Source organism: Ovis aries, chromosome 7 (genome assembly GCF_016772045.2).
Source record: "Ovis aries strain OAR_USU_Benz2616 breed Rambouillet chromosome 7, ARS-UI_Ramb_v3.0, whole genome shotgun sequence".
NCBI lineage: Eukaryota > Metazoa > Chordata > Mammalia > Artiodactyla > Bovidae > Ovis > Ovis aries.
This window is the reverse complement of record NC_056060.1, coordinates 86,510,576-86,637,492: the sequence shown is the minus strand read 5'-3', so window position 1 is coordinate 86,637,492 and position 126,917 is coordinate 86,510,576. Positions and strand designations below refer to the sequence as shown.

At 50.8% G+C, this 126,917-nt stretch overlaps 2 protein-coding genes across 6 annotated transcripts; one reads left to right on the top strand and one right to left on the bottom strand.

Moving 5' to 3' along the window:
• The first annotated feature begins 5,756 nt into the window (after window positions 1–5,756).
• NGB (neuroglobin) lies at window positions 5,757–11,119 on the top strand. Its single transcript, XM_004010811.5, has 4 exons — window positions 5,757–6,101; window positions 7,519–7,630; window positions 8,230–8,349; window positions 9,713–11,119. The coding sequence occupies exons 1-4, from the start codon at window positions 6,013–6,015 to the stop codon at window positions 9,845–9,847; spliced, it is 456 nt and encodes a 151-aa protein (XP_004010860.1). The 5' UTR covers window positions 5,757–6,012; the 3' UTR covers window positions 9,848–11,119.
• A 5,804-nt stretch (window positions 11,120–16,923) lies between these two features.
• TMEM63C (transmembrane protein 63C) lies at window positions 16,924–92,507 on the bottom strand. Of its 5 annotated transcripts, none has more exons than XM_027972076.3 (24): window positions 92,359–92,507; window positions 77,715–77,856; window positions 54,321–54,486; window positions 53,718–53,797; window positions 53,262–53,343; window positions 48,990–49,027; window positions 43,590–43,732; window positions 42,435–42,483; window positions 40,558–40,666; window positions 39,089–39,162; window positions 38,611–38,691; window positions 38,375–38,498; window positions 37,471–37,604; window positions 35,996–36,118; window positions 35,417–35,570; window positions 33,816–33,922; window positions 32,752–32,838; window positions 32,133–32,198; window positions 29,296–29,458; window positions 28,967–29,072; window positions 28,401–28,568; window positions 24,397–24,506; window positions 22,801–22,866; window positions 16,924–19,914 (listed from the first exon to the last, which is right to left on the bottom strand). In XM_027972076.3, the coding sequence occupies exons 3-24, from the start codon at window positions 54,468–54,470 to the stop codon at window positions 19,714–19,716; spliced, it is 2,415 nt and encodes an 804-aa protein (XP_027827877.2). In that variant the 5' UTR covers window positions 54,471–54,486; window positions 77,715–77,856; window positions 92,359–92,507; the 3' UTR covers window positions 16,924–19,713. The 5 variants fall into 5 exon arrangements, with proteins under 5 accessions (XP_027827877.2, XP_027827878.2, XP_042108721.1 ...); XM_027972077.3 differs by having other exon boundaries at window positions 54,321–54,483; XM_042252787.2 differs by having other exon boundaries at window positions 92,446–92,507.
• Between the last annotated feature and the right edge of the window lie 34,410 nt (window positions 92,508–126,917).

Genomic DNA, 126,917 nt, shown 5'->3' with positions numbered 1-126,917 from the left:
AGAGCAGGGATGGAGAACCTCTGCTCTCCCATGCTTCCCAGGCCCCCTCTTCTCTCCCCCAGACCAGGTTGCTTTCTTCTGAGCTGGGAGTGGGGGCAGCCCTCTGGCTGGGCTCTCCTGGAGGTGGAATGCGGGAGGCCCTGGGCTTGACTGTTTTAAAAAACAGTGGCCCCACGCTGACAACCAGGAGGTGGTGGCTGTTTCTCTCGGTGCCTTACTTCCTAATAGGAACTCATTGGAAGGGAGGTGCCCTGAAGGAGCCAGAGGGGCAGCCACTCTGGTGAGGGCAAGGAGGGCGAACGCTCAGGTGGCCTCCTGCCTGGCCGCCCTCCTAATCTGGCCACCCCAGGGACAAGAGCTTCCTTGGTCTCTTCCACTGCTCTCCGGAGATGGGAGAAGAGCTGTCTGCCCACCCCACCCCCTCCTTTGCCCAGGCTGGCGCACGCTTGTGTGGCTGTATGGGCCGACACAGCTCCAAGGACCCAAGTTGTGTTGTTGGAAGATGCTGGGGAGAGGGGCTGTCGGAGCCATGCTCTGCACATGGGCTCCAGCCCCCGGGAGAATGTGACATGTCCCACAGACATGCTGGTGGAGGAAGGAGACATTTGCCAGCTCAACCTCCAGCCAACTTCTTAAACCACATTTTATATTAGAAAGAAAAAAACAATTTTTCCACGGATAATCAGAGGCCATTTACTTTTGTAATAAATAGCTCTTATTTTGAATGCCATGTTGTTCTTGTTGTACTTAATTGAATCTGACTTGCCCTCTGGCTCCCAGAATGAAAAGAATGTTTGGAGTGCAAGAGCCGCTCCGTTGTGTCTGGAGTCTGAGCCATTCTGACTCCAGCAGAGGCCCTGGGCTGGGCAGGTGAACCGGCTATAGCAGGGGACAGGGGACACTGAGGCCGTCTCACAGATAAGGTTACTTGAGTAATGTTGATCGTTACTTGTATTTATTTAAACGTATTCCCAAATAAGCAGGAAGCTGGACCTTATTTTTCCCTCTTGTAATCTCGTCACACAAGTATAAGGAGAGAGAGAGAGCGAGCGTCCACTTTGAGACGGCTGAGCGGCCCAGCACTGTAGCACCAATGTCCATTCTGCTCCCCAGAGGCCCCTGTCTTGGCAGGTGTTTTCTGATCAGGGGTCACATTAAGGTCCGAAGGAGGTAAGAGCTGATATGTTTTGGACCATAGCTGAGGGAGGAGAGGATTCCAGTGTACTGTGAAACCAGGGGTCTTCGGGGCTCCCTGACCACACACCCCTCCTGCAGCCCCTTGAGGGGATAGAACTGCCAAGGACAAGCAGGCTAGGAAAGGACCAAACCCTTCCTGGCACAGCTTGGCTTACCACCTCCCGACAGGTCTGTGACACCCAAGTCCTCATAAAGGCCCAGTGAAGTCACCAGCGTTTTTGTCCCCATTCCACCCTGGAGGGATTCGATTCCTTACCCGAGGTGCCACAATCAGTCAATAGTAGAGCCGGGGCTGGGTTTCCTGGGTGGCACTAGTGGTAAAGAGTCCTTCCGCCAGTGCAGCAGATGGGAGAGACCTGGGTTCAATCCCTGGGTCGGGGAGATACCCCATGAGAAGGGAATGGCAAACCCACTCTAGTATCCTTGCCTGGAAAAATCCCACAGACAGAGGAGCCTGGTGGGTTGAAAAGAGGCAGACACGACTGAGCACTCAGCAGCAGCAGGGCCTCAGCACTGAGTTGGGCTTTTTCTGCTTCTCCAGCCTGATGCTAGGACTAGAAGCACCTGCCCAGGACAGCCTGGATCCGCTGGGGAGAAGGGATAGCCTCAGATTCGCATGTCCCTTCGCACCTGCCGCCTAAAGCATCAACAGCTCGTCCAGGGCCTGGTGTTTGCTGGTGCAGCCAGACCAGTGGTCTTCTGGGAGGGAAAAAGCCCTGATCTTAGCATCTGTCCCGTCTCATGGTGCAGATGCCCCACCATGGCCTCTTCCAGGCCACTAACTTGATTGATGTCACTGAGAAACTGGAAAGACGAACCCAGTTGGCTCTCCCAAGCCATCTAAGAGCCAGTTCAGCACCCTTTTGACCCAGACCCAGTGACCTTGCCTTGGTCAGAACTATGGATGCAGCTCTTGGTCACAGTCCATTAAAGTGAGGGAGGCAGTGGAGCACAGAGGTCCGGAGGAGGGGGCAGGGTCAGCCTTGAGGTCAAATACTGGCCCCACCACTTATGAGCCAGTTATTAACCTCGTTGCTTCCATTTCCTCAACAGTAAGGGCAAAATAAACAGGATCTACTTGACAGAGTTACTATGAGAATGAAGAAGGGTAATGACGCAAAGTCCCTAGCACAGTATCTGGATATGGATGCTCAGAACATGTTAGCTCTTTATCGTTGGTGATAGAGCAGCCTCTGTGACAACACTGGCTCTGGGACACTGGCCTCTCCTCAGTTAGAACCTCCTGCCCAAGTCTGTGGGCAGATGCTGGGAGGGGGCCTTCTGTGACTTTCCCCCAGCCTCTCAAATGTGGAGTCCACCCCTGTGTCTCCTGATTGGAATACACCAGCCAGACAGCAAGGCTCAGCCAGTTTCCTGGGCCTTTTCACTCAGGGGAGCGGAGATTAGAGAGCACTTAGCTCTCTCCTCCTGGCTCTGAAAAGGCAGAGCGAGTGCTGAGTGCACTGCTTACTAGCTAAGGCCATCAGCTCACTAACCCATCAGACTTCAGACCCTGCCCAAAGGAAAGAAGAGGCAAGCAGTGTCCCGAGAGTAGACTGTTGCCAGGAAGTGCACACTGGGTGGAGTGGGAAGCCTTAGATCAGCCAGCAGGCCTGCATGGAGCCCTGGGCATCTGGGCACTGAAAGATAAAGGTCCCCAGAGACATACATGGCCCTCCCCATGACCTGCCAAGCTGGCTGCAGGGCAATGGGCCGCCGGCCCAGGAGTCTAATCCCCGAGCACCCCAGCTTTCTCACCCCAGCTTTCTCCCTTCAGCCCCCAGGCCCTTTGTGCTCTCCCTCTGGGATCTCCTGGATGCCTTAGGACACATGCCAGCTGCCTTGCAGCTTTGCTCCCCTATTCCAGCCCAGAGATCCCCAAAATGTGAGGAGGGATGGGGAAGAGAGAAATAAGGTGTGCTCCAAAGCCCCACATCCCTGGAAGAGGGAGAGAAGCGAGATGATTTTGCCGAGCTTGCCTGGGAGCAAGAAGAGTGCTGCTGAGGCCCTCAGGCCTGATTCAGGGCCAGTAGAAGTTCTAGAAGGCAAGGATTCCATACTTCATGCCTAGCAGAGGGTTGGCCAGCAGGTGTTCTAGAAGGCAAGGATTCCATACTTCATGCCTAGCACAGGGTTGGCCAGCAGATGCTCTAGAGGGCAAAGGATTCCATACTTCATGCCTAGCAGAGGGTTTGGCATGGAGCCTCAGCCAGTTCATGACTGAAGGGTACACCCACCTTGTACCCACGGACCAAAGGAGTTGGACTGAGAGGCTCCTGGAGACCCCACTCCACCCCCCTTACCACACCGCTGAGGAAACTGGGAAAGAGAGGCAGGCAGACTGACAGGAGATAGGCTTGGAGACAACATAATGCAAGATAAGTGAGGATCTTGTTCTTTAAAACTCGGGCCACTAGGACTGGGCTGGGGCCCAAGGCACTTTCAGGCTTGAAAGAGAAAGGTTCAGGTCTAATTGATAGGTGATCAACCTTATACCCTGAATGGCAAATTCAGGAGATTCTGTTTCCTGAACTTCAAATTAAAGAAAGAAATAGTGCTTCTATTTAAATGTGTACAAAAGTCTATTAAAAAATCGCCGAATAGTAGAAGGTTCTCGCTGAACCCTCTTGCCGGGGTCCAGCCCTGGTGGATCCAGGGTAATTGGAAGGGGAGACGGAATCTGCGTCCTAGGAAAAAACTTAATTACAGATATAAAGAGAGATTAGAAAAGGATAGTGTAGTAAGAAATATTAGTGGAGAAAAGGAGGCTGAATAACTTGGTTTATGTGGAATAGCAATTGAGTATCCACGCTCCAGATGGGAATTCAGCCAGAAGGGGAAAGAAAGAACAACACGGGGGAATCAATCTTTCCAGAAACTGACCCGATTTCTTTATTTTTCAGGTTTGCTTATATACTTTTTGTTATACATAGGGATGAATACAGAGTCACGCAGGGGTCAGCAGACCTGACCCTTATCAAAATCAGGTGCTTCATATAAATGTATACAAAGGTCTTATAGGTTTTACATCATCTCTGGCCATGAGGCCTGCTGACATTTTATGGCCCTTTCTGATAACGGTCAGTCAACCAGAAAACTTATTTTTTCCAGGGGTGATTTTTTCTTACACCAAGCACCGCCCTCCAAATAAAGCTGCATTCCTATAGGGTGAGGGTGTAGTGGGTTACAATCAAGAAAGGAATTTACTTAGCCTAAGGTTTAACATGATTAATCTTGAAGGTTAATGCTTATTTCTCCTATATGCTAGTTATATTCATTATAAGGGCAGGGAATATGGAGATTTAGCAGCAAATATTGGCTCAACAAATGAAAAACCCTTCACCAATATAATTTCTAATCAACCCACTACACTATACTAATAATTTTCTAACTTCTCAAAAGAGTCTGTATTTAGAAAGTTTTAAAGCATCTCGTGCCTCTCACAGTTGGGAGGCTGTAAACAATCACATGTGGATGGACGAACCCGCTCAGGCAGGCTAGAGAACCTTCAGAGGAGTTTGTAAGTTGAAACACTCTTGTCATGCCCAGGAATTTTTGTTTAACTGGAGCTGCAAGTTAACTCCTTCTCCGAGAGAAATGGTGATGGGGAGAGCCCCCTGTAAAGTCAGAGGTGTAGGTGAGAGCATAAAACAGTAAAGTAGGCAGACTCTGGTTTCGGGGGTAGATGCTCGGGAACAGGGGGTTTCCTGAGGCTCAATCCCGCCTTTGCATATGCCAAAGCCTCCTTCCTCATGACCTTTGCCATGGGCGGAGTTCCTCACGCTGGCTCCCGGCACCCCCTCAATTGTCCACGCAGTGGAGTTGCTCACCATTGCTGCACCTGAGACCCCACCCCCGGCCAAGCACAGCTGGGGTTAGAACCAGAGCTGACAGATTTCTAAGGAGCCTCAAGAAAACGCAGGCCTGGCTGGACACGGCGGTGGTCTTGGCCCTGTCCCTAAAGCTGAGCACCCTGGTGGCCCCTGAGTGTGCCAGGGTGCTTCAGTCAGTAACCAGAGCTAGGGCAGACCCTGCCCTACCCTTCACGGCCCTCCCCCAGCTGCGCCTTGTCACACAGGCAGGCACCCTGGCCTTCTTCCACCCTCCCCTCGGGGCAGCAGGAAGGAGACATGGTGCCAGGGGTCGGATGCCTCCAGGCAGCGTTTGCGTGGGGTAGCGGAGAGGCGAGCAGCTCCAGCTCCCTGCCCTAACTGCTGCTGCTGCTGCTGCTAAGTCGCTTCAGTTGTGTCCAACTCTGTGCGACCGCATAGACGGCAGCCCACCAGGCTCCCCCGTCCCTGGGATTCTCTAGGCAAGAATACTGGAGTGGGTTGCCATTTCCTTCTCCTTGCCCTAACTAGTAAGTGGTAAAATTGTCACCGGATGAGAAACCGAGTTCCCCAGAGGCTCGGCGATTTCCGTGAAGCTCTGAAGCCCTGTCCTTTCCCAAGCCGCCAAGTCCGCGGCCAGAGTCGGTCGCCCGGAGATGCGTGTCTACCCGGACGGAGAGGGGCGGGGGCCGCGGCGGCTTTAAAAAGCCCCAGGCGGGCGGCGAGGGCGGGGCGCAAGGCATAGCGGCCGGGAGCGGGGGTTCCCTGGAAGCGCCGGGCCGGCGGGGGCGCCTCCACCTGGGCGGGGAAGGAGCGGTGGCTGGACCATCCGCGCTCTCCCCATCCCCGCGGCGCCCCGGCCGAGGCGCGGGGGCCGTAGGAGGTGCCGAGTGGCCGCGTCTCCGCGGAGATGGCGCGGCACGTGCGGTGACGGTGCCCGCGCCCCGAGGGTCCCAGCCCTGTGCCCCGCGTCCCCGGGGCGAGCATGGAGCGCCCGGAGCCCGAGCTGATCCGGCAGAGCTGGCGGGCGGTGAGCCGCAGCCCGCTGGAGCATGGCACCGTCCTGTTCGCCAGGTGAGGGCGGCCAGAGCGTACCCGGGGGTGCGGGGAGCGGGGTGGCTCTCCAGGAATGAGTCGGAGGCGGCCGAGCTGGCGCCGGAGAAGCGGGGCGCGGCGACCAGTGGCGCAGCCCCTGCGGCTCTTCCCGCGGCGGCCGCGGCGCGTCTGGGCGAGCGCACACACTCCGCTCCCAGCGAGGCTCTCTGGGCGCCGGCCAGGGTCCTCTCCCGCCGCCCGTCTCCCTATACTCCGGGCCCTGCGCTGCGCCCCCTCCCCGGCCGTGTGCCTCCTGAGTTTTCTTTCCTTGGGTGATGACTGCAGGGGTGCCCACCGCTGCCCCTATGGAGAGATACCGGGGTGTCCCAAGGGCCTGCGTGGGAAGGCTGTACTGGGCGCCTGGTCCGCAGGGCACGGGGTCTGGGCCCCGGAAGTGTGCGCTTCCAGCAGTCAACTTCAGGATAAAGCTTTCCGAGGAAATGACAGGCTAGGACCTGAGATCCTCCAGGGAAGGGAGGACAGATGCCCAATTCTCACCACCAGAGAGAGAGGGGCGAAGAAGTGTGCAGACCCCAGAGGGGAGGGGAGGCTGCCTTCAAGATCAGCTTGAGGGTGTCTAGGTAGCCCCTCTGCCCTCACCAAGAAGACATGCCCCCTCACCATGGTTTTTCAGGAGCCTTGGCTCCTTTAAGCCAGCCCAGAACTTCTGAAGAGGTTTTTGTAAAGCCTCCCCCTCGCAAACAAAAAGGGACTAAATTTCCAGTCTCAGGCCTCCCAGATAAGGATGAGAGCTTATACTTGGGCCTCTCAGCTTTCCCCAAACCCAGTCTTTTCTCTGGCGCCCTCTGGCCATGCTGCTCCCAAGCTGTGTGATCTGAGACACATGACTCAACCTCCCAGGGCTTCTGTTTCCTCGTCTATAAAACTGGATAACAGTTACACCCACTGTTTAGGATTGTGAGGGGATACCTGAGTAAACCACGTGCAAGGTACTCAATGCTCAGAAAGTGTTAGGACTTCTGAATACTAATTATTATTGTTGCTGGGCCAAGCGCCTTTGGCCAGGATGGGACTGGGGGGTTCTGATCCAAGAATGGGAGGGAGGGGAGGAGAAGGAGACAGACGGCAGGAGGGGAGTCCCCACCACAGACTCCGGGTTTCCTGTCTGAGGACCCCTGCCTGTCCCAGCCCACACTCCTCCACGGTTTATGGGAGGGGCTTCCCTATGAGGCCTGGGGAACACATGTTTTCCACGATGCAGAAGAGGTAAGAGGGGCCAGCGGCAAAGCTGGCCAAGCGGTGTGTGCCAGGCTGAGGGTGAGCTGGAGTTTACAGCCCAGGCTCTGCGCACCTTCCTCTGCTGCAGGGCAGCCAGGGCCCGTGGAGCCTGGAGGGGCGACCCCCTCCAGGGCTGACACCGGGACTCCCCATGCAGGCTGTTTGACCTGGAGCCAGACCTGCTGCCCCTCTTCCAGTACAACTGCCGCCAGTTCTCCAGCCCAGAGGACTGCCTGTCTTCCCCCGAGTTCCTGGACCACATCAGGAAGGTGAGGAGAGGTGGAGGGCCTTCCTGGGGGAGAACAGGAGAGGGAGAACCCAGGGTGGGAGAATTCCTTTGGCGTCCTTCCCCAGCCCTGGGCTGTGCCCCTTCTGCTCCCTCCTGTCGGAGGCATTTGCTACTTTCCCTCTGTGCTGAACTGGGCAGAGTTGGGGCACCCGGTCGGCCAGCTGCTCCCAGCTCTGCCCTTTGCCCTCGGCCTCATCCCTTGGCTCCTGTAGGTGGTGTTTGTGCTGATCCATCAGGGACCATCCCCCTGTAAAACCAAGCTGGGGTTTCCTTAGAGGCTGGTGGCTCTTGCAGGGTCTCAGGAGGCCATCCCAGGAGGATAATACTGTTCAACAGGTGTGTCTAGGGCTTTGAGCCCCTCAGCAGAAGGCAGCTTCCTTCATGGCCTAACGTTAGTAGTCTGGCTACCATAATGTGAGCACCCCCAGTAGGCAGACACAGGCTGCCTTTTGTCTCTGATCCCAGATAAGCAAGGGTCTTCCCTTCCTTCTGGTTGGGACCCCCCGGTTCTGGACTGGTTGTGAGCAGGGGCAGGGAGTTGCTCTGATCTCCATTTCACTGCGACCTTGATCTTGGCAGGTGATGCTGGTGATCGATGCTGCAGTGACCAATGTGGAGGACCTGTCCTCCCTGGAGGAGTACCTGGCCGGCCTGGGCCGGAAGCACCGGGCAGTGGGCGTGAAGCTCAGCTCCTTCTCGGTGGGTAAAGGGGCCCTTTCTCTCTCCAAAGCTCCTGGCCTGAGGCTACCACCCTCTCCCAGGCCCCTCCTATCCACCTGTTCATCTCTCCCTCTCCTAAACCTTCAGGTGACTGCATTGTTAGGTACTTGCTGTGTGACCCTGTCACTGCCTTGACCTCTCTGAGCCTCCAATTTTTCTTCTCTGGTATGGTTTCTCTTGGAACCCATAGAAAGTGAAGGAGCCTTTGGGATTGCTGCTCAGTTTTATATCAGCATGCATAAAACTATCCCAGAACCAAACTGGCTTAAAACAATGACTTCTGATTTCCCTGGGCTCAGTTGAGCGGTTCTTCTGTCCCACGTGCTGTGGCTGGAGTCACACGTGCACTGCGTTCAGTTGGGAGCTCAGCTGGGGCTGGAATGTCCAAGATGGCCTGTCATCCTTTGGGATCTCTCTCCCTGTGGCCCCTAATCATTCGGTAGTGGAGCTGAGCTTCATTCCAGAGTAGCTGCTGAGCTCCAGGAGGGAGTATTCTAAGAGGACAAGCCAGCCTCTGCTTGTATCACTCACTAATGCCCCACTGGCCAAAGCCAGTCACATGGATGAGCCCCATGTCAAGGGCCTGAATCCTTGACGGCCCCCTCACGGGACCACTCACCTAATGGCCCACTGCACGGTCCAATCACCTTGTCAGATGTCATCACCTTGAGGAGTGGACTGAGTTTGACTTGTCATTCTCTCCATCCCCAGCACTAGTGCAGTGTCTGGTCTTTAGTGTGTATTCAGGAAATATTTGTGGAATAAAGACACTGTATTTTATAATTAATAATTAAAAAATGAGAGCCATCATTATTGCTGAAGACTTACTAGGTATAGATGCTGTGCTGAGAGCTTTCAGTAGATAATCTCTTAACCATTCCAACAATCTGATGAGTTGAAAGTTTCCCTGATGAAGCAACTGAGGCTCAGAGAGGTTACCTAACTTGCTCAAGGTCACACAGCTCACAAGCACTAGAGTCAGAAAGTGAACTCAGGATGGCAGAGCCTGTGCTCTTAACCTCGTGACTGCTGTCTTGCAGAGGAGGAGGGACAATGACTTCGCTTGGTGTGAGCTGGAAGTGCCAGGCAACCCCTCACTCCCCACCCATGGGGTAGTCGTGAGGCTGGGAGTGGAGCGAAATGCTTCATTCACTTTGTCTCACCTTTAAGTGGCACCCAAGGATTGAGGGGCGGAATCCTGCTCAGGAAGCATGGACCCCGTGCAGGAGAGCCAAAAAGCCCAGGAGTCCTTACCAGCCCCCAGCCTCAGTTTTCTCACCTGTGGAATAGGGGCATGCCTCCCTGCACCTGGGAATGATAGGTGGCCCCCTTGCCTCTGCAGACGGTGGGTGAATCCCTGCTCTACATGCTGGAGAAGTGCCTGGGCCCTGCCTTCACACCCGCCACGCGGGCTGCCTGGAGCCAGCTCTACGGGGCCGTGGTGCAGGCCATGAGTCGGGGCTGGGGTGGCGAGTAAGAGACGGCGCTGCCCAGTGGTTTCCACCTGGTAACACTCGCCCCCGCCCCTGCCTGTCTGTGTCTGTCTGTTGGTCTGTGTCCATCGTAGCCCAGGCTCCCCTAGGCCTCCCTGCCTCGTGGTCCTTGTCCCCTTGGCTGTGCCAGGGAGGTGATGGAGCAGGGCTGGGCCTCAGTCCCGCTCACCCCCAACCGCAGGCGGGGTGGCTTTTCCTTTCCGATTTCCTCCAGTTTCCCCTAGCTTCCTCTCTGCCAGCCCAGCCTTCCCCTCTGGCCTCCCCACCCCCTCCTCCAGGAGGAGGAGCAGCGTTTTGGTGGCAGAGGTGGCATGGGGCCCAGGGAGGGTTGGGGGAGGCACAGGGCTTTGAGGGGTGGGCGCTCCCATCCTCCTCCCTGCCTGGGTGAGCCTGGGCTGAGGCGGGCAGTGGGCTGGCTGAGGTTCGAGCACCTTCCCAGCTCGCCTGCCCTCAGCACGTTTCTCTCCCAGCAATGTGTTTGCTTTGCACAAGGAGAGGAGTGGGACAGCTCTGGCCTTCGTGGCGGAACCCCAGGCAGCCGGAGCAGGTGGCCGGAGACCAGCTGGCTCTGTGACAGGGCCCCTCTGGGTCTCGGGGAGCGGCAACCTCTCAGATGCCCCCCGACAGAGTAGTTTTTCTTTTCTTGTGTCAGGTGGAAACTCCCCTGTATCTCTGTAGGAAGCAGCTATCCAGCCAGGGTGGGTGGGCTGGGGAAGGGCCAGGAAGCTGGGGGGTTCCTTCCCGAGAGATCCGAGTCTGCTCCCCAGCCCTGACTCCTACAGAGCCTGAGGCTTAGCCCCTGCCCACCCGCACCCCTTTCTGCCTCTGCCCACACCGACAGCAGGTCCAGGGCTCCCATATTTAATACCTGCTGTGTGCCTGTACCTGGGCATCCCAGGTGCCGCTAGTAGTAAAGAGCCTGCCTGCCAGTGCAGGAGACGTAAGAGATGCAGGTTGGATCCCTGGGTCGGGAAGATCCCCTGGAGGAGGGCGTGGCAACCCACTCCAGTATTCTTGCCTGGAGAATCCCCATGGACAGAGGAGCCTGGTGGGCTACAGTCCATAGGATCTCAAAGAGTCGGACACGACTGAAGCGACAGCATGCACGCGCATGTGCCTGTACTTAGCAGGGTTGATGGACAACAGCAAGAGAGTCCGCCTTCCCACGCTCTGAACTGTCTCCACTTTTATCTTTTGCTGCGTGCCGTGGTTGTATAAACACACGAGAAATAAACCTGTTCTGTGTGCCTCTCTGACTCTCTGGGACTGGTCTTTTCTTTGGCGTTGGCTTGTGTCCAGATGAAGCTGCAGGGTGGTGGATGAAAGGTAATGTGGGAGGTCGGGGTCAGGAGAATCAAGGCCAGAGTGGGTGGAAAAGAAGGGATGGGTGTGGGGAAGCCAGTGGCTGAGATGGAGCGAGGGGTCTGTGGTGGAAACTGGCCGGCGGGGCACACAGCCGGACTACATTTCCCAGTGTCCCTTGCATTTAGGTGAGCTGTGCGACTGAGTTCAGGCCAGTGGAATGTGTGGACATGTGTACCACTTGCAGACCTGGTCCCCCCAAACTCCTGCCTGCTCCTCCGTGCTCTGTCATCCTCCAGCCATTTTGATGCAGATCCCAGTGACCTTGAGGGCTGTGCCTTGAAAGTGGCAGGCTCACAAGGTGGAAGGAGCCTGAGTCCCAGATCACTGCTTGGAGGAGAGCACCCCCTAATTAGAAGTGTCTTGCAGCATCCAAGCACTTCCCCTGAATGTAGTGCAGGGGCTCACTCATTTTAATTTTACAGGAAAGAGACAAACTTGTGTTTGTGCCATTACACATTTGGGGGTTGGTTTATTTCAACACATACCCACACTAGTCTGGAGTGTGAAGCAGTTCACTGGCCAGGGGTCTGGGAGCCCACCCGTTGGTGGACAGGGTGAGGCCACGAATTGAATGGGCTAGGTGTCAGGACAGCAGCGCACAGCAACAAACCGTGCAGGGTTTCCAAAGAAAGCTTCTAGAACCTCTTTGGAGGGGTAGATGCTAATCCCAGAGTGGACTTTTTAGGGAGACTATATGTGTTAAGCTAGGGTGTACATATTGGAGTTGAAGACCAGCTGTGAGTGTAAGTGTGTGTGTGTGTGTGTGTGTGTGTGTGTGTGTGTGTGAGGAGGAACAGGCAGGCAACCGTACAGAGAGAGCCAGGTGTATGGGGAATGAGAGACTTTAAGAGTGGCCTTCATCCAGGCAGGCTTGGGGTTACCCCCTGCCTGCTCCCCACTTACTCCTGGCCTCCAGTGTGTGGGGCCCTGGAGCTGGGCTGTGAGTAGTTGGAGGGGCTGCACCCGGGCCAGCTGTCCATACCCCGAGGTCTGATTTTCTCAGCCCAAGACCAATGCCACCAGTGCCAGCAGAGCCTCCCTAGCTGGAGCCAGGGCCTCACTTTTGTTAAGCTCTGGGGGCCAGGCCTGCCCGGCTCTGACTGCAGACCTTGGGTCTGGAGCACGTTAGGAAGGCTTTTCTCCACTGGAGCATCTAAGGGACTTTTCTCTTGAGCCCCACAGGCTCCCATGCGGGGGGCCCCCTCTGCTGTGTGACCAAAGAGTGGCTCAGACTCAGGTGGCCACGCCTAGCCTCAGTCTCCTGAAGGCTTGACACCCACACTGGAGATGGGGTGACCTGGCTCTGGATGGGCTGCACCCTCTCCTCCGATGCGTCTGGAGCCATCCTAAGCAGGGTGCTTTCGCCTCTCTTGAAGGTCTTTCTTGCACTTGTGCATGTCTCCAGAAGAGTTGTCCTTCCTTGTCCTTCTCATGTCCTCACTCCCGTGAGAGGATGGGAACCCATTTCAGCCAGGCTTTCATTCCCCAGCCCCCAGCTCACCATCAAAGTCACCAGTAGCCTCCATCCTGCCCAACTCAGGGGTTGCATCCCAGGCTTCATTTTGCTCTTCTGCTCAGCGGCGCTTGGATGAGTTGAGCACTTTGGTGAGCAATTTTTTATTTTTAAACTTTTTTATAGTGGAGACGTGTTAACATACACAGAAATCAGAGCCTGACGGATCTCCAGGTACCCTTCACCCCTACATCCGCATTGAGCAACTCAAGACCTCTTCATGACTTCTAATTTTACTGGACAGTTTCAAAGCTAATCCCAGATTTCGTGTTCTTCTACCCATAAGGTCTTCCATATGGTTTTCTAGCTAATTTTTTTTTAACATCTTAACCCACACCATCAATGTACCTACCAGGATAAACGGTTATCTCCTCAACATCGCCAAATGCAGAGTCCGTATTTGAATTTCCCTGGTATCTCAGAGATGTCTTTCTGCAGCTGGTTCATTCAATTCAAGATGCAGTCAAGGGCCACACACCATATCTTGGCTGTGCCCCTTAAACGTCTCGTTTTCTTCCAGCTTTTTGCTCTCTGCCCTGTGCCGTCGATTTGTGGGTGAAACCTGGTCATTTGTTCCACGGCTCGTCCAGCATTTGACCTGGCTGGTGCCTCTTGGTGGCGTCTCTGAGCTCACCTGTCTCTCCCCCGTATTAACTGTCAAGTGTGTTTTAGGTGACCCCACGCCCTCCCCTCTGAGTAGCTTTCCTCCCTGACTTCCGGGACGCCAGGCTCTCCTGGTTTCCCCCTTCCTCTCTGTGGCTCCTTCTCAGTCTCCCCTGCAGACTCTTCTCCCCATCTCCCTCTGGCCTCCTCCTCATCTCTGCCTGCACCCATGGAGGTCGCGGCCAGTCCCACACTTTCCACACCATCTGGATGCTGAGGGCTCCAGAGTTCACCCCTCCAGCCTAATTCACCTCTACTCCAGACTCTGTCTCCAGCCACCCGCCCAACATTCGCATCGGGCACCATCTCAAAGGTAACACGACCCAGGTGGAGCTCTGGGTCTTCTTCCCAGACATTCTCCTTCCCAGCTTTCTCCACCGTGGTGAACCAGTTTACTTAGTTGTTCGGGCTGAAGAACTGGGAGTCATCCTTACCTCCTTGCTCAAACCTCACGCCGAATCTATCCAGGAATCTGCAAGCCCTGTACCAAATCTCACTTCCTCTCTCCTCTTTCACTTGCCCTCTCCTTATCTGAGCTACCATGTGGTTGCTCCAGGCTGCCCTCATCAGAGCCCCCTAAGGGGGCTTTCTGCTTCCATCTTGTCCCCTCCCTGTGGCTTGTAAGGGGGTGTCTCTTCCCTGCTATGAATCCTCCAGTGCTTTGCCCACGGAGCCCAGTTGCCCCCTCAGACCCCACCCCCACCCCTCTGCCCCTCGCTCACTCTGCTCTGGCCACTGCGGCCTCCTCTCTGGTCCTTGGCTCCTTCATCCATTTGTTTCCCCGTCCCCTTCACGCCACCTCCACTGGCTCATGTGTCTGGTCCCCCCGGAGTTTGTCCCGAGTCCTCCCCATCTCCAGACACTTTCCCATCCTGCTTTGTTTTTTTCTTCAAAGCGCCTGTCCTGACATCCCACTAAATGTGTTAATTGCACTTACATTCCATTGCAATCGACATGGGAAGGCACTTTGGGCTCTGTGTTTGGAGGGGAGGGGAGGGGGTGGGTTCAAACCATGGCTGAAGGTGCTGAGCTAGGTGAAAGTGACCCCCGAGGCTGGTCTGTGTCTCTCTCCGACCCAACAGTAGTGCTTATTGCCAAGGAAGGTGATTACAGCAGAAGTCGTCCCCCCGCTGGCATTAATCACTGTAAGCCCAACGGCAAATGCTTCTTTGGGCCTAATCTTTGGTTATCTGCCAGGCACCTGCTATTTCAGCTCTTTGGAGGCAGAGTGAAGGGACGAGAGGTTATCCAGCCTGTGCATCTGTAACTAGGTACGGCTACCGGGGGCTCTGCTGGTGGCTCACTGTCAAGAATCTGCCTGTTAATGCAGGAGACACGGGTTCCATCCCTGGGTTGGGAAGATCCCCTGGAGAAGGAAATGGCAACCCGCTCCAGTACTCTTGCCTGGAGAATCCCATGGACAGAGGAGCCTACAGTCCATGGGATCACAAAAGAAGTCGGACATGGCTGAGCAACTAAATGACAACCAGCAGCTACAGGGCTACCCCTTCCCGGAGGTGAAGGCGGTGTGAGGTGCTGGGACCAGCTGCCCTGGTTCCGTGAGGCTGGGATGGTTTTCTGATGGCTTCAGGAGAGCCTCGCCCACTCAACTCTCCTGCACCCCAGAGTCACTGGGGGGATTGTGTGAAACAGAGGTGATCGGGCCCCACCTCATAAATTCTGGCTTGTTCAGGGAGGCGGCCTGGACGTGGGATTGTTTACAATCTCCAAGGAGACTTCCACTGGCAGCCAGAATAGAGACCCAGTACTTGAGGCTTGAGAGAGGCTGGGCTGCTGGTCGTCAAGGCCACGGTATCTCAGATGTTCAGAAAACAGCCTCTGTTGAAAAAAAAAAAAACCTGCACGCTGTCTTCCCAGAAGCTGGACTCTGCCACGCTTCCCCAGGGCCTTTACAGAGCGAGCTTTGCTGGCAGAGTCAGCCAGCACAGAGTTCCCCAACGGCTTTGGGAGGGTGGCAGGGAGCTGCCAGAAGCTTGGCCTCCACAGGCAGAGCCTCCAGGAGTCCAGGGCCTGTCTGCTTCCTCCCAAGCCCTGCAGACCCCAGCCCGGCACTCAGTGTGGTGCTCCAACACCCTCTTGGGCAGAGCCTCATGAAGTTGGCATCCTGGACTGCCCTGGCACCAGGCCTCCCTCCTGGCCATCTGCCTAGTTCCCCCTCCCCAACACCCCCCATCCCTGTTTCCAGGCGTGGAACACAGCCCCTTTCGTCCGGCCAGGGTGGTCTTCCTGCTCTCCTCTCCACTGAATTGTCTCTGTGGATTTCATCTGACTCTACTCAGAAACTAATAGTGTTGAGGGGAGAGGGGTCAAGAGCCTGGGGCTTGGGCCCCTGGCCAGGCTCACATCATGGGGAGCTTTGAGCCCACCCCCATGAGTGGACCATGAAAGCTTGGGGAGAAGGTCCAGCAAGGGTGCTCCCGAGCACCCCTTGGGAATCGAGCCCTGAGAGTGCCCTCTGCCCTCACAGGGGGCATTGACAGAGGAAGCCCCCCTCCACGCCCCATTCCCTCTATCCCTGCAGCTGAATCTGCTCCATTCAGTAATGGACTGAGCGATTGACTTCCCGTCCTCCTGCTTTCAGGATGAGGTGACCAGTGCAGGGACACCACGCTGCCTAGAGAAAGGCCCAGAATCCTGGTCTCCTAGGCGAGGACATGTCATTGTCCCCCATGGTAGGGAAGTTTTCCTCCTTGTCATGGGCATGACAGCTGACATAACTACCCTTTGCTAGAGGGTTTTCTTGTTCCTTTCAGGCCTGACGAGGCAGCCCAAGTGCCCAACCTCTCCCTAACCTCTCCCTGCCCCGGTGTCGCTGGCCGAGACTGGTACAGACCTGAGCCTCGCCTGCTGCCTCTGCTGGGGTCCTCCATGGGTCAAGTCCAGCTGCTCATCAGGCCAAGAGCCAGCTCTCAGGGCACAGCACTCAGCTGGAGCTTGTGCTGCCCAGGGGAGGCTGCCTGATGGCTTCTTAGGTAGCTCAGGGACCAGAAAGTTCTCATCTGCTTCCCAGGTGGTACACTGGCAAAGAATCCACCTGCCAATGCAGGAAACACAAGAGACACGGGTTCAACCCTTGGGTCAGGAAGATCCCCTGGAGTAGGAAATGACAACCCCCTCCAGTGTTCTTGCCTGGAAAATTCCACAGACAGAGGAGCCCAGCAGGTTACCATCCGTGGGGTCGCAGAGAGTCAGATACAACTGAGCACACACTTTTAGCAGACAGGTCTGGGGACTCTCAGAGCACCCGCAGTGGAAAGAAAGAGGCAGGTTCACTTCTGGGCCAGGCAGCGCTTGCCAGGCCTTCTTCCCCTGTGAGGCCAGGGGCCAGGGAAGACCTCAGGGCTCAAGGGTTTCCCAGGGGGACAGCTTCTGGTCCCAGGTGCCAAAGCCACAGCACAAGACATGTGCTTCAGCCTGGCCCCCTCCAGGAGCTCCGGCTCCTTCCAGATGGATTGGAGGCCCTGCTGGGCAGGTTCAGACTCAGAGGCACAGGCCAGCCAAGGTTGGGAGGATTTGTTTATTCAAGGCACAGTCATAGCGTTAATAACAAGAAGGTTCGGCGTTCTGGCACATTCCTTAAGTGGTGGTGGCCAAGGGAAGTCCACACGCCCCACTGGGGTCCCCAGAGGATGCAATGCTGCTAATAGGCACTTTGCTTCCAGAAGCTTCTGAGGAAGAGGCAGGCAGGTGTGGAGCTGCCCTAGGCCCAGGGAGGGGCGCTTCTCGAAGACTCTAGGCGATCCCTGGTCTGGGAGGCAGCTCCCTCCAGAGAGGAGCAGGTCTGAGGCTCTGGGGGTCGCGGGAGGCCGTGGGGGACAGATGGGGCAGGAGGCGGGTGGGGAGGGGGCTGTGGATGGGATGAATGGTGGTAGGCAGAGGCCAGCGGGTGAGACCCGTGTGGGCCGAGGGTGCAGGTTGGAGGGGAAATGCCCGAGGAGGGCCTGGCTGTGCTGTGGAGGGACCCAGACTCACCCGCGCCCCAAGCAGCGGCCGCGTGAGGTGGAGCAGCTGTGGCCGGGGCCCCGGCTGGTTGCCCTGGGTCTCTGGGAAGAGTAGAGATGCCAGGGGACTCCAACACTCCCAACACCCTCCCCATCTTCTCTCAGAACCAGGCCACCTTTTACCCAGGGTCAGAGGAGGCAGCCTCAGCCCTGCTGCTGTGTCATCTGCTGGGACCCTTCCCATACGCAGCTTCCACAGACTTAGGGGGACCAGGCGAGAGCAGCCGCCGCAGGAATGGTCCAGCGGGGACCACGAGACGGGGGCTGGATGCCAGCAAGAGGTGCCAGGAGAGAGGGAGCCCTCAGGCCAGCTTCCGGTGGGACATGCCTGCCGGACACCTGACGGTTGGTGGGGGGTGGGAGGGCTGGAGTCGCCACCTCCCCATGGCGGACAGGGCTCCAGGCCAGGGGTCCTGACCGCTCTGCTCTGGGAGGGGACCCTTCCCCTTGACCGCTGGTGAAATGTTTGGGGAGCAGGCCTGTGGGGCCTGGATTTATGGGGATAATTTCCTCCTTATTCAGACCTGGATGGGGTAAGACCCCCTTCTCCCCCCAGCTGACCCAGGCTCTCTCTGGAAATTAACCCTCGTGCCGAAGTCCGGGCCGAGGTCTCGGTGGTGGGGTGGTGGGGTGGGGGCAGAGCAGGGCTTCTTGCCCCTCAAGTGCTATTTCTCCTCTGGGGTCAAGCTTGGAGCTTCTGGAGCCAGGATGTGGGCAGCGAGGGGACTGGAAGTGAGGCTCAAGTGATCTGAACTCAGGAGCACCCGTGTGCCCAGGAGCTGGTGGCCAACACCCAGGTGAGGGGGACCTGAGTGCCCACCTTCAGGAGGTTGGCCGCAGGGACCCAGGCCTTTTGATGACAGAGCTCAGGAAAGCCCTAGAGCACACAGACCCCACCTGGAGCAGCTCATCCCACCCCACCGAGGCCCCTGCAGCCCTTCTCTGTGTCTCCCTCGGCCTGGCTGCCTGGCGGTCCTGGTGGGCCACCTGTCCCCAGAGGCTGAGGCCTGCAACTCCCTGCCTGGGGCGAGGGTGCCACCAGAGTCCTTCCTACTCAGGATTCAGCTCCTCCGGGTCCCGGGTGGTGGCCGCTTTGGGAGGGCAGCCTGAGTCTGCCTGTCCATGGGGGGACACAGCGCCCCCGACCCCACCACCCACAGGGAATCCACAGTGTCTGAGCCAGGACCATGCCGGAGGCACTCTTCAGCCCAGAGTGCAGGGCGGCCCAGAGAGGAGATATGGGTCCCACTTGGAGCCCGGGGAAAGGCCAATCAGTGCCTGGTCTGCAGCGTGGGCTTCTTACCCTAAACTATGCCCCCCCCGCCCCCGACCTTGGCTGGGGGCTTAGGCACTCAGATGGGTATGAGGCAGGGGCAGCTCTCAGCAGCCACATCCTTGACCTTGGGGGTCCTCTCATTAGGCCCTGGGGCTTGGGGGAGGCATATCTGGTTTCTCATCACTTGGCATTTTGGGAGAAGACACCTCCTCCTCCCCACCGCCCCAGCCAACTCCGTGAATTCTGCCTCTGTCCCTCCCACCGGACAGTAACCAGCCTGGGTTGCTTTCATAAGAATGCACACAGGTCCCATTTAATGAGCCCCGTTACCCTTGCAGGGACAGACAAAAGAACAAGTCTCTACGCTGTGGCTCCTGGGACTCCTGATGAGGAGCGGGGGACAGAGAGGGGTCAGTCGCCTCCTTCCCATCTACGGTCTCACCCATCCCTTCCTGCCGGTGGGGTGAAGGACTTTTTCCTTGCGGCTCTCCATGTGGGAAAGCTGGGAGGAGGTGGTCCTCTGTGTCTTGGGTCATCCGCAGACTGCAGGGGAGGGATGGGGCTGGGAGGAGGGTGGGTGGGGGGTGGTGCAGCCGCAGAAGCTCCTCGGGCAGGGCAGCTGGTGGAAGGGTGGGGAAGACCCCAGAGAGTCTTCTTCCTGCCTCCTCCCTTAGGCATACCTCCCTCGTGACCCCAGGAAAGCCCTCCAAGTCTCCAGTCTCTGTGCTCTGAGCTCCAGCCGCTGTTGCCAAGAGGCGAGGCTTGCCTATATCCTCCGTCCCATCCTGGGGGGCCCCTTCTAGACTGCCCAGCGTCTCCCGTTCCGGCTGGTCAGCAGGCCGGGGCCTCCACGTGGCCGAGAGATACAGCCAGGGCTCCGCTGGAGCCTTCCCAAAGTCTGCAGGATGTGTTGGGGGGGCAGACCAGGGCGCCCTGCTGCCTCTCTCTGCCAGGCCCTTCCCGTGGCAGCCACTCCTGGCTGGAGTTGCCAGGTGGAGGCCTGGGTCCTGGTCAGTGATACTGGCTCTCGTCCCCCAGTTCCATTCCTTCCTGGAACCGGGCTGAGTCCAGCTCCCTTGAAAAGGCCCTCACACCGCTCTCCTCTTCTCCCTCTTCTGGCTGTCTGCTCATGGTGCCGTAGGTGGGCTGGGCGGGGGAGGAGGCGGGGGTCAGGTTCATCTCCGGCTCTTGCAGCACGGTGGCCACATACAGCTGCTCAGGACAAAGAAGGGAGATGGGACGAGGTCACACCTGGGGCGAGGCGAGGTCATGTCCATCTGGGCACACCCTCCCCCCGACCCTGCCCACCCCGCCCTGACACTCGACCTTTCTCAGGGCCCCCGCCCTCTAAGCTGTGGCTCCTTCCTCCTCCCCTGGCAGCCCGCGTCCTGGCCAGCCTGCCCAGTCTGCCTTCCCAGTTGCTCTCGAGCACAGAGAGGGCATCTACATGCTCCCTGGACTAGTCAGTGGTCTCCTAACTCCCAGCCCATTGCTTCTTCAGCACACGTGCCGTTCAGTCTCGGTTCCAGGTCTGGCTGAACCCAGGGGGAGAGGACAGGCTCCCTGACACCGGGGGTCTAGGGGGGGAACCCCCATTCCTGAGCTAGTGCGCTTTCTATCGCAGCTTGAGCGATGCATCCAATACCCTTGGGCTGCGTTACTGGCAGGCCCGTGAATGAGGATTTGAAACCAAGGCTGCCATCTGAGGTCTTAGTCATGAGACCTGTGAAGTCCAGGCCCGGGCTCAGGAATGCCTGGGACAACAGCCGAATAGAAAAACACACAAGAAGTAACAGGGATGGGGCTGTCTGTTGTCCTTTGAAGGGACTTTGAAACCAACTCCTTATTTTGAAAACAGGTAATTATTGGGTAGAATGAAACCTTTTCTGTAGGAGTTTATTAGAGTGAGACTAAAGAACCCTACTTGATGAAGGAACATTTTTTTCTGCAATAGAATTTAGATATTTTCATAGGGCCCAAGTCAACCCCATAGGTAACTTTTGGGTCCTCCAGGAAAAATGGTAACTGAAAAATGGAAAAAGCCAGCAGTCATCCCTGAACCCGGGAGTCACTTTAGCGTCATTAATGGCAATAAATGGGATATTATATATCTCCTCGGCCTGTAATGTTCTAGGCCCTAGTGTTGAACTTGAATCTTCAATTCCAGCCTTTGAACCTAACTTCTAGTTTTCAGGAAATACAGGAGATACTGTAACCTCCTGTAAGATACCATGAAGAAACAGCCAGAAAAAGCCAGAAGACGGGGCCTTCTGGAGGACTATCGGCTTGGTCTCTCCAACAAGTCATAAAATAGAGATGGGGCTGAAATTAAAGGGACACGGGCAGGGGCCAGATTAATCCAGCACAGACCCTGGATTGGATCCTAGTTTGGACAAGCTGTAAAATATATTTCTGAAACCGTAGGGCAAGTTGAATATTGACTAGGTATTTGAAGAGGTAAAAACGTATACATGTAGGAAGACAGAGATTGTTAACTAAAAACACAGGTTATGAAACAGTGTGCAGTGTTATGACATTTTAGAAGAAATATATACCTGTAAGAATATACATTGAGGTGTCAGTGGTCATTGTAGGTGGTAGAAATATGGGCTTTTATTTTATTTTGGCTTGTTTTTTCCCCCATAGTTACCTACAATGCTCAGAAATCTCTGTTATAATAATGAAAGATTTAAAAAATCAATTCCAGTAATTTCTTAAAAAAAAAAAAAAAAGCTCAAACTCTGGAGTCTGGCAGACCTGGTTCAAACTTTGTTCTGCCATTTTCTTGCACAGCAGTACCCTAGGGTCTAAATTAAGTCAGGTCTTTGAACCTCAGTTTCCTCATCTGTAAAATGAGGATAAACATCCCCGCCCCCCCAACCCACTGTGTGGGTTAAGTGTTAAGATCAAGAGCAAGAATGGTGAAGCATCTAGTTTGCAAGGTTTCAATAACCAACTTCTGACAATATTCTAGAAGGGTTATCTTAGAAGGGCCCTAGGAGAAACGCTCCGTGGAAAGACACTCCTGCTTCGAAACCTTTGTCTCTCCTGGTACTGAAGCTTCATCCCCCCTGCCATCCCCCAGAGCTCACTGGGCCCTCTCTGCGGGACTCGCTTTAGAGCGAGGCCTGTAGTTCTGTGCGCCTGGCGTGGGCACGTCCTCCCACTGTCGTCTAAGGGCCCCCCTCCCACCCACTCGGCGAGTGCTGCCTGCTCGGCAGTTGCACCAGGCCCAAAACTGTCTTTGGTTCCCCAATGCCCTGGATTCTCTCTTCTGGGCGTTTGCACAGACTGGTCCTGTTCCTCGAGTGCTCTCCCCGACACCCTCTTCCATCCGGCAACCCCTAACTCTCCTGTGCCTGGAGTCTGGTTAGACCTCCCCTCCTCCTGGAAGCCTTCCCTGAGTGCCCAGGGCTGGCTGGTGCTCTTCTTCAGTGCTCCTCCAAGGCACCCTGGCTTCGGGGCATGGGCCAATCCAGTACCCAGCTCAGTGCATGCCATGGCAGCCTGGCATCCACCCTTGTGGCCATGCTTCGGCGTGCGCTCGTGCCTGTCTCCAGGCTGAGCCACGGGGGTGGGAGCCAGCACCCAGCCTGCAGGACCCCTGCGCTCGGAGTCCAGCCTTGTCTCCTCTCAAGCTGACGGGCTCACTCGTCTTACCCTTCCGTGCAGACCTCCAATAGCTCGCGGCAGCTCTGTCCGCACCACGCTGCCTGGCACCCGCGCCCTTGGCGGCAGCCTTCGGTCCTGAGGCCAAAGGACCCCAGCAGGCCCCTGCGTCTACACGACTGAGCTCGCTGAGGCTGAGTCCGCCCTGCCCTTTCTCTTCCTCTCTGAGCTCCTTCTAGAGTGTGTCCTGGAGACATTCCTGGATCTTCTATCATTCTGAAGGCTCTTCAGCCAGGGCCACGGCAACAATCTGACCTGGGCCAAGTCCTGCTGCGTCAGAGGGGGGAGTCCCGGGCACCCCGTCTCCTCCCCGATACCCAGGGTGGACTCTAACCGCTGGTGCACCCACAAGGCTGCTGGAGAAGCCCATCCCTGTAAGCACCCCACTACCCGACCCCGACCTGTCCCAGGGCGAAGGCACTGACTCACAAGGGAGGTTGGTGTGGAGGAGGTGCTGCTTGGCTCCAGGTCAAACACGGTCTCCATCTCCTCGGGCTGCGGCAGTGGGAGAGACAGGGAGGGTCAGTGAATGCCCCCCCACCCCCGCCGCCCTCCCCATATCCAGAGAAACTCAGACCCTAACCTCAGGCTTAAGAGGGGCCCTGCTCCCCTTCAACTCATCTTCTGTTTTTCCAGACCTGCAGCCCAGCTGGCCAGGCTGAAACCTCGGGGGACAGAGTGAAGACCGGGATGCTGGGGAGACCCTTCTGGAAGGAGCTGTGGGAAGCTGTGGTGCAAAGATGAGCCTGCTGCTTTGATTCCAGGAGAAGCCCTGACGTCAACAATCCCCTCTTCCCTGCCAGAGTTTCCTTTTATCTGAGATGGAGGTCACCTTCTGTCTCTGGAGTGGACACTTGAACAACCAGATCCTACGACATTGTTGCATTGGGAAGAGCCACAGATGCTATCTGCCCAGGTGCTTGCTAGCACGGACTCAGGCCAGGAGATGGAGGAGGGTCCAGGGAGAAAGGGAGTAAGCGCCTATGCCAGGACCCCAGAGATGGGACCACCGGAAGCAAGAAGATCCTCTTCTCAGAGGTTCCCTTCTCTGCTCAGTAGGATGCTAGTACTTGAAGTCAACTTTCTTTCTTATTTAAATTCATTTGAAAAGGAAATAATTCGCTATTATAAACAAAAATCCTGTGTCGGCTGCCATAAACAAAGTCAACTAGAAAAATAAAGGTGTAACCAGGAAAAACAGAAAAGGTTTCGGTCCACTGGAAATCATTCCAGTGCGCTTCTAAAGTCACCCCACTTCAGGAAGTGCTGATCTAGAGCACACCGTTCTATTGGCATGGATGGGCTCCCTTCTCTAATAACTGGCTGGGCCCCGAGACCCTGATGCTGGGAAAGATTGAGGGCAGGGGGAGAAGGGGGCATCAGAGGGTGAGATGGTTGGATGGCATCACTGAGTCAATGAACAGGAGTTTGAGCAAACTCCGGGAGATATGAAGGACGGAAGGTCTGGTGTATTGCAGTCCATGGGGTTGCAAAGAGTCAGATGCGACTTAGCATCTAAACAACAATGCTGGCAAACAGTCAAAGGAGTCATGGGGCCCAGAGAGCCAGGCCTCCCCTCCAGACAAGATCAGAGTATCCTGAGATTCTTCACAGTGAGATGACTGGTCCCCTTCCCCAGGGTATCATCCTTACCACCCTCTCTTTTACTCCTTCACTCCGTCCTTTTTCTCAACCCTCCATCCCTTGGAATGGCCCCAGCAGCTCTGAGGCTGGACAGGCTCACATCGTAGGAGGGATGGGCCAGCAGCCTGTGGTTTGGAGGAGACATCAGAGGGGGGAAGAGGAGAGGACGACTGTCTTCTGCCCTGGGAGGCGTGATTCTGGGGCCAGTGCAAGGACACACACAGTATGCACACCCAGCACTGTCTGCCCATCCCACCATCAGAGAGAAAGGCAAGAGCCTCTCAGCGCCCTGATGCTGTGGGCGCCCCAGGCAGGGGGGTTCCTCAAGCTGTGTGCGCCCTGGGGAGAACTTGCGGGAGGAAAGGCAGGCTGGCAACTCACCTCATAGTTAGTCATTTTCGACATCTTCCCCAGGAAGGTGGTAACGCAGACCATTATTATGGAAACAATAAGGGTGGTGAGGGAGAAGATGGTGATGGCATGCTGGGACCCTGCAAGGAGAAGGAGAGGCGTGGGCTTGGCGCCTGAGGACCAGAGCTGTGTGCGGGGCACTGGCAGAGATGCTGGCCCGGCTGACATATGCTTGGGGCCCCGGGCCAGCACCCGTTCAGGAGTTTGGAGCCTAGGGTGGAGATGTCTCTGCCTAGCTCTCCTCTTAACCACATAATCTATGAACCCCACCAGGGACATCATCCCTCTGTGCTACCTGACCAGTTTAGACTTCAGCATCTGGCAGATTCCACGAAAAAAAAAATTCATTTACTTAGCCACTTAGGTGCTCATTAAATGTCCCCCTAGATGTCAGCTACCTTCCATATCACGGTCCCTGGGAAGTATCTGAGTCATTTATGTCACTCCTTCAGGTCACTCATTTATATCCCTGCCCCCAAATGCAGTGACTGACCCACACCTTTCCTTGTAAGCCCTTCCCCCCCCCCCACTTTTTAAAAAAATTCTTTTAAATTTTATATTGGAGTGGACTTCCCTGTAGCTCAAACGGTGAAGAGTCTGCCTGCAATGCAGGAGACCCAGGTTCGATCCCTGGGTTAGGAAGATCCTCTGGAGAAAGAAATGACAACCCACTCCAGTACTCATGCTTGGAGAATCCCATGGACAGAGGAGCCTGGCGGGCTACAGTCTGTGGGGTCACAATCAGTCGCTGAGTGACTAACATGACTACTACTACAGTTGATTAACCGTGTGGTGTTGGTTTCAGGTACACAGCAAAGGGATTCAGTTATTCATATACAGATATCTATTCTTTTTCAAATACTTTCCCCCATATAAGTTATTACAGAATATTGAGCAGAGTTCCCTGTGCTATACAGTAGGTTGAGGTTGGTTATCTGTTTTAAAAAATAGCAGTGTGTACATATCCATTCCGAACTCCTACTGTGTCCCTCCCTGCTCTTCCCCCTGGGTAAACATAAATTCTTTCTCTAAATCTGTGAATCTGGTTCTGTTTTGCAGATAAGTTCCTTTGTATCATTTTCCGCATATAAGCAATATCATATGAAATTTGTCTAATTCTCATAAGCCCTTTTGAAGTAAGCATACTCTATGACATGTGCTAACAGCACGGAAAAGCAATTCAGAATTTAAAAGTCACTTATGTTTTGTTTGGGGACGTTTGGTAACTTTTTTACGACAGCAGTTTTCTAACTACATGAATATTAAAAATCAGTCTTTACAGTTGGAAGTTATTGCAAAATGATGTTTATCATTGTGTTTTTATAAAAGCAAAAAATGGTAAACAGCTTCAATATCCCAACAACGGAGAACTGACTAAAACTGGCAAATTAATGCAGCCATTAAAAGACATGTGCTCAAACACAAAGACAGACATATAGATCAATGGAACAAAATAGAAAGCCCAGAGATAAATCCACACACATATGGACACCTTATCTTTGACAAAGGAGGCAAGAATATACAATGGAGAAAAGACAATCTCTTTAACAAGTGGTGCTGGGAAAACTGGTCAACCACTTGTAAAAGAATGAAACTAGATCACTTTCTAACACCGCACACAAAAATAAACTCAAAATGGATTAAAGATCTAAATGTAAGATCAGAAACTATAAAACTCCTAGAGGAGAACATAGGCAAAACACTCTCAGACATAAATCACAGCAGGATCCTCTATGATCCACCTCCCAGAATTCTGGAAATAAAAGCAAAAATAAACAAATGGGATCTAATTAAAATTAAAAGCTTCTGCACAACAAAGGAAAATATAAGCAAGGTGAAAAGACAGCCTTCTGAATGGGAGAAAATAATAGCAAATGAAGCAACTGACAATCTCAAAAATATACAAGCAACTTCTGCAGCTCAATTCCAGAAAAAAAAACGACCCAATCAAAAAATGGGCCAAAGAACTAAATAGACATTTCTCCAAAGAAGACATACGGATGGCTAACAAACACATGAAAAGATGCTCAACATCACTCATTATTAGAGAAATGCAAATCAAAACCACAATGAGGTACCACTTCACACCAGTCAGAATGGCTGCGATCCAAAAATCTGCAAGCAATAAATGCTGGAGAGGGTGTGGAGAAAAGGGAACCCTCCTACACTGTTGGTGGGAATGCAAACTAGTACAGCCACTATGGAGAACAGTGTGGAGATTCCTGAAAAAATTGCAAATAGAACTACCTTATGACCCAGCAATCCCACTGCTGGGCATACACACCGAGGAAACCAGAATTGAAAGAGACACATGTACCCCAATGTTCATCGCAGCACTGTTTATAATAGCCAGGACATGGAAACAACCTAGATGTCCATCAGCAGATGAATGGATAAGAAAGCTGTGGTACATATACACAATGGAGTATTACTCAGCCATAAAAAAGAATTCATTTGAATCAGTTCTGATGAGATGGATGAAACTGGAGCCGATTATACAGAGTGAAGTAAGCCAGAAAGAAAAACACCAATACAGTATACTAACACATATATATGGAATTTAGGAAGATGGCAATGACGACCATGTATGCAAGACAGGGAAAGAGACACAGATGTGTATAACGGACTTTTGGACTCAGAGGGAGAGGGAGAGGGTAGGATGATTTGGGAGAATGACATTCTAACATGTATACTATCATGTAAGAATTGAATCGCCAGTCTATGTCTGACGCAGGATGCAGCATGCTTGGGGCTGGTGCATGGGGATGACCCAGAGAGATGTTATGGGGAGGGAGGTGGGAGGGGGGTTCATGTTTGGGAATGCATGTAAGAATTAAAGATTTTAAAATTAAAAAAATAAAAAACTGAAAAAAAACCCCTGTGATTTTATGTAAAAAAAAAAATAAAAGACATGTGCTCAAACAGTATTTTAATAATGGGAGAAACTGCTCAGAGCATAATGTTTAGTGAAGAAACTCAGGCTATAAGTCCGACTAGAATAAAATGGAGCCACAGTTTGTAAAGTCGATCAGTAAACCCCCTCCTACTCTGCCATGTCCTTTAAAGCACATGCACAGAGTGAGGTCTGGGAGCAGCAGACAGGAGGCTGTAGGTGAGATGATAGGCATTCAAACTCTAATCTTTCCATTTTTTCCTATTTTTGATAATAAATCTGTAGTCTTTTATACCTAGCAGAAAAGTCTTATTAAAAAATGAAGTCTGCCAGGGGCTTCCCAGATGGCTCGGGGTAAAGAATCTGTCTGCCAATGCAGGAGATACAGGAGACAAGGGTTTGATCCCTGAGAAGATACCCTGGAGTGAAAAATGGCAACCCACTGTCAATACTAAAGGAAGTCAACCCTGATTTCCTTCAGGGAACTGAAGCTGAAACTCCAATACTGTGGCCACCTGATATGAAGAACTGACTCATTGGCAAAGACCCTGATGCTGGGAAAGATTGAAGGCAGGTGGAGAAGGGGATGATACGATGAGGTGGTTGGATGGCATCACAGACTCAGTGGACATAAGTCTGAGTAAACTCCAGGGAGTTAGTGATGGACAGGGAGGCCTGGCGTGCTACAGTCCATGGGGTCGCAAAGAGTCAGACACGACTGAGCAACTGAACTGAACTGACTGATGATAGATACTATAATATTTTATTTCCTGCCAGCCTTGAGTTAGAATGAAGGAGTAGGATGTTTTTGTTGTTGTTGTTTTTTCCCTGAAAATTGTAAACCGAAATGTATACAGTTTGGACCACACCGGTGCTACCCTTAACTTCCAAGGTCAGCCGGGACTCTAACATGAGCCCGCTGGGCCTACAGAAGGCGCTGAGCGAGGCCGTGCTCCACAAGGAACACCTTGCTCCTCCCGGGGCTTGGTCTGTTTCAGCAAGAATCGTTGGTGAGGGGCAATGGAGCGATGGGGGAACAAGAGGCGGGAAGGCCGGGAGGCCAGGGGGGCTCGGCACATACCTAAGCGTAGGACGGAAAAGAAGAGCATCCAAACCAGCCCCAGGAGCGGTGCGAAGATGGCTTGGTGGATGGCGGCCATGTGGATCTGCTCGTTGAGCTTGGTGGGCGCGTACGAGTAGTACATGTTATAGCGGTCCGTGATGTGCTTCATGCACAGATAGAGCAGCCCTGGGGGCCGGCAGACAGAGGCAGGCTCAGAGGCCATCCCAAGACCCTCCCCTCCCCTGGACCCGAGATGCCAGACACAGGTCAGCCACAGTGGCAAGGGGGCCAAGGACAGGCTGCGGGAGCCCTGTGGGGCCGATCTCGCGTGCCCAGCTGCTTCCCTCGAATCCTAGAACCTATTCTGTCATTTTGGTAAGTGGTCATTCCCTAACGAGCATCCTCTGTAAATAGCCATCCAATCCCGGCCCCCCTGACCAACCTGGCCCCCTTCCCTGCCCTTCTGATCCGCTGGCCCTGGGTCTCCTCCTGAGCCAGGAGGGAGCTGGATGCTCTGGGGCTCCCAGTTGCAATGGCGGGTGCAGCTCCCCCCGGCTGGGGGGGGGCCCTCAGGGACAACTCACCGAAAGGAACAATGATGGGGCAGGTGATGCTGTACGCCATCACTACGCTGAAGACATTCATCATCCACGCGTACTCGCGCCCATACTGGAAGTCCATGGCCTGGTTCTGGGGCAGAAGGTAGGGTCTGCTTGGCTTGGCTGCTTCTGCAGCTCCTCGTCCAGCAAGGCAGCCTCCCCTCCAAGGCTGGTGTCGGAGAAGCACCTGGCCCCTTCCGCCCACCAGGTCTCCCAACCTCAGGTTGCTCCACACTTCTAACAGGCACCCCCCACTCCAACACCCGCCCAAGGGAAGCTCCAAAGGCTGTGTCAGGGAAGGGCCTGGCCCTCACCATTCGAATGTTCACTCTCTCTGGCTCCGACCTGGAGAAGACGAGGCGGATGGTATACAAGAAGAGTGACCCCAGGCGCATCAGCTCCATGCCTGTGCCAATAAAGGCTGCCGTGATGACGTAGTTGACAAAGAAGGCGCCATTGTCTGGCAGGAACACACACCTGGGTGTGGAGGAGGGCAGGAGATGGCCGAGGAAGCCGGAGAAGAGGGGGAGGGCAGAGACGTTGGGAGCAAAGAGGAGAGAGAGGAAGAGAATTGAAGGGATGGGCAGGGGGTGGAGATAGAGATGGGGAGAAGAGCTTTCAAATACAGTCATCCCCTGGTATCCGTGGGTGGTTGGTCCCAGGAGCCCCTGCGGATATCAAAATCCAGGGATGCTCAAGTCCCTTATATGAAAATGTCAATAATATTTGCAGATAAGCTATGCCCATCCTCCTGAGCACTCTGTCTCTAGATTATCTGTAATACCTAACACAACGTAATCAGCTGTAAATACAACTAAACGCTATGCAAGTGGTTGCTTGCACACAGCACATTCATGTTTTGCTTCTGGAAACTTCCTTGAATTTTCTTCCCTGAATATTTTGATCTGCAGTAGGTCAAATCTGAAGATGTGGAATCCGTGGATATGGAAGGCCGACTGTATACATGAGTTTCCAGCCCAATGTAACTTAAAAAAGGGCCCTTTGGAGCAAGGATAGGGGTGGTGTACAGCAAGTGTGGATGGGTTAGGAGACATATGTACTGGCTTGATCTAAAGAAGGGCTGTTAAAGAACACAAAAATAAAGAAGGGCTGTTTGACTGGATCCACAGACCCTGGAGAGTTCATAGGTAGACTTTTGGGGGTCTGTGACCTTGATGAGATGGCTGGATGGCATCACTGACTCGATGGATGTGAGTCTGAGTGAACTCCGGGAGCTGGTGATGGGCAGGGAGGCCTGGCGTGCTGCGATTCATGGGGTCGCAAAGAGTGGGACACGACTGAGTGACTGAACTGAACTGACCTTGAATAGGGAAAAGACTGCATCTTCACTTTCTGCAGTTTAGCACTTCCTTCCATTAAGAGCAGAGGCAACAAATCACGGGCATGTCAGCCATGGCTATGAGTATGTCGCCAGTTAAAGTGAGGTATTTTCATATCATGTTGTATTTATTTCTGAGTGCTCACAATACCATTTGTATTCATCATCTCTTCAAAATGATGCTAGTTATTAGGCCACCTAATTAGACATGTTAAATTCACATGATTGAGATTTTCCTGTCTGCACACGTGTAGCTAGCTGGCCAACTTCAACTAAGAGCCATTCAGCCACCTGAATGGATTGTCACACTGCCTGTTCTCACATTGGTGACCCAAGCATCTCTGTTGTCTATACAGTTCTGATAACTCCCTCAAGAAGCAAAATCTGTGAGGCCCTGCACATATTTCAGAACTCCTTCAAAAGCTATTCTTTCTTGAGGGCATCAAAGTTGAGTCATGAACTCACAATTCTTCTCCTTCTCATATATTTACAAACTGTATTAAAAATAATGACCTAGCCAAAGATGAACTCACTCATCTTGGGTAAAACGAAGCTTAGTTTAATTGTAGTGAGCTTGGAGAATTCTGGCTCTTGCCCTATAAAGCAAGCTATGAAAGCCTGCGTGGCATTGGCAACAGCACATCTTTGAAAAATTGGGACTTTGAACATTTGTAACCCTGAAGACAAAACAAGACCAAACAAAAGGAGAACCTGGCTGGATGTCCAGCAAGACCTGCATGTCGCCTTGTCAAAAATCCACTCCTCTGTTCCAGTTGAACGTTCTTCTTTTAGCTAAGTAGCATCAATTTTCACATAGATGGCTTTAAAACAATAAAATGTAACTTTTGCTTGCTTCCATTTAGAATGCATTGACCTATTATTAAATGTATTAACAGAGACTGTATCATACATTTGAATTCTAAAATATTTTTAGTAACTATATTTTGACATAACCAGTTTTTGTTACAGCCCAGGTATTTTGTACATTTAAAGAACTCTGGGCATCCTGGGTGGCTCAGTGGTAAAGAATCTGCCTGCCAATTCAAGAGCCATGGATGGGTTCAGTCCCTGGACCAGGAAGATCCCACATGGCCCGGAGCGACCAAGCCGTGCATCTTAACTATTGAGCCTGTACTCTAGAGCCGGGGGACCGCAACTGCTGAGCCCACTTGCACAACTACTGACACCCAAATGCTAGAGCCTGTGCTCCTCAACAAGAGAAACCACCGCAATGAGAAGCCCACGCTGCAACAAAAAGCAGCCCCTGCTCTCAGTCTAGAGAAAAGCCGGTGCGGCGATGAAGACCCAGCACAGCCAAAAATAAATAATTGTTTAAAAAGAAATCGAATCAGAATCAAACCAACATTGCACAGCAATTATCTTCCAATTAAAAAATATATATAAGAAATCTACTCAGAGTAGATATAAAACTGGCAAAATCTGAACATGCTCTGTGGATTGTATCAATGTCACTTTCCAGGTTCTGATACTGTACCTTAGTTATGCAAGATGTGACCGCTGGGGGAAACTGGATGAAGGGTATATAGGGCTTTTTTTTTTTTTCTTTTTGGCAATTTCTTTTGAATCTACAATTATTTGAAAAACTTCATTCAGAGGAGGAATCCCTGGGCTTTACCCCCAAAGGGGTTCTTGGCACTGGAAACGTTAAGAAGCTGCCTAATGAGACTGTTGGCACACATTCATCTCTACCGATGTGAGCAGATAAAGGATAGGCATATCCAGCTGGTATGAACCCACAAAAGCCCCAGTGAACACTGGGAGTACGCCTGAAACATGCACTCTAGTACTCACTGGAACCTGATGGATGCCTGCTCCAGATAGTAGATGTCAAAGAGCCAGTGCAAAAAGACGTCCAAACTAGAAGCAAGAATAAAGCAGACCCTCCAGTTAGTGAATCGATGAACTAAGGCCTGGGGTTCAATTTCTCTGGGGCTGGCTTCCCTCCTTCCAACCGTCCTTGCCTACTCCCCGAAGACTCTCGCACCTTAATATTCCCGCTGGCCAATCCACACTGCCTCTCTTCTTAATGCTGGCCACCCTGCCCCTGCCTCTTTGACCTTTCCACTCAAGGCCTCCCCTCTAGCAAACCTTTGCCAGCCATTTCTCCCACAGCGCTCTCTTCCTCTTCTGAACTTCTACTGCACATTTCCTCCACCTTGGGCTGCCAGGCAGCTGGGAGCTATGGCTTGTCTCCCCAGCTGGATGATAAGCACTTTGAGGGCAGAGTTCACGGCTGACCGCTTAGAGTTCACATGACACCTGGCTCATGCTAGGCTCATGACAGGCACTGGACTGTCATTTGAGGAATGGATTTGCAGCAACCACAGGTGGGCCTACAGTATCTGAAGGAGGAGGTTCCGACTCTAGGGTGAGCCTGGCTGAGAGGAGAGGTAAATTGGGGGTGAGGTACCTGGTCAGCCCCATAGAGGGCAGAATGACCACCATGAACACCAGAAAGATGTAGCACTTGTGCACTATGAACAGATTCTGACTTGTTCTAGAAGGAAACAGAGAGACACGATGAGAACCAAATGACTGACTTCAGGACGGAGAGAGAGAGAGACGGCTACCTGGGCTAGAAAGCAGTTTCATAGCACGTACCAACGCCATCTCCACAGCGCACTCAGAGCCGTGCTGTGTCTGGGAGCAGCAGGAAAGAACGGCATGATCAGCTAGTGATGTCTGCCGTGGGCAGAGGAAAGGGAAGGGGAGGCTCACACATACCATACACTTGACCCCTGCTGCAGGGACATCACTAACAATACTCAGAATCCTTGCAGCGTTTCAATAAGCAGCATGAGCCTTGGCCGTAGGAAAGCCCAGGAAGGATTTCTGTTAAGAGAAACCTCCTGGCTTACTGCCTGATAGGAGGATAGAAACTTTGGGGGCAAGAAATAACTTTTGAGACCCATGCAGCCTTCAGTCCAGAGCAGGTCCATTTTGCCCCAAGATATAGTAAATACTTCCTAATTAGCTCCTACCACAGAACTATTAGGGATAATAATCAGGGAGGGGCTCTTTGATTGTTTAAAATATGGCACCGCACGGGCTACACGGGTCTTCAGTCAGATCGAGGGCATGGGCTCCTCTGCGATGACCGTAGCAGCCCTTCTGACATTTTTCAGCCAAGTCCTGTTCTCTCGCTCCCATCCTCTGCCCTCTCCCTGGCATTCCTGGCACTGGCCACTTCTGCTCACAGCTCCAGGCCCTCAGTGCATGGCTGGAAGATGAGGGAGCAGCCTGAGGAGGGCTTGGTTTCAGGTACCTCAGCATCCCTGAGAAAAACCAGTCCCCTCTTTCCAAAGACAAAAGTATCTGTTACTTTTTTGGGATGGTTTTGGGCATCAAAGCCATCCTGCATCAATTCCATTCCCCAGGTGAGACAGGAAGCTGGAGCACAGGGCTGGTGGGGACAGGGGAGTGGGGGAAGAAGCTGGTGCCAAGGGAAGGATAAGGGGGAGGCCCCCAGCTCACCTGGTCCAGTGGGCTTCAAGGAAGGCAGAGAGGTAGACAATCAGAGGCATTGTCACCGTAAAGGCCCAGAGCAACACAGACGGGAAGAACTGGGTCACGATGGGGCTCTGTATGGGTGGATGGAGGTAGGGCAGAGAGACGTCAATGCAAGAAGCCCTCTCCCCCTCACAGGCCTCCCCTGCCTTCTCCCACACCTCTGGGCACTTCTTCAGCTCAGTTCCAGAGCAGACTCCGTGTCCCTTAGGCTGCACAGTGGGCTGGGGCCTTTCTCACTCAGAATCTGCCTGGCTGGGGCAGCCAGAGGCTGACACCTCAAGGTCAAGGGGCATCCCCAAGGGGTGCAGGCCTCCTATGCTGAGGTCACTGGAGGGATGGCCTAGGCTGACCCCACCGACTTGGCCCCAAGGCCACAGCCACCTGCTGTCACTCAGGGAGGAGACACTCAGACTTTAGGGAGGAGACACTGCTTTTACTGCGATGTTGTGTGAGACGTGGTGGAAAAGGGGAGGGTGTGGTGTGAGAATCCCCGGGCAGAGCTGTGGTGCCCCGGCCTGGGGCCTGTGGTGAAGCTGACAGAGGAGGGGGGCAATGGGAAGCAGCAGCACAAGGGCTTGGCTTGACTGTGTGCACGTGTGTGCATGTGTGTGCGTGTGTGTGCATATGTGCGCTGCATATGCACTTGCGTGTGTGCATCTGCGTGTGTTTTGCTGGAACAGGCATGGGGATAACATGAAAGAAGGGGCCTTCTAGGATCACTGCAAGTGTGCATGTGAGTGTGAGTGTGTATGTGTGTGCATGTGCGCTGCGTGTGCACTTGCGTGTGTGCGTCTGCGTGTGCTTTGCTAGAACCAGGCACGGGGATAACATGAAAGAAGGGGCCTTCTAGGATCATTGCAAGTGTGCGTGTGTGTGTGTGCATGCACGTGTCTACATGTGTGCTGCGTGTGCACGTGTGTGTGTCTGCGTGTGTTTTGCTGGAATAGGCATGGGGATAACATGAAAGAAGGGGCCTTCTAGGATCACTGCAAGAGCCTTGAGGCCACAGAACTTGGATGTGGGCCTTTCTAGCTCCTCAGAACCCCTCTATGCATATGGCAGAGATGCCTCTCGTGGACCAACCCAGGGTCTGTGTCCAGAAGTGAGGCGAGTGGAACCAGAGCCAGAGGGCCTGCTCCTCTTGAAGGGCTGCCCTAGAACTGACCTCCGTCTTCCCCACCCCCACCTTATCTTCACTCCAAGGACTCAGCTCTAGAGAACGTGGGGTGAACGGAACTGTCATGCTCGCCCCACCCTCTGCTGCTCTTCTGTACCTCTAGCTTGACCCAATCTAAAGAAGTCCTCCAAGCCCACCCCCCCAAATTCAGCCCAGGACTTGCCTAAGGCTCCCCCACCCTTTAGCCCTAGTCCCTAAGACGGGCAGTGGCCCACACTCATCCTCTTTAGAGCAAGGGAGACCCTGGGCCACCACGTACACCCACTGCCAGGCCCACAACTGTGAGCTCTGGAGTCATGTCTCAGTGGGGCCCCCCATCCCATCCTCGCTGGAGCTCTTCCTTTGTCTCCCGGGGGGCCCCCATGCCTGGCCTGAGTGGAGGAGGCACCTGCAAATTCTCGATGGGGCGGGTGACGTTGTACAAGTCGATGGTGTTCATGATGATGGCAGGCGTAGTGAGGAAGAAGAAGAGGAAGAAAAGGAAAGTGTTGATTGCGATAAAGCGGGCCCACCAATGGAAGCGGCGGACGGACAGGTGTTTCCTGGGTGGGATGGAGGAGGGAGACGCACTTAGGACCTTGGGGCTCAGCCCTCAGACACAGCCACGCTGCTTTCTGCGTGCCAGCTGTGGGCCAGGCTTCCCTGTGGGCCCATGCCTGCATGCAACAGCCCTCGGCCTTTTCCTATCACACCACTTGTAAGGCTCTGAATACATCCCACAGGTGAGCCAGAAGAATGATCTGAATTCTTTCCGCAGGAAAAACCTTTTCCCCAAAGGCTGGGTGCCTTCTGTGCTTGTAGTGGGGTGGGCTTGGGGGCAGGCAGAGGTTGCAATGCCCAGGAGAGACACAGCCCAGCAGGGGCCGTATGTGAAAGAGGAGGCCAGGCCCTGATTCTTTTCCCCATCCTACAGCCTTCTTCCATCCCAAAGAGCTCAAGGGAGAGGAGACAGACAGAGGGGGCTTACCAAATAATGTCTCTGGGGTGTGGGGCACGGACTACCCTCCAGTGGTAGGACTTGACGATGGTGCTCACTGAGGACTCTTTGGGGGACATCCCACAGTGGATGAACTTGTAATCCTGCAGAATGCTGCAGAGACGGGGGAGGAGACAGAGGTCTGGGGGTGAGGAATTCCTGGACACTTGGATATGTCTCTCCTGGCCTTATAGGTGGGCAGTTCCTCAGGCCTGGTCACTGGAGGAAAGGGCGTTAGAGGGATGGAAAAGAGGGGACCACATAGTTCTCAGTTCACGTCTTGTACCCCTAATGGTAGTGGCGGCACAAAGACACGCTCCTTCTGTGAGGTTGACAGGGGAGGTACTTGTTTAGCCTCCTCTTAATATCAATAGCTACCGACTGTTCCACCCAGTGCCTGACCCTGTGCTAACTGGTGAGTCACATCATCTTAGCCGCATAGACTATTGAAGACACAACCAAAGAGGGGCAGGTGCTGGCACTGGGGCCCCATCTTGGGTTTCCTAACACATCTGCTGTAATTAAACCTGAGACCCCTCTCTACTGAGTGATGGTTCTCAGAAAGATATGTAGATGTCTCACACACACTAAATAGAACACATATTCCTTCTTACCCTTTCAGGAGGTGGACAAGGAAGATATAAGCAACCAAATTTGATGAATAAGAAACTTGAGGGTGTAATAACTAACTTGCAAAATTGCACGTGACCCGTTGCCCTGAATTCTAGCCTGCGCTACTGTTCCTTTGCAGGGTCGGGGCGGGTGAAAACAAAGCCTTGTGAATGATCAGCCTCCCTTGGGGAGAGGATGGCTCCATCATCCTCAAAAGGCTGATTCTGAGGCTCCTATGTATTTGACCCAGGCCTAAGATTCCTTCCAGAACGTTCCAGAGCAGACCTCATCCACTCCTTATGAGGATGGGCTGCCAGGGCTGGGGCAGAGGAGGGCAGGAGCCTGCAAAGCTATGAAACAGAGAAGGCTTGCAGAGGAGAGGAGAGGAGCAGGATGGCAGTTGGGTCTTTGTGCTCACTCTGTCACTCGCGGTGAGGGGAAGGGTGACGTAGGGGCGGAAAATGGGTATCATTCTTGTCAAGGCCTGGAAGAGGAACCAAGAGGTCGAGGGCTACACTGACCACTTCTGGGCTGAAGCAAGGACGTATGGGGGTGGGGAGCCCAGGGCCTGGGCGTCTCTGGAGACAAGCTGAGCCCAGCAGCTGGAGGAAGACACACGCAGCCATGCTCTGGAAAGCAAGATGGCAGCGGCGATGCCCGCGAGGAGCAGGGCAGGGCCGAGGGGAGGAGGGCAGAGCATGGCACGCTGGAGGGAGGTGCTCTCCCCTCCTCCCCTCGCCTGGAATGGGGGTGGGAAAGGATGGTTTCGGAGAACCAGAGGCCCGCTCCTGGGGCCGGGCTGGGTGCAGCAAGCAGCTGTCCCCTCCACCCTCTCCCCCTAACCCGGCACTCACTGCTTCGTCATCCTGGAGTCCTGGAAGGTGACGAAGATCAGGTCCAGACGCTTCAGCCGCGCGCGGTTGAGCTCAGCATTGAACTCATCAGTCAGCTGCTCCTCCAGCTCGCTGTAGTACTGTTCTGCATCCACCTAGGGGGCGAGATGTGAGCCTCAGAGCTGGAGGGGCCAGGGCTCCAGGAAGGCCGCCTCTCTCCCCCACAGGGCGCAGGCCGGTGTGGGGCGGGGACGGGTGGGTGGGGAGGGGGTGTCTTGGTTCCATCCCCAGCTCCCTAGGATGCCTGGCAAAAAAGCTCAGGACCCCGGGTGGGCTCCAGGTCCCAGCTCTCCAGGAGGAAGAGGCTGTCACTCTGAAACAAGCTCCTTGCTCTTAGATCTGGGGAAAGGGAGGCTTCCCCAGGGGTGAAAGGGTGCCTTTGGCCTTGGGGTGGACTCCGGAGGAGCAACAGAATGTGCCTGCAGCCTTTTCAGGTGAGGGAATCATGCTTTTTTTCAGAACTGGCTAGATGAGTTCAGTCCTGCCAAGGCCTCCTTCTAGCCGCATGGGCGGGGTGATAAAATGGAGCCCACGGCTTTCAAATGTTCCCGTCCCAGCTCTGTGAACGCCCAAGGCCTGGCAGCCTGCTGTGTCCTTGCTGGTCCTCCCCACCAAGCCCCAAAGGGAGCAAGAACCAGCCCCATCCTGGATCACTCTGGGAGGGGGAGGCCCCGAGAAAGGCTCCTCTGCCTTCTCAACAGGGAGACAGGACATGCTAGAAAGGAGAACGTGAGCCAGGGGCCGCTCTGAATGGAGTCTGCGGCCCAAGGATGCAGGCCCGGGGTACCGCCTGGGGCCGTGGACAGAGCCTGGAGCCCCAGTGCCCCAGCCCCTGTGCCGCGTCCCCGATGTTCGCGCCAGTTACCTCTTTGAAGCAAGCCCAGCACCTGCAGAAGCACAGCCGGGAGCAGGGGTGGACCTTGATCATCACCTTCCCCTTCTTCTTGGCCTTGGCAGTGTAGTAGAGCCGGCCCCGCATCGCGTGGCGCCTACCAGCCAACAGGCGACACCGTGAAGGGTCTCGCGGTCGGAGGCCCGCAGAGCAACAGCCTTCCCTTCCCTCCCCACCCCAGATCCAGACAGGTTCCGCCGCAGCCTCACCTCTGATCATCCAAGTCAATCAGGGTCCTGACGTCATAGCAGAAGTGGACTCTGGTCACTACGCACCCTGGGTAGGCCTCGCTGAAGCCAGGAACAAAGATGATGAGCCAGCCTGCGGGGCTGGGGACTTCCCTTCTCCCTAGAGCTACAGCCCGCAGGGCTGAGGGGCACAGCTCCCAGGGATTCTCGGTGCTGGGGTGGTGGAATCCACTCCCTGGCTCCTAAGCCTAGACATCAGGGTTGATCCCTATTAATGAGAGACTTGCCACATCCTTCCCAGGTGACACAGAACACGGCCAGGGAGCGGAGCTGCACATTGCTGCTCACGGACAGATACTTAGCTTCTAGGGTTTGGAACTCAGGTCACAGAAGGGGCCACAAGATAAGATGACCTGTTCTAGACTGGGCGCCACAGCTGGAGGGTGACCGGGAGGAGGCCATCCATGCCTTAGCCCACCCCCACCCCCCTCCCACTTACTGAAAATGCTTAATGATGATCTCTGGGTCTTGGATATCCGTGGGGACATAGGTGATCATTAGTGTCCTGGTGACCTAGGTGGGGAAGGTCAGTGGAGAAAGAAGACTGCTTGCACAGGAATTCTGGGTCTTCTGGTGGCCCTCAACCACCTGGAGCAGGTCGTCTACTCATGTCAGGCTGCCTCCTTGCTGGGTAAGCCAGGTGCCAGCTTCCCTACCCAGCCCACGTCCCTGAGGTCAGCAGGCAGGCAAGCTACACCTCTGTGAATCCCTGTGCCCCATGCCATGCACCCCCTGCCCCTGCACCAGGAGACCCCTTGCCATGGATGGCTGTAGTCAGAGGAGGAAGAGTCAGAGGCTGCAGGGAGAAATGGAGGGCTCAGGGAGGACCAGCGCTCCATGACCTACAAGGGCAGCTCATGCTGTCTTGCTGACCTCTGGTCTCCACTGTTTCACGTGATGCCCACCTCAAGGGGACATCCCTATCATCAGACCGGGGAAGGGGAGCTGGAAGGTGAGTTGGACTGTGGGGAGGGAATGGGGAAGTCCCTCAAAGTTCATATGTTACTCTGTGACTGGGACATGTCTTCCTGAGCCATCGCCTTGTGGCAAGTGTCTGTAAACTGTGCTGCTAGAGAGGGGAGTCTGGGCGGAAGCTTCTGGTGACAAGACAGAATGCTGATGTGGCTGAGTCCAGATGGGCCAGGAGTGCCCAAGCCTCCTGGCAGGCTGAAACACTCGGGGTTACCTTTCAGGGGTGTGTGCAGTTGTGTTCTGGGGTGGGGTAAAGGGAATCTGTCCTTTAGGATGAAAGGCTTGAAGGAGCCCATCTCTCTTTTATCTGCCATCTTCCCTCCTGCTAGAAGACCCTACCTGCCTAGTGGTCCTTCCTGGGATCACCTCCTAAATAAGTGAATGCTATTCAAACCCCTGTCTCAGGTTCTGCTTGGGAGGTGGGATGGGAGAAATACAAACCAAGAGAGTGAGGACACAAAGAGGCAGCCCATGAGTTTCTGACCTCAGGGAGATGGTGGAAGGGCCAGGAGTTGGACGCAAGAGTGGGCAAAGTAGTCAAAGTATCTACCCACTGGGGGCACTGGCCGCTGAAGATGGAGGTCACCCCTGCCACAGTTAAGCCTTCAGTTTTCCAGTGCTGGGGAGGTCCAGGGGCCCTTGGAGAGGGTCCAGGGCAGCAGGGGTGTAGTGGGAGGACATACTTGGGGGCAGCTATTCACCAGCTGGTTTGGAAGGGTCTCAGTGGTTTCACAGCCCAGACGGATGTGCCAGGTGACAATTCCCAGGGATAAGCGAAGGAGGCCTCCCTGCTCGAGCGAGACTGCCCCCCAGAGGTGTGCAGACCACGACAAGCTGGGATGCTTCTGAAGGCTGGGAGTGGGATGGTCCGGATGGCAGGGGCAGGAGGAGGGGCTCTAGGCGAGAGGGTCCTAGCAATTCTCTTCACTTACTCACCGCGTAGCTTTTCCTGGGCACAAATCCTAAGCAGTGATGAGTCATGAAGAGGAGGTTGCTGACGAAGTATAAGAAAGCGAAGATGCTGTGTAGCCACAGGAACTTACTCCTGCCAAGAATGAGACACGGGAGGCGTGAGACCCCCACCCCACCCCCTCCCATCTCCCCAGGGCCACCCTCCAGTGCCTCCAGATACTCAGGCACCTTGGAAGGGGATGGAGAAGTGGCTGTCCACTCCAACGAATGAAGGCTAGCGTTGATCGAGTGTTCACTATATGCCAGACCCAGGGTGGGAGCAGATGCTCTGTGTACATTTTCTCGCTAGAATCTTGGACCGTGTGAGCGTGGTGCTGTGAATGTCTTCATTTTACTCGTAGGGAAACGAGGGCCAGAGTGTATGCTCAAGGCTACTCTTGGCCGTGGCGGTCCCAGGAGCGGTGTCCAGAACTGCAGAAGCACTTACACTCTTTATACTGTGTCGTATTGCCCCCTGCCCACCCCCCCACACCCCCCTGCCACTGCACAGCTGACCATGAGGCCAAGCAGAGCAGGCCTGCAGAAAGGAGGGCCTGCAGATTCGCCTCACCTCCCTGGGACAGGAAGTGTTTGGGTCCCGGGGCTCTGCACTCACATGAAGCTGTCCCAAGGCACCAGGCCAGGAAGGCTGCTCTGAAACAGGGCCCGCCTTATTTGGTGCAGTTTGAGGACAGAGAGGCTGCCTGGCTTCAAAATATCTCATCACTGTACCCCGCCCCCCTACCTCCTCTGCCTGGCATTTCACTTAACTTTCCCCATCTGGCTAAATGCCTCTCTCCTCAGTTTTCTCAGAGAGGGCAAGGTGACATGGTCCCTGAGGGACGCTCCAGCTCTCTGGATTTAGGAAAGTTGAAGGGGCTCTTGGCCGCCCTATTAGACTTCACTTCTTGTTGGAAGTTGTAGGCGCCACACTTACACCAGCGACTGGCCGGGAATAAGCTGCTTAAGCTCTGCTTTGGTGCTGCCAACACCCAGGGTGGAGCTGGCGAAAGGCGGCCCAACCTTTCTGGTGCTTTTGGAGTTTGGTGGGGTTTGCAGGGGTGCAGGGTCAGAAGATGGGGTGGGGTAAAGGGAGGTGGGGTTAGGAGCGCGCAGGCCCACTCACATCTGCTGGAAAGGCTGCTTCCGCTCTGTCAGGAAGCTGGCCATGAGCCCTCGGGGGCCTGTTGTCTCCGCCGAGACCAGCAGGGCCATGTCTGGGTCTTACAGATTGCTCTGGCCACCAGAGGGGTTGGCTGACGTTAACGTCCACAGGCTCCTGAACCATGAGGGCTGGAGGGGCCTTAGAGCTCGTGTCCAACAGCCTTTCCCCCACCACGGATGAGGGATGAGGCTCACAGGAGGGCGCCCTGCCCCAGACCCAGGGCCGGCTAACAGCAGAGCCAGGGCAGGGACCCAGCCCCTCTGGGTCCTCAGTCTTGCGGCCGCGGGCATCAGGTCTGTGCTTCACTCAGTTCCTTGAGGCCTGAGCTGAACTCTTTTGTGGGCAGAGGAAGCAGTACCTTAAACCTCCACTTACTACAGTGCTTCTGCCTATTGGCAGCTAGACATACCAAGCAAAGAGGACCACCTTGCTGAGACTTCAGGAGTGACTGGTTTAGCTAGGTTCATCCATTACAGAGATGGGGACACAGAGGAACCAAGCACACTTCCTCACGAAGAGAAGGCAGTGTCTGGCGTCCCACTTGGGACCTGGGTTCCCAAAGAAACCAGACCTTTCTCATCAGCAAAGAGGAGCCCATGTTTTAGACTCACCGTCGGACCACCTCTCCCCACCAACATCCACACCACCTCCCCTGCCCCAGCTAGTAGAATGGGAGGGAAGAGGATCAGGTACCTACTCTGTGGAGACATTGACAATGGTGGTCCGGCCAAATTTACTATCCCGGTCTGAAAGAGAAGAAAGTTGCCAACCTCAAGCCTGGCTCCTTGACTGGTTGGGCACCAGACCCTAGGGTTCCCGAGTGAATGCCTGGTGCCTAGAAACGCTTGCCTACATCCTGCGCTTCCTTTTAGTTCCCCAGAGCTTGTTGCAGGAGATGCGAGAGACATGAGTTCCATCCCTGGGTCGGGAAGATCCCCTGGAGTAAGAAATGGCAACCCGCTCCAGTATTCTTGCCTGGAGAGTCCCCATGGACAGAGGAGCCTGGCGGGCTGCAGTCCCCGGGCTCACAGAGAGTCGGACACGACTGAGCGACTGGGCACGAGCACCAGTGGCCGAGGAGAAACAGGTGGGAACCTGAGCGGTCAGGGCACACCTGGCGCTGTCCGGACGTTTACACACCACCTAGTCGTATGGCCCTCATTCGGCTCTGTGTCTGCACTCACTAGCGACATACTGGCTGCTATTCACTGAGCACCCACTACAGGTAGCGTGCGAAGCACGCGACACGCGTGGTCTCTCGATCCCTATGACCGTTGAGGAAACCGAGGCCTGGGGACACTGCGGAAGATGAAATAATCTTCTGGGAAGCAGACGTGGGTAAACATGGGGAACCATGTTTTCAGTCTCTGAAGGCCAAGCCCTCACCCACCACACTACTGTGTCAAAATCTACCCTGCTAGGAGAAATGTCGATGGACTCCGGATGAGAGATTCTGCCCCTACGATGCTGCGTCCACCAGAGTGGGTACAGCGAGAGATCCGGTCCAGGGATCTCGGCAGTGGGTCACATGCCATGACGAGGCCTCCACAAACACCTGGCCAGGTACCGTGGGTCATGGATCATGGATAAACATTCGGTTTTAGACTGAATTACTACTATCTGCCTTCTCTGCGCCAGACCCTGGGTCAAACTGGTACCCAGAGAGGTATCACTTGTGGTTTCCACGTGAGGGAACTGGAAGCACGGGTTGCCTAAGGTCCCATAACTAATCCTGAGAAGTACAACTAGAAGTTAGAGTTCGAGATGCCGAGGCCCCAAGCTCTGTCCCACCAGCTGGGCTGCCTCTTAAGGTCTAGTGGGCCGGGCTCGGGGTCCACGGAGCTCCACCTACCCAGAACATCTCCAGTGTAGTTGATGGGCAAGATGATGCCCAAGGAGGGGATGCAGAGGATGAGGATAAAGATGATGAGGTGGTACTGGAACATGATGTAGATCCGGGCGTCGTCTCCACACCTGCTAATCAGATCTTCATTCCTGGAAGAGACACAGAGATGGGGACACTGCTCAGGAGCCAGTGCGGCCGCAACTCGAGGCAGGGGCAGAGGGAGCAAACGGAGAGGAGATGACCACCCCATGCCCACGTCTTCATCTTCAGAAACATCCCTCTTCTCAAAACTTGTTAGGCCCAAAGTGGGTTTCACTGAATTTCACAGGCGTATCAAAGAAAGAGGCTGCAGATAATACACTTGGGAATCCAGAAGCACTCTTAAATCAGGCATTGATTTCCTCTTTTATTGCTTCTTCAAATGTTCCTAGTGCCTGCCATGGTACAGGTACTGAACAAACCGTTAGTGATAGCAAGATTCATCCTAGTTTTCAAAAAGCTGCTCCTTAAATCAAAAACCACAATGAGCTAAAAACTTCAAACCACAATGAGCTATCACTCCATACTGCCAGACTGGTCAGCACTGGGAAGTTGGTGAGGAAAGTTCTGGGAGGAGGTGCTGGTGAGGGTGTGGGATGCTGGGAGCTCTCTCACACTCATGGGTACTGACTCTGGCACAGCCACTTTGGGTAACAGTCGCCATTATCTATAGGAATTGACTATATGTACACCCTACGGCCTAACAATCCCCACCCCTAGGTTTATAACCAACCGAAATACATGCACATGGGCATTAAGAGACAAGGATGAGAATCTCAGAGGTGCATTATTTGTAATGGCCCTGAACTGGAAACAGCCTAAATGTCTGTCAAAGTTGAGATGGACACAAGAATGAAGTACACACACAGTGAGCTGCATACATCATGCATATATGTACTGAAACACTATTCAGAGATAAAAATGGAAGACCACAGCTGAACTCCACACATGTAATGTTGAGTGAAAGAGGACACACACGAACAACACATGCCACATCATTTCACATACAAAGTTCAAAAATAGGCAATACTGAACTGAAGAGTTAGAAGTCAGGATGCTGGTTCCCTCTGAAGACCAGGGAGGTGCTAGGCGATTGGAAGGGTGCAGGAGGAGAGCTTCTGGGGTCTTGGCAATGCTCTAATCTTTATTAGGAGGGAGGCTGTGATAATTGAGCTGGACATTTATTTTTTGGGCATGTCTCTGCATGTTTGTTAACTCCAATTAAAAATTTTAAAAGCAACACATGCTTATAATAGAAATTTTGGAAAATACGAAGGAAGAAAATCATTCACCTACAATCTCATCAAACCTAAGACAATGGGTATTAATCATTTTTGTCAATTTCCTTTAGTTTCTTATTATATTACTGGTTTACCTTAGTGACTGTAGTATAAACAGCATTTGGTGGCTCAGACGATAAAGAATTTGCCTGCAATGTGGGAGAACTGGGTTCGATCCCTGGGTCAGGAAGATACTCTGGAGAAGGGAATGGCTGTCCACTCCAGTATTCTTGTGTGGAGAATTTAAAGGACAGAGGAGCCTGGTGGGCTACGGTCCATGGGGTCACAAAGAATAAGACACAACCGAGCGACTAACTCTTTCGCTTTTTCTCCACTTTCTTTCATTTCACATTTAATCTTAAGTGTTTTCTAACAGTTTAACATTTTGTCTAAATATTTTTATGACTGCACAGTAATAATGGTGACAATGGTCTGTTTGTGGATTATTAGTTCACACTTAGCCCCAAGGTGCACATCTGCCCACCCCCCCCCCACTGGTGGACATACCATAGTTTACTCACCCTTGCCCTCTGATCAGAAGGCGGGATGCAACTTATAGCACCCAGTCCAATATTCAGATTTATTTTTCAACAATACTACAATGTACAGCATGTCTTCAAGGCTTTCAATATCACCATTTCAGTAATTACTTAGAGCTCTCCACCTTTTTTTTAAACTTCAAGCTGTTAAAACACTTCCTGCCCTGCATTTGGAGAAGGCAATGGCACCCCACTCCAGTTCTCTTGCCTGGAAAATCCCATGGACGGAGGAGCCTGGTGGGCTGCAGTTCATGGGGTCGCTAAGAGTCGGACACGACTGAGCGACTTCACTTTCACTATTCACTTTCATGCATTGGAGAAGGAAATGGCAACCCACTCCAGTGTTCTTGCCTGGAGAGTCCCAGGGATGGGGGAACCTGGTGGGCTGCCGTCTATGGGGTCGCATAGGGTCGGACACGACTGAAGCGACTTAGCAGCAGAAGCAGCAGCAGCCCTGCATTTGAGAATTAAATCCCAAGAATGGGGCAGATGAGGAGTGGTGAGAAGGGAGAATGGGGGGAATGTCCCCCTGCAGGATTGGGGTGCCCAGATCTGCTCATATGATATAGTGTGCCTGAGGCAGGGTGAGAGCCTCCAATCAGGTAGTGAGAGCAGAGGGCCGGATGGGACTGAGAACACAAGAATTTCGTTCCCTCTGCCCCTACTGGGCTCATTGCTCCATCTGCACCGGAAAACCCAGGCTATACTCAGCAGCCTATGTTACACTTTCAAGGGAAGCCTGAGTTTTTGAGCTATCTATACTTCTCTATTCAACTCTGTCCTCTTCCCACCGCTCTTTAAAGTGCGGCTCCTACTCATGATTAATTCTTGTCTCTGCTTGAATCGCTTCCTCTCCTCTACCTCTTACTGGAGACTCGCTGTACCTGGCATCCTTCTCTTTCACCTTTAACGCCTCCTCTCTCTTCAGCCACCCCGACTTCTTCCCTTTCAATGACAGCCAGGTTCAAGGGCCCATGTTTCAGTCTTAGAAAAACCCGAGAAGCTCCTCAAGCATCTACTCCTTCACCAGCTTCCCTTTGAGTTCCATCCAATATCCTTACGTCCCTGTCCCACCCACTTCTTGAAAAAAGGTGACTTCCTTTCTCAGCCTCTACTCCTCAGATGTCTCCTCATCCCGGACCTGCCCTCCCAGGGGAGACCCAAGTCTTCAAAGCCGTCGTCCTTTCCTGAGCACTCATTCTAGTCCGGCTCGCAGGGTTGGAGGCTGCAGAGCACACCATGTCTGGAGCCTTGTACCTGCCTGGTTACAGCAAGCTGCTGCCCTACAGGATACTTTTTCCTCCTGCCCCAGCTATTCTCTCCCTTGGATCCTTTCTGATCTTGCTCCCTTGGGTGAACCATCTGCTCCCAAGACTTCAACCACAATCTCTTCACTCCATATCCCAAGTCTAAATTTCTAGCTTCAACCTTTCTCCTAAGCTTTATTTCTGTTTTTCAATAGCTTGACCGTCAATTCCCATACTCACCCTGGTTCTGTGTTATCAATTTCCCAACTCATTATATCTCCTCACCTTCCACCTAATGTATCACTGCCCTTCCCAGAAATGAGACATCGACTTCTCCTTCTTTCCTAACCAGGTGGAAGCCAGGTGGAAACCATGACCCATTGACGGTCGCCCAGAGCCTCCCTTCCCATGTCTCCTCCACGTCAATTCCCTGATCATCACCACCTCTCACCTGGACACTGGGAAAGCCTTCTTAGCTGCTTGCATTGCCTTTGGCCTCTTCAAACTGCCATTCACCCCTCAAACTCCTGCCTACAAACAGACATCATCCTGAGTTTCCTGCTCAAAAACAGGCACTGCCTTTCTGCTGCCTCTAAATCAAAAGCCAAGATTCTCGGTATTGCAGTCAAGATTCCCACTGATCCTTCTGGCCCAATCTTTTATCTCGTCTCTTTCTATGTACTCCTGTTGCTAGCACACCACAAGATTTACCATCTCTGGACACTCTCTGCCATCTCCACCCCAAATATTTGCCCCCCAGTCCTTAATTTCTGATTGGGCCCTCCATATCACAATGACCAAAATTCTTCCCATTCTTCAAGGCCTCGCTCAAAACCATGCTTCTTCTGAACCCCCACATTGGAATTAAGTTCTCACTCTCCCAGATGCCTTTTGCACAGCAGTTATGCGCTTCCCGTGAGAAGTTCTATGGCATGGGTCTGGTTAACCTTTGTGTTTTTGATTAGACTGAGTGGGCTTTGTGCCCTGGGACTTTGGCTTCTGCAGGAAGGGAGGGTCATGAAATGGACAAGAGACTGCAGGTGAATCTATGTTTCTCTCAATGAAACTGTATTTATGCAAGCTTGCGCATGCTTTTCAAAATAAAGCAAAACTAGAGAAAGTGCCAAGAAATAAAAGTCTTCCCTCCACTACCCCAACATGGGGCTAAGAGTCCCAACCCCCCACACAAACTAGTTGTATCACGTCCTGGGGACTTCAGTGAAAGATGAAGGAAGACGAAAGGCCAAGGCCATAGGGAGTCCTCCGTCAGGGCTGGGGCTCAAACACCAGAGACTGCCAGTCCAAAGGCCAGCTCTGGATTCCCAAGGGCCAGTCAGGATGCCCTGCACCCCTGTGGGGGCCCCAGGTCTGTGGAAAGAGAGGTGCCCCGGTGTGGCTTGTGTGGGTTGGGACGGGGTCTGGGGGCAATATCTGAATGCTCCCAGCAAGGCTCTTGAATGGTGGACGTGGAGACACTCGATGGAAGACGCTCTAAGAGCCTTGGCAAAGAACCAAATGAGCAGGTCCAGGCGGACCCCTGTGCAGTGGCGTCTGAGGAGCAGTTAGGCAGTCCCCTAAGGAGGCATCCCAGGCAAGGCTGGACCCTGGAGAAGAGGGTCAAAGGACAAGAAGGGCAGGCTGGATGGGAGCTATTTAGGGAGCACCCAGGAACATAGAGGGCTCTGAGATGGAGACAGAGCTGTGCACACAAGTAAGTGTGTACACACACATGCGTTCATGCAGTAGAGACAGAGAGCTCTGAGAAGAGTCAGGGACGGGTGGGGATGAGGTCATCAGGAGATGACAGGCCTGGGGTCTCTCTCCTTGCCGAGGGGGTCTGACACTCAAGAGATCCAGAAGATGCGATGGGCCAGGGGTTATCCCTCCAGAGTGGGCACAGAGGCTGGGAGACAAGGCCTGCCCTTCTCTCTGGTGGTTTTGGTTTTTTCCATCTCGGCAAATATGAGGAATGACGTTCACAGGAGAAAAGCAAACAGCACGTGGGAAGGGCTTCTTTTTCCTCGTGTGGCCTTCATAAAAGCATTTTTACAAGCCTGTGAAAGGAGTCCTTTCCTGAGAACTGTGGCAGAGGGAAAATGGGCTGCGGGCACCCTCCAGTTCCCATTTCACCAACTGGAAAGCATCCTTTTTCCTGGGCTGGGCTGCAGTGGGCGGCCGGGAGCAGGGAGTGGAGGCTGGGGCACAGAGTTCAGGCCCCAGGCCCGGTCCTGTGGGGAAGGAGACCTGCCCCCCACCCTCCAGCAGATGAGGCCCCGTGGCTCAGAAAATTCAGGCACTTACTTCATGGTGATGGTGTTGAAAAACCAGGAATAGAAGCCCTGGAGGAAAAGGAGAAAAAGTGTGAGAAACCCAGGGCTGGGACGTCTGAGGCAGCGAGGCAGTGTCTGGGGCTTCCTCCCCAGGCAAGGCCCGGACCGGAATCAGTGCTGAGGGGGATGTCTTTTTGGAAGTCGGGCATCCTGCAACAGGAAGTGGGGACCTGGGGGGGCCTTGGACTGGAGGGAGAGAAGGCACTCTGGGGTGGACATCAGTTGCTTTCTATTTGTCCCTCATTGCGTCCACCTGGGAAATGCCCCTCCACCAGGCATGTGGCTCAGTGGGCTGTCCCTCAAGAAGGCTTCTGCCAGTTGACCAACAGGAGCCTGACCCAAGCGCGGCCAAACAGAATGCTCTTAAGGGAATTGATATGGCATGGCTTCCTCTGGGTTCTTGCCTCTCGGTCAACACCAGGCAGCCTGGAGGGGCTTGGTGAGTCTCTGATGCCACATGCAGCAGTCTGCCTGAGGAAAAAGCCAAGTCAGATGAAGAAGGACCAGAGAGGGATCCTGGTGGCAATGCTGGACTTCCTGGGTCCAACTGGACCTGAAACAGACACTTGTCCTAATTTCTCCACACTCAAGCCACACATCACCCTTTTGTTACAGCAGTAAGCTAGAGCTGGCTTCTTCTTCTGCACCTGAGAGTCCTGTCAATTATGCCTTTCTCTCCAGTCTTGCTGTCTGGAGTTCCCGGGTGACGGGAAAAGGTGGCCTTGGCCAGAGACAGGGGGAAGCCTGGAGAGGGCGTCAGCTTAGGAGCTGCGTGCTAAGGTGGGTAGAGGGCCATGGCTCTAAAAGGCGTGGCAGCTGGTTAAGTTGCTCTGATGCATGCTTGCTTCTGAGATTCTGGAGGGCTTGGCAAAACCTCAGAAAAGGCTGCAGTTCCTGACGGACCCCATTTGGGTCACGAGCACATCAGTGAACTGGGCAGCCCCCCTCTCAGCTGAACCATGTGCATTAGGGAACAGGTATTTGAAATGAGGTGCTGGAGAAGACTCTTGAGAGTCCCTTGGACTGCAAGGAGATCAAACCAGTCAATCTGAAAGGAAATCAACCCTGAATATTCATAGAAAGGACTGTTGCTGAAGCTGAAGCTCCAATACTTTGGCCCCCTGATGCGAAGAGCTGACTCTTTAGAAAGGTCCCTGATGCTGGGAAAGACTGAAGGTGGGAGGAGAAGCGGGCGACAGAGGATGAGATGGTTGGATGGCATCACCAACTGGATGGACGTGAGTTTGAGCAAGCTCCGGGAGTTGGTGATGGATGGGGAAGCCTGGCGTGCTGCAGTCCATGGGGTCACAAAGAGTCGGACACGACTGAGCGACTGAACAACAACAAAAGGAAGCAAGGAGAGGCTGGTAAACACGAAATAAAAGGAAGTTCCTCGCTACCTTCAGTGTAAGGCCCACCTTTCAGGCCTCTTCACTGTGCTGGGTGGGTTGACAGCGGGAATGCCTGTCGGGGGAATCATTCCCCTAGCTATGACCTAGGGAACTAAAACAGGGATAAAAGCCTGGCTATGAGGCAGAGCAATGAAGGGAAAGGGTACGGAGATGGCAGTGGCGACTGGGCAAGTCCCAGGCAGGGGGTGAATTGCTAGACAAGACTGGGCTTGACTCTCAAGACTGGCCACCCATCCCCGCATGGAGAGCCTTTCCCCACCACCCACCGCTGGGCCAACTCGCAGTTCACTAAGACAGCAGGCAGGTTTGCTGACAGGCCCTAGTGGTTACGTGGAGTGGAGGACCACCAGCGAAAGGGCAGAGGTCGTGAGTAGAAATGTGGTCTATACACTCGTGCAGAGTGCATGGACACAGATGTGTGAGTGACCATGTGTGGATCCGTTCTCTCTTTCTCTCTCTCTCTCTCATACACACACACTTCCCTGCATACACACCACAGCTCTGAAAGGAATAAACTATTCTGAAAACTTCACAGCTGAACAGCAGGCCTGAGAAGCAGACGTATCTTCTCTCTTCTCCCTGCCCTGAGGAAATGGTCACAGGCTCCCAGGAGCCAGCTCAGCTGGCAAGACTGAGTGACGGTGGTCAGTCCACCCACCTCGGTGGCCCCATCCTCCCCGATCCTGCCACGCCTGTCCCAACTTGCTCACGGCACTATGGGGAGACCGGCTGGCTTCACTCATGCCGCTCAGCCAGGCTAGGGGCTCGCCGCCTGCCTGGGACCCCTCACCACACTCTCCCTCTGTGTGTAATTTCTACCCTCATCTGTTTGACTGCCCCACTGCTGCCATAATGATTTATCTTCTAGATATTTTTAAAATAAAATGTCACTGTGCAGAAAAAAAAAAACTACAAAGGCAAAGCGATGTTTCCAAAGGTAAATCTGAGAATCACCTTGCAAGGTAGGTGTGACCTCATTCGACAGAGGAAACCTCCAAGACACGAACTGTCTGAGGCTCCTGGCCTGGCCTGGGGCAGGTCTTGGCAAGGAAAGGGACTGGGTCTCTTGGAGGGATGAAAATGGAAGGAATAGGGTTCTACCTGCTCCCTGCCTCCAGCAAATGTGTATCAGATACTAATGACAGGACAGGGTGGACCGGGTGCTGGGACAATGGTAAGTGAGACCAGAACGACACTGGTCTCGAAGGGGGAAGTGGGCACACTTGACTGATTGTAGGATGGGGAATCCTCACAGTCTGGGCTAAGAGCACTGAAGACAAGGCGTGCATTTTCTATGAGGCTATAACAAGAGATCGGGATCCAGGGGAGCGGACAAGGATCCCGGGAAAGTGGTGCTTGAGCTGAAATCTGAATAGAGCTTGGGTGTGTTAGCCAGAGAGGGGCCAGTGGGCAGTGGGGAGGGGGAGAGCAGGTGACGGGCGTGGGGTGAGAAGAAGGATCAGAAAGACGGCCAATGTGGTGGAGGGTGGGGCAGTCGGGAGGGAAAAGAGAGACCGGACAGGTAGGCAAGAGGCCCAACCACAAGCCCATGTGATTCCAAGAGCATTAGGAAGCCATAGAAAGCTTACACAGGGGGCCCTGTGTCCCTGTTCATGGAGTTCACTCTGGATGGAGTAAGGGGCACGTGTGGACCAAAAGAGATCGGTTAGCGGCTACCGTGCTCACCCAAGCCAAAGACTGAGGGAGGCTGGACTGTGGGATGGTGGGAGAGGTGGAGAGAAACGAACCTGGGAAGGCGAGAGCAACACGATTAGGTAACAAGCCGGCCGCGCCAAGGGCCTGGGTGAGAGCAGTGACACGTACCTGAGTGGGTGATGGGAAGAGTCTGAAACCAGGGGTCCAGGGACAGGTGGTTGTGGGGGGTGAAAATCACAGCATACTGAATCCGAAACGCCCTTACGATATTTTGAAGGCCACTGGACCAATGGGGCCAGAGCTCAGAGGAAGTTTAGCTGGAGACAGGAATTTAGGAGGGGTCCATGTAGAACTGGGGGCTTCCCTAATAGCCCAGTTGGTAAAGACTCCATGTACAATGCAGGAGACCCCAGTTCGATTCCTGGGTCGGGAAGATCTGCTGGAGAAGGGATAGGCTACCCACTCCAGTATTCTGGCCTGGAGAATTCCATGGACTGTATAGTCCACGGGGTTGCAAAGAGTCGGACCGATTGAGCGACTTTCACTTTCGTGTAGAACTGAAGTCGTGAGTGAGTATGAATGACAGGACTGGGGCTGGGGAAGTCTCCCGGCCTGGAGGCGGCACCGCCAGAGGGAAATCCCAGAGAGCAGGATGCCATGGAAGCAGCCGGAAGTGCTTTCCTCTGTTCAAGAAGGGAAGGCGGCTCTGAGAGATGAGATGAGAACTCAGGAGCGGCCACTGGGTTTCGTGACGAGGGGCTGTGGGTGACCCTGGGGCTGTCTGGGTGGGAGCCACGGGTGAGAGGGAGGTGAGCAGTGGAGGTGGCAAGCCAGACCTCTCTTCCGAGTTCCGCTCAAGAGCACCCAGCCCTGAGCGCCACGCAGAGCACGTTAGCTCCGCCCCGTCGCGTGGCGGGCCCCCTTGCTGCCTTTATCCTCTGCGCCCTAACCACCACCATTCTCTTGCGCCCTAGGAGGCAGCTGGGGTCAAGTCTCTGTGTTTCCGCTGGGGAAACAGGCTTGGCAAGGTTGAGGCGTTTGTCCGAGGTCAGGCTGCCCGAGCGCGTGCTGTGGCCCCTGCCGGCGAGCCGGCGCGTCCTGCGCGAGCCCAGGCCGCCTATCCAGGGCCAGCGCGCCCGCCCCCGCCCTCCCCGCACCAGCCCCCCAGGACCCACCTTGTCCCTGTGCTCCATCTCCAGGGAGATGTCCGAGGGGGACGTCTTCTCGCTCTGCTCCCCATAGACCAGTGAGGTCAGGCTGTCAGCCAGGAAAGAGGAGGTGGACAAGGAGAGGAGGCTCTTAGGCACCTGCCTCGCTGTCTTGCCCACGACCGGGGTGGAGGACTGGGCCCCCCCCCCCCGCCCCCCGCCCAGGAGCAGACACACCAGCTCTGGGCATCTTGGGGAGTCGTAATCCAGACTGTCTGAGACCTGAGGAAAGAGTGGCCTTGGGTCCAGAGGGGGCTGCCCTCCGGAAGTCACCTCTGTGCTGGGAGGGACGAGCAGGGTGGGGGTGGTAACGAGATGCCACCTGCTGACACCTGTGCAGCTTGGGCGCGGGTCAGAGCCATGTCCTGGTCACGGCAGCACATGCCCCGAGGGAGCTGGATCCCCACCCCGGCCCCTCCTCACCTGTCGTTGTGTATCAGCAGAGCCAGGCGCCCGTAGTCCCACGCGGCTTTCCGGAGGAAGGAATAAACCAAGACAATGACCTGTCGGCCAGGAAAGGGGCAAGAGAGTTCACAGACGCCTTCCCCTCGACTCACCCCTGCATTCCCAAGAGGAAGACTGTCCCTGAGGGCTCCAGTGGCTTCCCTCTGGGTGGCCAGCTCTGTCAGGGCAGGGGTCATGCCTTTTTCAAGGCCCAGTGCCCAGCAGCATCCTGGCACAGAGTGGTTGCTCAGAGTTGGTTGAATGAAGGTGGCATGTTTAGAACAATGGATGAGAGGCCTCCTTGAAGAAACCATCAAGGGGCCAGATGGGAGGCTCAAGGGCAATGGCCAAGGGGGAACCTTCGGACAAAGGTGCAAGAAAGAGAATCAGGGATCTGTCTGTACCCAAAGCCCCCTCTTCTCGAAGGTGCCCCCGCCCCGGGCCGCCCTGAGCAGGCTGCCCTTCAGATGGTTCTCGCCGCTGGGGCTGGTGGGACACAGCTACTTGTATCCCTTGGGAAAGCTGGACCATGTGCCCCGGTGAGACCCATCTGGTTTGCCCTCCGCAGTGCCCAGCACTCACCACCCACAAGATGATGTTGAGGAACAATACGGTAGGGATGCCCCCAAAGGGCTGCCCCTTTAGGACGGTGTTCCGAGAGTTGAAGCAGTCATCCACCGTGAAGTTCTGGGACTTCCCCAACATGTTCAGGTTGTTCGGCAAGACAGTCATCCTGGGAGGCTCCCTGCTGGAGAGGGGTCCCCAGGTCAGACATGAGGCCCCCCGCCCCCCACACTGTGCAAGATACTGAAGCCTATTGGGGAGCTGGGAGGGCTACACTGAGCTTATAACTGGTCAAGGCAAGCTCAGCCCTCAGATGGCATGCAGGCCTGTCCTGTAGGAGACCAACTTCCTCAAACCCAGGGGCGAGATGGCAGAATAGCCCAGATATATTGGTAAACACACATCCAGTGGGCCTTCCTATTTCCACCTCTGTGATGTTTTTCTTGAACAAACCTCACAAAGGTCTCAGGGAGAAAATATTCAGTTTAGAGGATAGAACCACCACATCACGGGACACCCGTACAGGCAGGGCCATTAACGATCGTCTTTATCATCTTACGACTCTCTGGTCCAATTTCCAGGGAAGGCAAATCACTTCTAAGACTAAGTAATGTAAGAATGTAGAGTTCCTGGCACACCACAGGGACTTGCTATTTCACCTTGAACTTGACCAGAGAGATCAACACCCCTTCAGGGTTGTGAGCCAATACAATGAGCCTGAGACTCAGATGCAGGGTTCACGGTCAGGGGCATCTGCATTCTTCAGGCCTAGGTAAGAGCGGAAAGTGTGAGTGAAAACTGGAGGGAACCAGCAGCTGCTTGGACTTATCTGCAAAGTGGCTCCAATTTGAAATGATCACTTGTTTTGGCTCCAGACTACTACATCACACCCTAGAGATTCTTCACTCCCAGTCAAGAAAAGCAGGCTGGTTCATTCAACAAATATTTGGTGACAACTGCTTTGTGCTAGACTAATAGACTAAAAAAAAAAACCCCACAAAACCCTCCCTTATGGAATTCTCGTGGGGAATGACAGTTCAGGGGTGGGAGTGAGGTTAGGATTGTAAAGAGGGTGATTAGGGAAGGCCTCACAAAGTCTATGGGGTCACACAGAGTTGGACACAACTGAAGTGACTTAGCAGCAGCAGCAGCAGCACAAAGAGGATGCCGTCTGAATAAAGACTTGAAGAGGGAGCGAACCAACCAGCTGTGCGGGAAGGGCGCTGCAGGCAGAGCAAAGGCCTGGGGTTGGTGGATGGAGTGGCAGGGGTGGGGTGGGGCAGTGTCGTGTGGTGGTAGCAGCTTGCCTGGAGCGAGGAAGAGTTAAGGGGCCAGTGTGGCTGGACAGGGGAGAGTGCCTGAGCAAAGGAGGGACATGAAGTGACTCATAGTTTAAAGGGGTAGAGGGGAAGGGCAAGTAGAGGGGGTCAGTTGGGAGGAATTTGTGGCAAGCCAGGCAAGAGATCTTGCTGGGAAAGATTGAAGGCAGGAAGAAAAGGGGACGACAGAGGACGAGTAGGTTGGATGGCATCACCAACGTGATGGACATGAGTTTGAGTAAACTCCGGGGGTTGGTGATGGACAGGGAGGCCTGGAGTGCTGCAGTCCATGAGGTCACAAAGAGTCAGACACGACTGAGTGACTGAACTGAATTGAATCGAGGCAAGAGACAGTGGAAGCCTGGACTGGGATGGGAGCCGTGAGAAGAGGGCCAGACTTTGGAAATATTTTGAAGGTGGAGCCAACCAGATTTGCTGATAGACTGCATAAGGAGCATGAAACAGAGGAGTCCAGGATGACTAAGGCTTGTGGACTAAGCAACTGGAAAACTGGAGGTGCTGTTATTGGATGGGAAAGACAGGACGTGCTGGGTGGGAGGTGCAGGGCGGGGGGACTGGGAGCTGGGTCGTGGACACGCTCGGCAGGCAGTGGGCTGTGTGTCTGCAGTGCAGAGCAGCGATTGGAGACTCGACATGGGAGTGGCCGGTATGGAGACAGATCTTCGGTTTTCCTACTTTCTGCTCGCCTCTCTGCCTAGGTTGCCCACCATTTTATTACCCCAGGTCACTGGTTAACACATTCACACTAATGTGTTTAGCCAAATGTACAATTATTAATAGGTTATATTGAGCACAATATATTTTAAACAGGAAGCCATCTGCTGGAGAGTCAGAGTAGAAGCTATGGCATTCCTGCTGTCTCGGCGGATGGGGCGGCATCTCAGCCTTCGCGGGCTCTGGGTCGGCTGCGGCATGAGATGACAGTTCTGCCAGTGGCCACTAGGGGGAGCCCTTGTTGAGAAAGCAGGTGGAAAAAGGAGGCAGGCACGTCCATCAAGCCTGAAGGCCTAGGGGAAAGACTTTACCTACTTGAATCAGTTCTCCAGGGAGCCTCCCAATCAGGCCTGGCGGCCCAACTCAGCTACGGGGGTGCTGCAAAGAACAGACGCAGTGGCGAGGCCCCGACTTAGGAACCCAGGCTCTCTTTGCTGGTGGCATCCTCCCCCAGACCCCTTCTCCTCTTTAAGCTCCAGATACTCTTTCTTTATCACATGTGTGTTTCACAAATAATTTTTCTCCGTCTTGCTTTTTTTCATTTTTGTCGCAGTATCTTTTGAAGCACCAAAGTCACATATTTTGACAGTCCAATGTATCAAATTTTCTTTTATGGGTCATGCTTTTTTGGTACTGTGTCTAAGAAATCTCTGCCTAACCCCAAATCTAAAAGATTTTCCTTGATGCTTCTCTGTCTTAGAGTTTCTGCTCTTACGTCAAAATCTGTGATCCATTTTGAGTTAATTTTTGCATATTGTGTGAAGGTTCTAAGCTTATTTGGGGGAGTATGTGGCTGTGCAGTTGCCCAGCACCTTTAAAAGGAGGGGAATAATTTATAAGCCCTTCTTTGGGCTGTCTGGGGACTGGAACCAGGCCAAGGATGTGAAAGAGCTTGGTGAGCTGCTGTCCAACCACAAGGACTCGAGACTGTTATTATTTGGTTAATACTGTGTGTGATGAGCCCGGGAAGGGATCCCTGGGCTGTGAAGAGCTCTGGTTCCCATCTGGATCTAAGAAGGTTTTGAGTTCTGGATGCTGTTCTTTTTACTCATCAACTCCCACTACGTTAGTCTCTCTTATTCCGAAAGAACCGCCCCCTCTCTCCCTCCATTTCAACCTTCCAGAAAGAAGGACTGCATACTTACTATAAGCCAGGCATCATGCCAGGCTCTAGGGGCCTGGCAGACATGGTTCCCACCTGCCTGAGGCTCCCAGACTCACTGGGGAGACACAAGCCCACAAGGCATATGCTTCTGAACTCCAGCACTCTCATAGCCCAGGGCCATGGGGAGGACTCGCTGTCAAGTAGTCTACACAACCTTCTGTGGGAAAGTGACCTCTGTGCCAGGACAGCACAGTGCGGTGGGGAAGCGTGGGCAGAGGAAGCCGAACTGGCAAAGACGCGGAGCGGAGACAGAGCACGGAGGTTTGGGAAAGTGAAAATGAATACTCGCGGCTCCAGCGTCAGATGGGTCGCTGGTCTGTTCTTTCGTTTGTTCATTCAACAAGAATTCATTGAGCATCTACTCTCGCCAGGCCCTGTGCAGACTCTGGAAGTACAAACATGCGTTCCTCCTCTTTAGGGAGTTCACAGCCTTTGGGATCCGGGGAGAGGAATGCTGTTGAGAGGCCTGGTCCAGACCGCTATTCTCCCTGGGAGGACCCAGCTACAAGGTTCCAGCTTCTAAATGTAGAGTGGGGTGGAATCTAGCCAGCAAGGTTGCGTCAGGTGCGGGCTTTCAGCTTATCTGCAGCCCAGCCTTAAGGGGAGGTGAGGAAGGAAACGAGAGAAGACAGCCTCACCCCCACCTCACTACGGTCCTTAGCTTTCTCAGCAGCAAGCAGACCAGCAACGAGGGAGGCTGTTGCGTTGCCATGGAAACACAGAGTAGTACCCAACCTTTTCTCCTCACCCCTACACCATGCCTGGACCTTCCTCCTCCTTTCTTTCCAGAAGGCCAGCATTCTGGAGATAGAGGTAGCTCTTGTGTGTGAAAAAGAGGACAGAATGTTTTCTGGCAATCAGAGCATCAGCCCCCAAGATAATAAAACTTAAAATCCGAGGGTGTTAAAGGAGCGCAGAGCAGGGCACCAATTTGCCTGGTGCAGCAGGCATCAAGGAGCTCTTCTCTTTGAGCATGAATTTCACAGCAGAGCACAGGGATGCTGGCTATTCAGGGCATCTTTCTGGAGCCAGATTGCCTCGGCTTAAGTCCCAGAACCATGCTTGCTAGCTGTGTGACCCTGGACAGTGACTTCACCACTCTGAGACTCGGTGTCCAAATCTGGAAAGTGGGGATAATAACAGAACCGCCTCTCAGGGTTACTATGAAGATGAAATAAGATAATTTGCACAAAGCCCTTCACATGGTGCTTGGGAATCTATATGCTCAAAATGAGCCAGCACCAAGATCACTGTCATTAGCTTATTTGTGACATGAGCAGCCCAGACCAGATCATTCCTAGTCTCCTTCCCCCTACTCTGCTCTGCAACAGGCAAAAGGAGAGGTGGAGAGTGAGGGAAGGACTTTACCGGATCCTCAAACTGCAGCCTGTGGGTGGTGCTGCTTCTGCTCTTCCTGGACATGAAAAGTAAATGTCAGCCTTGCTTTTTGGACCAAGGAGGGGCAGCGAGAGAGGATGTTAAGGTTGGCTGGTGAGTCGGGAGTCTCAGGTCTCTTCAGTTGCACATCTTATCTGATAGGGAAGTGTGAGGCCTTCCTTGCCTCCCATTTCTGCCCCACCCTAAAATAGCTACTCCTAGCTTTATTGATTCAGAGAAGGCAATGGCACCCCACTCCAGTACTCTTGCCTGGAAAATCCCACGGACGGAGGAGCCTGGTAGGCTGCAGTCCCTGGGGTCGTGAAGAGTCGGACACAACTGAGCGACTTCACTTTCACTTTTTACTTTCATGCATTGGAGAAGGAAATGGCATCCCACTCCAGTGTTCTTGCCTGGAGAATCTCAGGGACGGAGGAGCCTGGTGGACTGCCAGCTATGGGGTCGCACAGAGTTGGACATGACTGAAGCGACTTAGCAGCAGCAGCAGCAGCAGCTTTATTGATTACGCCAAAACCTTTGACTATGTAGATCACAACCAACTGTGGAAAATTCTTCAAGAGATGGAAACACCAGACCACTTTACCTGCCTCCTGAGAAATCTGTATGCAGGTCAAGAAGTAACAGTTAGAACCAGACATGGAACAATGGACTGGTTCCAAATTGGGAAAGGAGTACTTCAAGACTGTATGTTGTGACCCTGCTTATTTAACTTATATGCAGAGTACATCATGCAAAATGCCAAGCTGGATGAAGCACAAGCTGGGATCAAGATTGCTGGGAGAAATATCAATAACCTCAGATATGCAGATGACACCACCCTTATGGAAGAAAGCAAAGAGGAACTAAAGAGCCTCTTGATGAAGGTGAAAGAGGAGAGTGGAAAAAGTTGACTTTTAAAATTCAACATTCAGAAAACTAAGATCGTGGCATCCAGTCCCATCACTTCATGGCAAATAGATGGGGAAACAATGGAAACAGTGAGAGACTTATTTTGAAAATTACTGCAGATGGTGACTGCAGCCATGACATTAAAAGATGCTTGCCCCTTGGAAGAAAAGCTATGACCAACCTGGACAGCATATTAAAAAGCAGAGACATTACTTTGCCTACAAAGGCCCATCTAGTCAAAGCTATGGTTTTTCCATAGTCATGTATGGATGTGAGAGCTGGACTATAAAGAAAGCTGAGAGCTGAAGAAGTGATGCTTTTGAACTGTGGTGTTGGAGAAGACTCTTGAGAGTCCCTTGGACTGCAAGGAGATCCAACCAGTCCATTCTGAAGGAGATCAGCCCTGGGATTTCTTTGGAGGGAATGATGCTGAAGCTGAAACTCCAATATTCTGGTCACCTGAGGCGAAGAGCTGACTCATTTGAAAAGACCCTGATGCTAGGAAAGATTGAAGCCGGGAAGAGAAGGGGATGACAGAGGATGAGATGGTTGGATGGCATCACTGATGTGAAGGACATGAGTTTGAGTAAACTCCAGGAGTTGGTAATGGACAGGAAATCCTGGTGTGTTGGGGTCCATGGGGTTGCAAAGTGTCAGACACGACTGAGCAACTGAACTGAACTGAGTCTCCGGTGGCACCAGCTGGAGGCTCAGCAGTCCCAGGCCTCAGCAGAGTTGAACTGGCTTTGTCTTTATTACTCCTCTGGCCCATTCTAGGCTTCCAGACCTGGCCTGCTTTCAGCTCCTGCTGTCCCAACTAGCCAGGCCAGCACCTCCCGCCATGGTTTCTTCCAGGAGAGCTGGCCATCTCAAGGCCAAGTCTTCTGTGCGCTCAGGCACTCAGTGTGTCCAGCTTTTTGTGACCCCATGGACTGTAACCCACCAGGCTCCTCTGTCCATGGGATTTCCCAGGTGAGAAAACTGGAGTGGATTGCCATTCCCTTCTCCAGGGGATCTTCCTGACCCAGGGATCGAAGTCACATCTCTTACGTCTCCTGCATTGGCAGATGGGTTCTTTACCACTAGCACTCCCTGGGAAGCCCCAAGTCTTCTGTGGTTGAGCTCAAATCCCAGAGTTTAGCTGGTTCAGGAAGCCCTAGAAGGGGCCAGTCTTATTAAAAGCTAACATTTATTGAGCACTTATAGGAGAATAATACCAGCTCATGTAATCCTCAGAAGTACCCAAGGGTGCTAGAATCAGCCCTAGATGAAAGAGAAAGTTAAGGCTCAGAGAAGTTAAATAACTCGCCCAAGGTCACAATGCTGGTAAGTGGCAGACCTGGCCCTTGAACCCAGGCAGTTCATAACGCTCTGCTCTGATACCCCCAGGCCTTCTGGGCCTCTGCTGGGCTGCAGAGCTGGGCAAGAGTCAGGGGGAGGAAATGACCTTGCTTAAGCCCTCGTCTAGAGATGGAGCCTTTCCCAGTCTCTCAGGGTGGGGCAGAGGAAGGTACTGTGGACTGAGAGATCCCAGGAGAGCTGGGCTCTAGGCCACCTGTGGGCAGGTGTCTTCCCTGTTCTGGCTTCCTGTCTGTAAGATGAGGGGTTTGGCTGGGAGGTCTCTGAGGACCAGGCTGGAGCCAGGATCCCATGCATCCCAGAGGTGCAGCCAGCACCCACATAGCCGGCAGCCGGAGCTGACTCTGCTCCGCAATTCCCATGAGTTCTCAGGAACTGGTCCACAGGGCTTGGCCATTGACTTGTAGACGAGAATCACTGCAGCCACTCGCAGTGTCCCAGGGGAAGGAGCTGTGGATAGGGAGCCACCCGATCCTTTCCCCCAGGCCTTTCCCCACCCAGAGCACACGAAGCCACGGAGCATGCCCTGAGCCTTCCTGCCATCTGGCCTTCTCAGCCTCTTCAGCAATTCAACACCTTTTGTTCACAACAAGAAAGATTATTTCCCATGGCTCTGGACTTAAAAAAAAAACAAAAACAAAAACACAGCATTCCTGGCCTTGGGCACCGGTCCCATTTCCCCTCCTCTCTAGGTCTTTCTTTATATCCCGTCCCTGCCCTCCACCCTCAGATTCTGTCCCCACCCCCACCCTTCCAGGACGAAAGCTCAGGTTCACTCTCACCGCTGGGAGGTTACTCTGGGGGACAGGGAGGAGGGGAAGTGGCTGTTACCGTGAAGGTTCGGATTCACGTCACCCTCCCCGCCACGCCAGCTGGCTATGACTCTTCCCCTAAGTGTCAGTAAGTCCTTCCTTGTTCTGAACTGCCCTTGAGTCTCCTCATATCTTCACAGCTAAGGCTGGACTTCCCTGGTGGCTCAGACAGTAAAAGCATCTGCCTGCAATGCGGGAGACCCAGGTTCGATCCCTGGGTCAGAAAGATTCCCCTGAAGGAAATGGTGACCCACTCCAGTACTCTTGCTTGGAAAATCCCATGGATGGAGGAGCCTGGTGGGCTATAGTCCCTGAGGTTGCAAGAGTCGGACACGACTGAGTGATTTCACTAAGGATGGTTTGCCCAACATTACACACAAAGAAAATGGGTCAGCAGCAAGCTAAGAGATTTGCCTAAGGGTGGGGAAGTTGGGCTTCCCAGATGGCGCTAATGGTAGAGAACCTGCCTGACAATGCAGGAAGAGATGCGGGTTCGATCCATGGGTCGGGAAGATCCCCTGGAGAAGGGACTAGCAACCCACTCCAGTATTCTTGCCTGGAGAATCCCACAGACAGACAAGCCTGGCGGGCGATGGGCCACAAAGAGTCAGACATGACTGAAGCCACTTAGCATGCACGCACGGGGAAGCTGGTAGATTTGGGATCAGAACTTGACTTTTCTGGCTCCCCATTCAGCACTCTTGGGCATGGACCAGTGATGCTCAGCCTGGGGGTGGTGGACACCGGAATTACCCGGTAGGTGTAAATTAGATCCAGAAGACTCACGCCCCACTCCAGACTTCAGATATGAGAAATCTCCAGTCAATTTTTATGTGCAGCCAAGAAAGAGAAACAGCAGCTTAAGATTTCTAGGGTTATTTGAGCTAGAGAAGGGATTCTTGAAGAGCTAAACGGTTTTCTGACTCCCCCTAAATAAGCAGTGAGGATGAGGGGGTTTGGGGATAAAAGGCTGCAGCTAGTATCCCTAAAGTTGTGTCACTGTGGGGTGGCTCATGAGACTGGCCCTTATATTCATCTCTCAGGAGATCTCCCTCCCCCCCACCTCCCAGCTTGTTCTGAGTCAGTGGAACATTCACCAGAAATCTAAAGAGACCCACACCACCTCTTCCCTTGAATCCCTAAACTCTTGCATTTCTCCCTGGGTCAGAGGCCAGTGGCCTGACCACTTCTTCCTGGGCCAGCATGCCTGCCTGCTGTCCTGTCCCCATGAGTCTCAGGGCTGCTCCTCCTGCCCTGATCGAGCTTGAGCCACTTCTTCCTGGCCTTGGCTGGAGCCTTGGTCTCATCTGCAGTACAGCCCCTCAGTCCAGCTCAAAGCCTTCCTCCAATGAGTGGCCTGGGCTAGACCTTGTCCCCAGTCTTTACACAGCCGGGTTTTGCCAGCACTGCCTGGCACACTTCTTCTGGTTTTCCATGCACAGGAGTTGTCAATTCCCCTGACAAATCTGTGGGCTCCTTGATGGCAGCGGCTACATCATTGTGGTTCCCCCACAATGACCAGCCTCAGTGAAAGATACATGGGCCTTTATTCAGGGCCACATTTGCGGTGAGAAATAAAATGTAGGTGATTTGCGCACATTTTGCATAGTGTGCAGAGGGTATCCAAGTCATTCATTTTTGCTTCCCCATGGCATATTGTTGGTTCCTGAGTCCTGCTCCCCATGTCACACCACAGAGCAGAGACAGCATGCGATCTGGGGTCAGGAGGCCTGGCGTAGACCTGGCTCTATTATCTGCTAACTGCTACTTAACTTCTTGTGTTCAGCTCTCCCTTTTATAAAGTGAAAGTGAAAGGGCAGTCACTCAGTCATGTCTGACTCTTTGCGACCCCATGGATTATACAGTCCATGGAATTCTCCAGGCAAGAATACTGGTGTGGGTTGCCATTCCCTTCTCCAGGGGATCTTCCCGACACAGGGATTGAACCCAGGTCTCCCACACTGCAGGAAGACTCTTTACTGTCTGAGCCACCAATGAACATAATTACATCTGTCCTGCCTATATCAGAGTCGTTATGAAGATTGCTTAAAGGAGACAGTACATGGAGACATTTTCATAAACTATAAGTACCCCAAATGTGGGTTGCTGCCTTTGCTATCCTCTTTCTAGGATTAAGGTCAGCCTCCATTCAGAAGCTCCTAAATGGTCCCCTCCATCACCCCTGTAGCCAGCAGCCCCAGCGTGGGGTGTGTGGGTTGGGGTTTCATTTTGCCGTCTCTCCCGCTAAGATCAGAAGCGCACTCAGCACCACGGACAGCACCACACCAGGCCGCTCCTTTCTGGGGCTGCTTCTCTCTGCCAGGGTCCTGTGAGCACTGCTCCATGATACCCTTGGCCCAATAATAACGCCAGATAACAGCTACTAAATGAGTTCTGTGTGCCAGGCACTGTGCCAAGTCTCTTAATGCGTCCACTGGGTTAACAACAAACCTATCAGATTGCCTGTTGGGTACGGTCAATGGCCTTTGGCACCCATTCCCTCCTCTTTCCAGTATACCTCCCTATACTGCAGAAGCTAGAAAGCTGAAAACTACATTTACATCACTCCCTTGCGGCTGGGGTTTTAAATAGAGATCGAGTTCCATCGATTTAGATGCACTGGAGATAGATTTATAAAGCCCGCTGCCCTCACTGCGTTCTGCTGACAAACTGTTGAGGAGGGGAAGGAGTTCTCTGCAGCAGATCAATGCCCAGTCTTTGGCTCCCGGGGAGGAGGGGCGAGAAGACACTGTGGGGTAGGTTGCAGAGGTTCCTAGGTCCTGGCTTGCAAGAAAGAGAACACAGAATTCATGGCTCCTGTAGGCCCATCTTGGCTGTGGCTCAGAAGCAGTTACATCATCTCTGCTCTGTTTTGAAGACCCAGGTACTAACCCTTCTGGTTATTTTACGAGTATATAATTCTCTGTTTAAATTCTGTTTGCTTAAGGTTCTTAGAGTGGTTTTTGCTTTCTGTGCTAACAATGAGGAGGTACTATTATTACCCCATCTTGGGCATAGAGGAGTTAAGTGATGGCCGAGTTCAGGCAGCCAGTGAGCAGTCGGACCTGAGCCTGGGACAGCTGACTCCCCAGCCCCCTTTCCAACCATTTTGCCATGTGCCACCCCCAAGGCAGCGAACACCAGCAAACAGCCCAGGAAATAGGAACAAAGCTCCTAGGAGACTAAAGACAGAAGCTAAATGGAGAAGAGAAAAAGCTGACAGAGAATCCCAGGGATGAACTCCAGGCCCAAGTGGACACAGCCCATGACAAATCCTCAGAAGAAGGAGGGGAAGGAGAGGACACAGATGTTTGTGGAGGGCCAGACAGGGCCCTGTCCCCCTGATCACCAAGCATGCCTCAAAGCCAGGTCAGAGGCGGCAGCCTAAAAAGTGAGTATCAGTAGCCCCATTCTCCAGGTAGAGAAACCAAGGCTCACAGAGGTCAAGCAATGGGCCTAAAGCCACACAGCTGAGGAGAGACAGAGGCAGAATTGACATCTAAAGGGTCGGGTTCCACCGCATCACATGACCTCTGAAGGCACCATGTGAGCAGAGAGCTGCCTTGCCCATTTGGGGAAAGTTGTATTTCTGGGATTCAGGAAGACAGCACCCCACTCCCCCACCCAGGATCTCTACTACATCCCAGGGGCTCTCCTCTAACCAGGAGGAAAGGCTGCAGGGGTAAAGGGGGCTGGAGGGCAGACAGGGGAGACCATAGCCTCTTGGACCCGGGGTGCAAGCTGAGTGTGCCGGCTCCCCCTTCACCGCCTTCTCTCTGCGTGCTCCCCCACCCTGCATGAGTCCCTCTGCTTGCTGGGAAGGTTCCTTCCCTTGCCCTCCAGACTCTGCACCCGCACCCAGAGCCCATGCCTTTTTGCCTATGGCCTAGAAGTCAGTGAGCCGCCATAGCTGTGTCCAAACAGGGCTGGAGGCGGGGGAGAGGCAGCAGTGGGACATCAAGACCCCACCCCTGGGAGCTGGGCAGTGACAGGCACACACCGGGAGAAGGAGGGACAATGCCCTACTTGTGCTGAAAACACAAAGTAGGGAGTGAAAACAGCAGGCTATAATGATGGCAAACTAGATGATTTCAGTTCAAAAAGAGAGGCAGGGGTGGGGGTATAAAAAACCAAATTATACCTGTAGAAAAAAAGACCAGCTATCTCTAGGTGGTGGGACTATTTTCTTTCACTAGCATTTGAAAAGTATTTCCTGGATTTGAAAAACCATTAAACATAAGCATATATTATTATTTATAATTAGAAAAAAATCCTATTCAAAAAGGCAGCCTTGCTATTTCTAGGATGTGAGAGTTGGACTATAAAGAAAGCTGAGCACTGAAGAATTGATGCTTTTGAACTGTGGTGTTGGAGAAGACTCTTGAGAGTCCCTTGGACTGCAAGGAGATGCAACTAGTCCATCCTAAAGGAAATCAGTCCTGAATATTCATTGGAAGGACTGATGCTGAAGCTGAAACTCCAATACTTTGGCCACCTGATGTGAAGAGCTGACTCTTTTGAGAAGACCCTGATGCTGGGAAAGATTGGAGGCAGGAGGAGAAGGGGACAACAGAGGATGAGATGGTTGGATGGCATCACCGACTCAATGGACATGGTTTGGGTGGACTGCGGGAGTTGGTGATGGACAGGGAGGCCTGGAGTGCTGCAGTCCATGGGGTCTCAGAGTCAGACATGACTGAGCAACTGAACTGAACATACAATCAGCTTCTCATCCTTTGGCATCAAATCCTTTTCCTTCCCCACCTTGAGTGGCCTCATCGTGACCTGCTCCCACTCAAACTTGTCAGTGGGGCAGAGAGGGTAAGAGAGGGTGCAGGGGCCAGGCCCTTGGGGTGGCCCAGGGGTTCCTGTGCCAGCTGCCTGCTCAGAAAGAAGAGTGAAGGCCTGAATCTGAGGCCACTTCCTCCCTGCTCCATCCACAGGGCCTGGCTGGGCCAGGGGCACCATGTGGGCCAAGGTGGCCATTAGCCCGCCCTCCCTCCCCAGGTCAAGAGCTCCTTCGGCAGCTGTGGTGCTGGCCGCATGGTGAAGACCCAGGGGTAGTAACCAGGGAGGGGGGCTCCGTGGTGCCCCAGGGCAGCTCTCACCTGAGCAAGTGGGGGCCAGCCTCCCTTCCCAAAGACCCCACACCGATCAATCAGTGGAAGATCAGGACCACTAAGGCCCCAGCAGCATATCTGGAGGCAGTCTAAACCTGGATCCCCATGGGGAAGGGAATAAAGGAGAGACAGGAGCCTCCTGGGCTGGGCCTGGCCTCTGGACTGTCTCCGCGGTACCTGACAGGGGCACACATTCTTCCAGGTGACGAAGTGTGTTTACAGTCATCATCCCACCTGACCCCCAACAGCCTGGTGGCAGCAGGGGTAATGACTGTCTCCATCTGACCCAAGAGGATGCCGAGGCCCAGAGAGGGTGAGGAGCCTAGCCAGGGTCACACAGCCCGCAGTGGTGAGGCAGATGGAGGCAGGGGTCTGAAGCCAAGGCCTGAGATTTTCCATAGCTCCTTCTGACATTTGAGCTTTTGGCTCCTGACCTGCTCCAGGCGGAGGCCCCCTTGGCCCCAGGACTCCTCCAGTCTCGTCTCCCCCGTCTCCCGAGAAGGAGCCTCAGCTCCAGTGGATGGGCAGCCCCTGTCCCTCAAAGGCTTCGGGTTTCTCCACTCCCCCCACCCCTGTCATTTGTGGAAAGGCCTCGTGAACCTCCCCACAGAAGGATGCTCCACTGTCAGCCCAGCTCAGCTTTGCTTTCTCCAGGCTCCCTGGGTCTCAGCAAGCTCGTCCTCCCTTCATTTACCCTCTCCTGCGTTCTCTAAGGCTGGCTGCACTAAGGGGGATGAGATGTACCTCTCCTTTCACCAGCCACATTCTAGAAGGGATGTGTCAAAGGCCTTGGCTAAGAGGCAATTATAACCTACAGCCTGTAAGAAGGGCTGCTCTGGGGACAGGACTCACTGGGAGGGGTGCGGAGCCCAATTGGTGGTGTCCAGGGGCCCTTCTAGGACCAGGTGAGCCTTAGTGGTCCTGCAGGTCATGATGGAATCTTCTGGAAGGGCTCTCTGTAGCTCTTCTTGACTTACCAACAAGCCCTGCCCATGGCTCCAGATCCGTCTCACCCACCTCTCCCCTCATTTCCACCCCGTGGCCCCTCTGTCTGCCCCTCAGTGCCTGAAGCATGTCACCTTCCCTCCTGCCTTTGCATATGCTAGCCCTCCTACCTGGAATGTTCCACCCGCCCCTGAGTTAACTCACTCTCCCACTAGTTAATCTCAGCTCTATTTCTTCCTCCTTAGCAAACAGCTCCAGTCCAGGTCAAGCCCCCACATCTCATGCTTCAGGACATCCTGGGAGACAGACAGAGCTTGGCACTTAGGTGTGGGCCCCTAGCAAGACTGGACTCCTGGGACCCAAACCCTACCTCTGCTACTTACTACTTCCATGTCTTTAGGTAAATGTCTTAACCTCCCTGGGCCTGTTTCCTTATCTGTAAAGTGAGGATGTTAATAGCATCATCCTGACCGGGTGAAGGTGAGGATTACATGAACCAATTCACGTGAAACACTCAGAGCAGCCCCTAGCACATACCCACAGCTCAGTACAGTGAAATATTATTTCCTTGTGAGTAACTGGTGCATGCGTGCTCAGTTGCCCAGTCAGGTCCGACTCTTTGGGACCCCATGGACTGCAAGCCACCAGCCTCATCTGTTCACGGAATTCTCCAGGCAAGAATACTGGGGTGGGTTGCCATTTGCTCCTTCAGGGGATCTTCCCGACCCTGGGATGGAACCCACATCTCCTGTGTCTCCTGCACTGCGGGCAGATTCTTTACCGCTGTGCCACCTGGGAAGCCCCGGGTACCTAGTCTCTCTGATGTTTATTCATGGAATGACACAGCAAATGCCTGCCTCCCTTGGTGGATGGAAAGCTCTTTGATGACAGAGCCCAGGGGCTGTATTTGCTCATTATTTTCTCTGCTGTGCTGGGTAAAGCACAGCGCTTTACAAATATTTGTTGAAGAAAGGGATGATCAGCAGCGGAACTAGGGCGGGTCTCGCCTGGCCCCATGATCTCAGATTCAGCATCTTGGCTAGAGAGGCTTACAGCCCCTCTAACCCAAGCCCCTCCTTCCTCAGATGAGCAGGCTGCTGCTGGCTCGCATTTCCGCAGCTTGCAGTCTCATGGGAAGGGCTATGGCTCCACTCCGTCCACTCCCGCACCCCCGCCCCCTGCCCCGGGCCCCCACCAGGCTCTCCTCATTCAGAGAATTGGGGGCATGATGAAATCTTGGACCGAGGTATCCATTTATGTCAGAAAAAGAAAGTGAAGTCACTCTGTCATGTCCGACTCTTTGCGACCCCGTGGACTGTAGCCTGCCAGGTTCCTCCGTTTGTGAGATTTTCCAGGCAAGAGTACTGGAGTGGATTGCCATTTCCTTCTCCAGGGGATCTTCCCAACCCAGGGACTGAACCCGGGTCTCCCGCATTGTAAGCAGACGCTTTACTGTATGAGCCACCAGGATTTGGGGGGTGGGGGGAAATGGTGGTGACACGTCATCCGGTATCTGATTGTTGGGGGAAACATCCACGCCCTCCGCAACCTGGTGAAGCTGCAGGCTTCGATTCAACCAGAGTTATTGCCGTAGTTTCCGTCTCCATGGTGACAAGTCCAACCTAGCTCAGCAGCGGCAGGACCCCCGTCCCCCAGGCTAAGATGCCAGCTAAGATGCTCCCTCCTCAGCCTCTTGTCTGATGGGCTCCTCTGCAGTGGACTGAGAGAGGGGGCAGCTGGGATGGAGCCATGGCAGGGGAAGACCCCAGTCCATCTGCATCCGCCGGGTAGGGGCGGGGAAGGTGCCCGACAGCAGGAGCGAACAGGCGGGATGCTACGGGGCACCGTCCCAGCCCAGCTCCGCCTGCCGTCAGAGGGGCTCTGGTGGTGGACGGTGTTGCAGGCCGGCGGGAGACGGAAAGACCCAAGAATCTTGCAGCCAGGAGGCTGAGCCCTGGCCCACGCAGGCCAACCAGATGTTGATGATTCAGGGCTGTGCAGACAGAGCCAGCCTTCACTGAACGCCTTGCTCTGCGCCCCGCACTGGTCTAGGATGTGGGGAGGACGGCAGGGCGCTCTGCCCTTGGTGGGCACCCGGTCAGGCGAGAGCAGTCAGAGCAAAGAGGAACCAATGCCCCTGTGAAGAGAGATGCCTACGCCACTGCCGGTGCCCTGCCCGCGTCTGGACTTTTCTCAGGAAGGAAACTCAAGGAACTCTTGATGGGACTGCCTCCTGGGAAGGGAATGAGATGGAGGTTGAGGCAGGGAGAGGAAGGATGACTTTCCATGATATCCTCCTTTCTACTGTTTGGATTTTGTACTAAGATGATAACTAACCAAACCAAACAAACAAACAAACAAACAAAAAAGCCAAACAAAGATGACAAGCACCATGTGACAGGTACTACCAGAGGGGCAGCAACTCCACGCTGGGCCCGGGGAGGGGGAAGCGGCAGCCCTAACATCAAGGGACTCAGAGTTCCATCTGCAAGGAGTGTGTGTGGGGGGTCAGTCTCTGTACCCTGGGATGTGTGGACCTACTGGGTTGAAGGTTATCTCTCCAAAGTGCATGTCTATCTCCCACAGCTTATAGCTTTTATTTGAATAATATGTATGCTGATGGCAGGTAACTGGACTTACTGTGGTGGTCATTTTGGAATATATACAAATATCAGATCGTGTTGTGTAACTGAAACTAATATAACGTTATCAATTATTCTTCAAGTAAAACAATACAACCTAAAAAAATTACAACCTTATTTAAAAATAGGGAATCTGCAGAGATACTGGGGCTTCCCAGGTGGCGCTAGTGGTAAAGAACCCGCCTGCCAATGCAGAACCCGCCTGCCAATGCAGAACCCGCCTGCCAATGCAGGTGCGGGTTTGATCCCTGACTCGGGAAGATCCCCTGGAGGAGGGCATGGCAACCCACTCCAGTATTCTTGCCTGGAGAATCCCCATGGGCAGAGGAGCCTGGTGGGCTACAGTCCACAGCATTGCAAAGAGTCGGACACGACTGAAGTGACTTATCACCAAGCAGAGATGTTAGTTAAAATGAAGCCATACTGCATTAGGGTGGGCCTGGAATTCAGTGACTGCGTTCTTCCAATAAGGTCATGTGGAGAGACACGCAGAGAAGAAAGCCATGTGAAGACAAAGCAGAGACCAGCAAAGGAGCACGCAGGGTCATCACACCCACCAGAAGCTGGGAGAAGCAAAGAAGGTGTTTCCCGCGAGCCTGCGGGGGAGCACAGCCCTGCCAGCAGCTTGCTTTTGGACTTACAGCCTCCAGGACTGTGACAGAGCAAACGTCTGCCACCTGGTTCATGTTAACGTGTTACAGCTGCCCCAGGAAACGAAGACAATGCGCCTATGCATTTGTGTCTGTGTATTCTGAGGTGTGTGTATCAATGGGTTTGGAATCTGTGTGTGTCTGTGTGTGCCTGGGAAAGTATTTATGACTGCAATTTGAATTTTAGGTGTTGTGTGTATTTTGGGGTACATGCATGTTTGTGTGTACATTTATGTGCAGTTTTGTGTGTACATTTATGTCTGTGTGTGTATGCATGTGCTTTGGTGTGTTTGAGAGCTGATGTGTATACAGTCAACGATCTCTAAAGTCTCTCTTGGCCCTAACTTTCCAGAAGCCTGCCCTGGGGCTCCTGCAGCTGCAGAGGTTGGCCTTGAGGGAAATGTGGGCCAAGGACAGAGGAGAGTGACCAACAACAAGGCTGGGCTGGCACAGCCCCTCCTCTGGTCTAGGGCCGCCTGGGAAAGGGGCTGGTCTGCTGGGAGGGTGCCCTCCATTGCACCTGTTCTGTTGGTAAAAGGGTCTCAAGGTTAGTTAGGAGCGTGGGTCTTGCAGGAGCCATATCCTGGGGGCCCAGCCTGACAGCCTTCTTGGAGTCCTTCAAAAGAGCAGAGACCCCTAAGAGAGAGAGAGAGACCCCCTCCCATGAATCTGAGTTACCCTGAAACAGGAGAGCAGCGGTTCTCAAACTTTGGTGAACCAGCGTCACCGGGAGGGCTTGTTACACGGCAGATGGCCGGGCCCCTGGCAGAGGGTCTGATGCAGCAGGTGTGGGTGGGGCCTGAGGGTCTGCATCTCAAATAAGATCTTGGGTGATGCCGACACTGCTGGCCTGGGATCTTGCTTTGAGAATCACCGCGTTAGCCCGTACAGTAGGGGATGGTGTTTCTCCTCCATCTCCCCCAAGCCTTGCAGCGGGCATCCACATCTTTTAGGACAGGCCCCTGGAAGAGTCAGGGCTGACAGACTCAATTCTACTCTCATGGTCTGTCTCTCACAGTCACCCACCTATTACTTGTGAAATCATTTATTCAGTAAAATAATGGGCCCTGTTCCCTGCACTCAAGACACTGACAGTCTAGCCACAAGATTCCAGTGGTACACAGATCCACCAGAGAAACCAGGACAGCTCTGCCTAAGTGAACTCCAGAGGCCCACTGAAGGGATGCTGGGAGCACTGAGGAGGAGCCTTTGGCTGAGCCTGGAGCAACCCAGGAAGGCTGCCTGGGGGAGGTGTCAGCCAAAGTTAGCTCTTAAGAGAGGAACGACCGACCGTAGTCACATTAATTGAAGGCTCACTGCCAGGCACTGTGCTGAGACTTTGCAAACACGCACTCTTTCAAGGCTCAAATAAGAGGGAACTATTGTTGCTGAAGGGAGATTTGAGCCCAGTCTGCTTCCAGTAGCCGTGTTCCCAACCTTGAGCCTACGTGGGGATGGATCCTGACCTGAAGACGAGCTGTGATGTGGAGGCCAGGGTGGGGCATTCCAGGAGGGGACTGTGTGTGCACCCACGCGGAGAGGGAGGTGGGCGCAGAGGCTTCCCCCCAGCTGGAAACCATTCCCTTGGGCAGCATCGGGGAGGGACAGTGGGGAGCTGGAGAGAGGCAGAGGGAAGGTGCTCTGTGAGCACAGCTGCTCCAATGAAGCTGGGAGCCAGATGGCAGAGGCTGTGGGTCTGGCTCACATGGTTTCCCCTGGCCTGGGGCCAGAGCGGGGACACAGGGGCCTGAGAACCACAGGGTTACAGGGCTGGGGCGCTCTATTTACAGATCTGCTTGTGATGAAGCTTAGCCCCAAAGAGAGGCTGAGGGGTGACTGGCCGGCACAACCTCCATGACAGGGTGGCCCCTCAGTCCCTGGCCCCCAGGCCGCCTCTGTGTGGTTATAGGGGTTGCCAGCCAGCCTCATTACAACCTTGCTCTCACCTCTTGGCGGGGAGGGTAAGGAAGGCCACTCTGAGCCAGGCTGAAAGAGTGCTCAAATAGGGACCTGAACGCAGAGGATGGAACCAGAGGGTATGAAGTTCAGCTGCAGCAAGAGGTGTTCTAATCAGAGGCAAGAAGAGCACTGGCTTGGGACACTCAATGGAGAAGAGAGATTTTCTTCTGGGGAAGAGACCTGACCTTGTGTCTTTGTGACAGTCTGTCTGTCTGGAAGACATACGGTGGGGATTTCTCTCTCTCCTCTTCCACGACATCTCCAGCAAATCTCATCCACGCTGTTAGTTCCTTTTCTCCTTTCCTGCTGGCCTCCCATTTCTGCCTTCTTTCTCTGAGTGGGCAAAGGCTTCCCTGGGCTTATCTCAGTGTCGCTGGGGGCCTTTGAGTTTGGGCACCCTCCACCCAGCCAGTGTTCACGGAGCCCTCCACCTGCTGGAGGTGAAAGAACCACAGACTCTGCCTGGCACAGGAGAGATCAGACAGTTCAACCAAGGCCCACATTCAAGGCAGAGCAAGGGCCACGCAGTGGGAAAGACACAAGCCAAGGGGATCGGGCTGAGAGACCAGGGCCCCAGGGGGTCAGGGAAGGCTTCAGACAGGGACAGGTGGGATTTCTCGGCTGGCAGAAGAGAGTGGGGGCAGTCTTCTGTTTGGGCAAAGGGGGCAAATGAGTAGAGAAAGGAAGCATAGAGTGGAATATTCCAGAAATGGCAGGTTAGATTGACTTGACTGCAGAGGCTGGGTGAGAAGAATCTGGTATAACAGGCAGGTGGGGGACCATGAGGTCCTGAATTTCAGGCTGAATGATTTGCACATAATACTGTAGGCAGCAGGGAGCTATTGAAGGTTCCAGAGGAAGAGCGTGGCACTATCTGGGCTGAGACTAGAAGGGAGTCTAGATTGTGCTTCTATGCTAGTAGCTCCTGAAAGGCACCTGGCCCTGATTCTGAGTCCACTGACTTCTCAGGGGGTTCCCGAGGGGAGCAGACAACTGGTGTCTCAAATGTCACTGTTTTCGTGAGGCCTGTCCTGATGATCCAAGCAGTCCATCCTAAAGGAAATCAGTCCTGAATATTCACTGGAAGGACTGATGCTGAAGCTGAAACTCCAGTACTGTGGCCACGTGATGCAAAGAACCAACTTCTTTGAAAAGACCCTGATGCTGGGAAAGATTGAAGGAGGGAGAAGGGGGTGACAGAGGATGAAATGGTTGGATGGCATCAGTGACTCGATGAACATGAGTCTGAGTAAACTCTTGGAGTTGGAGATGGACAGGGAGGCCTGGCGTGCTGCAGTCCATGGGGTCGCAAAGAGTCAGACACGACTGAGCAACTGAACTGAACTCAGCTGTCCTAATGATCTTATTTACCAACTCTGGCACTCCCCCTTTTCCTTCTCTGTGTTTCCGTCACATTCATTGCCTTCTAACATCCTTCATCCGTGGTTTATGCTGTTTATCATCTGCTCCACCCTCGTTGGAATGAAGGCCCCATGAGGAAAAGTCAATGTCTGTTTTACTTGCTGCTCAATATTCCAGTGCCTAGCATAGTGCCTGGAATCCCAACAAACCCACCCGTGTGTGGAATGAATCAAGAGAAAAATTCCACCCTGCATGAACCAGCGTGGTCTGCTTTGTCTCCTCCCTGTCACTTTGCTCCTGGCTTCCTGAGCTTGGCAGCACTCAAGTGGAAAAATCTCTGAGAAAATCAGACAGAATTCTGCTTCTTTCCTGCTGTGCCTCTCACCCTTGCCAGAAATCTGGGAAGATTTGGACTGTTCCTTCTCCCTTCCTCTGCCAAAACACTTCCCTTCGTCTTGGAGTAGGGGCCAGGCAAGGAAAATTTCAGTCAAGGGAAGCAAGAGGCTCGCAGGCCTGAGGCAGCCCCACCCAGCTGCCTGGAAGAACTCTGATGGGCTCATTGGAATAACTGCAAATTATTTTGCAGTTACTAAAGAGTGCCCACCCCACCATGCACTGTAGAGGAGCTCTATGCATTTTGTTCCATTTGGGCCTCCCATTAACGCTATGGAATGGGTATTATCTTCCCATTCTACAGATGGGAAAATAGAGGCTCAGAGAGGCTAACTGATAAGGCCGAGTTCTTCCCACCAGCTGAGGGAGCCCCGGTTTGAACACAGGTCTGTCCTCCTCCAAGCCAGTACTTGCTCCTCTATGGCACACAGGCTCTCTTCTGCGAGAGAAGCAGCTGAGATGCAGCGATGGGGGCTTGCTGAGTTCTCTGTCCAAGGCGTCGTCAGATCACAGAGGTCTCTGCTGACCTCGGGCTTCCCACCTGAGCTATCAGGAGCTGAGGTTTTGGCCACTTCCCAACAATGAAGGAGGACAATGATGTCACATCTGCCACCCGGCCTGAGCTCATCAGAGAGTGAGAGTTATAATTGCAGGCACTGCCTGCTCTGGCCTGTGGCCAGGTGCCCGCTCCTCACTTCTGTGTGCACCACAAGAGCTGGAGTCGAGGACAGGGCTCCCTGCCTTGGCGGCCCAGCAGACACCAGGGACACCAAACCTACCCTTGTGTGCAGACCCAATGCCCAACATCCAGGGCTGCTCACAGCTGGGCCATCACTGGGGAGGTGGAAGAGCTTGGCTCAACCTCCTAGCTGTGCATTCCCACCCCAGGAACACAGTTAACCCACCTTGAGGGGAGAAACCCTCCCTCTCAGTAAACATCACTGAGTCCTTATGTACAAGGAAAAGAGAGGCTTTCTGCCTTTGAGGCTCTAAAGGACAGAGTAGAGCATAGTCACTAAACAGACCATGGGGAACCATGGATGATTCTAGAGCAGGTGAGTGAGACACCTACACGGTGGATTAGGAGGCGAATCTGGCAGCAGCAAAGTGTGGCTGGGGGAGAACCGGCCTTTGTAATGATTCCAGCTAACGTGTTGAGCACTTACTGGGAACTTGAGGTTGTTTCAAGCTTTACAAATACTAACTTTAATCTTCTTAGTAACCCTAGGGTACATTGTTATTCCCATTTTACAGACGGGCAGACTGATGTATAGTGATCTTATCAGCCTTGTAGGTGGTGGAGTTGGGCACTGAACCCACCTAGCTCCCAAGCCTGCTTTCTTTACTAGTATTCATTGCTGCCTCTTGCAGTGATCTGGGCTGGGCAGTGGGCAGGGCCGGAGGGAGGGAAGTGAAACACTGCCTGCGGTTAAGACTCCTTGCCTTGGAGAGCTCTCACATGGCCAGACCAGGAAATCATAAGGGAGATGTGAACATCAAGCACTTTGATCTGCATGGAAAAAAACTGTAGCGAAGATCACTGTTATTGATAACAGCGACAATCACAATGTTCTTGGACAACAGCCCAGACAGGATAACTTCTTTCACGGAAAAGAGATTTTAGAGACTCCCACAGAGAAATAATATCACAGTTATAACCTCCCTTGTCTATCCAATCCTTTCCTGGTTTTATTTATTACCTTATTTACTTAAATGGTGGCGCAGACAGTAAAAAAAAATCTGTCTGCCATGCAGGCAAACTGGATTTGATCCCTGGGTCAGGAAGATCCTCCGGGGAAGGAAATGGCAACCTGTTCCAGGATTCTTGCCTGGAGCATTCCATGGACAGAGGAGCCTGGTGGGTTACAGTCCATGGGGTTGCAAAGAGTTGGACATGACTCAGGGACTAACACTTTTATTTACTTAAATGGAGGAAAAAGCCTCACTTTGGTGCTGATCTGGTTTTCATGCCTTCTAGCTTTGGATGTGTGATCACCACCAGTGCTCCTTTCACAAAAGAGCATGAATTTCTGGGAGTCACCAGGTAGATGGAAGGAGAGGGAAGGATGTAGGGCATGGGGTGGCTCCGGCCCGGCAGGGGGGAGGCAGCTGCACCCAGGAAGGGCTGCCTGAGACCCAGGGCTTCCTGTGCTGTTTTGACGTGATTTACACTTGATGCCTCTGAGATGATTGGCTACATTTTAAATGACACTATTGATACAAGCAAGGCTTGAGAAGTTAAAAGAAATTGAGGTGGGAACATATCAAGAGTCCTTACAGCTCCAACAGTCTGTGAAGATACCATCTGTCTTAATCTTCTCCCAAGGGAAAATTATCTAGAGGCAGTGAGTGCTCAGAAGAGTTGTGTACCCTGTCCCCACACTGGGGTCAGCTGGGCAAGAGCCACTTGGGACCCAGCTGGCAGTTCAGCCTGGGGGCATCCTAGCCAGAGCCACACAGGCTCTGAACCCATTCCCGGGTCTCAGGAGCCGGGGTTACCTGGGACACTGTCCTCCTGGCCTCTCCTATTAGGTTGTGGGTGTGGGAGGGCTGGAGAGGGCATTTGCTCAAGCGATAAGCAGAGAGCCGTGGGCCACAAACTTGAGGAAGGAGCTGGCAGTGGGGACTGAGCCCTGCTGGGTGGGACGAGAGCAAAAGCGCTTACCTGCAGCAGCAGGTGAGGTCAGGGGCTTCCGAGATGAGCTGTCACCGGCTCGCCCTCCTCTTAATCGATCCTCAGGTGCTTCCAAGCGTCCCGGCTGCGTCTCTGCTTAATTCCCAACCACAAAGGGGGCTCCTCCAAGGCTCTGTGGCACCAGGACAAAGAAGTGGTCTCAGTGCAGGTGGGCATGGATCCCTGTCCTCCCTGAGCCTCCTCCCTCAGCCCAAGCAGGCCAGGCCCTCCCAGGTCCACCAAGCTTGTCAGCGCCTCCCCGCCAGGTCTGCCTCATGGGAACTCTGACGAGGTGAGGGGCGCCCCATATATGCAGCCATAAGCCCCAGTCTGCCCCTCTACTCTGCATCCAGATGCCCAGCCCTGGGGTAGGTAAGCCAGGGAGCTATCCTTCATCCAAGATCAACAGAAGCCGGGAGGAAGCTGGGGGCCCGAGAAGGACACTGTACCGCAAGTCCTGGCATCTGTGGCTGCTACTTGCCCCTGGTGAGGCAGAGCACCCCACTTTCCCTCAGTGGGGTGCAGGCTTCAGTGCAGACACACAGATAGACACACTGCCTGCAGGGCTGAGCTGGGGAGACCGGAGGGGCCCGTAACCACCAGGTGACTCTGAATATGATCAGAATCGCCTGGGGTGGGGTCCTGCTCAGCTGCAGGTTTAAGGGCCCTATCCTAGCCTGTTGAATCAGAATCTCCAGGAAGGTGCCTGGAAATGTGCATTTTAGCAGGTTCGCCACATGGATGCCAAAGAACAAGGACTCACTGGACTATGTGTGCTGGGAAAGGGTTGACAAGTCCTAGGATGAAGCTTTGATCATATGCGTGAGGGGGTCGTTGGTCCCTTTCCTAAAAGCAGGATCATAGGAGCCCAGTCCCTGCAGCCAACCAGCCAGGGGCCCTGGGCAACTTGCTGAAACCCTCTCTGGGTCTCTTTTCCTTGTGGACAAAAATGCAGGTTAGAGATGATCTCTTGGGCCCTTCCAGGTGTAAAATTATCAGTGTTAAAAAAAAAAAAGGTGAACCCACTGAGAAATGAATTTTAAAAGGAAGTTCACAGAAGCATTTTAAATAGTATTCTCCTTGTATCATTGGTTTTTTCCCTTAAATTCACTTTTTGAATTCTGAAAATAACATACTTATGTAAGGGGAAAGAAATCAAACCATTCAAAATAACACAGAATGAAAAGTCTCCCTGCTGTCCCAGACCTCTGTTCCACTCCCCAGAATAAACATTTTCTTCAAGAATTTTCCCATAAATACTGACAAATATATATCTATGCCTACATCTTTATTTTAAACCCAACTGGGACCATATTCCCAGTACTTATGTTTCTTTCTTAGTTATTACGCATCACACATCTCTGCACACCAGGAGACAGATCTTTCACTCCTGTAGCTGTCGTAACCTCCCGCTGAAGGACGCACTGTGATTTACACGAATCTATCCTTGCTGGTGGATGTTTAGGTTGCTTCTATGTTTTTGCTGCACAGACAAAGCTGTAGCAAACATCTTTGATGATATATGTTAGTGCATACATGTGAGGTTAGCTGTAGGATAAATCCCCAGGGGTAAGGAGTTGAAGGTTAGGTGGATTTAAAATTCAGGTCTTGCCAGATTGTCCTTCAAAGAAGATGAACCAGTCTGCACTGGCCAGCCATCAAAATTTTAAACTTTGCCAATATGTGAGTTGAAAATGACATCTTGTTTCAGAGTGTAGTTCTTTAAATATCAGAAAAGGCAGGCATTGCTTCCAGGGTTGCTTGGTGGCCTTTGCATTTATTTTTCTGTGAACTATGTTCTTCTAAATTAACTCACTGATTTTTAAGAGATTTTTCTAAAGTAAGACAATTAACTTTTCGTTATGTGCATTACAAATTGTCATTTGTCTTTTTTCTTTTTTTTAATCTATTTTTGGCATCACTGCTTACAGAAATTTCAGATATTTCTATAGCCCAAAATATTTTCTACTAGAGGATCCTAAAAATATATGCTCATGTTTTCCACTGGTATTATTAGGATTCTTTTTCTTTTTAATCATTCTTTTACTCTTTCCTTCTTTTAAATGTTCTTTCTAGATTTTATTTTGGTGTTAAGAGTGTGGTGGGCCCAGCTTTCTTTCTTTCCCCAAGGGGCTGGTTATCTCAAAGTCATGTTTGAATAATTCATTTTCTCCCCCTACCCATCCTCCCTCTTCCAGATTCAAAATACCAGTTTAACTATATTAGGATGGACAACAAAGAATCAAATGTTGATTCAAATTCCACCTTCACTGGATCTAGAAGTTACCTAAAACTTCATGAGCCTCAGTTTCCTCATCTAAAAGTGAGGTTAACTGAATTACACAGGGGAAAGTATAGGGAAACGTGGAGTTTTTCAGGCAGTTCACTAAAGTGAAGTCGCTCAGTCGTGTCCGACTCTTAGCAACCCCATGGACTGCAGCCTACCAGGCTCCTCCGTCCATGGGATTTTCCAGGCAAGAGTTCTGGAGTGGGTTGCCATTGCCTTCTCCGACTTCTCGATTAGTAACTCCATTTAATAAGAAGAGTAGATTTTTGGATACATATGATACTTATCAGCTTTCTGACACATTATTTGATATAATTTCATTGTAATTCCAAATAAATAAACGTTTCTAACGTTGGGAAACATTAGGGGCAACAGTAGCAACATCTGCATAGGGTTACTGTGAGGGTTCAACGAATCATTTGAGCAAAAGGATGTAGACAGATGAAGCTATATGCTCTCTACAAGAAACTAACTTTTGCTGTAAAGACATACATGGCTTGCAAGTAAAAGGATAGAAAAGATATTCCACGCAAATGGTAAACAAAAGAGACCGGGGTGGCCACATTTACATCGGATAAAATAGACTTTAGGTAAAAATCTGTCACAAGAGACAAAGAAGGATATCACACAATGGTAAAAGTCAGTTCCCCAGGAAGAAATAACAATTATAAATATATATGCACTTAACAGCTACTGCTGCTGCTGCTGCTGCTGCTGCTAAGTCGCTTCAGTCGGGTCCAACTCTGTGCGACCCCATAGACGGCAACCTACCAGGCTCCCCCGTCCCTGGGATTCTCCAGGCAAGAACACTGGAGTGGGTTGCCATTTCCTTCTCCAATGCATGAAAGTGAAAAGTGGAAGTGAAATTGCTCAGTCATGTCCGACTTAGCGACCCCATGGACCAGGCCCCTCCGTCCATGGGATTTTCCAGGCAAGAGTGCTGGAGTGGGGTGCCATTGCCTTCTCCAGAGCACCCAAATATACGAAGCAAACATGAACAGAATGGAACAGAGAAACAGCAATGCAATAAGAGGAGGAGATTTCAATGAACCTCTTTCGATAGTGAGTAGAACAACCAGACAGAAGATCAATAAGGAAACAGAGGACTTGGATGTATCCAACACTACAGAGCAACTAAACCCAGTGGACATATACAGAACACTCCTCCTAAGAGAAGCAGGATACGTGTTTTTCACAAGTGCACACAGAACATTCTCTACGATAGACTGTGTTTAGGTTGCGGCGAGGGCCACGGAACAGTGCCTGGCACGTGGGAACTCTATACGTTGGTGACTGCTATTATCATCACCACATAGTAAATGCATCAGGGTCTTAACAGGTATTTTCTGTTTCCTCGATCTATGAGCCAGTTGCATCACTCAACAAGTATCTGTAATTATGTGTGAGGCCCTGTTCTAAGCGCTGAGAACCAAGAGTGAGCAGCAGTAATCAGAGCTGTTCTTCTCCCCTCTGGTTAGACTCACTTCTAGTGATTTTTAGCACGTTTACTGATATTATATTTTCTTTCACTATATTGCAAAACGGGCTAAAGTTATATACAGGAAAGCTATGCGTTTTTGTTCTGAACACTGATTAGCAGTCATCTTAGTGTGTGTGTGTAAGTGTGTACACTCAGTCGCTCAGCCATGTCCGACCCCCCACGGACTGTAGCCTGCCAGGCTTCTCAGTCTATGGAATTTTCCAGGCAGGAATACTAGAGCGGGTTGCCCTTTCCTACTATAGGGGATCGTCCTGACCCAGGGATTGAACCTTCATCTCTTGCGTCTCCTGCATTGTCAGTCGGATTCTTTACCACTGTGCCACCTGGGAAGTCCCATCTTAGTATATTCCTTGATTATTTCTAACAGTTTTTCAGTGGACTGTCTTGTTCTTTTTTTCTCCAGATGGCCAATCTCATCATCTACAGTTTAAACTGATAAACCGTTCTCCATTCATAACCCATATTTTCAAATTTTGTATTGGCTTGCACTTCTAGAGAAGTGTTAAAGAATGAAGGTAATGGTGGTCACTTTTTCCTTGTACGTATGTCTCTGTACACACATATACACATACATACACAAACACACAAAATGTTAACCAATATCCATCTATTCCTATTAAATGTGAGTTAAAATCAGGGACATATCTTGAATTTTATCAAATGCCTTTTAGGTATTTTAACATTTATGGAGCTGTTTATATTATTTTCTCATCTCTTTTGAACTATTACTTTGTTCAATGATGTTAATAGTTTTCCTAATATTGGATCTATATCTCTGGAAGATAGCCCCACTTGCTCACAGTATATTCATTTTCTAAGCATAATGTTGTGTGATTCTATTTGTTTCTATTAATATGTGAATTTTGCACCAATATTCATAGATGAGATTTTTTTCTGGTATTTTTTCTCTTTTCCTGTGTGGGCTGTTTCTGTCTGTGTTGTGCTGGCTTCATAGACTACTATGGAGTGTTTCCTCTCTATGATCAGGCACACTGGAATACTCTCTTCCTTGAAGGTTTGATAGAAATTAAGAGCTGTTTAAACCTGGGTGTTTTGGAGTGGAGTTTATGAAAATTCAGTTTCTTTCATGATTATTGGTCTGTTGAGGTTTTTCCAGTTCTTCTGGGGTCAAGCTGATGATTTGCATTTTCTCAGAAAACTATCTGAGCTTCCCTGGTGGCTTAGATGGCATAGAGTCCACTTGCAGTGTGGGAGACCTGGGTTCAATCCCTGGGTTGGGAAGATCCCTTGGAGAAAGGATAGGCTACCCACTCTAGCATTCTTGGGCTTATCTGGTGGCTCAGAAGATAAAGAATCCACCTACAATGAGAGTAACCTGGGTTCGATCCCTGGGTTGGGAAGCTCCCCTGGAGGAGGGCATGGCAACCCACTCCAGTATTCTTGCCTGGAGAATCCCCAGGACAGAGGAGCCTGGTGGGCTACAGTCCATGGGATGGTCGCAAAGAGTCAGACACGACTAAGCCCAGCACACAGAAAACTATCAATTTTAGCTGATTTTCAACTAAATTTGCGTGTGGTTGAGCACAGTTTCCTTACAGAATTCTATTTTGTCTTGACTGTATCACTGTCTCCATTTTAGTGTTCAATTTTACATATTTGGCTCATTCTTCCCCTTGCTCACGTTAGATTATCTACACTTTAAAAAAGATCATAAAATGACACGTGACTGTTTTTTTTCCAGGACCCTATTTACTGTGTGCACGACCCAGAAACAGAGGAGCTAGAATGAGCTCAGTATGAGGATGAGGAACGTAGCAGGGGATGGGCAGCTTGACAAACATTTTAAAAGTACAAAGAGGAACTTCCCTGGTGGTCCAGTGGCTAAGACTCTATGTTGTCAATGCAAGGGGCCCGGGTTTGATCCCTGGTCAGAGAACTAAATCCCACAAGCCACAACTAAGAGTTGACATGCTGCAATACAGATCCCACGTACCGCAGTGAAGACCTGGCAAAGCCAAATAAATAAATGTTTAAATATTTTTTAAAAGTACAAAGAGCCTGCCCACATACTCCCTGGCCTTGAACACCCTAGATCTCCTTTCCCCAACTCCCCCACCCAGTTAAACCCATCAACTTCCAGTCTTCAATACCCAGCTGCCACCCTCTCTTGCAACCTTTCCCGATTTCCCTGCGAAAAGCCAGTGCCCTTCCTCTGATGTCTTAGATTACTTAATTTATTTTAATTTTGAACAATTTCAGGCCCCAAAAGGTTAAAAGTATCAAATCAACACAATCAACAAATGTTCATATTCTGTGGGCCCGAATCAACTTACAAGCTTTCGCACAGCAAGGGAAACCATAAAAAAATGAAAAGACAACCTACAGAATGGGAGAAAAATCTTTGCAAATGATACGACAGACAAAGGCTTAATCTCCAAAATATACGAACAGCTCTTACAACTGAACAACAACAACAACAAACAAACAACTCAATCAAAAAAGTGGGCAGAAGACCTTAATACACATTTCTCCAAAGCAGACATACAGATGGCCAGTAGACATAGGAAAAGATGCTCAACACCACTATTAGAGAAATGCGAATCAGAACTACAACAAGGCACCGCTTCACACCGGTCAGAATAGCCATCATTACAAAGTCTACAGAGAACAAATGCTGGAGAGGGCGCACGCTGCTAGTGCAAATGTAAACTGGTGCAACCACTATGGAAAACTAAAAATAGAATCACCACACGATCCAAAAATTCCACCTGGGCATATACCCAGATGCAACTATAATTCAAAAAGATACATGCACCCTTATGTTCATAAGAGCACTGTTCACAATAGCCAAGACATGGAAGCAACCGAAGTGTCTGTTGACGGATGAGTGGATAAGGAAGAGGTGCTACGTATACAAAAGGGGATATTACTCAGCCGTAAGAAAGAATGGAATAACGCCGTTTGTGCCGGTCTTGGGAAAGGGAGAAAGAAAACAAATCCTGTACCATATGATATCACCTATATGCGGAATCTAAGTGAAAGTCACTCCGTCGTGCCCGACTCTTTGTGACCCCACGGACTATACAGTCCATGGAATTCTCCGGGCCAGAATACTAGAGTGGGTAGCCTTTCCCTTCTCCAGGGGACCTTCCCAACCCAGGGATTGAACCCCAGTCTCCCACGTTGCAGCGGATTCTTGGCCAACTGAACTATCAGAGAAGCCCATGAAATCTCACATATGGCACAAATGAGCCTGTGGACAAAACAGAAACAGGCTCACAGACACAGAGAAGAGGCTTGTGGCTGCCAAGATGGGGGGAGGGGAGAGGAGGCCTGGGAGTGTGGGATGAGCAGATATGAACTATTATGTATAGAACGGATTAACAACAAGGTCCTACTGTAAAGCACAGGAAACTGTATGCAATATCCTGTGATAAACCATAGTGGAAAAGAATATAAAAATATAATGTCTGTATGTGTTTAACTGAATCATTTTGCTGTACAGCAGATATTGGTCCAACACTGTAAATCAACGACACTTCAATAAAAAGAAGTCTTAAAAATACAAACCCTAGGGTGGTGGGAGGGGGTTCAGGATTGGGAACTCATGTACACCTGTGGCGGATTCATGTCAATGTATGGCAAAACCAATACAGTATTGAAAAGTAAAAAAAAAAAAAAAACAACAAAAAAAAACCCGCTAACATTCTGTTATTTTTGCTTCCAGTCTTTCTTCTTAAAAGAAGTGTTATGGACAAATTAGAAATCGTTTATTTTCCCGTCAGTCTCAGCGACTTCCCTCCACACCCCCAAAGACCAGCACAAGCACAAGCCTGGTAGGTATCACAGCATTGCAACGTGCTTGTGCCCATAAAACATAGATATTGTTTTGTGATTTTTATTGAAATTAAATTTTCACTAATGGCACTATTCTGCAACTTCCTTTTTTTCACAATAATGTTTTTGAGACTGATTCATGATAATACTATGAATACACGTGTGTATATGCATCAGCCTTTTTGAGGCATAACTTACAAAACATAAAATTCCCCAGTTATTTATATTGTAACTGCTGCACAACATCCCATCTTTGTCTATTCCATCATTGTGAGTTGAGACCTCTTTTTTTGTGTTTCGAACACTGCTGCCCTAGATATCCTTGGAACCGTCTCCTTATGCACTTGCGTGAGTTTCTCTGGGTAATTAATCAGCCAGATGTGAAACTGTTGGTCATAAAGTACGTACATTGTCACCTTTAACTGCCATTGCCCCAGCGTCCCCTGGTGTTTGCACTGCCATTACTGGAACATTTCTGAAGCTGTTGTCACCATCCGCTGACTCGCCTACCCGCCCCTTCCCCGTGAATTACTGGAGGGCATGTCTGTGACTGGCACTCAATGAACACTTGATAAATGAAAGGATGAGCTCACTGTCTAGCAGAAGAGACAGACTCAAATGAGACAAGTGCATTAAGGGCTGTGAGACCTCCTCTGGCTGGGGTCCAGGGAAGGCTTCACGGAGGAGGTGGCGTTCAAGTCGGGGTTTGAAGAACAGAGAGACTCTGAACCGGTGAGGATGGGGATGAGGACAAGGACTGGGCTGGGAGGAGGAAGTGGGTCAGACAATCCAGGGTCCATTCGATTTGCCGGAGTAATGGTTCCCAGCCGAGCTGCAGGTAAGGGCGTGTGCATTTTGTAAAAACTTCAAAGTGGTTTGATTCCTCGCCAATCCCCACGCAAGAAGAGCCTCTGAGCTGGAACAGGATGAAGGAAGCAGGCGGGCAAAACTGGAAGAGGTATCTGGGGCTTACTCCAGGGTGAGTCTTCAATGGCAGGCTCTGGGGAGCCTGTGAGAAGGAACCAGGTCAGAGCCTAGCTCAAAGATGATTCATTCGATGAGCAGGCAGGTAGCTGCTCAGCCTCTGGAATAAGGCCTCAGTCAGAGAGAGACTGCTCCCCTCCCCATCTCTTTCCCTCCTCTGTCTCTGGGAAAAGATCAGGGCAGCAGGCAGCGGGCCCTAGGCCCACGTGCTCCTTCACTTTGCAGCTTGGGGGCCCAGGACAGGGGCTTGCACATCGCTTACCCACCCCCGCCACCCCACCACCTGGCCCCTCCAACCCTGCTGCTCTGGACAGATGACAGGACCAGGGCTCCAGGGAGCCCCTCCGTGAAGTGTGGATCCAGGACCTGGCATCCTGAACACACTTTCGGCGTGTCCCAGTGGGGCAGGGGTGGGGTGGGAATCTTATCCTTCCTTTTTCTCTGCTGTCCTTCAGCAGAACCCAGCTCTGGGCACCCTGCCCAGAGTGGAGGGGAAGGGGAAAACGCACGACCTTCACTCCCAAGTCTTTCTGTCTTCAGCAACTTCAGCAAAACCACCAGCAGTGACAGCTGCAGGTGACCTGAGGGTATGTCAGCCATGCTCGGGGAGGAGGAGCCCTCCGCTGCAGACAGACCAGCCCTGGGCCGGTGTGGGCTCCGCCACGTCTCTGCATGGGTGTGGTTGTGGCTATCACCACCTCTCTGAGCCTCAGCGTTCTCATCTATCACCTGGGCTACTTATGCTGGCTCACAAAGGATTAAAAGATAATGACAAGGGGACCTCCTTCGTGGTCCAGTGGTTAAGAATCCACCTGCCAATGCAGGAGGCATAGGTTCGATCCCCAGTCCAGGAAGATTCCACATGCTGTGGAGTGACGAAGCCTGTGTGTCACAGCGACTGAGCCTGTGCTTTGGGGCCTGCGAGCCACAACTACCGAGCCCACGTGCCGCAAGTACTGAAGCCCGAGCACCTAGAGCCCATGCTCTGCAGTAAGAGAAGCCGCTGAAGTGAGAAGCCTGTGAGCCACGCCTAGAGAGTAATCCCTGCTTGCTGCAGCAAAGGCTGAGTGCAGCGGTTGCTGTTCAGTTGCTCAGTTGTTTCTGACTCTTTGTGGCCCCATGGACCGCAGCACGCCAGATTCCCCTGCCCTTCACATTGCTCAACCTCATGTCCATTGAGTCAGTGATGCCACCCAACCATCTCACCCTCTGCTGCCCTCTGTGACAAAGGGCAGCCCCTCTACTAAAAAAAAAAGGAATGACAAGGAACCTGAGGTCACTGAACAGCACCAGGATCTCAGGCCAGGGACACTGTTCAGGGCCTGAGAAGGCCTCCCCAAAGCCTGGCCTAGTTCACAGGCCAGGGCATAATCGGTCCCTGCCCAGGAAGGGTCCCTGACCCAGTACCAGCCTATTTGTGGTACTGAAGGACACTTCTACCTCCCCAAAGCAATACTGAAGGACACTTGTACCCCACCAAAGCACACACACTGGCTCTGAGATGTTCCCCTCTACAAGGTCTACAGGGATTTGAAGCTCTTTTTAAGGAAACAGCTCAGCTCCAACACCAGAGCCACCAACAGTGTTGGTCAGCTGCTGTAACTGAAGCCTGACCGGCTGGCCCAGAAACCCCAGGACCACTGGCCACTCAGCAGGTAAAAGGGTGAGCAAAGGGAAAGAAGGGGGCTCTCCATCACCAATCTCATACCAGACACTTTCCTGCTTCCCCTCACTGAATGGTCCAATGCATTGGGACTTATTCTGAAAGTGAAAGTCGCTCAGTCGTGTCCAGGTCTTTGCAACCCCATGGACTACAGTCCATGGAATTCTCCAGGCCAGAATACTGGAGTGGCTAGCCGTTCCCTTCTCCAGGGGATCTTCCCAACTCAGGGATTGAACCCAGGTCTCCAGCATTACAGGCAGATTCTTTACCAGCTGAGCTACCAGGGAAGCCCCAGGGGTTATTTTATCATGCTGTGAGGGGAAGACTCACAGAGGTGAAGTGAACAGGCAGTGAAGCAGGCGGAAACCCAGCTCCCAAGTGCCCTCAGGTAACGTGTCTTGTGTGCCAGTCTCCACGCTACCAAGCCCTCCGTCAAGCACAGCTGACAACCACACGAACAACTCAGCAAACAGCCATCTGTCTCCCTGGCCAATTGGCCAGAGGTGCGTCTTGCTCTTTGGTATCTCCACAGACCTCAGGATGCCTTGCTCTTTTGCCAGGACCCCATGGCCTGAGGCCAGTCCCCTCTGGCTGGACTCGATTCTGAGAAGATCCAGTCAGGGGGAGGAGAAGGCTTGTATCTCTGGGGCCATCTTCTTTGGTGAGGCCACTCAGTCATGAGCGGGGCAGGCTTGGCTTCTGGCTGGAAGCTGGCCTGACCCCTCTACCTCTGATGCTCTGAGGCTGCCAGAGGCCGCAGCTCAGCCTGAACGAGGGTCTGCAGGCACAGGGCAGGGCCGGACCTCAGTTACCCCAGCCCAGCTCTTCAGAGCCTGCCTTCAGGGTGCTTGCGTGAAACAGCAGAACTGAAGGTGAAAAAAGCAGAAGGCGGGAGCCCAGGACACTTGGATCCTGGTTTTCTAAGTGAGGGTCCAGGCTTCAGTTCCCTTTGGGAACATTACTGATCACCAGGAGGCGGGAGGCGACAGTGGGGCACCCTTCCCCCCACCCCCGCTTCTGCAGGTCCCAGGACCAGCCCCAGGCGCGCTGGGAAGGACCACGGCAGCGTGGGTGCAAACCCTGCCCTAGAGCTACAGCACACAGGGCTCTGGTCACTGATGTTCTTCTAAAAAGCCCCCTCGGCTGGCCCCAAGCAATGCAAACACACTGTAACGAGGACACAGCGTGCCTCGTGAGCTGCCCACATTCTCATCTCAGCTTCCCTGTCACCCTGTTTTGCATAAGTTGCACCAGCCACCTCCTGGGCAAGAACAAGGGGCCCAGGGTACACCACCCCTGCTGACGTGGGAGTGGCCTGCAAAACCCACTGCTCTCCCGGAGAGGGAAGAGGAGCGAATGCTCTGCCCCAGCTCAGGCAAAACAGTGCACCAAGAGCTGCCAGTCTCGCTCCGCCTAAGCACTTACAGTCCAGCCTTCCCAGAGCGAGCCTGCCCATGGCCCTGAATGCCCCGCGGCCTTCCCACACCCTGGACACTCGGTGCAAAGAGCTCCCAGCACTTGATACCCATGATCTCTGTGGTTCTTCCACCAGCTGCTTCTGAGGAAGAAGCCGGACTAGAGAGTCCAAGGGATTCAAGAATCAGGGGGGAAGATCCAGGAGTGTGAGCAGGTCCACTCTGCCACCAGTCACCTGCATTTTACAGTGTGGAAATTCTGTAAAATGTCACAGCGGTGGAGAAGGGGGAAAGGAAGTCCTCAGGGGCCCAAAGCACAACCTGAACTGGGCTGGGGAGAGATGGTCTGCCTTCCAAGCCTAGAAGGGTGCCCTAGACTGGCTGCGGGGTTGGGGGTCAGGCATCCTTCATAGAGGGAATGGCCACTTTCCCCCATTGAGGCAGGAAATAGATGGCTTCAATCCCAGAGTCTCCAGGAATAATCCCCCACCTGCAATAAGCACTTGACATGTTTCCCAAGCCTCCCACCCATCTGAGGAAGGTGTTTTCATGCCCAGCTGTCAGGCAGGAAAACCTGGAGGGCAGAGCGCCAGCTAACAGGGGCTAGTCCAGAACCAGGTACTGTGCCTGTAAGTGGTTCTTACAGGGGCCTCTGCCTCTGCCAGCCCGGAGGGACCACCAGCGTCCCTGGATCATGGGCTGGGGCCTTTCTCCTCGAGAAGGGTTAGAAGGAAGCCTGAGAGGGGGGTGCAGAGGACCCAGACCCACCTGAGTACTCCTCTCTCTGGCATTGTACTGTCACTCCATGGGCAGCTAGCTGTCATCTGGTTTACTGGGACCCCCACCCCGTCCCACAGGGTCACCCCAGTGGTTACTGGTAGTCATGATGGAGCGCAAGGCATGCTGTGCAATCACCAGGGGCCAGCTTTCAGGGGCTCTGTGCTCAGAAGGTGTGTCTGAAAAGCATCAACTCAAGCCCCAGGCACAAGGTAACTGCTGTGCGCATGGGCTGGGCGGGACCTCCCATCCTGAGATGCTGGCAGAGAAATCGCTGAAGTCCCCCCTGCCCCTGGGCCCCCTCCATGGCTGTGACCACAGCAGCTAGCCCCAAGGCCATCTGGGCTCAGAGGTTTAGTTACTAAGTCGTGTCCAACTCTTGTGAACCCATGGACTGTAGCCTGCCAGGCTCCTCTGTCCATGGGATTTTCCAGGCAAGAATACTGGAGTGGGTTGCCATTGCCTTCTCCAGGGCTCAGCGAGGCCCATAGAAATTGTGTGTCCACTGTGGGTGCATGACAGCAAGGTAGCCAGGAGCCTTTAGCTCCCCTCTTCAAGTTGTTTCTTTCCTAAGAAACTTGAAAACACATCTTAATGGAGGAGAAGATGCTGGAGCTGTCCCCTCTCATCAGGAGGCCCTCACAGCCTCGCCTCACCAGGGCGCTGGGGGTGAAGAGGGGGAGGATCGGAGAGGAAGGGGCCTCATCCCACCTGCCTGGAGGTGGGCCAGGCAGTCAGGAGACCTGGGTGCAGGTGAGAGCCCCAGAACACCCTCTGCAACTCAGCTCCCTGGCCTGACCAGTGGCGCTGCCCGGCTCCAGCTCTAAAATAAAAGACGGCTCTCCGCCTGCCTCAGTTTCCCTCCAGAGAAAGTCAGCCAAGCCAGGGAGAAGGAAGGCAAGGTAAATTCAGGAAAAGTTCACCTCCAAGGGCAAGAGTCCATTCCTCCTGGGAACAGGAGTTGGGGAGAGAGAAAGGCTGGACCACAGCAGGTGATGCTCAGAGAAGGCGGACTCGGTTCTCCGTTCTCCCACCTCTTCTCCCAGGAGATGAGGCTGTGAAAGGAGAAAGTCCACCTCCCTATTCCCCGTCCTTCCCACTGCTGCCTGGGAACTTCCACTTGACTTTCATCAGGGCTGGTACACGAGACTGAGGCCCAGAAGGCCCTTCCTCTCCAGGAAAACAATCCTCACTCTCCGCCTTGAGCCCTCAAGGAGAGCAGGGGCCCCGTAGCTCTTCTGCTCAGATGAACATTTTATTTCCTGTCCTCAGACAATTCCAACCCCTGCGATGTACACACCATGACACTCTGGAGCCTTTCACAGAAGTCTTATGCCCCTGCATTCTCAGGAATGGGGAAAGGGGGGCCCTAGGGGAGGGAGCGGGTGGGAGTCCACCCCAGCTTGGACCAGAGGTCTAAAGAGCAAGTTTGACCCCTGCCCCTCCAGAGAGCATCAGGTCAAGGCAGTGCCTGGGAGGCCAGCTCTGCAGGACCGTGCTAAGCGACTCTGGGGCGAAGCCACCAGCACCCCCCTGGGCCTCGGTGTCCCCAGGTCCATCATCCAAATCCAAAGTTTCTCTCTCAAGGCCAAGGTAAGGATGGAGGCAAGAGCCTTTCTTTGAAAGCATAGGAGAAAAGGTGTCGGTATTGTGCCCCTGGGGGCCAAGAAGTCCAGCCCACTCGGCACGGAATGATGACCACCCCCACCCCTACTCCCCCCACCCACCCAGCCCCGCACCCGCTGCAGCGCAGCAGTGACGCTGCCATCGCTCAGAGCCGCGGGGAGACTGCGGGGGAGAGCGCGCCCTCCCAGGCCAGCCCCGCGAGCCGGAGGCACAGCCCCGGGGAATCCCGGCGTGGAGGTGGTCCGGAGAGGCAACCAACAAGGCAGGCGGCGGGGGAACCCCAGGCAGGCCTCCTGCCCACCCTCTACCGACCCACTGAAGACGGTCGACCGAGCCACGGCCTCTCCTGGTGGGCGGCTCCTTCCACCCTTCCCCCGGGTCCAGGCTGTGGGAGAGCCCGAGCCACCGGGGAGTATGGCGCAGTCTCCCCCGCCCCATCCCTCCGGGTCCGAGGTCCCGGAAAGCGTAGAGCCAGCAGTCCTGCCCCCGCCCCCATCACCACCCCCACCCCTGTCCAAGACCGATATTCCGCGCCCCCTTCTTCTAGCCGGATCGCTTCTGGAGCATCCCACCCGCGTGCTCACCACGTCTGCGCCCTCGGCGCCGCGGCCCCAGCGTCAGGCAAGGCAGGCAGGCGGCCGGGATGCGAGGCCAGGCCGCAAGATCCCTACCTGGGAGGAGACTGCCCGCCGGTCCTCCTCCGCGCTGGCCTGCTCGAAGCCAGCCCCACCTGGCAAGGGATGGTCAGCAAATTCCCCGCAGCATCACCATGGGAGCGGCATCGCGGCTCCTCCCAGGCCGGCGCCAACCTCGGCCCCGCCCCAGTGCTGCTGGACCGCCGGGGAACCCAGGCTGGATTTTTTTTTTTTTTTTTTTCCTATGCAAAGGCCCAGGCTCCGCCTCAGAGACCGCGTAGCTACCAGGAACCGTCTGCAAATTACCACAGCAAATCTACAAGGCTGCTGCTCCCTTGTGCGAGACACTCCGAAGCTCTGGTCTTGCTGCTCTCTGGCCGTCCCCCACTTCAAGCTCTCCTCCCAGGCATGTCCGCCTTGCAACCCACCCAACCCCGCCGGAAAGTCAAAGCCAGGAGAGACGCCCAGTCCCGCACAAAGGTAGCACTGCTCAGCCCCGCCCAGGAGCCAGCTGCGGGCACCTTCCCAATGGCTGGTACCCAGTTCTTTCTTCTTCCCCAGCAAAGGGAAGCTCTACAGATTGACCACAGCCCTGCCCCGGAGGCCCAAGAGTGTGGGCTTTGTCTTTTCTAGTTTGCCATGGACCACAGTTCTTGTAGGGCTCCAGTTTTTTCAAAGTCCTAGCTACTCTGCTAGAGACACTCGATTCAACCCAGGAGGCAGGTGCCAGTGGTGGAGCCCCCAAAGATCAGTAGGACAAACTAAGTGAAAGTGAAGTCGCTCAGCCATGTCCGACTCTGTGACCCCATGGACTGCAGCCCACCAGGCTCCTCCACCATGGGATTCTCCAGGCACGAGTACTGGAGTGGGGTGCCATTTCCTTCTCCAGAGGATCTTCCCAACCCAGAGATGGAACCCAGGTCTCTTGCATTGTAGGCAGACGCTTTACCATCTGAGCCACCAGGGAAGTCAACAAGCTAAGGGGCAGCAGTAAACAGCCACCCCCCTCTCTCCCAGGAAGGGGCCTTAGCAAGTTTGTTTAATAGACCTTATCCAGTCATTGCAGTACAAGAGCTAATGGGAGAGGCGGGCTGCTGACCAATCTTTGAAAGTGACTCTTTTAGCAGATGTATAATGCTAAGATATTGACAGAGTTGTTCACAGTCCACTAAGAAGGCCACAGTGGAAGCGTGTGAACATCAAGTCATGAGACACTGCGGGTCCAAGGGTAGCTAGGCTTTCATGGGTTGACTCCCCATAGGCAGCAGCGCTGTGCTGCCCCCAGGCTGGCACACCCTGGTCATGTCTCTCCCTACCCTGCACCTGCTCCCATCCCCTCCTCCACCCCCAGAGTTCTTTTGACCCAGTAGTGACAGAGGATAAGATGGTTGGATGGCATCACTGACTGAATGGACATGGGTTTGAGCAAATTCCAGGAAATAGTGACGGACAGGGAAGCCTGGTGTGCTGCAGTCCATGGGGTTGCAGAGTTGGACACAACTGAGCAACTGAACAACAGCAAAGTGCCATCAAAACTCCAAATGAGCCACTACACCTTCTGCTGAAATCTGTCCATGTCTTTACTCACCACCCATCCATTTATTTATTCATTCCAGGGACAGGAAGGCTTTGGGGTTATCTGCCTGGTAGGCTGCAGTCCATGGGGTCGCTAAGAGTAGGACACGACTGAGCGACTTCCCTTTCACTTTTCACTTTCATGCATTGGAGAAGGAAATGGCAACCCACTCCAGCGCTCTTGCCTGGAGAATCCCAGGGACGGGGGAGCCTGGTGGGCTGCCGTCTGTGGGGTCGCACAGAGTCGGACAGGACTGAAGCAACATAGCAGCAGCAGCAGCATTGGGCAATAGCAACAGTGTAGCAACCCAAGGGCTGGGTTCCAGTCCCGCCTCCAGTTGTTAGTGTGCTGTGCAATCTTGGGTAACTTGTTTGATGTCTCTGTCTTTGTTTTACTTTCTCATCTGTAATCCTGAGAGGGGAGGGCTAGTTGGGGTGTAAGGCCCCTTGGCCCCTAACATTTCTATTCCTCTCTTTTAGGATAAAGGCTGGTGGGAACAAAGATAAACAAGGTAAGCACAAAAGTAGTGTTTAAGACCACTAGCTGCCTGGATTTGCATCCCCAGTTGGGCGACCTAAATATGGGACTTAAACTCTCTGAACTTCTTTCTTTGCATATGCAAAATAGGGGGAATAATAATAACAACCTTAAGAGGCAGTTGTGAGGATTAAGTGAGCTATTATATACAGAGTAAATGTTTAGTGAATATCAGCTGTTGTTTTTGCTGCTGTTGTTCCGATACAGGTGGAAGAGAGTAAAACCTGGACACAAGCAGCATGTCTTCTGTCTGTGCTTCCTCATCACAGAACTAGTGCCTGACCCCAGGGTGAAAGGAGTAAGCCTCTTAAGTATGCGGGTAATAGCTGTTCTTTTAGAAAGATCCCATGTTAAGGGGAAAGAACATGGTCCTTGGATCTGGTTGAACCTTCGTTCAGAACTGGGCTCTGTGGCCTCCCCTGGTGTCCAGTGGCTAAGACTGTGAGCTCTCAATGCTGGGGCCCTGGGTTTGATCCCTGGTTGGGGAACTGGATCCCACATGTCACAACTAAGACCCTGTGCAGCCAAATAAGTAAAGAAAAATAAATGTTAAAAAAAAAAAAAAACTGTTCTCTGGTGGCTCAATGATAAAGAATTCACCTGCCCATGCATGAGCCTCGGGTTCCATCCCTGGTCCAGGAGGATCCCCCATGCCTCGGAGCAACTAAGCCCGTGCACCGCAACTATTGAGCCTGTGGCTCTAGAGCCCAGGAGCTGCAACTACCAACTTCATGTGCCACACCTCCTGAAGCCCGCACGCCCTAGAGCCTGTGCTCTGCAACAAGAGAAGCCATGACATTGAGAAGCCCACGCACCACAACTAGAGTGTAGCCTCCGCTTGCTACAACTAGAGAAAAACCCACACAGCAACCAAGACCCAGCACAGCCACAAATAAATAATTTTTTTAAAAACAGGGCTTTGTTTTTCAAAAAACAAAGTGACTTTGTACTAGTTACTTAACTGCTCCAAGGTTAATTTTCACATCTGTAAAATAAGTATCATAATGCAAATAAAAGGAGTCTAATAATATCTACCACATAGATCCACATGGAATTCCAGCTGAGCTATTTCAAATCCTAAAAGATGATGCTGTGAAAGTGCTTCACTCGATATGCCAGCAAATATGGAAAACTCAGCAGTGGCCACAGGACTGGAAAAGATCAGTTTTCACATTCCAATCCCAAAGAAAGGCAGTGCCAAAGAATGTTCAGACTACTGCACAATTGCATTCATTTCACACGCTAGCAAACAATACTCAAAATTCTCCAAGCCACGCTTCCACGGTACGTGAACCAAGAACTTCCAGATGCTCAAGCTGGATTTAGAAAAGGCAGAGGAACCAGAGATCAAATTGCCAACATCCATTGAATCAGAGGAAAAGAAAGAGAATTCCAGATTAACATCTATTGCTGCTTCATTGACGACGCTAAAGACTTTGGCTGTGTAGATCACAATAAGCTGTGGGAAATTCTTAAAGAGATGGGAATACCAGACCACCTTACCTGCCTCCTGTAGAACCTGTATGCAGATCAAGCAACAGTTAGAACCAGACATGAAACAACGGACTGGTTCCAAATTGGGAAAGGAGTATGTCAAGGCTGTATATTGTTGCTCTGTTTATTTAACTTATATATGCAGAGTATATCATGTGAAAAGCTAGAATCAAGACTGCCAGGAGAAATATCAATAACCTCAGATATGCAGATGACACCACCCTTATATCAGAAAGCCAAGAGGAACTAAAGAGCCTCTTGATGAATATGGAGAGTGAAAAAGTTGGCTTAAAACTCGACATTCAAAAAACTAAGATCATGGCATCTGGTCTCATCCCTTCATGGCAAATAGATGGGAAAACAATGGAAACAGTGATGGGCTTTATTTTCTTGGGCTCCAAAATGACTGCAGATGGTGACTGTAGCCATGAAATTAAAAAATGCTTGCTCCTAAAAAGAAAACCTATGATGAACCTAGACAGCATATTAAAAAGCAGAGACATTACTTTGCCAATGTAGATCTGTTTAGTCAAGGCTATAGTTTTCCAGTAGTCATGTATGAATGTGAGAGTCAGACTATGAGGAAAGCTGAGCGCAGAAGAATTGATGCTTTTGAACTGTGGTGTTGGAGAACTCTTGAGAGTCCCTTGGACTGAAAGGAGATCCAACCAGTCAATCCTAAAAGAAATTAATCCTGAATATTCACTAGAAGGATTGATGCTGACGCTGAAGCTCCAATACTTTGGCTACCTGATGTGAAGAGCTGACTTTTTGGAAAAGACCCTGATGCTGGGAAAGACTGAGGGCAGGACTGGATGGCATCACTGGCTGAATGGGCATGAGTTTGAGCAAGCTCCAGGAGGTGGTGAAGGACAGGGAAGCCTGGTGTGCTGCTGCCCATGGGGTCGCAAAGAGTTGGACTCAACTGAGCAACTGAACAACAACATAGAGTCACTGTGAATATAAAATGCATGTCAAATATTTAACTTAGTTTTCCACAAATGGAAGATTCCCAGTCAATGTTAATCTCTCCCAGGAAGGACATAGATAGAACGGAGGGGAGGCCCTAGCGCTGAAACTTCTAGGTGTCCTTGACTGAGTGTCCTGTGGGGAGACCGAGTAGTGGGTGTTCTAGTCCAGACCCAGAGCAGCAGCTCTCCAACCCCCTATGCCAAGATGTCATCCACACAGAACCTGGGAATCAGCCTTCCTGGATGAGCCATGTCCCTTAACGTACCCTCTTCTGGGAGCTGAGGCCAGAATGGGAGGCCAGAAGCAGGTCTTGAACATGGGGCTCAGGAGTTTAGGCTTTACTTAGTAGGCAAAGGAAGCCATGGAAAGTTTTTGAACAGCAGCTATGGGATCAAATTGTTGAGCCAGTACCAACCCTCTCCAGTTCCTGGAGGCAAGACCTGATAAGCGTCAAGTATGTACAATACAGCGAGATACAGAAGCGCAGGGAGAATCATGGGAGTACCAGGTGGTTTATATGGCGGGCCCCAAAGAGACGACCCCATGTCCCAGAAAGCTGAACACCAACAACCTAGATGAGTGTCAGGCTGGTAGAAGGTGCTTTGTAAAGGTGTGAGGGTGTGTGGGAATGAGTAGCTGAGGCTTTCATGAATAGCTGTGGCCTTGAGAATCTTCCAGAGGAAAATTGCTTCTGGCCTGTGGGTGCTGAGAACATTTTCATGTTTTCACTCATGTGGATTGAGGTGGGAGATCTCTGAAAGATGATGAGAGTTGTTTTTGTGACTGCTTTCTTAACTTCCAGTGTCTTGTCTGGGAACATAACCCAGAATAACAACGGAGACCCAAAAGGCATCTGAGCAACCCAAACAGATAGAACTGTCAGCTGTCCAAATCAGATGCTTTATCTGCAGGAGAGCACCTGTGTCTTCAGTGACAGCCCACCTACATTTATTCTACACAGTTTCAGCAGCTCCATGGTGGCAGAGGCTACTGAGTGTCCACTTATGTCCTTTCTTTCCCTCTTCCTTTTAGCAGGAGAGCTTCCAAGGTTAAAACCTGGATACGTGGCTACCCTGTTAGAGACTACATATCCCAGCTTCCCTTGCAGGCTGGTGCAGCAATGGGACTAACTTATAGCCAATGGAACGTGAGTGGAAGTGATCTGTTTCATCTCTGGGCCACATTCTTAAAAGGAAGTTGCCTGCTCTCCACTCCTCTTTCCCCTTGTGCAGACTGGACCATGGACATGGGAATGGAAATGGGGGCATCTTTGATGATGCTGGCAAGGACAGCACCCTAAGGTTGGCCAATCAACAAGACCTTAAGAACCTGAGTTTCATGATGACCTAGAGGAGAAGAGCCCTGGGCCATTGACACCTTGGTCTCTCTAACAATAGCTGGACCAAGAGCCTTACTGATAAACCTGATCAGTTTCCTTGTTTTCAAGCCCACAGTAGATAGGGAGCAGCATATTGGAAGGAGAAAGGTTTCATAAGGCACAGTGAAATTAGCAAAAGTGTGGAGTGAGAGGAGAGAGAACAGCTGTAAAACAAACTCAGAGTTTGGGTCATTTAGTTCAGGATCATGCCAAGAAGCTTTGGGGGCACTGTCATATTACAGGATAATATTGGAAATGGTCACAATAACAGTCTTGAATCATTAAGAGAAAGTTAATTGTGACAGAATATTTTATATTGAAAGAAAAGCAATTATGTGATATATTTAGAAAGTATATATGATAGAAAATAGTTGACATAAAACTTGCATGCTTAAGGGTAGAAACCTTCAGCATCTATTAAAAATAATACCTTTCCTGATGGGCCAGAAAGTAGAGGTTTTGATTCACTGATATTTACCTTCTCTCCCACTAGATTATAAACCCTTTTAAGATCAGCTTGTAGGGACTTGCCTGGTGGTCCAGTGGCTAAGACTCCCAAGGCAGGGAGCCAGGGTTCCATCCCTGGTCAGGGAACTCGATCCCACATGCCACAACTAAGAGTTTGCGTCCCGCCAATAAAGACCCTGTGTGCTGCAATTAAGGTCCAGTGCAGCCAAATAAATAAATATTTTTTAAAAATCAGATTGTATCTCCTTTTCCTTTCTAGTCCTAGTATCTGGCACAATGATGACTCAAATAATGATGACTTAATTGCTAAAGGGGTGAAATCTGTGTTACCTTAGATTCCAGAGCTTAGTGATTCCATGAGCTGATGTGGACGATTGAGCAGTAAAGTTGCCTGAGGTCCCAAAATACCCTGGTGGAGAGTTTTAGGAGCACAGCCCTCTTAGCCAAGAGTGTTAAGAGCCCATGTTGACCCTACTCCTGTTGTCTAGAAATCATTTCATCAGAAACACTCTCTTGAACTCAGAAGGCCAACCTGCTCAGGATTTTCATTGCAGAACTGGTTGTAATTCCAAAACCAAATACAACTGAAGACAGCCTACACAACAGGGCATGGCCTTTCTGCACTGTCCAGATGAGATGTTCAGGAAAACTCAAAATGGGAGGGGAAAAGTGGAAGGCCCAGGAAAGTTTGTTTGCTTCACATCATTTCGACTCCTAGGATTTTAGGTTTCAAGGCAGCAGAGCTACACCGTTGTCCCCATCACCCCAGGCTGGTGGTGGGTAAGATTGCTAAGCAGCCTGTAAGAAGGTGGGTGATGGGTCTGCAGGTAATGATCTTGAAAGTCCGCAGATTTTGCTATATGATCCAGAAGTAAACGTAGCCACTGATAGGGACAGTGTTTCCAAGGCAGAACTACATCCCTATTAACACTTTAAGGGATAATGCAGATACTGTAGCGTATCCCCTTTCCCCAAGAGCCCAATCAAGACTCTGCAAGAAAGTGGGTCTATTTTGGGAGCTCGGACTTCTGTCAGAACACACCCTCTTATCTGTCTTTCCACCCAACTCGTTGGAAAAGACCCTGATGCTGGGCAAGATTGAGGGCAGCAGAAGGGGGAGACAGAGGATGAGGTGGTTGGATGGCATCACCGACTCAATGCACATGAGTTTGGGCAAACTCTGGGAGATAGAGAAGGATGAGGAAGCCTGGCGTGCTACAGTCCATGGGGTTGCAAAGAGCTGGATGTGACCGAGTGACTGAACAACAGGAACAACAATAGGGATTTGTCTCCTGTTCAGAAGGCAGGGGAGCAGCATATTGGGATTTTCACGTCCTCTGTCTAGTCAGACATGAGGCTGTGGATTTCAAAAGACACACAGCTCAGATCCCTCACTGGAAGCAGGAATTCTCAGGATGGTGGGGCCAGATTGGAGAAGTCAGAGCCCTCTAACCACGTGGTCCTCAAGGCAGAGAATCCAGGCCTCCCCTCTGCTGGGACAGCCCTGGCCTCCCTGCCCTCCCTGCCCTCCCTTACCCCTGGCCTCAGGCTGGGTCCCCACTCACCAAGGCCCCACCAGGTAGATGCTCTTAGCTCGCAGCAGCCTCTTTGACTAGTACTTCTGTCCTGGAAGAGGGGAAAGTCAGGACTAGTTGAGGGGAGGGGGGGGGGGTCTCTGTCCTTCAGCACATACAGCCACCACCAATGATCAATATTGGAAACTGCCGGTGGGCGAGGTCAGAGGCGGATGCTGGTGACATCACAAAGGAGGCACCCCTGTCATGATGGAACTCTGGACACATGTCGGAGAAGGAGCACTTCCCTAACCAGAAATGAGCTAAACTGAACATTTCCAGGGCAGATCTGGAGGTCTGAAGCCTGCACAACCTCACCTCCATCCTGTCTTAAGCCTAGCTGATGCCCTGTAGGATCAAGTGGTGAAAGAATACTTGGAAACTATGTTATCAGTGGTGAGCACGATAGAATATATGCTGAAGTAGAAATACAATGTGTACTTGAAACATATAATATTATAAACTAATGTTGCCTCAATAAAAAAACCTAATTAAATACTTAGGTCCTCATCAACATATTTATTGAGGCTAGAGACCATCCCCGACTCCCCCCCGGAGTGGATCCTCAAGGGGCAGAAACATGGGGTTCTTATGGGATTTCTTCTGGGCTGCAAAGTGAGGGTCCCATCTCCATGGCCAGGCTCTTGAAAGCAGCTCTGCGGTCCTCTGGGAGCTGGCATCAGTTTCTGGTAACGAACACATTCTTTGTTTTATAACCTGCATTAACTTTCTGAAATACAGTACACAATTAGAAAAGTATGCGTAAAATAGAAATGGGCACTGTAATGAATAATCATAAAGCAGACACTTATGTAACCCTAACCCAAGTCCAGAAATAGAACATTATACCAGACATTTCTGTGTTCAGTTCAGTTCAGCTCAGTTGCTCAGTCGTGTTCGACTCTTTGCGACCCCATCAACTGCAGCACTCCAGGTCTCCCTGTCCATCACCAACTCCCGGAGTCCACCCAAACCCATGTCCATTGAGTCAGTGATGCCATCCAACAATCTCATCCTCTGTCGCCCCCTTCTCCTCCTGCTCTCAATCTTTCCCAGCATCAGGGTCTTTTCCAATGATTCAGTTTTTTGCGTCAGATGGCCAAAGTATTGGAGTTTCAGCTTCAACATCAGTCCTTCCAATGAACACCCAGGACTGATCTCCTTTAAGATGGACTGGTTGGATCTCCTTGCAGTCCAAGGGACTCTCAAGAGTCTTCTCCAACACCACCATTCAAAAGCATCAATTCTTTGGCCCTCAGTTTTCTTTATAGTCCAACTCTCACATCCATACATGACCACTGGAAAAACCATAGCCTTGACTAGATGGACCTTTGTTGGGAAAGTAATGTCTCTGCTTTTTAGTATGCTGGCTAGGTTGGTCATAACTTTCCTTCCAAGGAGTAAGCATCTTTTAATTTCATGGCTGCAGTCACCATCTGCAGTGATTTTGGAGCCCAGAAAAATGAAGTCAGCCACTGGTTCCCCATCTATTTCCCATGAAGTGATGAGACCAGATGCCATGATCTTAGTTTTCTGAATGTTGAGCTTTAAGCTAACTTTTTCACTCTCTTCTTTCACTTTCATCAAGAGGCTCTATTGTTCTTCTTCACTTTCTGCCATAAGGGTGGTGTCATCTGCATATCTGAGGTTATCAATCTTGATTCCAGCTTGTGCTTCCTCCAGCCCAGCGTTTCTCATGATGTACTCTGCATATAAGTTAAATAAGTAGGGTGACAATATACAGCCTTGATGTACTCCTTTTCCTATTTGGAACCAGTCTGTTGTTCCCTGTCCAGTTCTAACTGTTGCTTCCTGACCTGCATACAGATTTCTCAAGAGGCATTTCTCTGTATTGCTGTCCAATCACACCCCTTTCTCCTCCAACTGCCCTCCACCCAGAGATAGGCCCCTCTTGACCTTAATGGTAACCTTCACTTCCTTTTCTTTATACTTTTACCACCTGATTATTAACCCCTAATCAATAGAGTTTGGTTGTGTCTCTTTTTTAAGTGGATATTAATGGAATTTATTCTATATGTACTTAGAATCTATTATATATACACTTATATACTTATACTTCTTGTTGGGCTTTTATGCAACATTGTATTTTAAAAAATGTATTCGAGTCCTCCCTCAGAAATGTTGCCATGTAAAGACATTTTTAAAGAAATTTTTATTTATATATTTAATTTTTGGCTGTGCTGGATCTTCATTGCTGTGCACAGGCTTTCCTTGGCGCAGAGAGCAAGGGCTCCTCTCTAGTTGCGGTGTGTGGGTGTCTCTTTGCAGCGGCTTCTCTCGTTGCCGAGCACAGGCTGTAGAGTGTGGGCTTGGTAGTTGTGGGCATGGGCTCAGTTGTCCCGTGGCATCTTCCCAGTTCAGGGATCAAAACTGTGTCCTCTGCCGTGGCGGGCATATTCTTAGCCACTGGACCACCAGGGAAGTCTAACATTGTATTTTAAACATTCATTCAAGTGTGGCGTGCAGTTGCTTATTCATTGTTATTGCTCCATGGTATTCCTTAGCTTGACTCTGCCGTAATTAATTCATCCCGTTTGGTGGAAATTTCTCTGTGTGTTCCAAAACAATGCCCCTGCGCCTGGTACACATGTGCTGGAGTTTCTGTAGACCAAAAGTAAAGTTGAGGGAATGATCGTCCACTTTGGGGGTGCATGTCTTCAGCTCTACTAATTCATGCTGTTTCCAAAGGAGGATTGTATCAATGCGTACCTCCTCCAGCAGTGGGTGAAGAGTTTCTGGTGGTCTACATCCTTCCTGATATTTGGCACTGACGACCTTTGTTACTATCCTGCTAGGAGTTTTAGTAGTGTCTCATGTGGTTTCAATACACATTTCATGAATTATTGAGATGAGGTATATGATCAAAAATGTATTGACCATTTGGAGTTCCTTTTCTGGAGACATTTGTTCAAGTCTTTCACCCATTTCTATTTTAAATTGAGCTGCCTTTCTAATTGATTTGAAAGGTATTAAAAATAGCCTTGCAATTATCTCCTCCTGTTTTGAGTCTTACCTTTTCAGTCTATGGTGTTCTCAAGTTAACCAGAATCTTGATGAAAGTGAAAGAGGAGAGTGAAAAGGTTGGCTTAAAGCTCAACATTCAGAAAATGAAGATCATGATATCTTGTCCCATCACTTCATGGGAAGTAGATGAAGAAACAGTGGAAACAGTGTCAGCCTTTATTTTTTTGGTCTCCAAAATCATTGCAGATGGTGACTGTAGCCATGAAATTAAAAGACGCTTACTCCTTGGAAGGAGAGTTATGACCAACCTAGATAGCATATTGAAAGCAAGAGACATTACTTTGCGAACAAAGGTCCGTCTAGTCAAGGCTATGGTTTTTCCAGTGGTCATATATGGATGTGAGAGTTGGACTGTGAAGAAAGCTGAGCACCAAAGAATTGATGCTTTTAAACTGTGGTGTTGGAGAAGGTTCCTGAGAGCCCCTTGGACTGCAAGGAGATCCAACCAGTCCATTCTGAAGGAGATCAGCCCTGGTATTTCTTTGGAAGGAATGATGCTAAAGCTGAAACTCCAGTACTTTGGCCACCTTATGCGAAGAGTTGACTCATTGGAAAAGACTCTGATGCTGGGAGGGATTGGGGGCAGGAGGAGAAGGGGACGACCGAGGATGAGATGGCTGGATGGCATCACGGACTCAATGGACGTGAGTCTGAGTGAACTCAGGGAGTTGGTGATGGACAGGGAGGCCTGGTGTGCTGGGATTCATGGGGTCACAAAGAGTTGGACACGACTGAGCGACTAAACTGAACTGAAATGTTAATTTAGCAAAACTTACCTATCTCTTTGTTTCATATTCAAGAAATGTTTCCTGATTCTGAGGTCATAAAGACATTTTTCTGTACTATCTTCTAAAAATTTGAAAGTTCTTTTGCATCTTGCAGTTAAGTCTATACCAACATTCATCAGTGACAATGGCTGAGGAGGTAACTCCAGAAGTCTGTCCCTGCCCAAAGGCAGTGAACAAACTTGCAAAAAAACTATCAGAGTCAACTTTTTTGGAACTCTGGAAACTACCTGAAGGCTTACAGCACCCAGGAAATGCTTCATCGAGCAAAAAACAGCTGAATCTCAGTAAGAAAGCTTTACGGTATTTTAAAAATACACAATATTTTAGAGTAATTTTAGGTTCACAGCAAAATTGGGCAGAGATTTTATTTGCCCATGATTCCACATATGCTCAGCCTCTCTACTATCAAAATGAACTCCCATTGACACATCAGAGTCACACAAAATCCATAATTTATTTTAGGGTTTACTCTTGGTGTTGTGCAGCCCAAGGGTTTTGACAAATGCATGCTGACATGTATCAATAGCCTCAGAGCAGTTCTATCGCCCTAAAAATCCTCTCTGCTCTGCCTATCCATCTGTCTCTCTTTCACTACTGATTCTTTTACTGTGTCCATAATTTTGCTACGTCATGTCCACTTTGCAACCCCATGGACTGCAGTACACCAGGCTTCCCTGTCCTTCACTATCTCCCAGGATTTGCTCAGACTCATCCATTGAGTTGGTGATGCCATCCACACCCTTCTTTCAGTTAGTAATACGCATTTAAGTTTCCCACATGTCTTTTCATGGCTTGATAGCTCATTTCTTTTTAGTGCTGAATACTATTTCATTGTTTGATGTACCTTAGCTTATTTATTCATTCACTTACTGAAGGACATCTTGGCTATTTCTGAAGGACATTTTGGCGATTATGAATAACTGGCAAATATGACCATCTATGTGCAAGTTGTTGTGTGGACATAGGTTTTCAGTTCATTTGGGTAAACATTAAGTGGTCTCACTGCTGGATCATTTGGTAATGATATGTTTAGTTTGGTAAGAAACTGCCAAGTTAACTTCTAGAACGGCTATACCATTTTTCATTTCCGTCTCAATCAGTAAGCGTTCCTGTTGCTCCACATCCTCGCCAGCATTTGATTTTGTCAGTGTTCTGGATTTCAGTCATTCCAGTAGGTGTTTTGTGCTACCTCATTGCTGTCATAATTTGCAATTCTCTGGTGACATACACCATCGAACATCTTTTCACGGGCTTGTTACATACTGTATATCTTTGCTAGTGAGCTGTCTGTTCAGGCCTTTTGCCCATTTTTAAATCAGGCTACTAATTTTCTTCTGAGTTTTGAGAAAAATCTTTACATATTTTGGATAACAATCCTTTATCAGATATGCCTTTTGCAAAATATTTTTCTCCATCTGTGGCTCATCTGTGTGTTTCGCAGAGCACATGTTTTTAATGTAATTAAGTCTAGCCTAACAATTCTCTCTTCTATGAATCACAGCCTTTTGTTGTGTGCCTGTTGTATCCAAAAAGTCATCATGTCAAAGGTCATCTGGCTTTTCTCCTGTGCTATCTTCTAGGAGTTTTATAGTTTTGAACTTTACATTTAGCTCTATGATGCTTTTTGAGTTAATTTTTTTGTGAGGGATATAAACAAATTCTGATATAGTTCACCACTAGTAGATCTTTCCTATGACAAATGCTAAAGGGAGTCCTTAAGGCTGCCATGAAAAGGTAATAGACAGTAATATGGTTCTGTATGAAGAAATAAAAAACACAGGACGTAACTGCACAGATCAATGTAAAAGCCAGTATTAATGTATTTTGGCTTTGTAGTTCCCCTTTTTCCTATATGATTTAAAAGATAACCACATAAAGCCAAAATTATAAATCTAGGCACACAATGTATGAAGATGTAATTTGTGACAGTACAGCATAAAGGTGGGTGTAGAGCTATATAGGAACAAAGTTTTTGCATACTATTGAAGCTAAGTTGATATTAATCTGCACTGTGTGTGGTCTGCTAAGTCCCTTCAGTCCTGTCCAACTCTTTGTGACCTGGGGGACTGTAGCCTGCCATGCTCCTCTATCCATGGGATTCTCCTGGCAAGAATACTGGTGTGGGTTGCTGCAGTGGGAATTTCTAATAATGTACTTTCACAGCCTTGAGAAACTTCTTAGAAATAGCACCTGGAAAAACAGCATATACCAAGAAACTGTGTTGATGATTATTTTTCATGTTTTTCTTAGAATAATAGCCTTGTTACAGACCCCAGGGCCAGATCCAGAAGAGAGTATGACTGGAATCATGAAAGCGTGGACCTTGGAACACTGGGTCGGCGTTAGGTTTGAGCACTGACTACACACTTGCTGGTTGTTTCTGAGACTGTCCGAAGGGAATGGTCTGGGGTGAAAACAGGGAGATCCGGACTATGTCAATGTGGTGTCTTAGGAAAGACAGAGCGAAGACAGTTCTGTAGTCTGCAGTTAGGAGTAAAAGCTGGACTCGGAGTGGACTACACACCTCAGTCCAATAGAGGCTGTAGGTCCCCTGACCCATTGCACCAGTTTCTGTTTTCTGTTCTAATTGTCGCTCCCAGACCTTTAAGACAATAGGTTGCCACACCCTCTTCCAGGGGATCTTCCCAACCCAGGGATCCAACCGAAGTCTCTTAAGTTTCCTGCATTGGCAGGGGGGTTCTTCACCTCCAGTGCTGCCTGGGAAGCCCTTAATCGGCACTGCTGCTGAGTTGCTTCAGTCGTGTCCGACTCTGTGCGACCCCACAGAAGGCAGCCCACCAGGCTCCCCAGTCCCTGGGATTCTCCAGGCAAGAACACTGGAATGGGTTGCCATTTCCTTCTCCAGTGCATGAAAGTGAAAAGTGAAAGGGAAGTCGCTCAGTCGTGTCCGACCTCAGCGACCCCATGGACTGCAGCCTTCCAGGCTCCTCCATCCATGGGATTTTACAGGCAAGAGTACTGGAGTGGGGTGCCATTGCCTTCTCCGTTAATCTGCACTAGATTATAAGATGCTTCCAATTAAGATGTTAGTTGTAATCCTCAGGGCAATCATTAAGAAAATAACTCAAAAATAGACAACAAAAAGAAATAACAAGGAAAGTAAAAAGTGAAAGTGTGAAAGTGAAAGTCGCTCAGTTGTGTCTGACTCTTTGCGACCCCATGGACTATATAGTCCATGAAATTCTCCAGGCCAGAATACTAGAGTTGGGTAGCTATTCCCTTCTCCAGGGGACCTTCCCAACTCAGGGATCGAACCCAGGTCTCCCACATTACAGGAGGATTCTTTACTGTCTGAACCACCAGGGAAGCCCAAGTATATTAGCAAATAAAATAAATATATATTTAACAGAAAAGAACAGTGCTGGATAAAATAAAGAACAAAAACAATATAAGACTTAAGAAAATAGCAAAATAGCATAAGTCCTTCCTTTTCAGCAATTACTTTATAAATGGATTAAACTCTCCTATTCAGAGGCAGAAACTAGCAGAATAAATTTTTTAAAGACATGATCCAAGTATAAACTGTCTACAAGAGACTCACTTTAGATCCAAAGACATAAAGAGGTTCAGAGTGAAAGATGGAAATAGATTGTCCATGCAAACAATAATCAAAGGGAGCTACAGTGGCTATATTACGAGAAAAAATAAATTGCCAGAAAAAATAAACTTTAAGACCAAATTGTTACAAGAAACAAAAAATGGCATCATATAATGATAAAAGGGTCATTTCATCAAATAGATATAACAATTATAAGAGCTTCCCTGGTGGCTCAGTGGTAAAGAATCTGCCTGCCAATGCAGGAGACGTGGGTTTGATCTCTAGGTCAGGAAAATCCCCTGGAGAAGGAAATGGCAACCCACTCCAGTGTTCTTTCATGGGAAATCCCATGGACAGAGGAGCCTGGCGGGCTACAGTCCATGGAGTTATAAGAGGGTCAGACATGACTTAGGGACTGAGCAATAACAACCTAATAATTATAAACATAACACTAGCAACAGAGGCCTCAAAACATATGAAGAAACTGACAAGATTAAAGGGGTAAATAGACAACTTGACAATAAGAGTTGGATACTTCAACACTGTTTTTAATAGTAGAACAACTCTAGAGAAATCACCAAAGATTAAAAAAAAAATACTTGCATAATATTATAAAACAGCTACCCCTAACAGACATCTGTAGAACACTCCACTCAACAACAGCCATATACACATTCTTCTCAATGCGTATTGAGAACCCAGTGTGTGTGGAACATTCTCCAGGATAGAATACAAGTTAAGCTACGAAAGAAATTGCAGGACATTTAAGTATATAAAATATCTTCTCTGACCACAAATATCTTGTATTATGGTTTCTGATCGTAATATACAAAATATCTTCTCTGACCACTGCTGCTGCTGCTGCTAAGTCACTTCAGTCGTGTCCGACTCTGTGCGACCCCATAGACGGCAGCCCACCAGGCTTCCCCATCCCTGGGATTCTCCAGGCAAGAACACTGGAGTGGGTTGCCATTTCCTTCTCCAATGCATGAAAGTGAAAAGTGAAAGGGAAGTCGCTCAGTCGTGTCCGACTCTTCGCAACCCCATGGACTGTAGCCTACCAGGCTCCTCCATCCATGGGATTTTCCAGGCAAGAGTACTGGAGTGGGGTGCCATCGCCTTCTCCTCTCTGACCACAGTGGAATAAAATTAGAAACCAATAATAGAAAGAAATCTAGGAAACTCACAAAAATATGTAAAAACTAGCACATGTTTAAATAAACTTAAAAAATATTCGGTTCTTTGTGTTTAGGTTCAGTTTCTCAAGTTCCAAAACAAACCTGATGATACCTTGACTCAGGTTGGATCAAACCTATAGATAAGCTGGGTGATTTGACATTTTTAAATTATTGAAACTCCCAATCCAAGAATATGGTATATCAAACCAAGAGTATGATAAGGTTTTATCATTTTTCCTATAGAGGTCTTGTACATCTTTTAAAAAATTTATTTCCAAATTCTGGCATTTTTGTATTTAAATAATACATTACAATGTTCTCATTTTCAAAATACTTGTTTTGCTGTATAGGAATATAATTGATTTTTATATACTGACTTTTGTACTCATCACCTTTGTTAAACTCTTTATTTTAATAATTCTTAGATTATTTTAGATTCTCCATATACATAAGTGTATCATCTGTACAATTTTGTTTCTTCCTTTCCTATCTGTAATGAACTGAATTGTGTCCCCTTCCCAATTCATCTGTTGAAGCCCCACCCCTCAGTGTGATTAAATTTGAAGAAAGGGCCTTTAAGGAGGAGATCAAGGTAACTGATGTCATGAGGATGCAACCTTAATCCAGTAGGATTGATGTTCTTGCAAGAAGAGGAAGAGGGACTTCCCTTGTGGTCCAGTAAGACTCTGGGTTCCCAATGCAGGGGGCCCAGGTTCGGTCCCTGGTCAGGCAACTAGATCCCTCATGCTGAAGCTGGAGTTCGAATGCTGCAACTAAAGATCCCGGTGCAGCCAAATAATTGAATATTTCTTTTAAAGAAAGAAGAAGAGAACAGGAGCTCCTTCTCTCTATGCCCAGAGAAGAGCCCAGATGAGGACACAGCAAGAAGCTGACCATCTGCAAGGAAGGAGAGACTCTTCACCAGAAAGCAACTCTGCTGGCCCCTTGATCTTGAGTGTCTAGCCCCCAAAACTGTAAAAAATAAATTTCTGTTGTTTAAGCCTCCCAGGCTATGGTATTCTGTTATGGCAGTCCCAGCAGACTAATATAACACCCTTATACCTTTTCCTTTCTTTCTTCTTTTTTCTTCCTTCCTCCCTCCCTCCTTCTCTCTCTCTCCTTTCTGAGCTAAGATGTAAATATAAAATGTAATAGTATATTCGTTTGTTTCCAACCATAAGGGAAAACTTTTATTGCTTCACCACTAAGCATGATGTTTACTCTAATTTTAATAGATATCCTTTATCAGATTCAAGAAGTATTCCTCTCTTCCTAGTTTATATCATGAATAGATGTTAAATGTTATCAGTCACTTCACGGTAACTTTTTTTCTCTTTGAAATGTTAGCTTGGCAACTTACAGTGACTGCTGTGACTTCTTATAGATTTTGTTTTAATTCTTTTTTCCCATGCAGATATCTTAAGCATTTATTTCTTTTAAAATAGTAAGCATATATTTCACGTCCTGTGATCAAGGATTCCACTGCTTCAAGTTGTTCGTTTCTGTTGGCTGTTGTTTCTGCTGGTTCTTACTCATACTGCCTTGTTTCCTTGTGTGTTTGGCTATGTTTTACTTAATTGTCTGCTATACAAACGGACATTGCATTTAAAAAGTATTTGCTGAAATACTTTGAGGCCTAGGGTCATAGTACTTTCCCCAGAGAGGATGTTTTATTTGCTTTTGCTTTTTAATACTGAAGGCCTGCCATACTGGAAATATCTTAAGTCTTGGAGGTTTTCTTGATCACAGGTGTGACAAGAACCCTGGCTAAAAGCTTACACAAAACTTTATTTCTAATTCACTGTTACACTGCGGATTTGTCCTTTTGGTTGCTAGCTTAAAGTTGTTGTTCATTCGCTGAGTCATATCCAGCTCTTTGTGACCCCATGGACTGCAGCATTCCAGGCTTCCTTGTCCTTCACTATCGTCCAGAGTTTGCTCAAATTCATGTCCATTGAGTTGGTGATGCTATTTAACCATCTCATCCTCTGCTACCTCCTCCTTTTGCCTTCAATCTTTCCCAGCATCAGGCTCTTTTCTAATGAGTCAGATGGCCAAAGTATTGGAGCTTCAGCTTCAGCTTTAGCCTTTCCAATGAATATTCAGTATTGATTTCTTTTAGGACTGATTTGTTTGATCTCCTTGCTGTCCAAGGGAGTCTCAAGAGTCTCCTCCAGGATCACAATTTGAAAGCATCAATTCTTTGGTGCTCAGCCTTTTTTATGGTCCAGCTCTCATATCCATATATGACTACTGGAAAAACCATAGCTTTGAATAGATGGACTGTTGTTGGCAAAATAGTATCTCTGCTTTTTATTATGCTGTCTAGGTTTATCATAGCTTTTCTTCCAAGGAGCAATTTTTAATTTCATGGCTAGAGTCACCATCTGCAGTGATTTTGGAGCCCAAGAAAATAAAGTCTATCACTGTTTCCATTTTATCCCCATCTATTTGTCATGAAGTGATGTGACTGGATGTCATAATCTTAGTTTTTAGAATGTTGAGTTTTAAGCCAGCTTTTTCACTCTCCTCTTTCACCTTCATCAAGAGGCTCTTTAGTTCCTCTTCACTTTCTGACATTAGGGTGGTGTCATCTGCGTATCTGAGGTTATTGATATTTCTCCCAGCAATCTTGATTCCATCTTGTGCTTCATCCAGCCCAGCATTTTGCATGATGTACTCTGCGTATAAGTTAAATAGGCAGGGTGACAATATACAGCCTTGACGTACTCCTTTCCCAATTTGGAACCAGAGTAGACGTTTTTCTGCAACTCGTTTGCTTTCTCCATGATCCAACGAATGTGGCGATTTGATCTCTGGTTCCTGTGCCTCTTTGAAACCCAGCTTGTACATCTGGAAGTTCTCGGTTCACGTACTGCTGAAGGGTTTTGAGCATAACCTTGCTAGCATATGAAATGAAAGCAACTGTACAGTAGTTTGAACATACTTTGCTTCAAGTATTGGAGTTTGAACTTACCATTTTGGGTGGCCTAGCAGCCAAAGCCACAGCCCAAGTTTGCATCTTTCTCTTCTAGTTTGCAGTGTCTATAGAGCTAAAGCACCTTCCTCCCCTTCTTATCAGCTATTCAATGTCTTTAATTTAGAATATGTAGTCCATGTACTTTTAAGGAAACCATTTTATTGAGACAATTCATATGCCATATAAATCACTCATTTAAATGTACAATTCAATGGTTTTCAGTATATTCACAGATTCGTGCAGTCAGCACCACAGTCTAAATTTAGAACGCTTTGTCACCTCCAAAAGATACCTCGTACCAATTAACTGTCGCTTCTGTTTCCCTCCACCTTCCTCCCTCAGCTCTAGGAAAACACTCATCCACTTTCTGTTTTCATAGATGTGCCTATTCTGGACATTTCATTAAGATATTGTCCAATATGTGGTCTCTTAAGACTGGCTTTTTTCACTTGATATATTTTCATGGTTCATCCATGTAGTCCATTTACTTTTAATGTAATTATTTTTATGGTTGGGTTTAAGTCTACCATCTTGCTATTTTTTTTCCATTTGTCCCATATGTTCTTTGTTCTGTTTTTTGCCTTTTTTCTTGCCTTCTTTGAGACTGAATATTTTTTAGGAGTTCATTTCATCTGTTGGCTTATTAGTTATTCCTTTCTCTTTTCTAGTGTTTGTTCTAAAGTTTACAATGTGCATCTTTAATTTCTACCTTTAAATAATGGTACCCTACATCACATATTACACAAGAAACTTACAACGCTGTGTTCCTTCCTTCCTCTCTTGTCCTTAATGCTTTTGGGGTCATGCATTCCACTTCTATGCTTATTATAAGCTCCACAGTACATTGTTATTATTTTTGCTTAAGCTTATAATCTTTAACATAAATTTTTGAATGAGGAGAAAACATATTTTACTTTCACCATTTTCCATATTTATTTATTTGTAGAGATTTGAGTTTCTACTTTTACCATTTTTCATATTTATTTATTTCTATTTATTTCTTTGTAGAGATTTGAGTTTCTACCTGGTATCACTTCCCTCAAGCCTTCAGTAGGTCTGCAGATGATGAGTCCCCTCAGCTTTATCCCTGGAAACAAATCTAGGTTGACAATTCTTTCTTTTTTCTGGTAAGATGTTAAAAATTAGTCTCCTGACTTGTATTATTTCTACTAAGAAGTCAGAGATTATTCATATATTTTCCTTCCTGCATAAATATTTCTTTTCACCTTTGGCTCCCTGAAAAGAAATTTTTTATCATTGATCTCATTAACAATGATCATCATTGATAATGATATATCATTATCATATCATTGATCTTCAGCAATTTAAATATGATGTACCTTGGTGTCATGCTCTTGTACTTGGCAATGGTTCAGCTTCTTGGATGTGTCCATTTATATTATTCAAAAGATTTGAAAAATTTTCAGCCTTTATTTTTCAAATATGCACCCCCTCAATGATATGGAATAATTGTATATATTATTCCCGTTGATACTGTCACAGGCTACTGAGACTCTATTCCTCTTTATGGTCTTTTTGCCTCTCTGGTTCTCCTGTAGCCCCTTTAGAAGTCATCCAGATCCTAATGGAGAACCTAAAAGTCCTTCACTGGAACTCAACTCTCTAAACACAACCTATCCTTTCTATCGGATTTATCCATGTATTGGAAAAATGGAAGAGAGTACAAGGACATAATCAACCTCAGGATTCAGCACAGAAGTTACCTCTTATGAAAAGAGGTACATCAGGGAAAGGTTAATTATGATGGCAATGTTTTGTTTCTTAAACTGGTAGGAAGAACATGGGTTTTGTTGTGCTATTGTTTATATTGTGTTTTAATTATTACATAATTTTTTAAGAGACACAAGGACATATTAGAATCTCTGAGACTTTAATGAAAGAATTGAAAGGAGACACTTGGGGCGCAGAAAGCCATGGGGGCCTAGATTTTGGCTCCCTGATACTGTTTTTCTGTTTCTTAAAAGATGCCTCATTGGTTTCATCCTCTTCTCTCCGTTCCTTAAAGAAGGGGTCCCTATGATAGAGCAGGGATAGAGCAGTGGATACCCATGGATCATTCATGGAGTCAGGTGCCTCTAAGCTGGCACTGCCTGCTTTCCAGCACATTTTAACACCGGCTTTATTACCAGCATGTTATCAGTATGCAGGGAAATAAGGCAGTCAAGTGTCTCTTTACGGCAGCAAGATGACTCTTCCCATAGCCCTCATCTCCCTGGTGACTGAGCAGTGCTTACTACTTTCAGCCTTTCTCATCCTTCTACGCATTCCCAGCAGAAACCCTCCCTCCGTCCTGTCTCTGTCTGATGAGCTGGAGAGCCAGCTCCTTCCTTGCTCAATATCCCCTCACTAGCCTAGCCCCTCACCAAGACACATAATAGTTAAGAGCTAACATTGGTTATACTTTTGCCATATTAACTCATATAATCCTCAAGACACCCCTACATGGTAGACATGACTATTATAGTTCTCATTTGATCTTCAAAATATCTCAGATAAAGGAAACATCCCTGCTACCATCTGTAACCAGTTAAAGATGAGGGAACAATTTAAAGATGAGGCATCAAAGGTTCAGTTACTTGACCAAGGTCACACAACCAGGAAATGGCTCAGCTAGCCCTGGAAGTCAGCTTTTCTCTCTAGTTTTTGTGTGTCTTGTGAATGATCAGGGCTGTCTGGTTAACCCATAGAAGAATGAAAACCAATGAGTCACTGTTGATTCAAGCCCTGGGTTTGGGGTGGCTTGTAGCCCACCAACATGGAATTGAAACCAATGTTGAAAATTAGATGGTAGATGAGTATTTTCTCTGTGAAAATACATTTTCAGTGTGTTGTTAAGTGAAAAAACAGGCTATAAAGCAATATATGCAACATGATTCATTGCTGTGAAAAAAGCTGCAACAAAAGAGCACGTACTCTGAACCTATTCGATTTCCAACTTGGATAGTGTGTTTGATGTTGAAGGGTGCTCATATTCCAAACAGGATGCTGGTTAGTTCAGATCCTCTTGCCTGGAAGCTGATGACTGGAATTCAAAGGGAGGATCATCGGGTGGGGAACAACCCTCACTCTAAGGAGAGATGGACATCACTGTAGGGTGGTACTTCCCAGGGCACCTACAGTCTCCAGAACCAGCCTTGGTACTCTAACCAGGACAACCACCCCTCCCCTCCTTTCAACAAGCAGATGAAGATGGTCAGAGAGCAGTCAGTCCCAGGGGAGACCAGCTACATAATTTTCCAGGGTTTGTGACAAGTAGCTCCTTGTTCAAACATCATGAAGAATTTCAAGACAACAGGGCATTTGACCAAGTGTGGGGCCCTCCTGGGCACAGCAAATGTCCCCAGGCTAGAGCAGGAATGCTTGGTTTTCCCTCCACTTTCTGGATTTGGAAGGAGGATTGCTAGAGCTTATCCCCAGAGAGGGGTTGCCTGTGGGAGAGAGGTGGACACCCCAATCCTTAGTTTAGTGCCTGCTGACTGGTCAACCGATCATGCCTTGGGGTGAGGTGGGGGTGGAAAGGAGAATGAACAGAGACAGAGCCAGGAAGTGAAGATGGCCTGCATGTCCCCATTTGGCCAGGCAAGGACTCAGGGATTTCCTGTGGGTCAGTCCCTCCTAAGGAGGAAGAATTCCAGTGGGGGCCATCCAGGGGCAAGAACGGACAGGATATGTTCAAACAGCCTAGCCAGATGACCCTTCTCCCCAGAGAACGCAATTGCTCACCCCACTTGGAAGACTTCACCCCCAGGAGACACTCGTCATCAGGCAGTGTTGGCCCAGAGAACGAAACCTGTGGCGTGAAGAGCTGACTCATTGGAAAAGACCCTGATGCTGTGAAAGATTGAAGGCAGGAGAAGGGGACGACAGAGGATGAGATGGCTGGATGGCATCACTGACTCAATGGACATGAGTTTGGGTAAACTCTGGGAGTTGGTGGTGGACAGGGAGGCCTGGAGTGCTGCGATTCATGGGGTCATAAAGAGTCGGACACGACTGAGCGACTGAACTGAACTGAACTGAACTGAACCCCCTACCAGCTCTTCCACCCTCCATTTATACCCCAACCTCAAACTCAGGGGAGGTCAAAGCTCTCTGATGGGGGTAGGAAGGGGGAGAAGCCCCCTCCCTACTCCTAGCCTTGCTCGGCACTAGGGGAGGATCACCCTATATTTGCATTTGATGTTTAACTTTTAAATTGGATTAAACTAAACTGGATTTTTAATCATTTAAAAACACTAGGGAATTTGATCAGAAAACTTGAAGTCTGCCAGGAATATTGTTTGAGAGAAGACCTTTGACAAAGCATGGGTGAAGGCGATGATAAGAGACAACAGCAGCAACGTGTCGCATTTGATCCTGTCACAGTCAGACTTCCCCAAAACCAGGTCCACACGAATAGGAATAGGTCTGAAGGGTGTACAGCTGGGTATTGGATAACAGTTGGGCTTGGGGATTTTGTACAAAGACAAGCAGTGATCTTTAAACAAGGGAGGCATTCTGTCCTCCACCCAGGCTGCCTTCGAGTCTCCAGCCCATCCGCCCATCTGGTCCCCATTTATAAGCAGCCTTGCCCCACATGGCGGGGAGGAGGTGGGATGTTCGGGGGCAGACCTCAGCCAGCTCTGGGGGAGGAGGGATGAACTGTATCCTCAGCCTCCCTGCCCCACAGCGTATAAGCCCCTCAGGACACAGAGACCCAGCCTCATTCATCTCTCTCCCACAGCACCAGGACAAGCCTCATAAAAGTCTGGAACATCAGAACACCACCTCTGAGCCAGGAAAGCGCCCATCACCATGGACATGGGCACACAGGGTGAGCAACCTGGCCCCAGAATGGACCATTACCCTGGGCCGTTCAGGATGACTGGTCACCCTAGGGCAGGATCGGGGTTGGATGGAGCGAGGAGGGCGGCTTGGTGGAAATGTGGTGAGGACAGAGAGCAGGGGCAGAAATGGCAGCGGAGGACAGGGCTGGTGAGAGCTGCCTTTCCTGTGTTTCTGCAGCTTTTCCACCTTGTAGGGGAACAAAGCCTCTCTCTGCTGGGAGGGGTGTGTGTGTGTGGGTGTGGGAGAGCTTTCTCTCTCTCTCCCTCCAGAAGGCCTGCCCCCTCCTTCGAAGCTCCAGTAGCCATGACTCAGCAGGAAAGCCAGACCTGCTCCAGCGCATGCTGAGCCCCCATCACCCCACACACACACACCGCCGGCTCCCTGCCAGGCTTCCCTTCCCTCGGGCACCCACGCGGAAAACCAGAGGCAAGGATATCTCTGACCCATCACAGAGAACCCAGAGTGGGGAGCGGGGTGGACTGAAGGCACAGCCTCCCTTGCTGAGAGGAGGCATGACGTTCCCGGGCTCGGAGACCCTGGCGGCAGGACAGAGCCAGGGTCCCTGGCGATCAGGGACCAGGGGGTGGGGAGGCCGTGGGGGGTGGAAGCAGCCAGCGCCGCCCGCAGCTCTCCATCTCAAAGTGACCAGCAGACCGCAGCTCAGGGATGTGGCTTCCTGCCCACATTATCAGCGAGGTCCTGGTTTCTCTCCCCGAAAGATGTCCCTGGAAAGCTGCTGAGGACAGCTGGCGCTGTGAACATTCTCTTGCCCGTCAAAGTCGCCTCTATGATCAGGGAGCTGCTAAGTTCCGCCATCAGACCCCTACCTAGCATGGGTAGTTCGTGAAGGTGTCACAGGCTTTAGAGAGCTGGTTCCCCTTGCAGGGCTGCCACCTACCAGCTGGGTGGTCGGGACCAACTCCCTGGCAGCCCTCGGGCTCTGTGCCTTGATCTGGCAAGTGGGAACGAGGAGCCTACAGGACAGGGCTGTGGTGAGGGTGCAGGAGAGACGATCTTAACATCCAAGCCCTCATTCACACCCTAGGGTGCCTGAAGCCCCTTCCCGCAGGAACCGGGAATGAGCAGGCAAAGGGGTATTTTAAAAGGAGGCCAAGGGGCTTCCCTGGTGGCTCCGTGGTAAAGAATCTGCCTGCCAGTGCCCAAGACATGGGTTCGATCCCTGGTCAGGGAGGATCCCACATGGCTCAGAGCAACTAAGCCCGTGCAGCACAACTATTGAGCCTGTGCACTCGAGCCTGGAAACCACAACTGCTGGGTCCACACGCAGCAGTTCCTGAAGCCGGCCCGTCTGAGAGCCTGTGCTCTCTGTCAAGAGAAGCCGCCACAATGAGAAGCCAGTGCGCTGCAGCTAGAGAAAGCCCGCACAGCAGTGAAGACCCAGAACAGCTCAAGATAAAAATAAATTAATTAAAATTATTAAAAAACAAAAACAAGGCAGAGGAGAGAAAAAGATGAGACTGAGTGGTCTTGGCCGCAAGAGGTGTCTCCCAGGCAGGAAAGAGAAGGCGATGGGGGGTCAGGAAGAAACACTTGGCAGAATCCTACAAGCCTCTTTGCCCAGCTTCCCAGGGCAACCACCATCACCCCTGCTGTGTGGCAGCTGATGTCACAGGGCCTCCCCGCTCACGGCTGCCCTCATGTCACTCCAGCCAGACTCCACTCTAGAAAGGGAACGGCAGGGTAGTGTTGGGCGCATTGTGGGTGGGAGAGGAGATGCCGTAGCTGGACCAGCAGGACAGGACGGTGGGCAGCTGAGAGCAGAGGCTAATGGGTGCGCAGTACTGACTGTTGCCAGTGGTGATCACTACTACAGAACACAAGTGTCATTTAGATGCAGGGAGGAAAGAGCAGGCGTTCAGGGCTGGCAAAGCCCTTCATGACTTCAGGACCCAGGTCCTGATATCATTTCCTCACCATTCTTGGTATGCATCTCGTGGTCCAAAATGGTTGTTCAAGTTCCAGCCGTCAAGCCAACATTCCACCAGCAGGAAGTATGAAAGCAGGCTGAGCAAGCACATACCCTCTCTAGAGAAGGACACTCCTTGGAAGTCATTCATGATTATTCCATTTATCTCCCATTGGTTAGAACTTAGTCACAGGACATATGTAGGTGCTGTCTTTGGGTAATTCTTGTTCTGTGGTCTTATGGTTACTGGTAATTTCCCTGGTTAATTTAGACTGAGGAGCTTTCTAGGTAGAGATACCCACCCTGTCGGCAGGGGATGGTACCTCACAGGCAGAATATGGTAGAGAATTCTCATGGCTCCTCAATAAACGTTCTCCTTTTCTTCCCCAGGAATTGGATGCCCCTCCAATAAAGACTAATTTCTTTGCACCTACATATGGTCATGTGGCTAAGTTCTAACCGATGGGAGATAAGTGGAATAGTCATGAATAACTTCCAAGGAGTGTCCTTCGGTAGACAGGGTATATCCTTGCTCAGCCTTCTTTCATACTTCCTACTGATGGAATGTTGGCTTGATGGCTGGAACTTGAACAACCATTTTGTACCACGAGATGTATATCGGGAATAGTGAGGAAATGATATACGAGGAACCTGGGTCCTGATGTCATGAAGGGCTTTGCCAGCCCTGAACTTCCACCTCTACGGTGAGGATGACAACTACACCTGAGGGATGACAGAACAGGGTACTGGAAAGGGCTTGGTCTTTCCTGACACTGTAGAGTGACTATATTAACTGTGGAAGGCCTGCCTCTAGGCTTAATATACCCGAGCGGGCAAAACACATCTATCTCAATTAAGCCAATTCTACTTCGAGGTTCTTGTCCCTTCTCAGCCAAATTCTAAGGGAAACCCATAGTGAATTTGTTCTCTGTTTTTCGGTACTATGAGATGGGCAGGGAAGACCCCAGCTAAGCCTCTCTTGGTCTGGACCTTGGAGGATATTTAGTAATGTGAGCCTAAGATACTGTCCAGTCAATAAGTGGCCTAGGAGTCACAAAGGAAGAGACTGGGCGTGGCCTTTTCCTCCTCAGAGTCCCAGCAGACAGGCACCTTGATTTTAACCCAGTGAGATGCAAAACAGACTTCTGACCTCCAGAACTGGACAGTGAGTGGACACTCAGACACATCACAACAGGAGGCGATCCCTTCATGGAATCACCCAGCTGTCATAGGCGGAGAACATGGAGAGGGACACAGATCTGAATCCAGTGACAGCCAGCAGAAGAGAGATGGGACTGCAGCTTCCAGAGAGATTAATTTCCGTTTCCGATATTAACGGGTTTTGAGTTGAACTCACCTCTGCCACATTTAACCAAGACTGTTCTTCATTTAATGAATCTCAATAGAGGAACAATAGTAAACCTAGAAGAAAGAGTATAACTGAAAAATATTCTGGCTTTAATTATTTCCTGTAAAAAGATAATCCCTTCTCTTTCAAACACCTTGATGGGGAGGGAGGTGGGAGGGAGGGTCAGGATGGGGAACACATGTACACACATGGCTGATTCATGTGAATGTATGGCAAAAACCACCACAATACTGTAAAGTAATTAGTCTCCAATTAAAACAAACAAACAAACAAAAATTTAAAAAAAAAAAGAAAAAAAGAAACAAGGAAGAATTCTCCCTTAGAGATTTGGAGGGAGCATGGCCATGCAGATGCCTTGATTTTGAACTTCTGGCACCCCAAACTGTAAAAGCACAAGTTTCTGTTGTTTTAAGATACCAGGTTTGTGCAGCATTCACAGAAAAATAAAACAGTGATGTTCTGAAGTTAAAAAAAAAAAAAAACACCTTATATAACAACACACAAAAGTGTTTTAAAAAATGGGACGAGATCTCAAGACTCAGAAACAAATGGTGACTATGCTAACTTTATTGCCCCCTGGGGACTGTGAGAAGCTGAGGGAAAGATCACCGTAGCCCCTAGCACACAGAAGATGCTCAATGACTTCTGTTTGGAGCAGAGACGGAAGCGCCCCTGGGGATGGAGCAGTGGTGGAGAGCAGGAGAGAAATGTGTTGGGGGAAGATGACTCTGGGGGGCGGGGCAATGATAAAATAGGAGTCAATGTGGTCTGCGGCACACCCCTGCCCGAATAGTGTAATCCTCCTGGGGTCAGCTGGGAAAACCCTGTGTATTATTAAGACAGGATATTCCTAGGAAGGGTGTTTTATGGCTACTAATGGAGCGGTCATGTTCAGGGTAGCATCTGTTCCTCACAATCTCAAGGGCACGGATGATGACTCCACTCTTTCCAGAAGAGAAAAGTAGGTCCCCAGACTGCAGAGTCACTTTCCCAAGACCACTCACTAGGAAATGCAGCAGCTGGAACTTGAACCCAGGGCTTCTGATCACAAACACCCCCTTCTTTTGAACAAAAGATGCAACTGGGGATTTCTGGTTCTAAGTGGCTCTCTTCCCTGAAATCCCCAGTCCAACACTAAGGCCCTGGCTGTGGTTTATAGAGCCCTGAAGTGAAGAGGAGGTGTGACAAGGCAGAGGATGTCAGGCAAACTCTCAGCAGATTGGAGGGCTGGTAGTCAGGTGCACCCAATACTGGAGAACCCAAACAGTGCATTTGCACAAACACACACACACACACACACACACACACACACACACACACACACACACAAAATGCCCCAAACTCAAATGTTTTACTGCCATCTACTGGAAATTGTCAAAATGATCTTATAAATCCATGATGACTCAAGTGTGAAAATGATGCCCTCTGGAATTGTAAAGTGCAGAACCTAAACAACCGTACTGGGCAGCCCTAGATACATCTTCTCTTGCCTGGCAGAATGAAAAGAGACAGGGCCCTGGAAATCATGGTAACTAAAGTCCTGCCCTCATCTTTCAGTCCCTCACCCAAACAGAGGTTCTGTTGTAGTCGGTCTCCATAGTTTTGCTACTCAGGCTCATATAGACTCTTTTTATCCTTCCTTCTACTTTGTGCACATGTCCTGAGCATCTGCTCTGGGCCAAGTCCCATGCTAGGCTTTGTGGGAACAATATGGGCAGAACCTAGTCCCTGCCTTTCATGAGCTCACAGTTCAGTGGAGAACAGGACATGAAAAGGTTACATGATATAGTGCAGAGAGACACATGTCAGTTGGACCTGAGGGGCCTAGGGGAGGTTTTCTAGAGAGAGGGACAGCTATGTCAAGCCTGAACTAATTTAATAAAGCAGGCAGAGGGCTAGGCAGTGTTCCAGGTGGGGGCCACAGTACATGCAAAGACCTGAAGGCTAGAATAAGCTCGTGGCCTACGAGGCTTTGGAGTGAGATCCTGGAGGGCCCCAGGTGGGTCTTTGGAGCTCCAGGGGTCCCAGGCCATGCCCAAGGTGGCTCCCTGCACAGGTGGGCCCTGGAGACAGTGATTCGGGGGGCAGCTTCTGGCTGAGGCAACAATGGGGCTGGGGCATCAGCTACTCAGTCCTTACAACCACTGGTAAAGAAATACTAGCATGCCCACATTCTATGGTTTAAGCTAAGTGACTCAGAGAGGTTAAGTAACTTGCTCAACGTCACAGAGCTGGAGCGTGGCTGAGACAGATAAGATTGAGGTCTGTAACTCCAAGTTCTGGCCGCTGCGCCCATAGGTCTTGTATGTATGTCTGCTGAAGGATGCCAGAGAAGAGGGGAGACTGGCTTCCATCCTCATCTCCTTTAGGCTTTGGGGTGTCACTTCCAAGGCCCAGACTTAGAAAAGGATAGGAAGGGGGCAGGTCCTCACAGGAGAAGACAGCTCCCCACAGCTCCCACCCACTCAGCCCAGGGAGTTGAAAGGTCGGGGCTCAGCAGCAACCCCCATGGCAGTCCACCCTCTTGGGTTTCCCTCAGCTCTCTCAGGGACAATGCGTGTTTCTTCTGCAAGGACCTCAGAACAAGAGCCTTCCTGCTTCTGCGGTGCTTCTGAAGACGCTTTTTGTTTCTCTCTCAAGGCTTCAGGCTCTTGCAAGAGTAATACAATATGTAGTAGGGTGTGTTTTCCCATCTGGATTGGAGAAAGCGTGAACTTCTATCCTGGGCTATTTGGGTCCTTCACCACGTGCTAGCTATGAGTCCTTGAACATTTTCCCAAGCCTCTGGCTCCTCTCCAGTAAGATGTGGATAATAGCTCTTGAGCCTTGCAGTCTGAGACCTGCAGGAGATGGTGCCTAAGTCCCAGACATGTGGTTACCATTTACCCTTCTCTCCAAGTAGTCAACTGTCAACTTGCTATGAGGGGATTCCGTGGCTAACAGTCTTGACCTTCTCCTGGCACTGTGAGTTACCACACACATGCACACACACACACATACACAGAGGGGTGACTTGCTCAGGGATAACAGCGGCTGAGGCACAGTTTCCTTTAGAAACAACCGAGAAGCGATGGGCACGCAAGCTCACAGGGTGCCCAGCAGAGAGCCCAACCCAGAGCAGAGCTGGGTTCGGTCAGCACTGTCTTTCACCTTTATTCCACCTTCAAGCCCTGGCTGGAAATGCATGTAGGCAGGAGGGCTCAGGGAGCCCGTTAGCCTCCAGGGGCTAAATAGTTGGCATAATGGTGTTTGAAATTTACAGTTTCGTTTACTTGCAGGAAAAGGCTTTCAATCTGCTACTTGGCCAGCTTCTGGAGGCTTCCATGACGGATGGGAGCAGGGCCACCCAACCCTTGAGCTTCAGTTTCCTCATATATAAAATGAGGCTAGTAATATTTACTAAGACGATCATCGTGAGGGTTACAATGCAAGAAGTACCTAAAAGGTCTAACATACTACCAGAAACAAGGTAACCCAGAAGGTCTAGCTATGATGGCCATGGTGGAATCAGGAGGGTTTGGAGGTATCTGAAGGATTCTACTCTCAACCATCCAACTGCCAACTGCTGTAGGAGGTTGAAGAGGCAAATGCCAAAGCTGTTTTGGAGCCAGGAGCCAATTTCTCCTTGCTCCACTCCTGTGATGGGAGGGAAATGGGTACAAGCTTTCTAGGGGGGTAATTTGGCAATAGGGGTCCTTTAGACCCAGCCACTCCACTTCTTGGAATTCAGCCAAGGATATAATCATAGAGTTGTTTGTGCTAGGAAATTCATCGCAATGTTACTAACAATAGTGAGAAACTGGAAGTAATATAAAGTGAGAGATGCACTCAACACACACTTTGGCTGAATGCCAAATGGCCAAGATCAATCCTGTTCATTCAACTGAAGTCCAGGCCAACGTCTAACATGACCTTCACGAAACGAGCGTCTTTGTTAAAGGAGTACATCTAAAATGTTATCAGAGATTATTTGTGATGATAATTAATTTCATTAATAAATGTCAACACTTAACTGTTTAACATTTTAACACAAGAACAATTCTTCTCCAGTGCTGGGAGTTAACGAGCTTGCTCCTGTATTGTATATGACGCACATTTGAGTTAATAAATCGATGCTTCTTTCAGCTGAGGGTGGTGGAGGAGTGGGACCCTCACTTGTTCTAGTAATTTATCGTTTTCTTCATATTCTTTATATTTCTTCCCACATAGGGTCAAATATGAGTTGCCATGGGTAGTGTTACACATCACTTTAGAGGTTTGCCTCCTCGTGAAATTGGGAAGTTGGTAGACATTCCGTTTTTAGTTTGTCTTTACAAGGTGTAAATAATTACAAATAAGCCTTTTGATTAAAGTTTCATGCCCTACACAGAATAAGGTTACTAAAAGTTGACTACATTTTTAAAAGATTATTTTGTTTAGTGTTACAAATGTTAGTATCTCAATTGTACAAAAATTAAAATTAAATATAATCTAATTATGGTTTTTCCAGTGGTCATGTATGGATGTGAGAGTTGGACTGTGAAGAAAGCTTTTGATGCTTTTGAACTGTGGTGTTGGAGAAGACTCTTGAGAGTCCCTTGGACTGCAAGGAGATCCAACCAGTCCATTCTGAAGGAGATCAGCCCTGGGATTTCTTTGGAGGGAATGATGCTAAAGCTGAAACTCCAGTACTTTGGCCACATCATGCAAAGAGTTGACTCATTGGAAAAGACTCTGATGATGGGAGGGATTGGGGGCAGGAGGAGAAGGGGACGACCGAGGATGAGATGGCTGGATGGCATCACTGACTCAATAGACGTGAGTTTGAGTGAACTTTGGGAGCTGGTGATGGACAGGGAGGCCTGGTGTGCTGGGATTCATGGGGTCACAAAGAGTTGGACACAACTGAGCGACTAAACTGAACTGAACTGAATCTCTATTATTCTGCTTCATACTATTATTTTAATGTTTAATTATTGTTGCCTGAAAAAGTATCTTCTAAAGGAATTTGGCTGACAATATTTTTATTAGCTATCAATGTTTCCTTCTATATTTAAATACTCGAAATGCTTAATAATGAATTCTGTACAAAAAAGAGACAGTGTTTATAATTATCATGTTGCTGTTCAGTGGCTCAGTCGTGTCCAACTCTTTGAAACCCCATGGACTGCAGCAAGCCAGGCTTCCCTCTCCTCACCATCTCCCAGAACTTGCTCATGATAATCATCATGAGTGATACGCATTTTACCTTTGCAATAATATATATATTTATTCTTTGACTGACTGATAGAATTTCAACAGAGCACAAGAGAAGAACTCATTACAAGTTACATCTAGAAGGTTATCCACACTTGAAGGTGATTATTAGCAGTAAAGCCAAATGACATGCCATGTGTGTAAAATGCAGATTATTTTGCTTCATAGATGTGAAGGTTTCGTAACATGGTCACACTTATGGGTCATGTGCAAGTCCAGGGAACCCAGAAATGATGCTAATGTCGGAACCGAGCTTTTCAGCCTTTCAATGACCATGGCTGAAGATGGAGAGTGTATTTTGTTGAGATATCAAGGTTAGAGCCAAACTGTGGGCATCCCTACAAAACCATGTCCCTTCTGTAAGCTGTCCATTGAAAATGATGTAGGAAATGTATGTATCAGCATGGAAGAAGTGTTTTATTATTGCTGAATTTTTAATACTGATTATAAAAGAGGATGAAGTTGTGAGCCCAAATTTGTAATTAAGGGGGCAAAGTCCGAATAAATAAAAGATCGAAAGACACTTACAAAACATTAATGATGATTATCTTTGGGTTTAGGATGAAAGGATTTCTGCTTTATTTTTAATACATTATTTGTATTTTCTTGTAAAACATGCCACTCATATGATTTTTTAAAATTAAAAATATTTAAAATGTATCTCTTCTGTCTCCCCTTTCTGTCTCACCCGGGGCCAGATTTCAAGCTTGCTGAGCTGGCCAGATGGTCCGGGATACTGACCACAGCTGCCTGTATTGCTCACTGTCCATGATCATTTGAGGTCAAAGCTTTGGCAAGCTGTAGCTGCCTTTCCTGGACCTGTTTCTGGGAGGAGAAATGCCAAGAGGAAGTCAAGGGTTGGTGAGGGAATAGGGAAGGGCAGTGGGTAGTAGCTCCATCTGCCCACTGAGGAGCTGGAATCTCAGAGAGGCTGGAAGTGCCAGGAAAATTTTGCATCTGTCCCGAGACCTGGGGGATAAATAGCTTGAAGATGTCTAAATGTTTCTGGTAGAAGAAAAAACATCAAAGTTGTCCCCCAAATTAATTTTCCTTTTCTTTTTCATGGGGCTTCCCCAGTGGCTCATGCCTATCAATATAATTAACAAATTTTAGCTCATTACCTAGTTACTTGCAGCTATGTGTGGCCATGTGAGGCTGCCCGGGTGGTGCTAGTGGTAAAGAACATGCCTACCTATGTAGGGCACGTAAGAGATGCAGGTTTGATTCCTCAGTCAGGAAGATCCCCTGAAGGAGGACATGGCAACCCACTCCAATATTCTTTCCTGGAGAATCACATGGACAGATGAGGTTGGTAGGCAACAGTCCATAGGGTCACAAAGAGTCAGACATGACTGAAGTGACTTAGCAAGTACTCATGCACACACGCATGTGGCCACGTAACTAAGTTTTGGGCGATAAGAGGTAGTAAATGGATGTGTTGCATGCAACTTCCAGGAAACACCCTTAAAGAGAGGTGTATATCCATTCTCCTTTTCTTTTTCTTGCTGGTTGGAATATGAATATGATGGCTGGGGCAGGAGCAACCATTCTGGACCATGAGGCAACATACTTGGGATGAT

What these genes read in the sequence shown, in the direction of transcription:
- TMEM63C (XM_027972076.3), bottom strand. Translation starts at nt 54,470, where the DNA reads ATGACTGTCTTGCCGAACAACCTGAACATGTTGGGGAAGTCCCAGAAC. An exon ending in GACTCCAGGATGACGAAGCA is followed by an intron (nt 36,119 to 37,470) that starts GTGAGTGCCGGG and finishes CCGTCTCTGCAG; the next exon opens with CATTCTGCAGGATTACAAGT. An exon ending in CAGGCATCCATCAGGTTCCA is followed by an intron (nt 29,459 to 32,132) that starts GTGAGTACTAGA and finishes CTCCACACCCAG; the next exon opens with GTGTGTGTTCCTGCCAGACA.
- NGB (XM_004010811.5), top strand. Translation starts at nt 6,013, where the DNA reads ATGGAGCGCCCGGAGCCCGAGCTGATCCGGCAGAGCTGGCGGGCGGTG. An exon ending in TCCTGGACCACATCAGGAAG is followed by an intron (nt 7,631 to 8,229) that starts GTGAGGAGAGGT and finishes TGATCTTGGCAG; the next exon opens with GTGATGCTGGTGATCGATGC. An exon ending in TGAAGCTCAGCTCCTTCTCG is followed by an intron (nt 8,350 to 9,712) that starts GTGGGTAAAGGG and finishes TTGCCTCTGCAG; the next exon opens with ACGGTGGGTGAATCCCTGCT.